The 143,197-nt window shown below is 38.7% G+C and overlaps 10 protein-coding genes across 19 annotated transcripts in view; 4 read left to right on the top strand and 6 right to left on the bottom strand.

The window, feature by feature from the left end:
- LOC143876449 (metal-nicotianamine transporter YSL3-like) overlaps positions 1-6,781 on the bottom strand; it is a 6,963-nt gene extending 182 nt beyond the window's left edge. Inside the window, exons 1-7 of one of the 6 annotated variants that reach the window (XM_077378187.1) lie at positions 6,388-6,781; positions 6,084-6,248; positions 5,340-5,755; positions 5,088-5,260; positions 439-536; positions 219-353; positions 1-130 (exon numbers count right to left, since the gene is read on the bottom strand). The exon at positions 1-130 is cut by the window's left edge and continues 182 nt beyond it. In XM_077378187.1, the coding sequence (XP_077234302.1) occupies positions 293-353; positions 439-536; positions 5,088-5,260; positions 5,340-5,601 (594 nt within the window). In that variant the 5' untranslated portion in view covers positions 5,602-5,755; positions 6,084-6,248; positions 6,388-6,781 and the 3' untranslated portion in view covers positions 1-130; positions 219-292. Of the gene's footprint in view, positions 131-218; positions 354-438; positions 537-5,087; positions 5,756-6,083 lie in introns of all 6 variants that reach the window. The other 5 variants (XM_077378172.1, XM_077378147.1, XM_077378179.1 and 2 more) reach the window with 5 other exon arrangements.
- Positions 6,782-12,813: 6,032 nt separating this feature from the next.
- Positions 12,814-16,234, bottom strand: LOC143892704 (uncharacterized). The gene is made up of 4 exons (XM_077397537.1): positions 16,171-16,234; positions 14,607-15,153; positions 13,819-14,490; positions 12,814-13,399 (listed from the first exon to the last, which is right to left on the bottom strand). Exons 1-4 carry the CDS (start codon positions 16,232-16,234, stop codon positions 12,814-12,816), a joined length of 1,869 nt encoding a protein of 622 aa, XP_077253652.1.
- Positions 16,235-16,241: 7 nt separating this feature from the next.
- LOC143876518 (serine/threonine-protein kinase BLUS1-like) lies at positions 16,242-40,748 on the top strand. 4 transcript variants are annotated; one of them, XR_013250410.1, is made up of 21 exons: positions 16,242-16,590; positions 21,587-21,841; positions 21,942-22,066; positions 22,216-22,260; positions 24,538-24,619; positions 27,462-27,530; positions 27,782-27,952; positions 28,087-28,152; positions 29,011-29,079; positions 29,227-29,292; positions 29,475-29,536; positions 31,358-31,639; positions 33,061-33,197; positions 33,369-33,466; positions 36,029-36,130; positions 36,423-36,474; positions 36,570-36,625; positions 37,464-37,528; positions 37,703-37,754; positions 38,854-38,934; positions 39,039-40,022. XR_013250410.1 is itself a non-coding variant. In XM_077378221.1 (21 exons), exons 1-20 carry the CDS (start codon positions 16,417-16,419, stop codon positions 40,157-40,159), a joined length of 2,097 nt encoding a protein of 698 aa, XP_077234336.1. In that variant the 5' UTR covers positions 16,243-16,416; the 3' UTR covers positions 40,160-40,203; positions 40,281-40,748. The 4 variants fall into 4 exon arrangements, 3 of the variants coding, with proteins under 3 accessions (XP_077234356.1, XP_077234336.1, XP_077234344.1); XM_077378221.1 differs by lacking the exons at positions 38,854-38,934; positions 39,039-40,022 and adding exons at positions 40,091-40,203; positions 40,281-40,748 and having other exon boundaries at positions 16,243-16,590; XM_077378229.1 differs by lacking the exons at positions 38,854-38,934; positions 39,039-40,022 and adding exons at positions 40,091-40,203; positions 40,281-40,748 and having other exon boundaries at positions 16,243-16,590; positions 33,369-33,460.
- Positions 40,749-45,203: 4,455 nt separating this feature from the next.
- On the bottom strand, positions 45,204-47,311 carry LOC143886246 (AAA-ATPase At2g46620-like). The gene has a single exon (XM_077390189.1). It carries the CDS (start codon positions 46,834-46,836, stop codon positions 45,403-45,405), a length of 1,434 nt encoding a protein of 477 aa, XP_077246304.1. The 5' UTR covers positions 46,837-47,311; the 3' UTR covers positions 45,204-45,402.
- Positions 47,312-55,967: 8,656 nt separating this feature from the next.
- Positions 55,968-58,663, top strand: LOC143876539 (Phosphoenolpyruvate carboxylase family protein). Its single transcript, XM_077378251.1, has 2 exons — positions 55,968-57,257; positions 58,406-58,663. The coding sequence occupies exon 1, from the start codon at positions 56,198-56,200 to the stop codon at positions 57,236-57,238; it is 1,041 nt and encodes a 346-aa protein (XP_077234366.1). The 5' UTR covers positions 55,968-56,197; the 3' UTR covers positions 57,239-57,257; positions 58,406-58,663.
- A 9,328-nt stretch (positions 58,664-67,991) lies between these two features.
- Positions 67,992-72,331, top strand: LOC143876549 (uncharacterized). The gene is made up of 8 exons (XM_077378260.1): positions 67,992-68,234; positions 69,411-69,555; positions 69,658-69,826; positions 69,993-70,263; positions 70,410-70,675; positions 70,784-70,999; positions 71,592-71,700; positions 71,841-72,331. The coding sequence occupies exons 1-8, from the start codon at positions 68,084-68,086 to the stop codon at positions 71,900-71,902; spliced, it is 1,389 nt and encodes a 462-aa protein (XP_077234375.1). The 5' UTR covers positions 67,992-68,083; the 3' UTR covers positions 71,903-72,331.
- A 2,672-nt stretch (positions 72,332-75,003) lies between these two features.
- On the top strand, positions 75,004-76,143 carry LOC143886257 (early nodulin-like protein 8). The gene is made up of 2 exons (XM_077390196.1): positions 75,004-75,336; positions 75,470-76,143. Exons 1-2 carry the CDS (start codon positions 75,147-75,149, stop codon positions 75,847-75,849), a joined length of 570 nt encoding a protein of 189 aa, XP_077246311.1. The 5' UTR covers positions 75,004-75,146; the 3' UTR covers positions 75,850-76,143.
- A 2,545-nt stretch (positions 76,144-78,688) lies between these two features.
- Positions 78,689-94,476, bottom strand: LOC143876559 (oligopeptide transporter 7-like). 2 transcript variants are annotated; one of them, XM_077378277.1, is made up of 9 exons: positions 94,342-94,476; positions 93,768-93,869; positions 88,653-88,706; positions 87,906-88,512; positions 87,709-87,806; positions 85,525-86,094; positions 84,185-84,440; positions 80,159-80,341; positions 78,689-79,444 (listed from the first exon to the last, which is right to left on the bottom strand). In XM_077378277.1, exons 4-9 carry the CDS (start codon positions 88,488-88,490, stop codon positions 78,830-78,832), a joined length of 2,307 nt encoding a protein of 768 aa, XP_077234392.1. In that variant the 5' UTR covers positions 88,491-88,512; positions 88,653-88,706; positions 93,768-93,869; positions 94,342-94,476; the 3' UTR covers positions 78,689-78,829. The 2 variants fall into 2 exon arrangements, with proteins under 2 accessions (XP_077234392.1, XP_077234385.1); XM_077378270.1 differs by lacking the exon at positions 88,653-88,706 and having other exon boundaries at positions 93,769-93,869.
- A 9,519-nt stretch (positions 94,477-103,995) lies between these two features.
- On the bottom strand, positions 103,996-117,826 carry LOC143876575 (oligopeptide transporter 7-like). Its single transcript, XM_077378286.1, has 8 exons — positions 117,449-117,826; positions 117,251-117,335; positions 112,258-112,747; positions 112,079-112,176; positions 108,288-108,857; positions 107,817-108,072; positions 105,653-105,835; positions 103,996-104,822 (listed from the first exon to the last, which is right to left on the bottom strand). Exons 3-8 carry the CDS (start codon positions 112,723-112,725, stop codon positions 104,208-104,210), a joined length of 2,190 nt encoding a protein of 729 aa, XP_077234401.1. The 5' UTR covers positions 112,726-112,747; positions 117,251-117,335; positions 117,449-117,826; the 3' UTR covers positions 103,996-104,207.
- Positions 117,827-121,712: 3,886 nt separating this feature from the next.
- LOC143876586 (RNA-binding protein 1-like) lies at positions 121,713-130,960 on the bottom strand. Its single transcript, XM_077378295.1, has 6 exons — positions 130,801-130,960; positions 125,982-126,103; positions 125,650-125,890; positions 125,311-125,372; positions 125,129-125,210; positions 121,713-122,158 (listed from the first exon to the last, which is right to left on the bottom strand). Exons 1-6 carry the CDS (start codon positions 130,883-130,885, stop codon positions 122,034-122,036), a joined length of 717 nt encoding a protein of 238 aa, XP_077234410.1. The 5' UTR covers positions 130,886-130,960; the 3' UTR covers positions 121,713-122,033.
- Positions 130,961-143,197: the final 12,237 nt, after the last annotated feature.

Here is a 143,197-nt window from a genome sequence, read left to right on the forward strand (position 1 = left end):
TATCTTTTCTTTCTTTCTTTATCTGTGTTACAGCCAAGAGATCACTGCTCCAAGAAGCAAAGACAGATTCAACAAATGGGAACAGATCATCCCTGCTCCAATGCACGTCATACTGAAATCAAAGTAAAATCTGCAACCCAGGAACTTGAATCAGAAAAATGGAAAAAATCAAACAAGTGAGAAGCTGAATTCAACTGAATAGAGTTGCTGAGAAGTACGTTTGCTTCCAAGCTTTCAACCCAAAAGTAGGAAACTGAGAGAAACCACATGCATCTCCTCCAGAGTAGAACCATTAGAAGAAAGCCCAGACAAAACTTAATGTAAAGAACTTCACAAACCCATGGACTTGTTTTCTGCAAACGAGTTGGTCATTTCAGACTTAATTGCTATCTAAAATTTTGAATTTTAGGAAGGAGATAACTAAGTTCAGATGAGTACCTGGCCATTTTATCTCCTTGAGGAGTATGGAAGCCATTGATGAGAACAGCAGTGGCCGTGCCACTTGGATAAGTTAGCTTGTAGTCAATTATCATGATCTGCAAAATAACAGACTCAATAAAAAAAAAATTCATCTCCTAGATGGGAAAGAAATAGATTATATGCATTCAATTGTCTTGATAAGCAACACAGATCAAAATTCATGAAAGGAAACACAATCTACTTTTCAGAATTTCGACAAAGATTTCCATGATCAGAATAAACAAACGCCATGAAAGAATCATCTGGTCTTCGATTACAGTATTATATATACTAGTAAAATATGCACGTGCACCGCACGTGCCACTAAGGTATTTTGCAATTTGTTTATTTCAATATTTATTAATGAATTAATATAACTTTTTAAAAATATTGTTCAAATATTATTCAATATTACTACGTAATTATTGTTAATTTCAGAAGAAATTTTATATTAGAATAATCAAAGAAATGGCAACATGATCAATTAGTAGAAGAAACACGGAAAAAATTTCTTTGAAAGAACAAATAAATTTATCTGATTTATTGGAGGAAGAAATAAATGTTGTGGGGTGGCATGGATCGAATGTTTGCCTGAAACTGAGTTTTTCCAGAGGCTCCCTTCAATTCAGCATTCTTCTTGAAAGAAAGAGGATATTTTTTTTGCGAGGAGAGAGTGTTTGAGAGGCAGAAAGATAAGACTGTAAACGTATCATATACATATCACAAACCTAAGCAAATCTGCATCAAGTTTCGAATCTATAAAAAATCAAATCATAATGATAGTTCTAGCAGAACCTAATTCTATCATTTTAGCAACCTATCAACATGCAATTCTCCAATTGCCAGCTTCCACCACCGAACAAGATCTCGCTTTCTAGCGGTTTCTAAGAACCAAAGAACAAAAAACATGATAAAAATCTCCAAACCCTATTTCAAAACATCAGCAGAACATGCACAACTCTTCCCGAAGCTTTTGATCTATCAGAGAGACTGGGCTCTTAGTAACAATTTTACCTACTAAGATTGATAAAAATAAAATGTAAATCAAGTTAGAATAGATATTGTACAGTTTATACGGATTTTCTTTTGAAAACCATAAGCACCTGATCAGGATTACCGACTGAGAAATAAAACAATATACAGAAATAAGAATTCCCACAAATAACATGGCAAATGGCAGGGACATTGCAGCAGTGAAATGGCGAAAGTACCCTAGACAAATCCGACTTAGTGAAATGGCAGGGACATTGCAGCATTGAAGGCAAGGGCCCCGTGCAATGCACGGGCCGACAAAGAATTGTACAGACCACTTCATAGGGTGATCCAAGGAAAAGTATTTTTTTCGTCATCGTTAGGGGTGTAACTCGGGTCGGGTTGAGGCCAACCCGAGGAACCCATTTTTCCAACCCAACCCGATGTCCAACCCGGCTGGGTTCAACCCTACCCAACCCGATTTGCAATTTCCTCAACCCGACCCAACCTGATTTCCAATTCGGGCTGGGTTGGGTAGGGTTGACCCAATTTGATATAGTACCAATTGTTGACCACCTCAACTTAAGCTGGGTTGTTTTGGATTTTGGGAACCAATAGTGAGTCACCAATAATAAGTTTTTAACTCACAATCGGTTCTCAAAATCCAAAACAAACAGGGACTAACAATTAACAAAGGGAAATGTTATCCGCAGTACTATATTTTGATGATCACAGTCCTCACTTGATTAAAGTACGGTATGGCCCGCACCATAGGATTATCCAAACCGTCCATTGTGGACTGTGGAGACTATTTCAATGTTGAAAAAAAAAACACATATACAGAACTTCTTCAGATGGAACCCAAATTCGGGTTTTAGGTCGGGTCGGGTCGGGTTGCCTGACAACCCAACGCGACCCAACCCGATTTCCAATTCGGGTTGATTTTTCCCAACCCAACCCGATTTGCGAAAAATCTTAACCCGACCCAACCCAAATTCGAGTTGAACCCGACCCTCGTGGGAATATCCAAGAACATCGATGGTTTCAAATTATATATAGTGCTAATGTCCTCACTTCCATATTTTATAATGGCACTACTCACCGTATTTTGATGATCGCACTCCTCACTTTGTTAAAATGTACGCTATGGCCTGTACCATAGGATGATCCAAACCGTCCATTAGATGGGCCACTGCCTAAATAGGTTGTGCCCTAAAAATAATTTTCATCGGTTGATCCTAACCCTCCGATCTATAGAGGGTTATAGGTTGATCCAACCGTCCATTTGATGGAACACAACATCAATCGGTTGTGCCCGTAAAATCATTTCCATAGGCTGATCGTAGCCCGCCAATTGATAGAGGTTTCCATAATTGTTGTTCCTCTTCAGGTGCTCGGCATCCGTCAATATTTTGTAACTTGTCCCGAATGCGTCATATAACGTAGTTTTTTCATCATTGTCATATGTCTATACCTCTTTTTCGTAGTTTCTTTTCGTAATTGTCATAGACAGGTACCATATGTCGGTATTTTTCGTATGCAATTGACGATTGTACCCTCAAATCATTTCTCATTCCGAGAAACTTTAGCATCAAAATGACTTAAATGCCCCCAGCTAATAGGATAAAGAAGGAAGCTTTTCTAAAAGAAGGGCATGGAATTATCATATGTAATTATTTTTTGGGAACAATCAATTTATATTGTGGCCCATTAAATGGACGGTTTGGATCATCTTATGATACAAGCTGTAGGATTCTTTTGAAAAATACTTGATTGTACGGACTTACACCATAGGTTGTATGCCAAAAATCATTTCCATAGGATGATCCCAACACAGTTGCGGGGTTTCCAAATTATGTCATTTATCTATAGATTGTAGGGATGCGATCATCATTTCGGAATGATCAAATGGACGGTTTGGATCATCCTATGGTGTCGGCGGTAAAATATTCACTCTAATTTTTGATAGGTAAGTTGGGGTTTTGTGGGGACGCCTACCGGCTTATTAAAAAATAGTTCACTATATTGGCTTACACCATATATATTGTAACAAGAATTTTGTGACAAAGCTTGCAAACCAAAAACATATTTCTTACACTCCCTATTTAAAAAAAAGTAATGTGTAACTTACACCATAGGATGATCCAAACCGTCCAATTGATGGGCCACATCGTAAATAGGATGTTCCAAAAAAAAACACATTTCCATGCGATGATCCTAGCCATGCAGTCTATAGAGGAACGACATATTTAGGAAATATTTATTGATCGGAGGGTTGTAATTATCCTATGGAAATGAATTTTGGCACACAACCTACTTACATTGTGGCCCATCAAATGGACGGTTTGGATCATCCTAAGATGTAAGCCATACAATGCTTTTTGAAAACCAATACTCACTGTAAGGACTTACACTATATATAAAAACTCTGATAATCACATCATTTCCCTCTAAATCATGGGGAAACGGGTCAAAGTGAAGCGAGAAATTTTACGGGTCATTGGGCTTGGACCCGCACCCGGCCCGCGGCTCAACCGGTTTTTTGACTTATGTTTTTAAGATTTTTTATAGGGATTTGCTAGCCACCTTCGCCGAGCGTACTTTTCTACTTGTTCGCCATATCCTTTGCGGCGAAGTACGATTTGTGCAAAGATGGCTAGCAATACATAATAGCAATAAATAATAATCAAGATTTTTTTTTATAGGGATTTGCGTACTTTTCTGCTTGTTCGGTTTGTGCAAAGGTGGCTAGCAATACATAATAGCAATAAATAATTATCATGTGCGGGTATTAAGTTTTAAATGAAAATTTACGGGAAAATGGAAGCAAAGTAGAAAAATTATGAAAAAAAATACCGAACAAGGGTACTAAAATATGACAATTACAGCCAAAACTACAAATAAATTTGAAAAAATAATGACAATTACGGACAAAAAAAGGCAAAAAAGAGACACCTGGCGTATTTTTTTTTAACTCTTGTGGAAGGGCATATGAGAAGTAGAAATGACGAAAAAGAAGTAGTGAAAAATGACATACTTGGGAGTTTTATGGAAATTAAGGCGGGACGCATAAGGAAATAGCAGGAAAGAAGCAGACGATTTTTCAGGGATTTTCCCTACTAGTAAAGGATTTTTTGAAAGGTTCGATTACAAGATAATATTATGATCATCAAAACCATACAACACAAGAAGACCTTTTAGATTAAAACAATTTGGAGACAAACCAAATGCCCATGAAGGAGCATATCTCTCTTTGACGTAAGCTTCAAATTTGTAGCATATTAACGTGAACAACATAACAATTACAAAGATTAAGAAAAACTAGTTTGATGCAATTTACAGAAGATTACCACGAACAACCCTCCCAAAATAAATGAATAAATAAACAAAACCTCGCCTACAAAATTAGACGATAAGTAGAAAGGAATTGCAAAAAAAAACCTAAAACTTTTCAGATTCATAAATAATTCAAAATTTTCAACAGTTATTAGTAAATATGAATTTTGTGAATCAAATGCATATATAACAAGTTTGGGAACAATCCATTCGAGTAAGAAATAAATTCCAAATATATATATTTTTTGTTTTTATTTACTTATTTTTTTCCAAACTGTTCTAGTTTTCTAAATTGAAAACTGTTGAAGTAAACAGATTACCTTTCTGAGAGGAACCAAAGCCAGAAGCCCAACAAAACTAACAATAAAAAGAAAACCAGTCATCCAACCAATCCCAGGCTCCTTATAGCTCCCTGGAATATTACCATCTGTATCAACCCCTGCTTGTTCATATGTCTTCTTACTCAACCCCAATAAATAAGATCCAAATCCACCTACAACCCAAGAAAAAAAAACATAATAAACAAAAATGAAACACAATTCTGCCAAATTAACAAAATCAAAGCCTCCCACCTCCCACAACAATGCTATAACAAGCAGTGCACAAGTCTGAACAACAGTATTCTCCTGAGGAGTAAAAGGTTTTGATACAAAACCGATCTTTTGTAATAGCTGTGTCCACGTTCGAAGAAAGACGAAGGCGAGAAGGGCGGCAGAGACATTGAGAGAAGGAACTAGTCCTGTTGTGAGGTTTAGTTTCATTACTATCACACTGTATATAATACCAATAACAAAACTTGCAACAATTCCTCTGATTGTGATCTGTTTCGACCATGGCGGAATTCTCTTAGCAGCTTGTTGGATCCCCTCCCTATTTTCCAAATCAAATTTCTCAATTTCACTCATTTCTTTTGAGTCTTCCATGACTTCAAAGTCAATGATTTGGATTGTTAGATCCTTCCACTTCTTCATTCATTTGAGAATCCTAACTAAAAGTATAATTGAATTAGAAATGAATGAGCCATAAAGAAGAAAAAACTGAGTCATCTACTCTTGAAATTATAAAATCTAGAACTAGAATTACAAAATAAAATAAAATTGCAGAACTTGAATGGTTCAAGTCTCAATTGAAAATCTCAACTGGGTCTTTTTCATTTTTTCGGATTTCAGCAGAGCAAGTGCAGAAACCATAAAAATTCCTTGAAATCTCAAATGGGTCTTTCTCTTTCTTCATCTTAAAATTACAAATTTTTGAACCGGAATTACAAAATTTTTTGCAGAATTTGAAAGATTGAGTATCTCAATTGAAAAGCTCACTTGGGTCTTCTTCATTTTTTCTGATTTCAGCAGAGCAAGTGCAGAAATCATAAAATTAATTGAAATCTCAAATGGGTCGTTGTTTTCTTCCTCAATCTATTCACCTTCAGCCTCATTTCCCATCCTCCATGGAAATTTTCCCACTTGCAAGGCCACACCTATATACTGTATTAAAAACACATAAAAAAACTCACCCAACAAAAGAAAAAAACTGGAAAATTTTTGAAACTGAACTTCTGCATGTACAGCAACCCATTTGCAGTACACCATTAAAATATCTATAATTCAAGGGATAAAAAAGGACCTTTTTGGGTGAAAGAAGAAAGATGCATTTATAAGCAATCAATCAAGCCATTTTCTTCTTCATCATCATCTTCTTCTGCTGGTCTTCTATGAATGATAAGCTTAAAAAAAGGGGGAAAGCTTTCAAAGCTAACGTGAGCCCCTTTCTTTTTCCTTTTGTCATGAATGCTCATGTCTTTTGCAGAAATGGCGGTTTTATCCGATTTCGTACATGCTGGCTATTTTGTGGCAAGGCTTGCTTGTTATTGGAAGGGGAAAAGTCTTACTGTTCGTGCAATTAAAAAACATCTGTGGGAAGAAAGAGCAGGCACAGACGAAGAACTCAAGAGAGAGAAATACTAGTTATTTTCTACTGGTGTTCAAGTTTTTATTCCCCTTCTTTTGATAATGGCACATCTCTGTTTGGCATCTGATTTTGCATTTTGCGTGGCAATGTAGTTTCATAGTTTGTATCTGAGGACGGGAAATAAATCTGAGCCTAACATTTTGTAAAAGTTTTCCTTCATTACCTTGTGGTAAATTCGGGATTTGCTAGATACCATAAGGCATTTTGCGTATGGGCTTGTTGCATGTGAGAGCAGCCACCTCATGAATGAAGCAAAATCTCCAAAAAGTGAGCCTGTGTGGCTGCTCTCACATGCAACAGGCCATCCACGAAATGCCTTCTGCTGTTGAGGCTAGCAAATACATCCTCATAAGTTAAAAAGGGCAGTGTGTAGCCCCAGATTTTAGAATCCATGTTTTACTTTGAAAACAGTGTAAAAGAGGGTTCATGATCAAGTTGTTGTATGCTGTCGTGATAATGTTTCTTGGATTTTAAGTTAGAAATCCAGGTTTTAGAAATCTGTCCCCCATCCTGAGATTTCTAAAACCTGGAATTATGGGATGATCTCCTGCTTTCTTGATGTTAGAAAGAAGAGCGAGAAATCAGAAAAAGACAGCTGGTCTCTTTCTTCTCTCGTCTACCATCTATAATTTTGAGAAAATCCAAGATTCTAAAATCCGCATATCCAAACAGCCCCTGTCAAAGGATGCATTAGTGGATCTCAATTTCAATATGAAATTAAATTCAAGATACTAAGTGCTACTGATTGGTGAGTGGAATGCACGTGCATGTAGAGAGAGAGAGAGAGAGAGAGAGAGAGAGAGAGAGAGAGACTCCTTCACTTGGCTGCTCGGGGTGTTTGTGATAGCCTCTATGAATAAGAATTTTATTTTCTTGGGAAAAAAACACAGGTATAATAAGATGGTTTTCTACTTTCACTGTTTTTGTAGAAAATTTTTAATCTAAATCCTAAAATCCACAGTAAGGCAGCTAGTCAAACATAAGGTTTTCGATTTTTAGGAAAACATTTTTCCCACAAAAAAAATCCTAGATCCAAACTTAGCCTAGAGTTTTAACACCGAGAGAATGTTGACACCGAGAGAATGTTGTAAAGACTTGGAAGTGTAACAAAATACCTTATTGGGTGATCTGATTAGGACAATCAAATATTATTGTATGATTTTGTTTAGAGAACTTATAATAATTGTGTTGACTATGGGAATTATGATCAGTACCGCTGAGCAAATTGTCATTGAGAATTGAGGGCCAGACTCGAATCATGTCGGAACTAGCTTGTTGTAAGGTCAAGATGAATGGCCGCTCATGCCATCTTTATCAAATTCCTAGTGTGAAAATCTTTTTTTTTGGAGCATTGTTCTTGTCAAGGTTTTGAGTCACGGAAACAGCCTCTCTGCAAAGCAGGGGTAGCGTAAGGCTGCGCACATCTAGCCCTCCCTAGACCCTGCAATGGTGGGAGCCTCATGCACTGAGCCGTCCTTTTTAATGTTCTCGTCAAGTAAAACAATAATCGTAGTGATGGTTCCATTGCCATGTGTACAGTGCTCTGGTCCATATATATTGTTGGGCGTCACAAATTTGACCTAATCTCATTGGTCCTACTCTAAAACTCTAATCGGATCATTCTAGACCTTTTATTAAGCATCTTAAAAAAGAAGTCCTTTAAGATGCCTTGAAGGCGAAGCCATTGATTTTTGCATGCCTCAATCTTACAAATGATGAGATCTCTTTTCAGCTTTTTCTTTTTGGTTGCACAAAAGCCAGAGGTCTGTAGGGATTTCTCCAGGTTTTGGGGTGTTAACTCAACAAAGACCAACATTTGGTTGCCGATAGAGTTTTAAAATTCAGGAAGACTCATGGGATGTCTCCTACTTGTCTTGTGCCTATCTAGTGACATGACATGTTTATATTCTGTTAGCAAAATCCATGGTTTTTTTTTTTTTTGCTTAAATTTCTTGGAAATGATTCTCTCTCTCTATCGGTAATGACACCCCAACCACTACTTAGGAGATTGACAACCAAATACTACTTACCAGTATTCAAGGCGTAAGCTCCAGGCAACTACAAGGCTTATCTCATCCGTCAACTACTTACACCACTACTCTACGAGGTAACTACATGCAACCAAACGTAATAAAAATAAGGATCCTAGTGTCTTGATGGGATGATAACTACATAAACCATGTGAAATTGACGTTTTGATCATATGGTAGTGAATACAATGTGAAAGTGGAGTTTTTATATGGTGTAAGCCTGTGTAGTCCAATATTTTTCAAAAAGTATTGTAAGGCCACACCATAGGATGATCCAAAACATCCATTTGATGGGCCACAATGTAAATAGGTTGTGACCCAAAAATCATTTCCATAGAGTGATTCCAACCCTCCGATCTACAGATCGAGGTTTCCATAGTTGCATTTTCTCTATAGGCCGGAGGACTAGGATCATCTTAGAGAAATGATTTTTGGGCAGAGGGTGTTGGCCTTTGACTATACTGCAAAACTAATCCTGACATAACCAGAGGACCACTTTTGTTTCAACAATCTCAACCTTCAGGGGCTTTCCTGATTAGAAAAAGCCCACTTGAAACATGAGAGCCATTAGCTCCTATCTCTTTGCTCATCCATGTATTGATCGTTCTTTCTTCATTCGCTCCCTAGGCGACTGTACAAAACAAAGACTTTCAAGCCTTTCCATCTGATTAGGCCCTCGTATTTAAGGTTTTATGTAGAACTGCTTGCAGCCCTTGTGGCCCATCAAATGGACGGTTTGGATCATCCTATGGTGTGGCCCGCACAATACTTTTTGGAAAATACCGGACTTTAGGGCTTACACTAATATAGATTCTCGTGAAAGCTATTGGGTATGTGAAACACCAATAGGTAATTGTTGTCTTCACAAGGCTATTTTGGGAACGACACTAAAATTCACACTCCTTGGTGGGATGTCGCTTTCTTCCAAAAGTGACAAGAGAATCAAAGCCGTCCATTTCCACAACATGGAGGGTCTCCATTTGATCGTACTTCCACACGAGATCCTGCAACGCTCACGTGCAATGTGACGTTACCTTTTTAGGGTGTGTTTGGCGTACCATTTGAAATAGCGTTTAAAACTCCGTTTTGCAAAACGGTGTTTTGCCAAACGGCATTTTCATGTTTGGTTGGCCAGATCAAAACAACGTTTTAAACGGCAAACAGAGGTATTGTGTGTTTGGTTGCAAATGCCCCAAAAAGGAGTTTTAGTGGTAAAATGACCAAAAAGGGCATTGTTTGGTTGGCTTCAATGTAACTCAACTACTCTCTCATTAGGCCCAATATTAAAAGGTCATTAGGATCGCATTCAAACACTATTAAAATTTAACATAATTGCCAAAAAAAAAATTGGCTATACCTTTGGGGTTCTTCTCCTTCTTCTTCTCAACGGCCGGATTTGCCGGATTTGAGGAACTAGTGGAGGCGCTGAGGCAGTGAGGCGTGAGAGGGTTTGCAACTTTGCAAAGTAGATGAAGAAAGTAAGAAACTAGGGTTTCTTTTAATTCTTTTGTCTTTAAAAAATCAAAATTAAGAGATCATATAATGATATAGCAGCCCCTTGTTTTGAATTAAATATTAACAATTTAACAAATTTGTGACCTCAAGAATGATATTAACACCCCCACTTTTTTTATATTTGACGTAACGAATAAAATTGCACGCATATACGTAAAAATGGGTTTTTGTGAGGGCAAACATGTAAAAACCCGTAGCCCAAAAACTCCGTTCAAAACGGCATTTTGCAAACGGACCTCCCCCCCTCCGTTTGCAAAACGCCGTTTTGAGGGTTCAGAACGGTGTTTCAAACGGGGTTTCAAACGGTGGCTGCGGACCCAAACACTCCCAAACACTCCCAAACGGCCGTTTGGCCCCAAAACGGTGTTTCAAACGCCAAACAGTGTTTTAAACGGTACGCCAAACACGCACTTAATCTCAAATGGGATCTTTTGACGCGTGGCTTATTTTTATTAGAAACTCAAATAGCGATGATATTTTCACTCCCCTGCAGTAAGCATTCGCTCCACTGTAACGAGATTTGACGTAAGAGTGGGGCGAATGCGTACAGCAGAGGGGGTGAAAATATCATCTCCCAATATATATTGGAATTTTCAGAGTTGAGGACCGGTCTCTCACTTAGGCTCTGTTCACTTGCCTTCTTGAGAAAGCTCAGGAAAGAAAAGTAGTGTCAATTTTTTTTTTGCGTAGGTAAGATGGGGTTAGGCAAGACCCCGACCAGATATCATTAATGGAAAAAAGGAGTGCAACTGGGGGGCTTAAAAAGCAGCCAAAAGGGAACATGCTCCCAATACAAAAGGCCTAAAGCATAGGAATTATAATCGGGAGACAACACAACCTGATGCATCATTAAAAATGATATGGGCAAGCGGAGAAGGGATAAGATCAAGATGAATATCCTCCCCCTTGCACACACAATCAACTTTAGATAGAAAATCTGCCGCATCATTAGCTTCCCTCCAAACGTGAGACACCTTCCATTTTCTGAACTTGGAGACGGAGCTATGAATATTATCAAGAATGGGAATCAGTCTCCAAGGACATAACCAGGTGTTGTTGATGATGTTGACTGCCATGAGGGAGTCGGGTTCAACCCAAATCTGTTCAAATTTTTTCAAGACAGCAAGATTGAGGCCATGGTTAATAGCTTTGATTTCAAGGGAATTGATTGCTTCCTTCTCCATTTTGATCGAATAAAGGGCAACAACCTCACCCTTCGGGCCCCGGAGAAGACCACCAATACATGCACTGTCACACATAAGGGAGGCATCCGAATTGATTTTGATTGTTTGATTCTCAAGGCTGATCCAGGAACATAATTTGGGAGAGACGACAGATTGGGAGAATGGAATGTTCAAATTGGCAGCGAATTTCAGGTTCCTGAAAGAGAGAGTATCCTAGAGACCAAGATAGCATAGCCGGGTATTCATAGCCGAGATGATTGACCAAAGGATACTCTGCTTGTGGGTGGAAACATTATCATGAATTCGACGATTTCTTTCCAACCATATGAAATATATGGCAGCATAGAATCCAATTCAGATTGTTGTAGCTTTCTGACCTTCTCCACTGAACGTCTTACGGATCCATTCCTCCTCCTGCTGGATGGTATTAAAGGTTTTTCTTCTGAAGCAAAACCTCCAAAGAACAGATCTCCATAGCCACACAGAGTAAGAGCAAGAGAAGAAGATGTGGTTTACAGATTCCGGCTCTCTATGACTAAGAACACACCTGGCCTCACGGTTCGGGCCCAGGAAGCACAATCTATCCCTAGTGCTAAGGCCATTACTCATAGCCTGCCAAGAAATGAAGCTTTGCCGATGAACATTCCCGCGAAACCAAACAGTCGAGTGCCAATCAGTTTTACCATGCGAGGATCTAATTTGATTCCACGCACTGGCAGTTGTGAAAATGCCACTCGAAGTGGGCTTCCAAATCACCCTGTCTTTAGAATGAGATGAGAAGATACCAGATCTCATGATTTTCTGAAGGTCTTTCCGATGTTCAGAGTGCAGCATGAAATCCCAAAATCCTGACTGTTTCATATCTGCAATTATGACATCTTTCAACAGGTTATACTGGGTTCCTTCAGAAGTCTGCTTGATAACTGGACCATCTGGATGCCATGGGTGCTTCCAGAAGTCAATGTTTTTCCTTGGCCCACCAAATAGCAAACATGGTCTCTAGCAAAGTCTCAGATCTTAAAGATACTTCTCACTCCCCAAGGAGGATCAGAAGGCATAGGCCTGGTCCAAATATTCTACTTCCTGAGGTATTTCAGCTTGAACCAATTAACCCAGAGCGATTTTCTCCCATCAATTAAGTGCCAGAACAGTTTGGCCTGAGCCGCTTTGTTGATATCCGAAAGATTCCTCAGGCCAACTCCTCCTTCCGTTTGGGGCCTACAGATAGTGTCTCACGCAATTGGATGATACTTCCTCAGGAGACTCGAACCAACCCAAAGAAAGTCATGCATAATTCTTTTGATTGATTGAAGCACCCCTTCAGGCAGGTTGAATGAAGCAGACCAGTAGCATTAAAAGGAACCCAGGACAGATTTAATAAGTTCAAGACGCCCTGCCCTTGCAAGGTTCCTATTACTCCAGAGCACAATCATGTTCCTTATCTTGCTCAAAAGCGGCTGACAATCATTAGCAGAGAGCCTAGTAGTGACAAGCGGGAGGCCCAAATATTTGATGGGGAGGACTCCCTCAGAAATGTTCAGAATCGCATAGACGTGCTCTTTAACATGATCCGAGCAGCCCGTAAAGAAAATTTTGCTCTTTAAGGTGTTGATATCCAGCCCAGACCAATTCCGGAATTGAGCTAAACAATTTTTTACTCCTAAAGCAGATTCCGTTGATGGATCAATGAAGATCATTACGTCGTAGGCAAATAGGAGATGCGTGATGGTGAGGTCTCCTTTGGAGAAGGGGCTCGAAATGTGCTTGTGAAGGAGAGCTTGATTAAGGAAGGTAGTCAACATTTCCATGGTTATACAAAATAGAAGAGGGGAGAGGGGATCTCCTTGTCTGAGCCCATTAGTGGAGTTGAAGAAACCTTTGGGAATCCCGTTGATGAGGATAGAAAATGATGCTGTGGAGATGCATTGCGAAACCCACCTGCACCAAGTCTCATGAAAGCCAATTTTCCTCATGAAGGATATTAGAGAGTTATGATTGACATTGTCGAAAGCCTTCCTTAAATCTAATTTAACACATATTGCTTTTTTCCTTTGGTTTCTGTGAAAACCATGGCAGAGATCATGGGTAAGAAGAATATTGTCTTGGATCACTCTTCCTTGAATAAAGGCTGATTGATTTGGACTAATAATTTTGTCCATAACATTCTTTAACCGGTTAGCCATCAACTTGGTTATAATTTTGTAAAGAAAATTACAGATGGAGATAGGTCTCAAATGATTAGGACTGGTTGCATTAGCACATTTGGGAAAAATGAATGTGGTGTTAAGAGCAGGTAAGATTTTACCAGAATGAAAAAAGTGCTGAATAGCTAGAGTGATATCGTCACCAATTAGTACCAAAAACTTTTAAAAAATGAGCCATTAAAACAATCGGGACCTGGGGCTTTATTTCCATCAGCCTTGAAAACAACCTCCCTGATTTCTTCATTAGAAAAAGGCAAAATGAGGGAATTTGCTTCTTCAATTGAAAGAGTTTTAGAAGGATCCTGAGTATCTCCTTCAAAAGACTGATTATGATTCAGGGTGGAGTGGAAATAGCTAACCAAAATGTCTTCAATTTCATCCGGGTTGGTCGTGATCTCCCCATCGGTCCTCGCAATTGCTTGGATGCTGTTCTGGTTCCTTCTCATATTCATCGCCGAATGGAAAAAAGCAGTATTAGAATCCCCCAAGTTTAGCCAATTAATCTTGGATTTTTGGTGGAAAAGAGCTTCTTCTTGTCTAGAAATTCTGCAGAGGTCTTCCTTAGCCGGGGATTCCTCTTTTCTGAGAACATAACTGAAGGGGTGAGCTTGAAGCCTGCTCTGAATTCCCTCCAGATTTTGCTTTAACATAGGAATTTTAGTGTCAATTCTACCAAAGGTTTTGTCATTCCACTCTTTGATGGACTTTTTTACTTCTTTCAGTTTCTTGGTAGCTCTAAACATGGGATTTCCATCGAACTGAATGTTCCATGCCCTCTCCACGATTTCATAAAGAGATGTGTCCATAAGCCACATATTATGGAATCTAAACGGATATCCACCCCTCGAACTATTTTGCTAACATTGGATGATAATAGGGGAGTGATCGGACAAACCAGAATTTTTGAATTGCGCGCAAAAGAATGGGGGAAGGAGGCCAACCGGTCTTCATTAACCAGAGCTCTGTCCAACCTACGAAGCTTAAGATTTCCCATTCTAGAGTTGTTGTTCCAGGTTAAAAAGTGCCAAATCGATCTAACGTCAGTTAAGGACAGGGTGTCTATGCAGCAGTTGAAGTCTTGGATGTCAGCTTGAATGGGGTCCCTTCCTCCCCACCTTTCATCAGAGAATCTGATGACATTAAAGTCACCAAGCGCAATCCACGGCCTGTGAATTCCCGTAGCCAAGTTATTCATATTGTCCCATAAGATTCTCCTCTCTACTGCGTTGTTTGAAGCATACACAACAGTGAATTCGAACTGATTGTTGGAGTGGAGGGCAGTTGCTTCTCCATGGATGAATTGATCATTTTCAATAATAATGGCGACATGGACCAGATGGGGGTTCCAGAGAACCCAAATTCTTCCCTTTTCAGTATGAGCGTAATTAGCATGGGCGTTCCAATTGTCAGAAATTTCAGAAATGTAATCATCCATAACATTTTCAAAGGCTTTACTTTCCCGCAGGCAAATGCTAAGATCATACCAATCTGTGAACATCATACCAAAAACCCATATAAGAGATGGGTTTTGGTGTCTTATATCTACATAAGTGGAGTGAGCCCATACCAATCTGACTTGTAGTATGACTCTCGATGCAAGTGAGACACTCTCTAGGTTTCCTTGTCTTATTAGGAAACAAACATAGGGCATAGGATGTAGTCGCCAGTCCCTCTAAATTTGAGAGAACTTGCATTTAGAAAATTTGCAGCCGTCTACGACTGTTGTCGACTTGTCGTTGAGTAGTGCCTCTAAAATGCGCAATTTAATTCATGGGTCATTTTGCTAGGTCAATTGAATCATTTGTCAAGTGGGACCCATCACAGATCTGAGCAATTACTGAAAAATCTCACCGATCGGGCAATCCTAGCCATTTAAGTGTGAACAATCAGCAATTTCTGTTTCAACGGCCCCTGAATGAAATGAAATAAATACAGACGTGCAATTTCTGAGATTATTGGAGTTGATTAATCTTCCATGGGCCCCACAAGACCAATGATCCCGATTTATTAGGCAAATAATATATTTGCCCCATTTTCTTCCTTCGGCCAGCCCCTCTGTAGGCCTGTAGTGTAAAAGGGTAGTCACTAATGCACAAGGCAGAAAAGGGCGCAAATATATCGCTTCCCATTAATTGTGCCAAAATTCGTACGGCCAATACTATCCGGACGCACTTGATTTGATAATGTGGGTGGGTCCCGCAAAGCCAATTCTGATTTTTCCTTGAAACGAGAGCTTCTGCGGAATGGATCTGCGCTCCCTGGCGCACGTTAGATACTTCAACCTTTTTCAGACATTTTGCCGAGATATTAGAAGGGCAATCATAAATTCGCGCCCTCTGTAGGATAATTCACATTAAACGTTAGACAGCGTTAAAGTCTGCAACATAACCTCCTTTCAAGGGATGCGGATTATCCTCCAGGGGGTGCGAATTAATCATCTCACTATTAAAAGCAGCTACGCTTTTATAAAAGATACACAGTTCGTTGGCCCCAGCCGTCCCTCACAGTACGGCGTCCACGTGTCCTCAAACAATAATGCACGTTGTTCTGCCACGTCACCAGTCGCCATCTCACACCATTCTTCCTTCGCCGTTTCTCATGGCCGTCAAATGAAGTCTAAAACGTTGAAAACAAAAGAACCAAAACCCACTTTTACCACAATTTCTTTCAAAAACCCCCACACAAAACCCTAAACCTAACCCTTCCCTCTCCTCCCTCCTTCCGGCGAGAGTTTCCGGCGAGTTTCCGGCTATGGGATGGATGGGAAGTGGCCGGAAAAATTACTCGGCGTCATCGGAGGACTACAAGCTGCTTGAAGAGATCGGATCTGGTGCGAGCGCTACTGTTCATCGAGCGATTTATATTCCTTTCAGTGAAATCGTGTCCATCAAGTGCTTAGATCTCGATCGATGCAATAGCAATCTGGTCTGTATCTTTAACTTCTCTTTAATAAATTTTCTGCAGAATTTTCGCTTTCTAGTGTTTGATTTGTGGTTTAATTGGAAGTTTGGTTTGGATTGTGTTGTTCTAATTGCTAGGTTAATGTTTAATTTCGGTGTTAATTAAGTCGTGAATTCAGATTAATGGAGTTTGGAATCAGGGGGTTTAGGTTAGGGTTTTTGGGTTGATGCTTTGACTTGGTAGTAGGATGCTTTGAAGTATAAATGAATTAATAACAGCAATTCTAACAGTTTAAGCTTTTGGAGTAATTGGTTTTTCACATGGTATCAGAGCTATTGGAAAACCCAACAATTCCTTGATATTAAAATGTATGTGTACGGCCAACCCAGAAAAGAGGGGCCACACGTGAGGGAGAGTGTGAGAGATGGAGCATTTGATTGCTGAATTTTGAGTTGGAGACAGGGTATAGTAGGGTGACTATAGTTAGCTTTTCGTTGTTCATAGAATATGTACTGTAATTTTGTTGTTCACTTCTTCTCACTTCTTGCATTGATGGTTAGGACTCTCTGCTTGATTGCTTGCTTGTGTATGGTAGATGGTGCGTAAAAAAGACAATCAACATACTTTCTAAGGCCTTATTAATCAACATACTTTCTAAGGCCTTATTACTGTATGCCTATATCCTACCTGTCCTTGGAGAAGAAACTTCCTATAATTTGTTGTACCCAGTGTTTAAAAATGTGGTTGTGACGCGGAACACGGCCAAGAAAAATCCTTGTCGACTCAGAGCAAATGCGTCTGACGTGATCAGGAGAGTCAAAGGAGTTTTTATTGACTCTGTAGGGCAAAACGCGGAATGTGGATGCAATGCAACGCGGAACGCGGCCAAGGTACAAGGGAGTCGACTCGGCCGAGTTCCTAGTCGAGTAAACGAGTTTTTAAACACTGGTTGTCCCTATTGATAGACAGGTTACACATTGGAGTATTGGACTGTTTCGTTTTGGTGACTAAGAATCCTTCTAATTGATGTTGATGAAGGCCAAGAATGTAACCACAGCATCTAGTAGTGCAATGGTACCACCTTGATTCTCTATTCAAGATCAATATTTGCTTCTCAACAGCAAATGCATTTTCCCCTATGTACCTGATGAGGACCAGGTTTAAGGCCTTCGACAAGAAATGGAAGAAAGTCAAGGAAGTATAAGTGAGGAGGGGGGGGGGGGGGGAGATAAGGCATTACTGGTGGTTCATTTGTCATTTCTTTACTTTTATAGGGTGTATTTGCCTATATGGCATATTTGTAATAAAGGAAAGAATGAGGGTTGTGAAGGTAGAACATTTGAAAAATGGAGGGAAGAGCTGGATGCCCACTATATAAGGGCATCTTCATTTGAAATTCATGGCTTTTACATCGTATTTGAATTGGAGAGGTTGTACCCTAGCTATGGGAGAGAGAAAACCATTATTAAAAGGAGCTTTGGTTGATGTTAGAAGGGAAATCCTGCTCAAAGAAGGCCTTCCACTTCTTCATTACAGATTGAAGTTCCGACTGTGCTCAGTTTTCTTTTACAGTTTCTATTCATTGAAATTCAATGAAGATTCAGTTCATTTATTTTCTTTCGCATCTTATGTTTTCCAACATTTTCAGCACATTTTTTGCTCATTTTCTGTTATTTTCAGCAACATACTAGTTTTAGGACTGTTTTGATCGGGAATTTCCATTCGTTTGCTACCCATTCTCTGATCTGGACTGAATTTGATCTTGTCTTATCATTTAGAAGTAGATCTAAACTAGATCTATATCAAATGATCCAAAATTGTTTTTTTATATTTTTAAAATTATTTTGCAGAATTTATATGGCCGATAATCCATATAAACAATGACTTGAAAATGGGACTTTCACTCACACATTCTATGAATGCATGTAATGTCTAAAGAAAGAGGAATCAAAACACCACAAATATAATAGAGTGGGCAAACAACTCACACCCACACACCTATCTATCAATTTCTAGAATGATAAAATAAAAGAACTACTTTCTGTATTTACCATGTACGGGGAAATACGGGCATTACTGGTGGTTCATTTGTCATTTCTTTACTTTCATAGGGTGTATTTGCCTATATGGCATATTTGTAATAAAGGGAAGAATGAGGGTTGTGAAGGTAGAACATTTGAAAAATGGAGGGAAGAGCTGGATGCCCACTATATAAGGGCATCTTCATTTGAAATTCATGACTTTTGCATCATATTTGAATTGGAGAGCTTGTATCCTAGCTATGGGAGAGAGAAAACCATTATTAAAGGGAGCTTTGGTTGATGTTAGAAGGGAAATCCTGCTCAAAGAAGGCCTTCCACTTCTTCATTACAGATTGAAGTTCCAACTGTGCTCAGTTTTCTTTTACAGTTTCTATTCATTGAAATTCAATGAAGATTCAGTTCATTTCTTTTCTTTTGCATCTTATGTTTTCCTACATTTTCAGCACATTTTCTGCATTTTTTGCTCATTTTCCGTTATTTTCAGCAACATACTAGTTTTAGGACTGTTTTGATAGAATTTCCATTCTTTTGCTACCCATTCTCTGATCTGGACTGAATTTGATCTTGTCTTACCATTTAGAAGTAGATCTAAAATAGATCTACATCAAATGATCCAAAATTGTATTTTTATATTTTTAAAATTATTTTGCTGAATTTATATGTCCCATAATCCATTCTGGCAAATGGGACTTTCACTCACACATTCTATGAATGCATGTAATGTCTAAATAAAGAGGAATCAAAACACCACAAATATAATAGAGTGGGCAAACAACTCACACCCACACCTATCTATCAATTTCTAGAATGATAAAATAAAAGAACTACTTTCTGTATTTACCATGTACGGAGAAGGAACAATGATCTAATAAGAAGAGAAAAGGAAACAGAAGTGAAAAAAATGGGAGAGATTCTGCCGACTCACAGTTCTACATCCCAATGCATGGCTTCTTCTTTTCAGATTTCTTCCGAATCACAGTTCTACATACCAGTGCATGGTTTCTCCTTTTCAGATGAAGGGGATCATTTTCTTCAAAGCTTCAAGATGTGTGTTTTCGAGTGTCTTGTTTACTTCTTTCTTATTTCTCTTTTTCTTGATCAGTATGCGTGCCCCCTATTTATAATAGTAGTAGTTTCGTTCAATCCCTTATTTACTATAAATAGTAAATTTCAAACTTACTAAAATAGTAATTTGCATACTTATTAAAAATAGTAACATTACTTGGAGATATTTTCTCCTAGAGAATATAAATAGTAAGATTACTTGGAGATATTTTCTCTTCCCTTCCCTTCTTAAGAGAAACTCTTTCCAAGAAAAAAGAAGAGAGATCTGCCAGCTCTTTCCTTTGATGCTTATCTTATTGTTTACACATGTGCAATATCTATACTTGTGAAATATTCTCTTGCATGTGGGACTCTTTGATCTGTGCCCGCATACCTATGAGATACACCTAGATCAATGCTCCCCTATTGGAAATTTTTTGCTCCTGTGAAATCGGACTGAAGTTGGGAATAAATCTCCCTGTCTCTATTGTACCCATTGCTCCAGTCAATCTAAACTTCCGTCCACTATAGTGGCTCATCATCCTCAATCCTCTCGCTGCTAGACAAGGTCGTCCTCAATCTTAAGGGGTCGATCTACAACGGACCTGACTGGTAGATGGTCTTTGAGGTTGATACTCGCTGGGATACCCTGCCTTCATCTACACGGTCTAATGCTTCATCGGGTCAGTTTGCCTTCATGTACCTTAGATCTCTGCTTGTCTGAGATCCTCCAATTTTTTATGTTGCATGCGTGTTGAATCCATACCACGATTATCCAAGGTTTTGTCTAGCCATGGTTGTGATACCGCATGATCCAAAATTGTTTTTTTGGATTTTTTAAATTATTATGCGGAATTTATATGGCCGATAATCCAATCTGGGGGATGGGTCTTTCACTCACACATTCTATGAATGCATACTCAACTCAACTCAACTCAACTCAACTAAGCCTTTGTCCCAAACTAGTTGGGGTCCGCTAACATTCTATGAATGCATGCAATTTCTAAATGAGGATGAATTTAAACACCACAGATATAATAGACTGGGTGAACAATCCATATGCATAAACCTATCTTTCAATTCCTAGAAAGATCAAATAAAAGAAATACTAACTCTATTTATCATCTATAGGGATGGAACAATGAACTAAGAAGAAGAGAAAAAGAAGCAAAAGTGAAAAAAAGTTGGAGAGATTCTACTGACTCTTTGTTCTACATCCCTGTGCATGGTTTCTCCTTTTCAGATGAAGGATATCTTCTTTTTTCTTCAAAGCCTCAAGATTTGTGTCTTCCAGTGTTTTCTTCAATTCTTCTTCTTTTTCTTGATTAATATGCATGCCCCCTATTTATAATAGGGGCCGTTTCGTTCAATCCCATATTTACTACCAATAGTAAATTTTATACTTACTAAAAATAGTAGATTGCATACTTACTATAAATGGTAAATTGTGGACTTACTAAAAGTTGTAAGTTTACTTAGAGATATTGTCTCTTAGGGATTTTCTCCTAGAGATATTCTCTCTTCCCTTCGTATGAAAAACTTTTTGCAACAAAATAGAAGAGAGACTTGCTAGCTTTCCTTTGATGCTTATCTTTTTATTAGGTGAAATATTCTCTTGCATGTGGAACTCTTTGATCTGGGCCCACATAACTGACATGGAAGGAATTTCGATGGAAATAATGACATGGAAGGAATTCGTGTAGATTTCATTTCTGTGGGGATGGAAAAGGAAACATTTCAGTCATTTTGGGGAAATTTAAAACCATGGAAATAACTAGATGTCACGGTCGGCATGTTAAGATTGATTTTGACAATTTAAGTGGATTATAGTTTCTCAAAGTGCATATAGTATAGGGATAAATCCCTTTCTTGCAGTCAACCTTATGTTGCGTACTTTTCTTGACTAATTCCTTTGATGGGTGGTGTGTTTACAGGATGAGATACGAAGGGAGGCACAGACAATGAGTTTAATAGATCACCCAAATGTGATCAGGGCATATTGCTCATTTGTTGTTGACCGGTGTCTGTGGGTGGTCATGCCATTCATGGCAGAGGGTTCTTGCTTGCACCTTATGAAAATAGCATATTCAAATGGATTTGAAGAGTCGATTATTTCCACTATTCTTAAAGAAACTCTTAAGGCTCTGGAATACCTCCATCGACATGGACACATTCATCGTGATGTCAAGGTAAGGTTAAATTGAAATATAACCTTTTATTTGTCAATACCCGGACGGCTATTATAAGAGACTCCAACCTTAGATGATTTAACAGAATGCGTCTTTGTAGGCTGGAAATATCCTTCTTGATAGTAATGGAGTGGTGAAGCTTGGGGACTTTGGTGTTTCAGCTTGCATGTTTGATAATGGTGATAGGCAACGTTCAAGAAATACTTTCAAAGGAACTCCATGCTGGTATGATATTTTATGATCTTTCTTAGCAATAATTTTCTTTTTTCTTTTTTATATGCGACTATATTATTATGCGAGGTATTTGTTATTATTTTCGGATCTGATCTATATTATATAAGCCTTGAAACTAGCAATTATTTTTCTTTTTACAGGATGGCTCCGGAGGTGATGCAGTCAGGAGGTGGATATGATTTTAAGTGAGTGTCTAGACACCTATAGAAACTTGAGGCGAGCCATTGGTTTCCACTTTTTTGAAAACAATCAATCACAAAGCAAAGCCTTGTTTCTCTCAATGATTATGAGAACTTATTCATTGTAAACCTTTATATGTCCATATTGTTCAAAGTAAAAAAAAAATTCAGATGCCTAATCAATATTTTCAAGCCCATATAAATATACATACACAATGCCCGTTGATTGTAAGATGTGCCATCATTTTCACTGGCACTATTTTTGTTGATTCCTTTTTTTGGGACATGATATTGGCATGCCAATTTTCAATAACCACAAGCCTATCTTTGTCGCTTTTGTTATTTTTCCCTCTATTAATTAGAATCACCAAAATATCATTAATTATTTGTAAATTTCTCCCTCCCCTTCAATGCCGAATACCATTTGTGCAGCCCTGCAAATCCAACGAGATTTTGAACGTTGCCTTCCACAACAAATGCCTTTTTGGATATCCTTTCAGTTCATCACTGGAGGATTTTTGTGGGTTCGAGGGGCACTTATACTTTTGGTGTGTTTTGGATTTAAGGGTTGTTCAAATATCCATTTCTTTCTTTCATGAATTGACAAATTTTCTTATCGTTTTATGATTTCCTCCAAGTTCACTAGCATTTTACTATACCCAAAATCAAGAAATCTGTATGTTGACAAATTTCATGCCATTTTTGTAAGGTCATTTGTTTTTGTCGAGATTTCTTAGAATTGGGGCTCTCTCAACAAGAAGATTCTTATTTGAGATCTCTATCAGAATTATTCGACCCCCACCAAGGACACTAGAATGTGCTTCCAAGTGTCCAAACTTCTTTCTACACTACAACCGAGCAAGCCTACTAGCTCTACGATAGACTTATCCTGGGTGTTACTAGCGATCTCCCTGGACTTACTGAGGTTTTACTTTTGTCCCGTAAGTAACTCATAACACCTTAGAATCGCCTTCAGGTTTAGAGCTTTCTCAACTTCCGAAGAGCTAAAGATCCGAGTATCGTCTGGAAATTGCAAGTAGGAAATCTCCAAACTTTGCTCACCCAATTTGAAGCCTTCAATTAGATTTAGCTCTTTATCTTTATCGATCAGCCAACTAAGGGTCTCCGCTATAATCATGAATAAGAAAGGGGAGAGGGGATCCCCTTGCCTCAAACCACGCGAAGACTTGAAGAAACCTTTGGGCGAACCATTTATTAGGACTGAGAACCGGGGATGAAGACATACAAGTCCTAATCCACAAACACCACCGACTCCCAAAACCCATGCTCCTTAGAAGGCAATGGAGGCAGTCCCACTCCACTCGGTCATAAGCCTTCTCCATATCTAATTTGCATAATATGCCCTTCTCCCCCTTCTTAACATAGTAGTCCAAGACCTCATCGGAGAGCAGAGCACTATGAACGATCTGCCTTTCCCAGACAAAAGATGATTGGTTGTTAGAGATTTTATGAGGAAGCACCTTTTTCAGCTGCTTAGCCAAGACTTTTTCCAGAATTTGTATAAACAGTTAAGCATGCAACCAGGCTGATCGGTCTAAAGTCGGTTATGCTTACTGTCCCCTTTACTTTTGGGGTAAGAGCAATGAAGGTCACCCTTGTGCCTTTGTGAAGCTCTAAACCTTCATAAAATTCCTTGAAATTTTTTATAACATCTCCGCTCACAAAATCCCAACAAGTTTGAAAAAAAGATCCAAGCAAAAACCATCCGGTCCAGGAGCTCTCTGTGTACCGAATGCAAAAAGACCTCGCATTATATCTTCTTCATCAAAAGTTTTTCTAAGGAAACTCTATCCCCATCCGACAACCTACTAAAAGGCACCCCCCTGGGATAGGCTGAACATCATTCTCAGACGAGTAAAGGACTGAGTAATAATTCACGATCTCCTTTACGGTCACTTCTGCTCCTCCCTCCAGATCGAAATTTGGTTGTCTCTTCTTCTCGCACTAGCAATTCACACTAGCAATTCGGGGGAAATATGCCATATTCTTGTCACCCTCCTTTTGCCAACTGACCCCTGACTTCTTCTCCCTTGTTCTTCTCTTCATCTTCTCTTTGTTCTCTTTCTTCTTCCCCTGGCCTGCATCAGTGTACTGTTGACTGTTCTACATATAAGTGGTGATCTTGTTTGCAAATACATTTTTCTCTTCTCAAATGCAGTTGCATGTCTTTTTCTATTGTTAAACCTATCTGAAATTTGTAGTATTTATTCAATACTTCTTATGAGTTTTGACCTGGATGCCTATTGCATCATCTTTCTACAGAGCTGATATCTGGTCATTTGGAATAACTGCACTAGAGTTGGCACATGGTCATGCTCCATTTTCAAAGTACCCTCCAATGAAGGTGCGTGCGCGTCTTGTTAAATCATGTATGAATTTAAATATTTTTCTATTAGTTCTCACTTTCCTCTATATTTGGATTTTCTTACAGCATGTTCTTATAGATTTTTGAGTCAAGTTACTTAATATTGGGAAAGATGTTATATCCACCCTAGCTCCATGCTGCATTGAAATGCAGAAATTAGTCTGCTATGGTTTTAAATTGATGCAAACAATTCCGTGAATAAGAAATTTAATTGAAAATAGAAAAATCAAATAATTTCCAACAATATTCTATTCAATCTGATTGCACGACTCTACTTTTATTCTAAAAGCATCCACCAAAGAACAAGGGCTCTTACCAACATGGTAGCATCATACCGCCAAAAGATGTTGCAACACAAGTGATTTCGAGCCCAAACCCTTTAACTCCTCAAAAGGTCTATCAAAAGTACCTACATATGACTATATGAGCCTAAACCCTCTTAAAATCCTGTTTTAATATGAACCATTGTTTTAGGATCAAGTTCAGTATTGACATCAACCTAAAAATATATTTGAAGTAGCCTAAAATAAAATAGAAAGTAATTTTGATGCAACTAAACTCACTAACTGAAACTAGAATCCTGAATTCTAGTTCAGCAAATTGACTTTCCAGTGCAAGTAAGGGATTGGACAGGTGGAACATCAAACGTAAGCACAAAAAATACATAAGATGAAAAAACAGTTTGAAAGAGACCGAACTAGAGCTCATAAATTTCAAGCAGAATAAAATAAACTTCTAAAAATTCATTGGCTGTTCAGTACATGGTGTGAGAACCTCTATTTACTGACAGTTCTTTGTAGAAATTTCTTCTCTCACTCTAATTTCCCATTTTCATTCATAACTATGCTTCTTCTCACCCGCTACTTTATTTTCTAATTTAGGACTCCTAAAGCAAAACCAGAATGAACTTCGTAGTTCTTTGCAGCAACTCATAATTCTGCTCCTAATCATAGACCAACAGTTTGAAAGAGACCAAACTAGAGCTCCTAAATTTCAAGCAGAATAAAATAAACTTCTAAAAATTCATTGGCTGTTCAGTACATGGTCTGAGAACCTCTATTTACTGACAGTTCTTTGTAGAAATTTATGCTCTCACTCTAATTTCCTATTTTCATTCATAACTATGCTTCTTCTCACCCGCTACTTTATTTTCTAATTTAGGACTCCTAAAGCAAAACCAGAATGAACTTTGTAGTTCTTTGCAGCAACTCATAATTCTGCTCCTAATCATAGACCAAAAGGCCCATAATGTCCTCAAACCATCCAAATTTGGCTACATACCTCTTGAATTAACCAGAACTCCTAAATAAAGGCAACATTTTGAAAAAAGAACTTCTAATTAGAACCAGACCTAATATCCTAGAACCTTCATCGATCCTTCCCAAATTGGTTATGTTCCAAGTTTCTGCGTTTGCGGGCCATACGGACAATGCATGAGATGTGTTCTTCATAAAATACTTTGAAATTTTTTCAAGTTCTGGCACGTTGGGGCCCACCTCTTGAAAGAGCGTCCTAAAATAACCAGCTAGCCTTAACTATTCACTGGTGGAATCATTCTATAGATAATTATCTTTTGTATTTGACTGTTTTCCTTATTGAATGCCTACTTTTTTATATTACCAAGTTTTTTGCAAAAAGAAGCTTTGACAGACCTATCAATTACAAGAAAAAATGTGCTCATGCACCATCAAACTTGACTTTTAAATGACATTGTTCAATGCCTAGTTTCCTATGCAAGTTCTTAAATGCATTCTTTTTCTTTCAATATTTTTGTTTTTATTGGTATAGTTCATCTGAAATCTCTTTGTTGAGAATGATTTTTTAATTTTTATCAAAAGTAGTATTTTTATTATCTTATCACTATTCTCAAGGTTCTGAAAATCGGAATCGAATCGTAAATCGTAACAGGGTTCGAATCATATCGAATCGTAAATCTGATCGTAAATCGTAAGATTTTTCAGATTATGAAAATATATAAAAATGATTTATATATAAAAATGAGAAAAAATATTAAAAATTATGAAAATAGTAAAAAATAAGAATAAAACTAATAATTATCTATTTTTCCTTCAAAACTATTAAATTAAATATAAAATTCCATGAGTAGTAATCCAAAGCACAAACCATATTCATCGTACAATAAATCACTAAAGAAAGCACAAACTGTATTCATCATACAATAAATCATCACATAATATATCACAATAGTAAACAAAGCACAGACTCAATTCTATAATAATTATCGTACAATTAATCATCATACAAAGAAATGCCAGCAATAAGCAAGACATATTGAAATATCACAATCAGTTCTCAAAATCGTACGATTCAAAGTCGAATCGTACTTGAATCGTAAGATTTTTATGAAAAACAATTCTTCCTTCAGATTTGAATCGTTCAACCCATGATTCGATTTGAATCGTACGATTCGAATCGTAAATCGTACGATTTTAACAACAATGACTATTCTATCATTATAAGTAGGGTATAGCCAATGATTACGATTGGATCTTATCTTTTATTATAAAATTTTGCTTTATGTGTGTTGGTTTGGACTGCAAAATGTGACCCTGGTGTATGAAATCTGGATGATTATATTGTGATTCGGGAAAATTTGAAAAAAAATATCTGGAAGATAATATGTAGACACATTTTTGGCACATTTATGACTTGATGTTCTTATGCTTAGTAGTAACCGTAGTAAACTTATCCCAAACTTGAATTTTTAGTACTAAGCTGAATTATGTTTACCTCGGAAAACTTTCATGATATCAAACCATATCACTCTCTCTGAATTGTTAGTCCTGTCTCCTGCTTATAGGTGCTTCTTATGACCCTCCAAAATGCTCCCCCTGGACTTGATTATGAACGAGACAAGAAGTTCTCCAAGGTATCAATGGTCTTTTAGAATAGTGAACGATTGGGAAATGGGAAGGTTAACCATCTGCAGGCCGTGGATAAGTTCTTTTTATCTCATTTGTTCGCTGATTATACTTTCATAAATCGAGTGCATAAGGATTTTAAACAAAATATATATATGCCAATTTGCCAATAAATCGGTTGAGACATTTCGACTATTTCTTATCATGCCATGTTGTATATTGAATAATCTTCTAACAAGAGATTTCCAGTTGTGATCAGTCCTTTAAAGAGATGGTTGCCATGTGCTTGGTGAAAGATCAAACAAAGAGGCCTACAGCAGAAAAATTATTAAAACACTCTTTTTTCAAGAATGCAAAGCCTCTAGAGATTTCTGTGAAAAGTCTTTTAGCTGAATTGCCCCCGCTTTGGGATCGTGTAAAACAACTTCAGGTTCGCCCCTTATAGATGTCGACATGATGTTGAGTGTTTTTTTTTGGTGTGTGTGTGTGTGTGTGTGTGTGTGTGTGTGTGTGTGTGTGTGTGTGTTATGCTTGGAATTCAGTGGACTCCTCACTTCCATGCAGCATATGGATGCTGCACAACTAGCTCTGAAGAGAATGCCTTCAGCAGAACAAGAAGCAATATCACAGGTTTGGTGTTCTTTTTCCTCTTTTGTTCTTCTTTTCTTTTTCTTGACTGTAATCGATAAGCATAAAATTGAATCCCCTGTTAGCAAGGTTTGAAATTTCAGTAATTTCGGTGTAAATCTGAAATTTTTAAAATTTTGGTATAAATTTCGGTTTCTGTCCTGGACAAAATCCGAAATTTAAAACCATACCTTTTAGTGATTGGTAAACATGAAGATTGAACCCCTGGGCTCATGTTACGCAATGTGTTCCTATTTTATTTTGTGTAGTTACTTTTCTGGAGAAAATTTAATCCCATCATATTTATTTTGAAACAAAAAAATTTCTCATAATGATATGAGATTGAGCCTTCTCTTGAACGAGAGACAGAAAAGCCATTTGAAAGATCTCATACAAAATCCACTAGAAAGTCGGTTTAAGGCAAGAAGAAGCCCCAAAAGTGACTCAAAACTTCTTGGACTTCCAGAATAGCTGCATGAAACTTTTTTTTTGAATGGTGGACATGGCATTAATCAGAGCAAAAGGAACAAGACCGAGGCGGTCTCAAAGCACAAGAAAGCAACAGCGAGCTAATGCAAGACAACAAAAACACATTTACAAACATGGAAATCTATAATATGTGTTGCCATTTACAATGGTTTTCTTGTGATAGTAATTATTCTGTTTACTAGCAGGTAGCTGGATTTCCTTTATATTGATAATGGAGCTTTACTATTTAAAAATCTATTTGGTAATTTCTACATCTTCAACGTCAAATAATGTCTCTATGGGCTAACACGACATTGAAATGCTATACATGACCAGAACTGCCTGTTTTTATTATTGTGTTTTTGTTATTATGTAATATGCTTCCTCTGCCAGAGTGAGTATAAGCGAGGTGTCAGTGCATGGAACTTCGATGTTGAGGATTTGAAAGCACAAGCATCGCTGGTATGTTATGTCCATTTCTTTGAAAATGTGAAATAGTTTCACATTCAGAGACTGATCTCGTTGAGAACTATCCTTTTGGTTTATTACATTTCCAAATTTGAAGCAACTGCACCGGTGAAATATTTTTACTGATTGTCTCAACTTCAGGATGATGATGATTTGAATGAAGTGAAGGAAGAAGATGAAAACTTGAAATTATTAGTTTACGATAAGGTTGGCTTATCTTTATCCCATCTGAATATTTTTAAGTTCTCAATGTTTATCCAATATGTGCAATGCAGATGCTGCTCTTTTAAACTTTATTTGTTTTTCCTTTTTATACTGGCAAATAAACTATTTTAAAAGAATAAAATAATGGCAAATAAACTAATGAAAACTTGGTGGACTGTTGGCAGGATCCCTCTGTTTCAAGAACTGGTTTCAGGAAATCAGTATCTACAAATGACACTGGTTGCAGGTATCTCATTTTGGGACCACATATCCAAGTTTCTTACACATCCCGACTGCTTCTTCTGGAGATCATTCGAAGTTTGCATCATTCTGTATAATTTAGGGGAGTGATATCCCCCACCCCCCTCTCTGATGGATATTCCACCCCCCCCCCCAACAGAAATCATTAGCTTTTAATGTTTTTTGAGTTAACGGTTGCTCCTCCACCCCTTAATAAAAGTTAATGATAGCTGTTAAAAGGGGGGTGGGGGATATCACTGCCCATAATTTATTACCCATTATTGAGGCCTATAAAATTTTTAGTTACTGAAACTTATACTATTTTATGACAAATCAATTTTATCCTTGTCTAGTGTTGACCCTTCACGTTTTGCATCTATTATTTCTTGGTAATGTTGTGCCAGTAACTGTTTATGGTCTATGTGTGGAATAATATACTACATGTCAAGTAAAAACACTAACCATGTCTTCCTTCATAGGGCCCCACTAAAACTTAATTTAACTTACCCAGAAATTAAGTAAAAATCACTGAAATTCTCCATAAAGTCTGCCAATTTTTGTGATGAATTGATCTCATTGGGGCCCACTGTTGACGTTAGCATGGTATTTCGGCCGCCTTCAGCCTTACTTTTGGATCTTGATCGGCCCTCTTGTTCTCTCGAAGCACCTTTGCATTAGTATGGGGTAGTTTACGAACTTTGTTTGCGTCAACACCCACCATCATTTTTTTCTCTTGTATTTGAGGATGCAAAAGCATAAAATTAGACAAATGGACATTGCGCACAATGGTTAAATTTATGGGGTTTTGTCTGTTATTATGTTCTTATTGAATTACCTAGTCTCATATACAAGGATATCTTTTATATGGTTTATTTCTATGGATCCATCTTTTCACAATATAAATGGTACTAAATTCAGTCTTATTTTTGAGGAATAAAGGGTCTTCTTCACAATAATTATCGTGTTACTCACAACAAAGATCCTCCATACAGATTTGGGAAGGTTAAATGTTGATACAATCTATATCCATTTTGGAAGGCATCCACTGACATCCACAAACTTATATACTACTGCCGTTCAATCAGTGCCGCCGGCACAAGAAGGAAAGATTCCTCCCAAAAAGAAGAGACGCGCATCGCATCGCATCTCTTAAACCTGTTGAATAAGCATAGTTGCCTACATCAGTTAAGAAAGGCTCATCGCCCACTACAACTTAGAAAGCCTCTCTCATTCGCTTACCGGCACTACTGAATCAATATGGGAAGGCCAGAAACTATGCCCGCTGCCCTCCGGATCCGACGAAGTCGAAACAATTGGATGGCCAGTCTTCGCTCGGATCCCCCAATAGCTCCGTCCCGTGTTTATATCAATGTCTGATTGTTGAGTGGATTACTGTCCCTGTAGCTAAAGTAATCTGTTTCAATAGAGAACGAATATATCCTCATCTCTTAAATAAAATAATAACATCAATTCAGTCAAGTTAAACTTTTCATTAAGGCATATTAGCTTGTTACAATGCTTTAGAATTCATTTTTTGTCTTTTTATGATGATGCTTCTATCCAGAAAATTCTTGTTTTTTTTTCACTCGTAAATTCTCCGTAAAGGATTATAATTTTCACTCTCCATTAATAGTGTTTTGTTTCATGATCAACTTGTCTGCATCACCTGCATCTCAGATCATTTTTTACTCCTAAAATTTGAGTTTACCATAAAACTTTGTTTATGGGTCCCGCAATCGTGTGATAATCTTTGGAGGATGGACATCTCAGTATCTCACTACTTGCACATATTCTTATTTTTGTTTTTGACATTGAACATTTCTTGCAGAGTAAGTATGGGCCATGTTGAAGGGTTGGATGCGAGCTGCTTGACTGTGAAGGAGGAAATTTCCGAAATTGATTTAACTAATTCCAGCATCCTAGAGAAAAATGGCACATGTGAGAAAGATGACTCAAGTGATGGACCATTATCATCAACATCAGGAAAGGAAATGGAGCATGAGCACTGTAAAATTGAAGTAGGCAAAACCCGCCGAACTCATAGCGGGCCACTTGTGCCCTCTACTGTGTTTAATCATTCTTCATCAGAAAGGGAGCACATTACTGAAAGGTTCACTTTTGTATATTCAAATGAAAGGTTCACTTTTGTATATTCAAATGAAAGGTTCACTTTTGTTTCATTTTTATGCACCACCATATGAGTTTATTGTACTTTAGTAGAAGAAGAACCAACACAATTAGTAATTTCTAAGATATGCAAATGGCATTCTCTGATATAACATGCTCGTTCTATTATTTTCCTTCTGCGAGCTTGTTGTGGTTTGACGGGGAAATAGGACAGATTTAATTTAGTTGAGATACGAGAAAGGACAGAACTTAGTGGCAATGGTTATTTTGTCAAGATGATGTGAAATTGATATATTGGTAAGGAATTCTTACGAGAAAATCTTCAGCTCAAAAAACTGCTATTTGATACAATGGCAAACCCATAATAATGTTGCAATGAACTATATGATTGGAAGTTCTTTGGTTACTAAAAATACGTGTTACTTATAGAGTTATAGTGTCTGGGGGAACCTCCCAATTTCTTTTCTCTATACTCATGCTCCCCAATATAAACTAGAACATTAATACTGTATCAGCTGATTATCAATTTGAGAAGTTTTTACTAGCTTAGATACTCTTAGGAAAGGCTGTCTTAAATCCTAATATCCGTTCTCTTTTCTCATGTTTTCTCATTGAACTACTTTTCTATTTATGTTTACTCCCCTCCTGTTAGGTTTATGCTATTTGATTATAATATTGCAGGGGATTGACTCAATTATGAGACTCATGGTTGTTTGCACTAGTTCATCCTTATTATTTTTGCTGAAAGGAAAACTTTCTCTATTTTCTCCTTTCAGATGGTTTCACTGAATTTAATTTAATTAAAACCATGTTTAAAATTTCGGCCGAAATCACCAAAACCCGAAATTTCGGCCAGAGTACCAAATTTTGGCTGAAATTTCCGTAATTTTGGCCAAAATTTCGGAAAATGAGTTTTTTAAGTTTGTTTAAATTTTTTGGATCCGCCGAAATTTCGGTACAATAATGAAATTTTCTATGATTTTTTACTGAAATTTGGCTGAAATTTTGGTTTTGGCTATGTCTGAAACCGAAACCGAAATTTAAATCCATGGTTATGACAACATTTATTACCATTTTCGTCTTCTATATTTTCTTATGTGTAAAAATGCCAAAATATTGAGATATTTCATTGTGAGATAAAAATGTTAAAAATGTATGTGCGATATTTACTATCTCTTGAAGATTTTCTCTAAATCTTGCCAAAATATTTATCTTTTCATCATATCGGCAATATTTGTTGTCTGTTTGTACTTGCGCTACATTTGATTTACATTCATGATCTTATCTTTGTTCTTATAGACACTACAAGCATCAAAACATGCACTCACTTTAAGGTGAAAACACAATTGTATAAGCGCTAAAGCTGAGATTTATTAATTTTTTTGGGTTTATTATTGCTATTAGATGCGAGGGTGAAAATCAATCAGCAACTGAGAAGTATAAACGAGATGCACGGAAAGGACCAAACTTTAGCGGTCCCCTAATGCTTCCAAACCGAGCATCTGCCAACAGTTTATCAGCTCCCATAAGATCGTCAGGAGGTAACATGAACTATTAGATTCATATTGCAGTTGCATCCTTCTCACTTTCGGCATTGAAAATTTAACAACTGGGGCAAGGAATTATCTTTTTACCCTCTTTGCTTTGACATGGAACACAAGTTCAAGGGCCAAGGAATCATGTAATGTTGGTCCTCTGTTTTTGTTCTACAGGGTTCAGAGACTCTTTGGAGGATAAATCAAAAACTAATAATGTTGTGCAAATAAGAGGCCGGTTTTCAGTAACATCGGAAAATGTGGACCTTGTAAGGGTACACCTCTAATCTTGCATCTTTTTTCCAAATTTAGTTACCTTTACTAAAGATAACTATGTAGGGGACTGATATCCACACAACCATATTTTGATAGTGGAACTACTAACTCTGTTTTACACTTCAATGATTGGATTTTTACGGGTGTTACAATAGTCGAGATCCTTTCAATCATCCAATCATAAACGTGAGTAGTTCCATTACCAAAATATGGTAGTGCCGATATCGATTACCAATTATGTATTGAAGGATATTCCATTATGCTCAGTTTTACAAAATTCTTCCCAGGTTAGTGCCAAATTCTAGGAACCGGTTTAAATACTATTCATGTTTGCTCTTTTCACATTTTAGTGTTATTTCAGCATTCTCTAAAAAAATCTTCCAGTGTTGGTGATTGGTTTGTCAATTCTCGACCAGTGCTATGGATATTTACTTTCATTGGTTTAATCTCTTCCACATGATATATATATATATATATATATATATATATATATATATATATATATATATATATATATATATATCGATGCCATGGACACTTAGACATCTTTGCATATACTGACGCAAATTGGGCCGCCTCAGTTACTGATTGATGCTCTACATCAGGATATTGTGTCTTCCTTAAAGGCACTCTCATCACTTGGAAGAACAAGAAACAATTAGTTGTTTCTCATTCTAGTGCAATAGTGAAATGTATGGCAGCCGTGGATTTAAATGTTGGTTTTGGCCACGCAGGAAATTTTGGCAGAAATCATGTAAAACCTAGATAAAAATTTCAGTTTATTAATTTATTTAAAATTTCCACCGAAGTGTGTAAAATTTCGGTAATTTTGGTGGAAATTTCGGCAATTTCGGTGGAAATTTTGTAAGGGTGAAAAACGGGCGAAAAATTGAAATCCTGTATTTTTCCTATCAATGTACTTTCGGTTTCTGTCCAAACCGACATTGAAATATTTCGGCTGAAATTTAAAACTACGAGGGCAGCATCTCATGGTGCATGTGAGCTTCTCTGGCTTTCCTCCTTGATATCTGAGTTGGATTCTGACACAAAGGGTCTAATGCCCCTTCATTGTGATAGCCAAGTGTCTATTCACATTGCTTATGATGCGGTTCTTCATGAGCAGGCAGAGCATATTGAGGTTGATATTCACTTTATTTGAGAGAAGATCATTAATGGTCTTTATCTCTTCTATATGTCCCTTCGTGGAATCAACTAGAGTAAATCTCCACTAAGGTCATAGCACCTTCCCTTCTTCAAGATACTAGTGTCAAGATAGGCATGTCCAATACATATGACCCATCTTGAGGGATGTGTTGTAATGTATTGTGTCCATGTATATTTAGTTGTATTTAGATTGTTTACTTCGTTTTATTTCTTTGTTTCCTTCCATTAAGAGTATTTCAGTCAGTTGTAATAAGCTAGTCTTTTTAATATAGCAAAGGTACTCATTTCCTCCTTATGCTTTCACCATAAGCTTTTTATTCCTTTCCATCTCTTTTTCTCTCTTATACTTCTTTATTTGCTTGATTGCCTTGATTCCATCTAGCATCATTTGAAGGAAAAGATGTCCCTTTTCCATGTTTTTAGAGAAGGAAATGTGGTAGCAGACTTCCTTGATAAGGAGTTGATATTAGATATGTATTAATTTTGGAGAAATATCTGCCACTTTTGCTATTTCTTTCATTCTAAATAAAGTGGTTCCCTATAATTCAAAAAAGAAAAAAGAAAGGTCCAATAAGGCACGTGAGACTTCTGGTCGTTCAGAAATTTGTATGAGAAAGCATTTTCGTTCAAAAATGGTAGACCAACATTTAGGCAATGTGTTTGGAACATGAGCATATAACACATTTTTCTGGGGCCATCAATGCACATTTATCTATTGGAGTGGTACCCTATCATGGCAAAAGAAAGAAATGAATAGGTGTGATGCCTTTCTAGATGGCAAAGACAGAATAATAGGGGGTAAATTTGCAATTTGATTTTTGGGTAACCAGAAAAATGGAGAAGATGAAAAGAGAATTGACAAAGTGGAAGTTTAAGTGTGAACTTTGTGACAAATCTAGCCAAAAGTCTCTTGGAAAAGGTGAAAAGAGAATCCCTAGGGCACACCCACGAAAATGAGAGAAAAGGAGAAGCCAAATCAGCTCCCATGATTTGTCTCTTCTTGTATTATAAATACTCAATCCAATTACAAGAATGCACTTTTAGTATGGTACATTAGCTCAGGGTATAAAAGTAAACTCCTATCTAATTATATACACTTGATGATGCGTGTGTGCACTTCTTTACAAAGATATGACCAGGTCACTTATATACACCCAATGATGGTGTATATAAGCATCCATGTTTCACATATTGTAGCAGAGAAAAAAATACTTCCAGAACCCATTGAAAATTCTAGCATATCATTTCTTTTCTGAATTTTATTTCTATTTTTCTCTTAGCAGGAAATACACATTGGAACCTTGATAAATGTTGTCTATACCATTATTTATTTCTTACAATTATACTCCTCTGGTATCTATTCCAATTGATATCATATTATTTCCTTGTTTTCTCAGCCTATCAGTCAGTCACCCAAGGAAATCAGCAACAGCGCAATACCTACATCACTTCTTATGCCTTACCTTCAGAATCTTTTTCAGCAGACTGCATTCCAACAAGTAAATTAGAGAGATTTGATTTTTCTTCAGTTAGAAAACTCCATTTAGAGTCATTAATAAGGGACAAAATTCCATATTAGATAAATGACAAAAAGCACGAGACAAAACATACTTGTTACTCAGTGGAAACCTTTGTGTTGAAGAAATTAACTCGTAAAGCATGTCTCAAAGTTTAACAATTTTCTTCTTTTTTAAAAATTATAGGATCTTATCATGATATTTTTTGAGTGTTTGAGAACATCACTTAAACTCGTTTTGAACTTCAATATTTTTCTTTTTTTTTAATTTTCAGGATCTCATCATGAATTTGTTGAATAACTTGCAACAAAATGAGATAGTGGATGGTGAGCAGAAAATATTTCTTATTGTGGTGGTTTCTTATATTTATGCACAGTAAAGTTTTTATTGCTCCTATACAAGCACTTTAATTATGTTTCAGCATTTCAAACTGGGAAGTTGCCTCCACAAGCTCGCAATTCAGAGAATGATACAATAGTAAGTATCTTTTCTACCCTGCCGCTATTTTTGTTCCGTCTACAGAACTGATATGTGGTCAGACTTCTCAAAAAACCCATATCATATGTTCTTTACAGAGAAAACTTCCTTGTGATTGTCATGCACGAGTTGGGAAAAATAATATTCTCAGTACAATACTCTGCCAATAATTTGGTCGATTTAATTGAATAATGGTTACATATAATGATTGCATATTGACTCTAAGGAGATCTAATAATTAGTCCTAGAGCTAGTTTAGGAGTGGAACTATTTAATTTTTTTAGCATGTTATTGAGTAATGTAATCAGTTCTAGCACTGTTGGTCTGTGGTTACCTTAGCCGGTCAGCCCTAGTCTCTTTGCTTCCATTAATAAATTTATCTTTTCAAAACTAAAAAGCTTAGTATTCTAAGCTCTATGAATCAGCCAGAAGTTAGATATGGATAACTCATGGGATGTGTGCTGTCCATTTGTAAAATTTGTAGGATATTATTTGTCTACATATGAACTGCTTTTCTTCAGATATGAGCTGTTATATCTGTAAGTTGAATGTAGCCTTCTACTAGGAAAGATAGAACTGCATCCGCATTGAGCATCTTGTCATTTTGAACTCCATTTTTCAAATATATTTATATCCCAGTTATGAATTTCCTGCTTAATGATTCATTTGCTTCCAAGAATTATTTTTCATTAACAAAAACTTGCTAATATTCAAATTAAAAAAATAATAAAAACTTGCTGCCTAGCTGATCATTTATCCCAATATGCTTGCCGTGTAATAGTATAATGATGTTTTCATTATGTCTTCTAAAAGAGAAATTATATTGCCAATTTTACAGATTGAAACAGGGAGCTCCGAAAGAGAGCGTTTGTTGCTTATCAAGATTTCAGAGTTGCAAGCCAGGTAGGTCCTCGTCATGTGGAGCGACCGAGGAATTTGTATAGCTGGATTTTATCTAAATGTTTTGAATTCTGCTCTTGCAATTGTGACATTGTTGATCAATTTTCTGAGGCAAAAGGAGAATTGTGAATATAAGACAAAACTTTGTTGATTCTATTTTTTTCCTTTTTTGTGCAGGATGATTAATTTAACTGATGAGCTGACGGCAGCAAAGCGGAAACACATACAGGTGAATCACAATGGGAAGATTCTATCTTGTTATCCTTGTTTTTCATGAAATGATAGTTTGAGGATGAGCAAAATATCACTATTTTTTCTAAATGGTTTAGATTCACTCACGAACATTAGGATAGCCCCTTTTCATGAACTATTATCTTTTTTCACATCCATCACGGAACTATTGTAGGGTTACTTTGAGTTATTGATGCTGATTGTGTATACATTGAAACATCTACAACTATATAAAGACGATGATCTGCGACTTTTGTGATCCAGCAATATAATTTTACCCTATCCAATCAAATATTCCCTTTCTACTGCATACCCTGACTCAAAAGGTCAACATATAAATGTTAAAGAGTACTTGTATATATGAAGGTATATTTTGATCTTTTGTAATATGGTATATAAGCTATTGTACTCGGAGATTACTTATTAATGAAATCCCATTTTCTCCTTGATGTTTTCTCTTCTTTCTTCTAACTTCTTCACATCATATCTTTATGTTTACATTATATCGGAGGGATATTTTTCAAGTGAAATGCTAAAGACCAAGATTTATGATTCCAAATAGATATTTCATTCCGTTCCAGTTTTTTCTTCTCTTCTCCGTTTCCTGTCTTCGAAATCCATATATTTTTTCCAAAATCATATTCATCCATCTCTCTTCTTTAAAACCTGGCTTAAAAATATCCCTCGAGACATAGGGTTGGTTGTGTCAACCAATCTGTATATTGTCTGGAAGTGGACGGCCAAGTTCTTTTCGGATAGGACTATTCCTTTTTTTGGAATTCCTCAGCAACCAGTAATAGGTGCTTTCTGTGTTCTTCTCTTGTTTTAGAGTACACCAGGACATCGTCTATGTATACTAGGCAGTAGTCCTTAGGCTTCTGAATATATTATCCATCCGCCATATCAAAATAAAATATATATTATCCATCCGCCTTTGGAACATTTGTGGAGCATTACGCAACCCAAATGGCATTACTAACCATTCATAATGCCCTTGTGGAGCACTAAACGCTGGGTAAGGGATGCTTGGATGCTTTTTTCATCCATTTTGATCTTGCCAATAACTAATTTGCATACTGTCCTTCTTTTTGGCACAGCCAGCACTTGCACTTTGAGTGTGGTTTCCCCATCGGACAAGGTGGTCTATTTTGGTGACCTTGAGGCGCTTTTCACCTGAGGTACCTTCCTTCGGATTTGAATGGTTTCTTACCCTTCAACTTCCTTTTCCAGTGGGTTTTCCACTTGCTTCTCTGATCCTTGAACTTCCTGGTCTTTCATGTAGCTGGCTTGCCTGGTTTCATTATCCTGGTTGTTGAAGTTGTCTTGGCCATCTAGATCGTCGATCATCTCGATACAAAGTTGGTCGTGGATTCATCGGGCCATCTGGGTGGATCCCACAATTCTTCCATTGTAGATCATCTGGGAGAAATGTTTTGATTTCTCATCTGCATGGTAATAGGCCATTAGGACATCTGTCTGATCACCTTAGGGAAAAAATACAATGGGAAGAAGATCACGAAGAGTTGACAAAGTGGAAGCTACCACCAGTAAGGAAGAGTTCTATACCCCCACAGTGTTTAAACCAAATTCGTTCATGAACTTTGAAGTCCATGAGGGATGTAGTACTATAGAAAGAGCCCAGTCAGTGTCTGTGCGGCTCGTGCGGGTACCAATCCTAGACATCATCACATATGGCGATGCCTTTGCCTACGCAGCATTTCTGCTTGGCCAGCACCCCTTCTCTGTCCTGAAAAGGGTCACTAATAGCTTGATTAGTGAAAGCGTTATCTTGGAGATAATTGTTTTTTGAACCTACACTATGCTCGAACTGTCATGGATACATGTTATCATGGTTTTTATCTTCACTAAGTTGATCATCAGCGGCAATTGTATTTGTTTGTTACAAGAAACTTATTACCAGTTGGTAATCAGTTCTTATGGCAAACTTCTGAGGAAGTAGCCAAATTTCGGATTTGCCAATTTTTTGGAATTCTTCAGCAATCAGTATAAGGTGCTTTCTGTCGAATATTCAGGACTTTGTTTATCTTCAAAAAGCACAATAGTCTAGTTCCAAGTATATTTATAGTTTGCACACATATTTTAGGAGTAGTGCATATAATATCAACGCCAGGCAAGGCCCCTAATTTTGAGGAGATATTCTTCGAAATTAACAGAACTTTAAAAGGTTTAGCTTTTTTATTCATCCACTTAATTTATGGAACAAATATGGCTGAAGACATCCATACATTTTACTTAAACTATAGAAAATAAAATTTTGAAAATTATCTACTTAAAATTTTGAATGATTTGATATGGATCAATTTGTCTTTTCAGTTGCAACAGCAGCTAAATGCTGCATATGGTCAAGAAGAAGTTAGGAGCAGAAGAGAAAGGGACTCTTGAGAAACAATATATCAAAGATTGTAAAAATAGCACTGTAGACTCTGGTAAAAAACCGCCGTCACCTCTAATTTTCCATTCTCTATCTTTTTATGACAATTGGTTTCTACTGTTTTGCTATCAGTGCATGTAGAAAGAAGCAGGAGCAGGGTCTCAATTCCTCTGGATCGTGCTTCTAGACTACTTATTGAAGAATTTCCTATGAGATATCACAACATTCTCCTAAGCGAATTTCCTCGAGATATACATAGCCCTCCACGGCTACCTACTGCTTGTTGTTCGCCATTCGAGGTAGCAAGTAAACGTCATTGTAGTACCTAATTGGCGATTCTTTTTGAACCGGTCATCGCCTATTTGTGAAGCCGATGGTGGTGGTGGTACTGTTTTATCTTACGGTTTATATTGTCGTCTTTGTAAATGTTGGTAGCAGAAGTTTATATTTTGTTGTTTGGGGTTGGAATCTGTCATTTTTTTTCTTCAATTTACTGTTTAAGGCCACCTATTTGTGAAGTTGGTGGTGGTGTTGTATCTTGCAGTTCATATTGTCATATTTGGAGATGTTTGTAGTTGAAGTTTCTGTTTTGTTGTTTTAGGTTGGAATCTGGCTTTTGTTTTTCAAGGCATTGTTTATGGCCATCAAAGCATTTGATTACAGGTAGAGTGATCCAAACCCAAGGTTGCATTCCATTAGCTATAGAGTTGCTAGATACAATGCATGGAAGAATATTGTTTGTTTGCTGATGAACAGCAAAGCAAGTGACTCTCTTGCTATATGGGTGTCTTGTAAATCTAGGATCAAGGCATTCAATCATCTTGAATATCATTGTGTTAGAATGCCATGATCACCCAAACAGTTTATCTAATGGAAACTATTTTACAGATCTATTGAAATTAATCTATGAGGAATGCTAAACGAAAGGGTGCCCTCGCAAAAACCAGCTGCAAGGGTGCCTCCATTGGATCCCACATCACCGATGTGCATTATGATAGCATTGAAAAATGCAGAAATGATGGAATAATAAATGCACATGGGCGACCTAAGCATATTGAGAGTATCATCTTCATGTAGTGGTTGACTGAGTAATTATTGATTGTTTTTGATAAATTCTAGAGATTTCACTAAACTTGGATGCATTTACAAGAGAATCAATGTGGGCTTATATAGAGCACTTACATGATAAACATGGAATGAAATCAAGATAATTTTAGAAGGAAATAATCCTAATCAAATCTACTTTCCTAATCTCTGTTGCTTGCCTCTTCTAATCCACTTGCCTAATTTATCTAGTTGCCTCGTTTACCCAACTTACCTAATCTACCTCCAAGATGATCCAACGGTGAGATCTTAACCCAATCTAACCGTTGGATCCTACATATTCTAACAGTTTTAACTCGTTAAATATAATCATTAATAGTCAAGTCTCCCATTTTAATAGATTATAATTGTCTTTTTGAGTTATTGAATATGAGCCTGTATTTTGGATGCATAAGTTCTTTCCATAGCTTGAACAGTATCTTAACAATCTGCCCAATATGGACTCAGGGAGAGGAGACTATCCATGTTAAAAGTAGCTGATCTTGGCAATTCCATGCGAGAAAGACTGGGTTTTTTCTGAGGTATTCCATTTGAACACGAGATTTGTTTAGGTGGGCATGGAAGGGGTCCATCCACATATCCCATTAGTTCAGAGATCTTAATTATGGAAGAAATTGTGATTTCCAAAGAAGGTAATTTGGTGGTGCTTAACTTAACAAGGAGCTAGTGCAGCCCATTGCCCATTGGCATAGTAATGTTCAACAGCACTTCGATGGAGACAAGACGTTGGGTGCTTTAGTTGATGCTGTTGAATCCATGGCAATACATGTGACTTTTGACTGAGTCTGATGATTAGATAAAACGAGTTGATTCAATGGCACAAGGCCAAAACTAGCTGACACATTCAGTAGTTTGACAATGGTTGGCTTGAATTTGCACACAGATTTAATGGTGATGATAAATGACCACAAAAAATTTGGTAATCTTGATTTGCTATTTTTTGATAGGTGGAATGCTAAACTAAGGGGCACCCTTGCAGAAATGGGGTGAAAAGGTGCCCCCATCGGCTGCAAGGGACGGTTATGCATTTAATACACTCTGACTTCCAGCCATTATAAATGCACAACCGTCCCTTGCGGCCAATGGGGGTGCCCTTTCACCTCATTTCTGCAAGGGCGCCCTTCAATTTAGAATACCTCTTTTGATAGATTGGTTTTCAAGAGCTTAAACCACATCCAATTGATAATAAAAGCTATTTTTGAGCCAAAAGCATGATAGAAGTGAGAAGGAATGAAAAGTAGATATTTTTATGGGAAATGATATCAGCACTGCAATGTTTTGATATCTCGCGGAAGCTTCTTGTCCTTTAGTATTTAAATTGCTGTGAAAAGGTTATTACAGTTCCCAAAAAAAAGTCTCAGAAGCCCTTTAAATACTAAAAGACAAGAAGCGCCCTCAGAAATATCAAAACATTTCAGTGGTGATATCATTTCCCATTTTTATTTCTTTATGTGAGAAGGAAGGGTGGTTTCTTGGAAAACATGCGTGGAGAGTGAAAGAACATAGCTAGATAGGTGTGAAAATAGTAAGGTTTAGTTCTCTCTCTAATCTAGGAGATCCCAACACCCTTGTTTGTTTGTAGATTACAATGAGTAATAGTAAGATAGCAACAAACACTTAGAGGATAAATCCAAAGAGATTGATTTAGCCATGGACTCTTGTAGCCATAGGACTCTTCATCCATCAGACCTCTTTAATAGAGAGTGGATAACCTGAAGTCAATTTTAGGAAAAGACAAGAAAAGGGGGATGGAAATGCTGAGAAGGGAACAAGGTTGCCATTATCAAAATACATGCTTTTATGAAGTAAGTTTTATGATGTAAAACTAGAGATAGACTTTAAAAATGTAAGGTATTCAAATAGCTATGAAGAAATTTACATCCATAAGGAATATAATAGTTAAACAAAAATTACTTTATAAGATTTAAAATAATCTCTTGGCCACCCAAATTTTATTGATATATGGTATTACTAAATATTTTGACTACTTTTTGTTTTCAAACAAAGGAGTGTGGAATCATAAGGTGCGCTAATAATTTTTGGAGCAAAAGCAGATGAAGAAAGTGAAAAGGTAGACATCGCAAACCTAATAATTTAAACTCTTATCATCGCCAATGATGAGAAAAGAAGAAAGGGTGGACCTATGTATTGCCTCTCAAAACTACCTTTGCAGAATGAGCAGATGCTCTCTCTCTCTCTCTCTCTCTCTCTCTCCATTATTATTTTTTGTTTGTGTTTGAGAGAGCCGTTGCACCCTCCGGGACACCAAATGCTACGCACATGCAATCACCCTCCTGGCCATAGTTTCAAAACTCGTCATTGTGGACTCCCCAAGTCGACTTCCTTTTACATCGTGCATGTTCTTGTTCGAGCCAGTATTTTGTCCTACAAAGTCAATCAAAACTCCTTCACTCTTTGAGTTATTTGAGTTATGACCGCATCAACTGAGTACTCAAGGGTATTGTGTTGAGTCAATTAGGATTTTCTTGGTTGTGCAAGGAATAAGGAATGACTTACTTTTCCAAGTTTTACCCCTTTTCGAATGACTTTCTTAGATAGAAAGACCTGTCATCCCAAAATGAAATTACCCATTGCATAAAGGAATTACTTTTTCTATCATTAGACACTCTATGTAGACCATACTAACTATCTAACTCATTATTACTATATGTGGTCTGCATTGGTTTTTTGCCATCGAGCCCTCCATGTCCTACTGGCCGATAAATGATTAGTTTACATACTGTCTTCCTTGTTCTTTTAGCCATTATTTCCTCTATGTGAGCCCCATTAGTATATGGATCATTAATATACATGGGTCACATTGGATTTTTGCTAATTGAATCTTCTATCTTAGCACAATGAATAGATTAGTGATTATTACACATGTCGGTCCATTACGTTTTGGTGATCAGACCCCACAAAACAAAGAGGGCCGCAATTCTGTTTGTTTTGGATTTTGAGAACCGATTGCAGTCCGAAACTGATTATTGAACCCAAAACTGATTTTATTACTCGTTTGTTTTGGACTTCAATTGGTTCCCAACAACCGAAACAAACAGGGGCAGCAATTCTGTTCATTTTATAGGCTTTGGTATGGATCGCTCACGGCCCCAAAATCAGGCCAGTTATGTAATCAGAACTTTTTTTTGGGCCTTTAAAAGGATCTTTGAATTTGACAATTCAGATCATACTAAGTTTCATTTGGTATTATCTTTTCTAGAGGAATGATAGAATGAAGGGTGCCCTTGCAAAAATCAGCTTCAAGGGCGCTCCTAGTGGTTGATTTCTGCAAAATGAACACAGAGTTTCCACATTCTATCATTCCTCTCTTTTCTATTATATCTTGTCTTTTATTTAGTAGTGGAGTTAGTTAGAAGTTAGAATAGATGATATGTTTAGAAGAGTTTGAGTCCTATAGGACTCTAATAGGTGTAGTTTGAATCACACTATTTAATTCTTGTGGACCAGTTTTGCAGAATTAAGAAAATATTAATACTTTTTAGTATATTTTCTCTCCAAAATCAAACCGAAACCGAATTTTCGGTTCGGTTCCGCCAATTTTGCCACCCCTTACTCATAATCATTGGAAATATTCGGTTTCGGTTCGGTTTGATGCCCAAACCGAACCAAAATCGGTTTGGTTACCGAATTTTCGGTTCGGTTTTGGCTCGGATCCGGTTCGGCTCGGCCAATTTTGCCACCCCTAATCATCATCCTTTTTTTTCAAAAGAATTGGGTGGTTGAAAGATCCCACCGTTTGAGTGATTCAAACTTTTTCAATCAAGTGGGCTCCACCACCAGATTGATACCCTTTCGGCGTGAAATTTATTACTTTCCAGGTCCACAGTGGGCCCCACTAGATGAACAGTCAATATCTTCTTAACCTCATTTTCTAGCATCATTAAAGACTCAAAGTCAATGCTTGAAACCAAAAAAAAAAGGCAGGGAATGACAAAGGAAATTTTAATGACTTTTTTCTAAGACTAATGACGTCATTTACATGGACTTTTTACCAACCGATACCCGAATAATGTAATTCCCTACCCACCCCCCAAAAAACATATACAAAAAAAATGAGTTAAAATATAGAATTTCCTACCCGATATTTACGAGAAAACGATACGTACCGGATCGGATCGTATCGTATCGCTCAATTACCCTCTTTTTCCAAGTCAAACGAAGCCCCCTTTCTGCTTCCGAACCTCAACAAACCGTACAGAGACCGAAACTCACGAACCGTGTGAACGCTCTCCCGGCACATCATCGAGGCCGATTCCGGCGAGTCGTCCGAGTTACCATTCCGAGATCCACTCTCGGTCAATCTCCGCCCTACATTTCCCGATCCTCTCCCTCCACCGTTGGATTGCAACGCACTAATCACCGATTTCAAAGCCCGACTCGGTGAGTTCCGGTTCACAATCAAAATCTCCCCGATCTCGGCCGGGCTCAAACTCGCTCCCGTCTGAAAAACCTCTTCAACTTGAGGAAAAAGCTTGTGTTCTTTTAACCCTAAATAACTACCCGCGAGCGTTTTAAACGCCGAGAAATCGCATAACGGGAAATAGATGTGAACGTCTAATCGCCCTGGCCTCAAAATCGCGGGATCGATATTCTCCTTACTGTTCATTGTAAATACCATCACTCGTTCTTCTCCGCAGCACGAGAAAATGCCGTCCATGAAATTCAAAATCCCCGCTAAACTCACTTTCGTCGATTTCTCGCCGATAAACCGGTCGAGATTTTCGATCACGATCACCGATTTGTTACTCGTTTGTAAAAGGAGCGATTTTAGATCTGAGTCGTCCAAAACTCGGGATAGATCTACATCGTACACGTCATAACAGAGGAATTTCGCCATTGCTGCAATGAAGATTGTTTTTCCCGTTCCGGCAGGACCGTACAGTAAATAACTCCGTTTCCAGACTCGGCCGAGTCGGTGATAGTACTGTTTTGCTTTTACGAACGATTCGAGATCGGATTTCACCTTGTTCTTTAGATCTAAATCCATGGCGACTGTGTCGAGATTCGATGGATGCGTGAACGGAACGGATCTCCACCGTCCGATTGTTCCGTTCTCAGATCCGACGTTCGTGAAGATTTTGATCTCTTTTTTTCGCTGCAAAATCTCATCTGAAATCGATTCTATGTGCTGGAGATAAGGACGGAGAATCCTCCGCTTGTCTTTTTTACGAATCTTCAATACGAACATTTTACAGTCGCTTTTCGCTTCGTTTTTCCACGAGATCTTGGATCCGAAGAAAGAATCTTGTACGGTCTGGTTCGCATCGAGTTGGAGGAAGAACTCGTTGGATTTTTTGCCGGAGAAGAGGTTTACAAAATCGGAGTCTTCGATCGAAGCTAGGGAGCTTAAATATAAAGAAACCTTTTTGTAAAGCTGATTTTCTTGAAAGCTTTCGTTGTACTCGGGAATTTTGTAGAACTGATAGACATGACACCGATCTTCGAACGATCTCCACCATCGCTTTAGAACTGAGAGAATGAAATTCGCAGAGAGGATTATTCGGAGAATTACGAAGCCAATGGCGACCGAACCGAGTAAAATTAACAGATTTGAGAAGATCATAGCTCTGGCAGCAGGAAATCAGCTAAGATCGCCGATTTCAAAGGCAAAATTCTTCCGAAGCTTTATTGTAGATCTTACGAGAAATCAAAATCAGCTGAGATCGCCGATTTCAGCCGCGAAATTCTTCAGAAGCTTTTTTTTGCAGATCTTAGAATTAATTTTTCCTCTTTCCTCTTTAAAGCAGAGAAATCATATTTCTCATTGCCTGAAAGGAAATGATTGAAGCCGAAAATGGGAGAAATTCATGGTGAGAGTGTTGGATTTTTCCTGTATAAGATCCCGATACTTTCGGTCCAAATCTTTCGGGAAAAGAAAAGCGTAAGGAGAGAAATTTAAGAAACAGGAGAGTGAAATCTTTATCACCGATTTGTTCCTTTTTAAGGTGGAGGAGTTTCTATTTGTCACGGCATTTGCCAGCCATTAAACGGTCAAAGACGGCCAATTTTTTTATTTGGAAAGCCGGAGATTTTCTAGTTGCAGTCGGGGACTTATTATTGCCTACCATGGAATTTTGGGAGATGATAAATTCGCACCCACTGTAGGATAATTCGCACCACGTGAGTTTACCATGAATTGACGTCAAAAAGCCTCATGAAAAGGAGGGCATGTGGCACACTTTAACCTTTGGAAAAATTGCCAATGGGAGATGTCAGAATACGAGAATTGCCCACGGAGGACACACTTTTGAAAAAATTGTTAAGAGGGTTGATAGCGCCCTTTTGAGTGTTTGATAACCCCATTTAGGCTCTCTTCACTTGTTTTCTCGGGAAAGGAAAATAAAAGGTTTCCCGGGAATCTGACATGGTATTAGGAAAAGAAATCTAGGGAAACTATGTAGGAAAAGGTTTCCCGCGCCTGTTCACGTGCGCAGGAACTGTGCAGGAAAAGGTTTCCTGAGAAACTGCTTGCTCACCTTTTTTTCACTAGTTTTCCCGGGAAAGCAAATCTGACCAAAATAGTGGGATTTGTCTTCCCACACTTGTGAGAAAAGAGACATTTCCACATCATTTTTGGCAATTTTCATGTCATTATTTGACATTTTCAACCTAGGCTTGTTACTTTCTCAGGAAAGCAAGTGAACACAAGAATTCTACCTTGTCAAGGAAAAAAGAGGTTGTTTTACAGGGATTTGCTTTCCCGGGAACGCAAGTGAACAGAGCCTTAGAGGGTTGACAGTGATGAGAAATTATATGGTGTAAGGCGTCACAACAATAAGGCCTTTGTACGGTGGAGGTACCATCCTTGATATTTGATCCGACAGTAGCTTCTCAAAAAGTGAGCTGCTGTTGGATCAAATATCAAGGGTGGATCCCCTACCGTATAACAATGAGGCCTTACATCATATAAAAATTCGATATAGGGTCTTTGTTTTGAGTCGGGTTTTCCAATTTAAACCCGGCCCTACCCAAGATTGAGTCGGGTTTTCCAATTTAAAACCTGACCCATCGACCCAACTTGTTGCCCTACAATTTACCAGTTCAATGAAATAAATACAAGCGATGGATGATACAAAAATAAGAGGCTAAAGGGTCTTTGTTTTGACTAAAGACGATTAAAAGAATGAAAGTTAGGACGAAAAATAAGTGTTATTTGTATTGTTAAAGGTTCCGTCTCTTCATGGACTGTTATAAACCGTGAAGCAGGTGTGTTCGGTTCTACAAGTTATCCAACGTAACATACACTTAAACTCGGTGTATATAATGGATATCTATGGGCCACCGCCCCTACTTATCGTTCTAACTGTCTATTAAAAGGTAGACCTGTAAACGGAATGAAAATTTATTAAATTTTTTTATTTGATTTTTGAGGAATGATAGAGTGAAGGGCGCCCTTGTAAAAACCAGCTACAAGGGCGCCCTCAGTTCAAACCAGAAGACTAATTTTGCAAATATGGCAAAGATGAAGACTTTTGCAAAACCCCGTTTTAAAAACACAGAACGGAGTTTTTGACCGTCAACCCTTTTTTAAAGTTGGTCAGAAAACAGAACAACAACGTAGAGAATAGAGACGAGGGTTGGTATTGCTGGCATCATAGGTCTCTCCTTCGTTTTATTTTGATTTTTCCAACCAAGATTCGAACCCAAGACCAACATGTGAATTCAAAAGATAACAGTCTTAAGTGGCATGCTATGCCCAAATTTCTTGACTTTATATTGTACATGTGATGCTCATTTTTGTAACATCTCCTTGGCTTGATTGTAACTGAATCCGCACTAGGTACTCTATTTGATAATCGCACCATTCACTTTGTTTTACACTTTTTAATTGGATGTTTGTAGACATGGGATTTGCTAGGGACCATCGCAGGCGGCTCTGCTGTTGCATGTGAGAGCAGCCACCTCAGATGAATTAAATGAATAAGACAAAATCTGATTGTGTGGCTGCTTTCACATGCAATAAATAGCCCATCCGCGAAATGCATGCCTTCTGATATGGTCCTTAGTAAATCCCTTATAGAAAAATGGAGTAGGGATTTGCTCGGGTCCATCGCAACACCCACCTCGTGGATGGAGACAACTTGCCTCTTGCGATGGACGCTAGCAATTACCAAAATATGGTAGTGTGGATATCAGTCCCTTGCTTTTAATCTGTGTTTCCAGCTAAGACCATCTAGAGTTCAGTACTTTGCTGGCCATTACACCAGTTATCCCAATCACCATATCAACCCAACGGGGATAGCAACCTATGGTTTATTTTATCTAGGCTTGTTTTCGTATGTTCATGTTGAAAAATGGCACAATGAGTAGTGTGTATTTTACAAGAAGTGGAGCCAATCGTTAGGGTTTTAGTCAAGATAAAATTATCCAAGGTAACCAATCCCGAGTATAACTTGACCTGGGATTAGATAATGGCGCGCACTGCTCGCTTTGTTTTTCTTTTAATTCGCTTTTCATGCTGTTACAATACTTTCGGCAAGTTTGGCTGCCATCAATTTTCTTTTCCTGTAATATTAGATTACCCAATGGTGAGGGTGAGAGGAGCAGAGACTGGAGAGGGTAAGAATGGGGAGAGGGTGAAAAGTGGTTAAAAGTAGGGAAAAAATAAATCGTATTTAGAGTGGAATTTTTCAGCCTTTTCTTATCCTCCCCTCACTCAGTCCTTCTTAAATTCATGGTTGCCAAACATGACCCAAGGCTCCTATTCTTTTGGGCGTAAAACAATTTTTAAGCACATTCTCTGCTTATAAACGGGCGTAAAATTTGTTTTACACCCATTTTACAGAAAAGAAACAAAACAAGATAAAAATAACAATGTTGAACTAGGAACTAGGACAATATCTTCCTGACATTAATACTGAAAGACATACAACAAGATCAGGTTGATATCTATTTGGAAGCTGTCCTCCTGTAGTGAAAAAATGAAACAAAAGAGCAGGAAGCAATTTTACATTTTTTATGTCCCTCTTGTTGATCTAAAGACAAGTAGCAGAAGTACATTTTGCTGTTCTACATAATATGAGGGCCCGTTTGGATGCCGAGAAGATTTTGATTTGGATTTCTCACATTTGCAGCCCTTTTTGTGTTGTGATTTGGATCCAGATCAAATCCTTGGATTTCCAAATAAGCAACTGACAACGAGAAAAATCAAATTTCCAAATATGCTTTGGAAATAAGTAATTAGAAATCTACAAATCTGGCAGTTTCCTTCACCGTCTTTGCTCATTAACCTCTCCCCTCTAGTAGGAAGTACCCCCTTCCCTCTCTGTCTCCCTCAAAATGAGCTGGCGGATCTATTCATTTTGAATTCAAAACTCAATTCCAAATCCAAATACAATATATGAGGTATACTAACGGGCCCTAAATGTGCCCAAGGATTGGGATTGTGTTAGATACCTAATCAATACGCCAAACGCCTCAAGCATGATGGAACGTGTTTGGCTAGGTCCTGAAATCATTTAGAATAGTAACATATTGAAGCGCTTTACAGACTAGTTAGCGTAGGCTACAACTTGAATGTCTTGTACACCGAACGAATTCCTGTGCATAATGGGGAAGGTCTGCACTTTATTGCCACCAAAGACAATTACAGAATGAAAAAACTTTCATGGATTTTTTTGTTGATGAACAATTAGAGATCGAAAAAAATTTCTTGGAAAATTTGCATGATTTAGAGGGAAATGATATGATTATGGTTAATTAGAAGGGTATCATCATAAATTGAAGGTCCCTCTAAGTAAAAATTAAATAGTGTTTACTCAACTTATCTCTTTTGTAAAAAAACTAGGAAAATTTAGAAATATTTTCCTTTCCAAACTTTATTGAAAATTCCTGCAATTCAAACAGGGCATTAGTTCAATCACTAAAAAAACACTAATCGTATGGACATTGGAGCAAAAGACTATTGAGAATGAAAATTCTTAGCATGTCTTGAATGTTGCCAGCTTAGCTTACTATCCCATGTGCATGGCACATTCAAGGAGCAACAAAGTCATGGAGTCCTTCCATGTTGGGGAATATTTGAGATTGGAGCCGGTGACCTTTTAATATCCCTACCACATGTGCAAGAGGCTTTAAGTGCACCTTAGTTGTCAATGACTTTTATAGCTTCCCTAAAATCCTAAATCTAGGGTTAGGTCTCCCTAGTCAATTCTAATTTAAAAGGGGTAAATTGGTCTTCCCATCACTAGATGCATAATTATCAACATGATCATCATCAATCAATAATTATAATAAAGTCATAGTATGAACAACCTTGAGATAGTTTCCCAATCAATTACATTTATTATACCCCTATTTTGAATTGAGTTTAATAAGGATTTTTTCCGTTTTTCCAATCATTCGTTTATTTATGGATTTTCTCAATTTAAAATGTTTCTCAACTTGACGAGTCAAATTGTAAGGCATTTTTTAAATTTCTACGATGTAATTATTTGAGAACTAAATATTTAATAATATATTATTTTTGCAAAAAATAAGTCGCCGATTTTCTTCAAAAATGTTCCGATCATAAAAGTTTCATTTGGCCTCATCGATCAACGAGTACCATCAGGGTAATTATATTTAATTATCGTGCATATGTTGAGGGCTCTAAACACACTCAAGTTAAACTTATATTTTCTTTAGAAATGTTCCAAGGCTAATTCCTCAACTTCGATCGGCATTTTGCAATGAGTCCCAGAATGGCCATTCATCACTCTGTACAGCGTAGTGGCCTATGTCCCATACCAAAGAGTTTACCACAATGACTTCTCTAGTTAAGTATACTACACACTATCGTATTACAGTGTTCACGATTCAATGTATTTCAATAAAAATGTACATTAGCCCAATTTTGTCAAATTGCTTTTCAATCTCTCACACATGTGTGTATTTCCACATATTGTGAATGAGCACATTTCAGTGTGAGACACATTAACACACGATCTACATGTTTCCTTCAACACATAGGGCCACGATTCTTCAAGAGCTGATCCCTTCAAACAAACCCTAGCAAAATGTTCACATCTTTTACTGAGTCGACCCCATCTTTTACAGAGACAACCCCAAATGTTACCGAAGTCTATCCCAACTTTTACCAAGTCGACCCAACGTTTTTGAGTCGACCCTAACTTTTATGAGTCAACCCTATCTTTTACGATTTTTTACTGGATAGACTGCTTCAATCGGTTGTTTTGCAGTAAAACTATTTTTTTACCACAAGTTAACTTAATTTTCTCCAAACATATAACTTAAATCAAGAAGTTTCATACGGTTTCTTAATCTTCATAATGGCCTATGGTTCCTTGCCAAATGTTGATGACAATGGTCGATGGTTCTTACGTTTTCTCGATGGAGGCAGCAAGGCGACGACATGACAACAAGATGATGGCACAGCAACAAAGTGACGTCAAGGTAGCAAGGCAACGTCAAGGCAAAAGTGCAATTGTCGATCGAAGATACATGTTAAACGGGTTGAAAATATGAGAAAGGGAAAGAAGAGAGATAAGATGTATTAAGTGGTAACAAGGGCATTTTGGTCATTCACCTAAATATATTAATTTAGAGGAATGGTAGATGCAAGGGAGACTCTTCATTGGATCCACACCATTTTAGACTATGTTTGCCAGAAATATTGGAGGCCTCCCCTTACTCAAATAGGGACCAAAACCTCTATCTTCAAACCGCAACCACTAAAAAAGGACTGTCATAAGGCAACTCTACTCTGCTCACCAATTTTGATTTCGACTAGAGGAGGGAGGAGTTTGAGCCCATAAGTGTAGGAATCAATCTACTGTCGTGTTTCTCAGGGAATTAGTTACAGAAGATCCAAAGGCATCTATCACGGTGCATTGTGACATTGTGACGATGCGTGCCTCCTTCTAGATAAGCTCACATGCAGGTGCAGGAAGGAAGCTTATGCAAAACAATCAATGAATATATAAATCCCATTCTAATCCGAACCCCTCCCAGTGGAATAAGTTAAAAGTTGTGGCCTCTTTGTACCCAGGATCTTGCCACTAGGAAGGAAGAAAATGAGAGACGACCCTAATATGATATTATGAAGGAGAGCTGACAACGATTCTATTCTGTTAAGGAGGAACGCCAGAATTGACAATCTATTTGATTCTATAGATCAATGGGGTTTGGCCTATTTACAATCGAATATGAAACCTTCATTAAAATATTCATTTTCAAAGGTTACCCCGATCAAATAAGAGGTTCCAAGGAACCATGCATTGCACTAAATAGGGAACCTTCGAATGCACCAACACCAGTACCAGCTGCATCGAACATGTGAAATAGATGCACAAAGATGCTGTGCTCAACTTGGAATACAATTATGAAGCTCAAAGTGCCAGATATTCTTTGGGGCATATGATTCAAGGGTAGACTTTGGTGCATGTCCCATCCATAGCAAAAGAGGAAAAAAATGAGTAGTTTCAATTATTGTGGCATGCACTTACACTAGCCAGGGGGATCGAGGAGGGGCAATTGCCCCCCTCAAATATCGAAAATTTCTGATAAAGCTTGGATTATTTGGTAAAGTTCATGTGATTAATGATGGCGTCTGAATCCGGGTCTGCGATCGCGCGGTCAGTAGAGGGCCTCCGCGGGGTCTGCAATCACAAACAAAGGGGGTCAGGGGGGTCCTGGGGTGGGTCCCGGACGACCGCTTCGACACCCAAGTCAGATCCTTCGACCAATCAATATAAAGAACAGCGAGAGGGGGGAAGGGGTTCCGATCAGGGTTACCAGGGGCAACGCGTGGAATCTTTCCTGGGTGCGTGAGTGAGTGGGTCGGAGGGGACTAGCAGGGAGAGTAGGATTGAGTTCCTAGCCTCCTCTGTTGTTGCCTCGCCTCTTTTTCCGGTGTGGCGGAGTGGAGAACGGGTGAAAATCCTTTTCTTCAGAGGAAGGTCCTTTTTCCAGAGAAAAAGTCCACCCTTTTCTTCTTCCTTTCCCTCCATTTTTAAAAGGAGGTGTGCGGCCATTTTCATCATTATGGAGAGAAAATCTTCATTTGCAGGATTGGGCCGTCCCCCTGGCTTGCCGGCGCGCATGGCTTTGGCGGGGCCTTTTCCTTCCATAATTGATGATGAGGCCTGGGCGGCGAGAGGGCGACACGTGTCATGATCGTGTGGTCTTTGCCGTTTTCCAACGCCTTTCTTCATGATGGTTGGGCTCTATTCGTGCATGGATGACATGTGGCGATATCTGGGAGCGTAGCCGTACTTGCGCCCTATCAATTAATACTTTTGGCCCCTTTAAATTCGGGATTTACCCCATTTAAATTTGTAGTATTTAATGCTTTTTTTTGGTAAAGAATGCTAGTTTTTCTCATAAAGCTAGCCTTTTTCCTCTAATAAGTAGCTCTCAACAATCCACCTAAAGTAACTTTCTCCCTCTCTCTCTCTCTCTCTCTCCCTCTCTCTCTCTCTCAATCCACCTAAAGTAACTCTCTCTCTCTCTCTCAAATTTCTGGATAGAGGCTAACCGGCCAAGGGAGGGAATGTTTGATTTAAGGGGCAAAAGCAGAAACAATAGGAGGAGGTCACTAGGATGATCCAAACTGTTCATTTCCGGGGCCACAATGGTAAATAGGCTGCTTCTCATAAAATATCTCCATAGGATTATGCTAACTATCCGATCTACAATGGGTTACCCATTATAGAAACCTCTATAGATTGAACAGTTAGGATCATCCCATGGAGATGATTTATGCGGTTCAAGCTATTTACTCTGTGACCCAACAAATGAACACTTTGGATCATCCTATCACATTGGCTGGTAGTTCTTTTTGAAAAATATTGGACTTCACATTCACACAACATATAAAATCTCAAGAATTATTATGATTTTCAAAATAGAAAGCAATCCTTTGGGCTAGGGGGCTCTTGGAATTTGTTAAATCACTGGCATTCTTGGGCCATGCTATGCATAGGTGTAAAATAGTGGGCACCACCCATTAGAACATGAGGTGTAAATACTGGGCTCCACTGCCTCAAAATATGCTGTATAAATTATGGGCTCCCCCTAATGCATGGTTGATGGTGGGGCTCACCTATCGAAATATGAATTGTAAAAGTGTGGGTCTGAATATGCTATAACAACCACTCTTTGCCCCCCTAGACCAAATTCCTGGCTCGTCCCTGCACTTACACTTTTGCTTGAACAAACATGCATATCCATCTCTTAGTCCCTATTTGTTTTATATTATGACAACAAATTGTGGAGTCCCCAACTGAATATTGGACAGAAATTTGCACTAAATTTGAGTCCAATAATTGGCTGAGGACTCTGCAATGTCATAATCTAAAACAAACAGGCCCTTAACAACTCTACTAGGGTAAATGAGAATTCTTGTTTTGAATGATCATTGTTTTCACTGGCATTTAGTGATTAGGTCTATGAACATTGTTGCCTGTTGGGCCATCACATGTCCCAATTTCCCTTGGTCCCGTTCTCATTGGATGATTCTAGACCTGTAATCAAGTATAATGAAAAAAAGATGTCTTTCATATGTCTTTATTCCATGGATTTTTGCACACTTGAATCTTATGGATGAGATCTCAACAGAACATCATATCAACTGTTCTGATCACATAGCGCATATGACACATGTGCAGCAGTGCAGAGCGTCCAACCCTAGTCCTACTCAAGATAGCATTCCCTCAACCATAACCTCACCTGTCTGACCTATTTTCCTCATGGGGTCGGGTTCGTATGGGGTTGGGTTGGGTTAAGCCTCAACCCTAACCCCACCTGAAATTAAATCGGATTGGTTTTTCCCAACCCAAGGAAATGCCAACACAACCAGAGCTAAAATCAGGTTGAACCCGCCCGGTTGGGATCAAGCCGTTTCCACTGCCTTTATAGCTCTCCTACAGCAATCCATCTCCTCTAAAAAAAAGTCTCTCTCTCTCTCTCTCTCTCTCTCAACCATGGCCTCCATCGCCTCCTTCAACCCTACCCTTCTCTCCCCCTCCAAAAAACCCCACTCCCCTTTTCCTCCCAAAACCCACTTCCAAACCCTAATAAAACCCCAAAACCCCACCCCCACAAATTTCCCCAAATCACTATTCAAAACAAAACCCACCCTCAAAACCCTAAACCCCATTTCCTCAAAATCCACCCCCTCCGATCTCACCCTCACACCCCTCCCCAAAACCCTAAAAACCCGTCTCGCCTCCGGCGAAACCCTCTACGGCCTCTTCCTCCTCAGCTTCTCCCCAACCCTCGCGGAGATCGCCGGACTCTCCGGCTATGACTTCGCCGTCGTCGATCTCGAACACGGCCCCGGCGGAGTCTCCGACGCCCTCCCTGTCCTCCACGCCCTCGCCGCAACCCAGACTCCGGCCATAATCCGAATCCCCGAATCATCCCCAACTTGGGCCAAAAAAGCCCTAGATATTGGCCCACAAGGCATCATGTTCCCCATGATTGAGAGTCCGAAATTGGCCCGGAAAGCCGTTTCGTATTGCCGATTCCCGCCCGACGGGGTCCGCGGATCGGCCCATCCGATCGTTAGGGCGTCTAATTACGGAATCAACGATGGATATTTGTCGAATTATATGGAAGATCTTCTAATAATGTGCCAGGTGGAATCGGAGGAAGGGGTTGAGAAGATTGAAGAGATCGCGGCCGTTGATGGGGTGGATTGTATTCAGATGGGACCGTTGGATTTGAGTGGGAGTATGGGGTATTTGTGGGACCCAGGGAATAAGAAGGTGAAGGAGGTTTTGCATGAGGCAGAGAAAGCTGTTTTGAAAAAGAAGGGTGCAGTTTTGGGTGGTTTTGCCATGGCGCATGATAGCCCGATGGAGCTTAAGATGCGCGGATATCAGATGGTTTCTGGGGCAGTGGATATTGGGTTGTTTAGGAGTGCGGTTGTGGAGGATGTGAAGAAGTTTAAGAGCTTCAAGGGTTTAGGGGAGGAGGAAGAAAAGGAGAAGGATGGGGATGCGAAGTACTGGAGCGAGTGAGGGTAGCAAAACTGCAAAAGTTAGTATTTTTGTTTTCGTTTATTTTGGTTGATTTTATTTATTTATTTTTCTAGTAGAACTTGATAGAATTCGGCTTTTTATTAGTGACGTAGAGTAGGGAATGCACTATGACTAATTAACTTGAATGTAAGGTTTTGAATAGCGATAGTCAAATTTTAATTTAGGAGAAAATTAAAATTTCGTGGCCACCTCAGATGAATTAAATGATTAATTCAGCATATTTTGTCTTAATCATTTAATTATCTGAGGTGGCTGTTCTCACATGCAACAGAGGCCGTGAAATGCCTTTCTGCAATGGTCCCTAGCAAATACCATTTAATTTGTGCAAAGAAAGTTGAAACTGAGGGAAATTTACATTGGTAAAGTTTGAAGGGAACCGATTGTGTTCTGCATTGTATAAGAGATGTATATTTATCTGGGATTTGCTAGGGAGTTTTGCAGGAAAGGCATTTGGCAGGTGACTTTATAATAGATAGTATATGAGAAATTATATGATGCCCAACCAACTTTACCGACGATCATTCAATGGAACCTTCATGGCCTGTATTGGAGAAGGAGAAGTTGAAGAAGTCTTGCAACAAGCCCACTTAGGTATATGTGTATGTGGTGCTCACCAGTCTAGTTGCTGCCCTAAATTGCCCTTCGGTCCTACTAAGAAAGCGAAGCCTCTTGTTTTAGCCCATGAAGTCCAGTGCAAGTGGCACCACCCTTGTTATTTGATCCAACAGCAGCAGGGGCGGAGGCTCATATAGCATGAAGGGGGCCATGGCACCTCCCAATGACTTGAAAAATCCCTTTGAAGGTGCATGTACAGCCATGCATGCTTAGGTAGTTTAGTGGCCATGCCCTCCCCTGCCCAATGCCCAATGCAGGCAAGTGTAAATTAAGTATGCCCCCAACCCCCCTCCCCCCGTGTAAATTCCTAGCTCCGCCCCAGCAGCACAGTTTTTAAGAGGCTTCTGTTGGATCATATATCATGGGTGCTGCTTCTGTTGTACCACTTTACTGGACTTCACGGTTAGGAACCATATAAAAACTCTATAATATATATTTATGTGAGATTGCATTTTGCCACTGATATGCGTAACAGGACACAGCCACACAGGTTCCCTTTTATACAATTTTTTTCTTATTTACATATTTCAGGGTGGTTGTTCTCATGCAAAAGTCAGCTTTGAAATGCGTTTCCGCAAAAATGAAGTGGATTCTATGTAGTTTTATGATTTTGGGAAGGAGGTTGTTCTAGAATTATGATTTCTTCAAATGTCAGCTCTGTTTGTGCAACTTGGGCCCTGTCCCTTTTAGATTATGACAACTGATTGTAAGACCAAAACCTATTGTTGGACTCTCAACTCAATAATAGGTTATCATCTCGCAATCAGACGAACAGCGCCTTATTCTTCATTGTTTTTACTAAGGGGTGCCACCGATCAACTTCAGTTTGTATCCAGCTATGTCTTGCTCACAATCCGTTATGATCTCTTGTCAGTCATATCCTTTTTTGAGTCCTTTTCGAATCTTGCCTTCTATGTTTGGGTTACAATCGTTCGGAATTGGACCATCTATCAGAGTGTGCTAGGTCACAACTAACAATCTTGCTCACGATCAGTTTTGGAGTACTTTTTCGAATCCTACTTTCTAATTCTGGGCCACGACCCATCTTGAATCAGACCATCTAGCCACCTGGGTCATACTTACACTCATGGTTTTAAATTTGGTTGAAACATTTTGTTTCGGCAGAAATATTTCTAATTCACCTGCAAACCCACATGATTCTGAAAGTTACAAGATCTCACCCGAAATTTTGGGATTTCATCCTACAAGTCGACAGTTTGTTATAAATCCTGACGGAAATCAGCTCCACATGTAGAAAAGAGAAGAAGAACAAGATTCTTTTATGTTATTTCTAAAAAATGACAAAAAAAGAAGAAAAAGAAAAAGAAAAAGCCATTGGTTAAGAACAATACCCCATATGAATGGACGTAAGCCCGTTTGGATACCTCATATTTCGTATTTGGATTTGGAATTGAGTTTTTAAAACAAAATGAATGTATCTGCCAGCCCAAGTCCGGGGGGGGGGGGGGGGGGGGGGGGAGGAGGAAACTGTCATATTTGTGGATTTCCAATTACTTATTTCCACAGCATATTTGGAAATCTGTTTTTTTTCTCGGTCAGTCGCTGATTTGGAAATCAAAGGATTTGATCCGGATCCAAATCACAATACAAAAAGGGCTGCAAATGTGAGAAGTCCAAATCAAAATCTTCTTGGCATCCAAACGGGTCCTATGAACAGTGTTTTCATACATTGATGCCTCTGTTGGGATCTAGGGTGCTCCGTAAGATTTCTGTGGTACTCTCGGTCCAAAATAATATCGGATCCTTTTTCGCGTAGGTGAGCTGGGATCGAACCCCAAACCTTTTGGTTGCCGAACAAGTCCTGTTACCATTTACCAATGATGAGCTAGAGGCTCAACCCCAATTTCGGATCTTATATATGACATAGATCCAATTGTTGTGCCCACATCCTTTCCATTAGTGTTCACATACTTCGGATCCATCAGACAGCATGGGTCCATTGACTGATTGACACCTATATTTCTTTCCATAGGTCGCTATTTCATGATGGGGTTGTTTACATAGTCATATGCACCGTAATGTCTATATTTAGGAAACACTAACACTGTGATTAGGGTCGATGCAAGCAATACACCATTGTGATTATGTTCATTGGATTGCCCTCATTGTTGATGAATCATCACCCCAAATTCTATTTAAGGAACTTCTGCTTATTATATATGTGGTTCATTGGCCCTATTTGGATGGCTGAGAAAATATTTCTTGTGGAATTTTTTTTTCTAGGAAAAGTTTTTTATTCCCACAATTTGAAGGGAAATGATAAATTTCATCATAAATTAAAGGTCCCTATATATATAAATAAAACCTAAAACTGCCGTGCTTCTACCCATTTTTTTCATGTGTAAACATACAATGGAAAAGCATGAAATTTTGGTAAAGTTTTTCTTTTCTAAAGTTCTCCAAACAATTCCTCCCATCCAAACACGGCCTAAGTATTCATTTTCAGCATCTTAAGTCCGTGACGGAATAGTTAGGATTATCCAACGTGATCTTCATGTTATTGCCAGACCTAACAGCACTCTGTCCACGTGAAGAGTTTGAATATGTATGTTTCATGCTTTGCAAACCTAGAATTCTATAGTGGCTCAATTTGTTACTTAGCTTGAGTTAACTAGGTATCTTGAGAGTTGACTGGGTTAGTGAGTTACATGATTTTAGGATTGATTTTAAAATTCAACACTAACCTTAGTAATTAAGAACTGAAACCAGTCGAGTAGTAGTTCGAGTAAGTCATGATTGAGCCCCTAAAAAGGTTGATGCAAAATAAGCGAAATTTTGTTCCACGTCTGAGCTGTATATCCTTGAGCTATCAATGAAATTTAAGGTGCCGACCTGATTTCTTAGATAAATCTGGGTAATTTTTTTTATTTTTTTTAAATTTCTTTGATAAATCAACATATTATACATCATAATGATTCAATGGTTTTTTTCAGAATTGTGATAGGAACTTGGAGCGTGTTCAATGTCTGTTTAGTTATATATAGTATGTATGAGTGCAACTTGGGTCAGGCTCAACCCGAGCCCGACAGGTTCAACCCGATTTTGGCTCTGGTTGGGTTGGCATTTTCTTGGGTTGGGTTAGGGTTGAGGCCTTGGAAACCCGACCCAACCCGAACCCGACCACTGTCCTCTAGTTTTCTCATGTTTTTCTAGGATTATGCTTTTTTTCCTTGTATTTTTTCTATTTGGCCCGAGATGAACCCGACTCAACCTGACCCGATTTGGAGGCGGGTTGGGTTAGGGTTGACCATCCTCAACCTGAGGCTGGGGTTGGGTTAGATTCGGGTTGAGAGAATGCTATCTTGGATTGGGTTAGGGTTGGCCTCAACCTGACCCAACCCCTCGAACCCTAACCCAACCCGACCGAGTTGCACCCCTAATTGGCTGCTTAGGACCGTTGGTCTTTATGTTAAAGTTTATTTGTGTCATATCAGTTGTGCTATTTTTACCATCTTCTCTAATTTTTGTTGTGGCTGGGTGTGAGGGAAGGGCGTCCTTGTAAAAATTACCTTGCAACTGTTTTTTAAAGGGTACCCTTCAGTTTAGCATTCCTCTTAAAATGTACTGTTTATTAAGGAGGAATGATAGACTGAAGGGCGCCCTAGCAAAAAATAGCTACAAGGGCGCCCTCATTGGTCCTTCTCCACAAAGTGCATTTATTAGGGCACATAAAAATATGAAAATTAATGGCGTTAACAAATATAAAATTAAAGGAACAACAAATGCACTTTGTGGAGATTGGTCGATACTCCATAGGGGTGCCCTTGTAGTTGTTTTTTTCTTGGCAAAGGTGCCCTTGTAGTTGTGTGTTTGTGTGTGTGTGTTTGCAAGGGCGCCCTTCAGTATATCAACGATAGACTTAACGGCACCCTTGCAAAACCCATCTATAGGGCTGCAACAGGATTGGGTCGGGTTTTTCGAAACCCTAGCCCAACCCTGGATCCCATTATCTCGGCCTTGACCCTGACCCTGAGTCAGGGCCGAAAAACCTCAACCCATTGCCCGCCCTACAAGGCTCGGCGCGGCCTTGGCCCGCCCTGATTGGCCCTGATTTGGTCGAGCCGGGCCGGGCTGGCCCTGATTGACCCTAGTGCAAATAACTGTTAAGAATGCCAAAAATAAAGCAACCACATATCATATAGAACAAAATGATAAATAAACGAGAAAGGGAACAAAATAAGACAATATGAATTCAACAACATGACGGGCAGAGACAATTAATAATAATAATAATCTAAAGAAACATCAATAAAAAATAATAGAAAACATAAGCAAAAGAAACATGCACAGATGGTTCAATTTATAATAGGATCGGGCCGGATCGGGCTAACCAGAGGTACTAACCCTGAGTCAGGGCCTAAAAAATGAACCCTGACCCGCCCTCAGGGTTGGAAAATCTAGCCTAGACCCTGTTCGGTGTCAGGGCCGGTCAGGGCTGACAGGGCCAAACTTGCACACCTACTGCCATCTACATGGGCTCCCCCATTGGTCAATCTCAATGAAGTGCTTCAATAAGGGCACAGAAAAGTACAAAAATGGTAAGGCAAATACAAAATTAAATGCCCTAATTAATTCACTTTGTTGAGATTGACCAGTAGGGGCTCCCTCGTAGATGATTTTTTTGCAAGGGAGCCCTTCAATCCATCATTCTTCTTATTAAGTATTTAGGTCTTAGCCCAAAAACTCGCATAGTTCACTCAAAACTCTCGGGCTTGGAAGCTCGTTCGAGCTCGGCTCGAATCCTTAACGAGCCGAGCCGAGCCGGTTGGCCAGGCTCATTAAGCTTAACTAGCCGAGCCCGAGCTAGGCTAGGCTCGGCTCGTTAAGAATTTAATATATATATATATATATATATATATATATATATATATATATATATATAACACTAAAAGGGTTGTCTAGGGAGTGAAAGGGGGAGGCAAAATATGTCACTTCTTTTTTGGAACCCCATTTGTTACTTGGACCACTCCCTGTAGTGTAAAAAGCATAGTCAAATTACACTAGATAGGGCTGTCCAGGGAAGATGAGGGGTGTGAACTTAATATAACCCGAGCTCGATAAGGCTCGCGAGCCTGGCTGAGCCTGACCGAGCTGAGCTGAGCTCGAGCCTGGTTCTAGCCCGAGCCGAGCTTTTGAGCTTAACGATCCGAGCCAGGCTCGTTTACCCATACTCAAAACTGAATAAATGCAGTTGACTAGGCAAAAAAGAAAATGCAAATGGATCGGATCTGAATCAAAAGAGAAAAATAAAAGAAAAAATTATACGGCCTGTCCTTGGATTGACACATGACTCATACCTTAAAAACATGGGACTGGTCGTCCTAGTTTCTATTTATATTTTTTTAAACAAGCTTAGATGTCGGTAATAAAACATTAGAGGAAATTTGAATGATAAAAATATCATTATTTATTGATTAAATACTAAAACAAATGCCCTCACCATTAAAGCTACAAGTGGAATGAGGCCAACACTGACTGGAGTCTTTCCACACGCCCATTGGGCCCATATGGTGAGCCCAGATGGCGAAAGGTGGTATGTCGGCCACTAGAAAATCAAACTAAAATCTAACACTTAGTTGATATTGATCTTTTCCTTAAGTTCTCCTGGAAAATTTATCTTTGATATAGAAGTAAATTAGTCATTTTTAAGAGTTGAATTATGCTTAGACAACGTTTGGCGCCCTTTCTTGGCTTCCTACAAGACCTTTTTTTCTTTTTGTAAGAGGTGCCCTCCCCTAGGAGTGTATTGACTTACATAAATAAACACGAATAGATAAATCATTAAATAAATAAAGAATGAGGGATTATGAGCCAGGCCCTTAAATGCTCTCGCTAATCGAGATTATCCGCCATGATATTTAGGAGATTAATTACTAGAGAAGTTGCATGACCAGAGGTTTTTAGAAAGTAAAGTCCTAGAGGTTTTTATTGTATCAATCTATCCTGGTGTGATTCTTGTTGAAACATAGACTGAGAGGAAAGGGGCGCAGGTGCAGTTTCAAAATGAAGTCCTCTCTCATTTGATAGAGAAAATAGCCAAGATTTCGTGATCCATCCCCAACGCCCACTTCATAAGATGATCCAAACCACTCTTTTGATGGGTCATAACATAAATAGGTTGTACCCCATAAATCATCTCTATAGGATGATCCTAAACCTTCAATCTGAGAACTGAGCCCACTGTACTGTCTGAATAATACTAGAATTCAAGCCCACACATCAGAAAAAATCTCACTTGGCAAAACTTCCACCACATTCAACACAAAAGGTAGGAATTAGAGAGTAAGTCAACATCACAGTTGGCTTCATGACAAGTATGAGAGACGACCCGCCTACATCCAGCTGTGAGGATTAGTGTGATTCAGATCTGAAAAGTATCACTTTCTAGCAATTGCTGTCTTATTTGAATGACACTGTATTTCAAGTTGCTTTTATTTTGTAGGAAGCTTAGGTGTGATTGGCACAATGGTGATTTGGTGTAATAATCACTTATATAGCTCCATGTACGAACAACTGAACATCAAGTGGAATGGAGACCTAAACTCTGAACCTCAACTAGAAAGAATGACAGGAGTGAGATGGTAAGAGCCATTGCAAAACATGATGTCACCATAGCAATTTGCTTCATAGTGTACGACTAGCATGATTTGAAATTAAATCTCTTGTGGTGGGTCTCACTCTCTTGTGGAGTTATAACAAGCATGCCTCTAGTAGCTATAGGAATACTTATCTTCTCTAATAGCTATCCCAATAGTCATCTTTATCAACAACTATCCTTCTTAAACATTTTCTACACATAGAAGATTCATCTGAAGGCTCTCCCAAGATTGGAGAGAACCAATCCATACGGTTTAAGATTTGCACCCCATGTTTTGGTGGTTTGGGTCCCACCATCTATACCCAAACCCATATATAGGGTGGGGCCTTCTAATTTATGCCTCATGTTTTGATGAAAGGAATATGAGGAAATCGTCCACATGCAATGACCAATGCCCTGCAGTTGGAGCTTACTAGTTTATCTTGATGGACAATTTCCAATTTTGGTACATAATTTCCATAAAAGAGTCAACAAAACAAAGCATCAGCCACTGCTACACACTCATACTGAAATTTCTCTGTTTGACTACATCCTTCATAAAAGTCAAGCAAGGGGGCCAGGTGACCTTCACCGTTGATCAAGATCGAACGGCCAAAAGCTTTTACCGTCCAACACCCAGATCATTTCCCAATAGTGCTGCCGACGAGAATGAGAAAGTTGAGGAAGCTAAGGAAATGTTTTGGAAAGAAAAACTTTTCCAGAAATTATTGTTTTTCCACTATTTGATTACAACTGAAAAACAGGAACTTAGACTAAGTAATTCTTGAACTATAGTGGGTCAAGTTCCTGTTTTCCAGCAAGTTCCTGTTTTCCAGTTGTAATCAAATGATGGAAAAACAATAATTCCTGGAAAGTTTTTCTTTTCAAAACAATTCCTTCAATCCAAACAGAACCATAGGAAAATTTATAATAGTACCCCCTCTAAATCAAGGTTTAAAATTTTGGTTTCGGACCCTGAAATTTTGAAATTTCGACCGAAATCTAGTACAAAAGTCAAAATCAATATTTTATTCAATATTAAATTTTGGAAAAACCGAAATTTTGACCGAAATTCTAAAATTTCGGCTTAAATAAATGACCGTTTCGGTTTTTAGTGGTTTCGGTAGAAATTTAAAACCATGCTCTAAATTAGCCATAATTATATCTCGAGGAATGCTAGATTATTTGACCAATCAGGGCACCCTCTGCCCCCTTTTTTAGTAAGGTGCCTCATGAATTATACAAATAAAACAAAAAAGTGAGCCGATGTGGCTGGTCTCTCATGCAAAAACAATTTTGCGAAACATGCCATGGTCCCTAGCAAATCCCTTAGGGCCCGTTTGGATACCTCGTGCATTTGTATTTTGAATTGGATTTGAGTTTTGGATAAAAAACACATCAATCATCTTCATTATCATGTTTTAAGAGAGAGACAGAGAGGGAGGGAGGGATATCTCACTGATGTCGGAGCAACGTCGAGGAGCATCGATGGTGAAGGAAGTTGCCGCAAATAATGATTTCCAAATAATGTCTCGCAGAACAGATTTGAAAATCAAAATTTTTTGCACTGATGTAGCTGACTTGGAAATCTAAAGATATTGTCCAGTTCAAAATATCAACTAAATCCAAATCTAAATCTTGTTGGTATCCAAACGTGTTACGAGATTGCTAGTGGCTCTTTTGTCTCCATTCACGAGGTGGGTGGTCTGTCATGCCACAGACTCTTTTGTCTCTATTCACGAGGTGGGTGGTCTGACATGCCGCAAAATGCCTTTAGCTACGGGCCCTAGCAAATCCCACGAATATAATAAAAGCTTGGAACAATTACCAATGGGAGACAAAAATTATGAGGAATTATCAATAGGACCCATGCTTTTCTAAAATTATCAACGAGGGACAAAAAAGGTCTTGTCAGTAAAAGTTGGACGAAAATGCCCTTTTCTTAAGCAACACGTTTTGCTCTTCCACTTTCCCCTCTTCTCTCTTCTTTCCCTCTTTCTTTTTTACTTTTCCATTTTCAACTTAATTTTTTTACCCTACCTTCTTCATCGTTTAGCCACCATTGGAGGTGGGAAAGCTCGAAAACTTGAAATGTGAGTTCATTCCAATCTATCTCTCTATATCTAGGTTTTGTTTTTCATTTGTTTTAGGGTTTTGCATTTCCCCTTCTCCCTTTCAATGGAGGATGAGGAAGATGAATCGTAGGGTAGAAAGAAAAAAAATCGGTGAAAATGAATGAGTGAAAAAAACAGGAAGTAAAAACGTGTTCATAAGGGACTTGATAAGCCCGTTCGGAATTTGGTAACCCCATTTTGATACTGGATAACCCCAATCCCACAGACTTGAAAACCCCTTCCAAAACTCCAGTACCCTTGGCTAATTTTAAGGGACTTGATAAGCCCATTTGTAAATTGGTAACCCCATTTTGATACTAGATAACCCCAATCCCAAATACTTGAAAACCCATTCCAAAACTCTAGTACTCTCGGCCAATTTTCAGGGACTTGATAAGCCCATTCGGAAATTGGTAACCCCATTTTGGATACTAGATAATCCCATTCACACAGACTTGAAAACCCCCTTCCAAAACTCTAGTACCCTCGGCCAATTTTCAAGGACTTGATAACTCCATTTGGAAATTGGTAACCCCATTTTTTATACTAGATAACCCCAATCACACAGACTTGAAAACCCCCTTCCAAAATTCCAATACCCTTGGCCAATTTCCAAGCACTTGATAAGCCTATTCGAAAATTGGTAACCCTACTTTTGAGAGTTGCTAACCCCCTTCCAAAGAGTTGATAAACCCCTTGTGCTACAAAACCCCCTGCCTATAGCAATTCTTCTAATGGCATTACAATTCTGCTCATGATAGAAATAACAAAAGAAATTGATGTTGTTTTCATTAATTGTGCTTCATGTATTACATCACAATTTGTGTATTACAAAAAAAAAAAATTTAAGTACATCAAAAAATGTGTATCCATCCATTCATGTATTACATCAATTTTTTCTTATACAACCAATTGCCTTCCAAAAAGTGAGTGAAGCCATCCATGCATTATCTCCTGAACATACCCTAAAATACAAACCGCTTAAATCTTAAACAAGATAAACAAGAAATAGAGGAATGAAAAATAGTGCAAAAATCCTAAAAAAAAGAAAAACAAAACCTAGATATAGAGAGATACATGGTAATAACTCAACATTTAAGTTTTCAAGATTTGCCAGCACCAATGGTGGCTAAACAAGGAGGAAGATGACTAGTAGGGTAAAAAAAATCAAAAAGTGAAAATGGAAAAGTAAAAGAAGAGGGAAGAAGGAAAAAGCAAGATGGAAACATGTTGTATTTGTCTAGCTTTGACTGACAAGACCTCTTTTGTCCCTCGTTGATAATTCCGCCTAATTTTTGTCCCCCATTGGTAATTCTTCCTAAAAGCTTTCTTGGAAAAAAATTTCCAATGAGATAATTTTTCTTGCATCCAAACAGGGCCTATATAACACAACACATTAGAACTCCTAATCTCTCTCCACTCTTTCCGCATCCACATTTTCTCACCGGATTAGAGCTTTTCATTTTCTTCCTTCTCCAAGCATATCAACCTGTATCAATGGAGATCTTTTATTACCTCGTATTCGGAGCGCTCTCTATGGTCGTTGCAGTTCTAGAGCTGAGCAAGAACAGCAAAGATCGAATCAACACCTCGCCAGCTTTCAATTCCTTCAAGAACAATTACCTCGTCGTCTATTCTCTCATGATGGGTAACCACAATCTTAGATTTTTATCCTTAATTCCTTTCTGGGTCGTGATGATTTCGTGTTAGAATTGAGAATTTCTTACATTTGTGTTGTTTTCTGATCTAATTCCGATCTGGGTCTGTAATTGCTTTTTATTTTTTGGAGGGATCGGTGTTTTGAATCTGACCTTGTTTTCTTTGAGAGATTTCTTTAATCGGGTTTGTTTGGTTGTTGGATTTTAGGGTTTACGTATTCTTCCTTGTTTGGGGTATGGGATCTGAATGTTGATGGGCTTTTTTCTGCAATGTGTATGAAATGTTTGCCTTGGAATGATTTCTAGGTTTTTTTGGGTTGTCAGCTTTTCTGTTTTGGGTGTTCATTGATCTGATGATTATGTTGTTAGATTGTAATGTGGGTGTCATTTAGTTGCCTTTCTAGGGTCTTTCTTTGATGGATCTTTATTGGTTCTACTTTTTATTTTATTTTTTGGCTATTATTTCATGGATCCCTCATGTAGGTCTGTCGCTTGATTCAGCGTAGATCATTCTGGTTCTTTCAATTGTCTATGTAAAATTCCGTTGAATTGGAGATCTAATTACCAAACAAGTTGTAGAATCAACTACTCTTATGCCCTGTTCGTTTAAGATTATGACAACCTATTGTGAGTGCTAAACCAATTATTGGACTCAAAATTACGTTTATATTTGAATCCAATAATCGGTTTGGCACTCACAATCGGTATTCATAATCTTAAATGAACAGGGCCTTAATCTCGTTGAATTGGGGATCGAATCACCTAAAAATTTAAATTCAACAATTCATAGTTCTTGACTTCTTGTGCAAGGTCCAAGCGATATTTCACTCGAAAATTTTCTATATGGCTTGCCTTGTTTTTTGTTAGAGGGAATAAAATATTTGATCATGTAAAGTATATTTCATTTCATCATGTAAGAAGATTGGCTAATATGGAGGCCGATAATCTAGCAAGGGAAGGTTCCTCAAGGGTGGCGTAAGTAGTATTTTATTTTCTTCCCCCTTAAGGGGTGGTTGGCTATGATTGTCTTGTTTTCTCTCTCTTTTTTTTTTGTATTCCTTTGATCGTCTCGATCGCTGGGGTTCTCCCTTTGTTTCTTCTTCTGATTAATATAATTCTTTGGCATTCATTTTTGTTTTGATCTAATACTGTTTTTATGGCTGTAGCCGGGGATTGGTTGCAGGGTCCTTATGTCTACTTCCTATACAGTCAGTATGGTTTTGGGAAGGGAGAGATTGGACGACTCTTCATTGCTGGTTTTGGATCTTCTATGTTGTTTGGGACTATAGTTGGATCTCTGGCTGACAAACAGTGAGTTCTCCCTGAAAACAGGATTTATTCGTCATTCTTTAGTGATTAAATTGCTGGATTCTTTTTTCATTTGTTTCTGACATATTCGTCTTAAAAATGTAGGGGTCGTAAAAGGGCCTGTGTAACTTACTGCATAACTTATATCCTGAGCTGTATAACTAAGCACTCTCCTCAATATAAAGTCTTGATGTTAGGACGTATATTGGGAGGAATCGCAACATCTCTCTTGTTCTCAGCCTTTGAGTCATGGCTGGTTGCGGAGCACAATAAGGTGAAGGATCTCACACATAGCCTTAAAAATGTCAATCATTCTTAGGAAATCTTTGTTCATGAGTTTCCCACTGTGATTAATATGAAGCTATCAAAGCTATTCATCTGCCGTATTCTATCTGAGAACTTTTTCTTAATTCTAAATATTTTTATCCTGATCTATGCAGAGGGGTTTTGAACAACAATGGCTGTCTCTAACATTCTCCAAGGCTATATTTCTTGGCAATGGTCTCATTGCCATTGTTGCTGGTTTGTTTGCAAACATGCTGGCTGATAATTTAGGCTTCGGCCCGGTTGCCCCCTTTGATGCTGCCGCATGCTTTCTTGCTATTGGCATGGCTGTTATCTTATCATCATGGAGTGAAAACTATGGAGATCCTTCCGAGAGCAAAGACTTGCTTACCCAGTTCAGGGGTGCTGCCGTAGCCATTGCCTCTGGTGATTCTCTGCCTTCATTTTAGTATGCTTTGATTCTAATTAATAATTTCATAGAAGCCCTATAAGGTTTTTTTTTTTTTTTTTTTCTGAAGCCCTTTTAGCTTTATTGTCAATAATATTTGATGTGGATCATCTTTTGTTACCAGATGAAAAAATTGCTTTGCTGGGTGCAATACAGTCGTTGTTCGAAGGTTCTATGTACACCTTTGTATTCTTGTGGACTCCTGCACTAAGCCCGAATGATGAGGACATTCCTCATGGTTTCATTTTCGCTACATTCATGTTGGCTTCAATGTTGGGAAGCTCCATTGCATCTCGGCTGATGGCCCGCCCAGCCTTGAAAGTTGAAGGCTACATGCAGATTGTTTTTGCAATTGCTGCTTGCACATTCTTGCTTCCCGTTATCACCACCGTATGTCTTAGTCTATTCATTTATCTTTGCCGGCATTAATTTTGTTAGTAACTTGGCAGGCATTCATTTTGTTAGTAATTCCACCTAGCAATCACTAACATTGAACAGTTCTTGGTAGCACCATCGTCGGTGAAAGGTGGGAGCATTTCGTTTGGGGGATGTATCCAGCTCTTTGGGTTTTGTACCTTTGAGGCATGTGTGGGGATATTTTGGCCATCTATCATGAAGATGAGATCCCAGTACATTCCCGAGGAGGCCAGAAGCACAATCATGAACTTCTTCCGCGTACCTCTCAACATTTTCGTGTGCATTGTTCTTTACAATGTAAGACATCATTTTAGTTTTTATATCTCTTCTGCATTAGAGTTTTTGGATACATAGAGTATACTGTTGGAAATAAAATTAAAAACATTGATTTACTGGGAAACATCAGGTTTTGAATTTTGAGTTATTTCAATTACCCTCATCAATACATCCAAGCCCAAATGCATGAACTGTTTCTACTGGAAACTTCTTTATATGGAATGATGATCTGTTGAAAGTTTTATGGGCACAATTGTTTTAGGCTACTGATACTGGCACTATCATGTTTGGATAATTGCACTAACTCACCTTGTCTTTTTAATTGGCCTCCCGACATCTTTTTGGGAATTGTAATAACCTTTTACAGCTTGTTAAGTAATAAAAGACAAGGTGAGTTCAATTTTCAAAAAAGAAGAAGAAAGAAGACAAGGTGAGTTAGTGCAATTATCAGTAGCCTTTTTTTTTTCCAATGGTGATGCACTTTCCATGAGTGGCTTGAATGAGAGGATGAGCCAAATGACATTAAAGCTGGTGAATTAGTTGTATTATTTCAACTTCACAATTTGGTGTCTTTGTGGACTGGTTCACTGATTTTTCTTTTGATCATTTTTAGGTGAATGCATTCCCTATCACTGTCATGTTTGGCATGTGCTCGATTTTTCTCTTCATGGCATCCATCTTGCAAAGACGGTTGATGGTGGTTGCGGAGAGCCACAAGTCAAGTAAGTTCTACATAGCAGTCATCTCATTCAACCACAACTAGTTATTTACTTATTTAACTTTTACTTTTATCTGTCTATGCCTTTTGGTCATATGCTTTCCTCTGAATAGTGCCCCTTTGTGGGAATGTGTTTCTTTGCAGAGACACAAGATTGGACTATAATGAAGGAGAGAGACACTGAGAGTGAGCCCTTAAACATCTGATGATGGTTAAGAGGGTCAAATAACTGAAATTCAGAGAGTTTTCTCATACTGCTTGCTCTTGCGACCAAGCCTATAAATAAGGTGAAGTATTATCTGTCTCAACAGAGGGGAATTATCTCGGCGAAAATCTCGATGCAAACTGGTGCCAAAGTTCAGGTAATCGACTTAGCCGTGGCTTTTGACTCACTGGTTCTCTTCTGTAATCTTGGGTATTCCTTTTTTATCCGGTTTAAGGCCGAAGATTTTATATGGAGCTTTTAGGATTCTTTTTTACCTTTGTTTTTTTGATACCATGTATCCTTGCAGTGCCTCTGCACAGTTTTTTCGTTTGGGGATACAGAACCTGTGTTCCTAACAGTTTTAAATATTTAGTAATCTCTCTTATGCTTCAATCAATTAATGAAAGCTATGCTTATTGATTTCTCATAATGAGTATGCAATTCACAGACTTGTATTCTAAAAGTAACTCCCCTTGTTTTAATTTGATATACATATTTTGTAGTTGGGAGATGATTTTTTCGCCCCCCGTAGGATTATGCCCGCCCCCCCCCCCCCCCCCCCCCCCCCCCCGGCCAACCCCGCAGGGGGTGGCGGGGTGGCGTGTGTTTACTTAGTAAGTGTGAGGGATTCCACCCTTTGCCTGCAACCACAGATGGAGCATTAGGCCCCCCCTTTCGTAAGCTATGAACTACATATCATAACGAAAAGTATTGCAAATAGTGACATGTAACTCTAAAACCATTTGCTTATTAGACCATATGCAACTAATTTTTTGAGGTATCTAAGACGCCCTTACACGTTTGATATTTAAAAAATGCGATGCCAATACATTCTGTATCATTTTGTTCCAAATTAATCCCTACCTACTAGATGAAAGATGCAACTCCAATTCTCAAGGATAATTACCCCCTTTGGCTCAATTTGAAGGTGCCAAAACCTTGAGGTTAGTGTCAGTGATCCAGGATCAATCATAACTTCAACTAAAATTACTTAATAACCCAAATTTAGGTTTTAGATTGAATCTCAGTTGTAGATTTTGGATTTGATAAGACCATAGGTTCAACCCATTGACACCCTTGATGTGATAGGCCCACTTCATGATTACTTCGACGATCAGAAAGAATCCATCAGCACTTGCAATGCTTCTATAAACATAATTGTTATGATTTTAAAAATGGATTTTTAAAATCAATGTGTACCATGGATTTTTTTTTCATGATAAATCGGTGGTCTCTAAAAATCACGAAACAAAAAGCAGGAAACTAGTGTCTCCAGGTGATAAAAGCGTGTAAAAATTAGGAAACAAAAAACTATACTCAAAATACAATCAACAGGAAACTAGTGTCTTCAAGTGATAAAAGTGGCTAAAAATTAGGAAACAAAAACTCAACTCAAAATACAATCAATTTTTTCCTGATTCGTAGCCACTGACACAGCCATCTTATCATGCCATCTCAAATCTCTCTCATTCTCACACCGCCCGACCGTCTCTCACCACTTGGAGAACGATTTTCATGAAAAAAAAAAAATTCCTGGCTGCCAAACATGGCCTAAGAGTTAAAAGAATTCACGATTGGATTCTTCAATGGAGATGATTTTTAGGGTATGAAGTATGTGCGATAGAGACCAACAAACGAATGCTATGAAACAATGGTACCCACCTATATTTTTGTCCTCACTTACTTCTCTCTCATTCTCACACCCGCCCAACCCCTCTCTCATCAGTTGGAGAAAGTATGGTTTATCATGAAAAAAATGTATGGTAGCCAAACGTAAAATGGATGCAACCTATAACATAAATATTGGATCAATGACTTTTGCATGAGAGAGCATCCACCTTTCATGAATTAAATGAATAAGACAAAATCTGCTGAAAAGCGAGCCTGTGTGGCTGTTCTCTCGTGCAAAAGTGAGCCATGAAATGCCATTCTGCAAAATTCCCTACAAATCCAATTAAAAAAAATTAACCCTCATGAGTGAACATTTTGGTCTTTCTGCATCATCTTTTTATTTCCGAACCCGTTTCAGAAGGGAAGTATTCACCCCAACTTTCTTCCCTAGACCACCTACATCTACTGTATTTATAGCAACTCTTTTTATACTAAGAGGGGTGGCCAGAGTAAGAAAAAGGGGCGAATATATCATTTCACTAGAAGACTGACTTTCAAAAATAGAGCCAGAGACTAAATATGATTTCTTCTGGAGTATGATACATAGCCATGTTACAATGGACAGGTTCCCATGTGAGAGAGGAGACACTTTTGGGTGTGTTTTTGTCCTATATCACATAATTTGTCGGTTACAACTGTCTTCATGTGCCTCTTTTTGGGCAAAACACTCACTCCCTTTATAGTCCTTTGATAAACAGAAATGCCCAACCTATCTAAGATATTTTATACAGTGTGTGAACCTGAAATCCAGTATTTTTCTACAGATCAGAGGGTTAGGATCATCTTGTGGAGATGATTTACAGGGTATGGGCTAATTATGTTATGGCCCAATAAATGAGCAGTTTGGATTATCCTATGAAGTGGGCTTCGCTATACTTATTAAAAAATATCAGACATTAGGCCCACAGACCATATAAAATCTCACATATCTAAATTCTAATTATCCCATTTCAGAAGAGGCTTCACGGTTTGGATTGGATCAATCTTGATGATCAATTTTTGGGTCCCACAAGAGGGGAGATGCACATGTCATCACGACTGTTGATCTTGTACAAACATCATGAGAGGACCCACATTGTCCTGCTCCCGATCCGGAAGATTAAGCATTACAAAAACAATCAATGGTTATGTTTTTCATCTCGGAACCTTAAAACTGGTGCGGATGGATCAAGTGGCTAGGGTCATTCGATCAAGGTGGTGTCTATGGTCATGAGCTCGACTTTGGTTTTTAATCGGTAGGACTGTTTTGATATCCACGCTCTCCTTAATTGTCTTTTAGTATTTAATGGGCTTGTGAGAGCTTTTTGGGAACTGTAATAACCAGTTGACAGCCTTTTAAATACTAAAAGACAAACTAGTAGAGTGTGATATCAAGACATTGGACTCTTGATATCATTTCCCAAAAAAAAAAAATAGATCTATAGTTTCACTGATAAAAAAAATAGATCTATGGTTTCTTTAGAATAAGAGAGGCATTCTGGTAATTACACCTTACTGAACTTTCCCTTTATCAATCACAGATCTAATGACCAAATAGATTTCCTCAATTTCCCAACTTTGACAGAGGAGAAAGAATGGCTTCTCCATTTCCCAAATATCAGATCTTGTGTGCACTTCATTTCCTTGTATTCCTCCAAACAAAAGTCCTTTGCTATCAATACAAGGTAGGAGATTTGGATGATTGGGGAGTTCCCACCTCTGCAAATCCCCTCATCTACACCAATTGGTCTCAAAAACACCAGTTCACGATTGGGGATTCTCTCTGTATGTTTTTCTCCTCTCCCATCATCATTCCACAAACATTTAAAGAAAAACCCAATTTTCTTCTCAATTGTTATCTTCATTTTTTTTTCACTTATGTAGTGATTTAAGTTGATGGGTCTGTTCTAATTTGCAGTGTTTCTCTACCCACCAAGTCAAGACTCATTGGTTCAAGTGACAGAGCAAGCATTCAATTCCTGCAACATTTCAAACCCCATCTTATACATGGATGATGGTAATTCAGTTTTTAACTTAACTTCACCAGGGAAATTTTATTTTACCAGTGGGGCATCTGGTCATTGCCAGAATTCACAGAAGCTTGAAATTTCAGTGGGGTCCACAAATGGGTCTGCTTTTTCTCCTTCAGATTCTTCAACCATGTTGCCAGCAATGTCACCTTCTTTTTCTAATGTCTTTGGTTCAATCCCAACCTCTTCATCAACATCCAAATTTATTCCAGTTTCTAATTTGGGTGCAATTGGGTCAGCAATTCTTATACTTTTCTCTTGCATCTAAAGGAGAGGGTTTAGTAGCCTGAGGGAAAAAATAGATTTGATTATGCAGTTTTAAGAGATTTTGGTAGTTATGAAGGCTAGATTTGTTCTTGGAATTGATTAATTTGCAATTCTTTTTCCAATTTAAGATAATAAAGTTACTGTCATTGGCAAATGTAATTCTATCTGTGGCTGTTCATGGGCTATTGATTGGTAAAGAGGCCTGTGTTGGGAAAGTAGTAATGAAGATTTGGAGCTGTTATTTGGACATATATATAGTTGAAAGCTTTATTAATATCTATCTTCTTATTTGTTAGTTCTTGTATGAAAAAGAAGAGTACTACCCATTTCCATTTTCACCTGTGGTTAAATTTTCGGGAACCATTGTTTTACAGGGATAAAAAAGGTGGCCTAAACGGGGAATTTTTTTTCTTCTTTATTTACCAAACCTGTCATATGCTCTCCTCTCTCACGGCCCTCTCAAATCTCTCTCACCGGTCCTCTCTACCCTTCTCTCATCTTGGGTAAACAAATATTCCATGAATTTGATTTTCATGCTTACCAAACATGCCCTTAGCCCATGTTTGGCAGCCATAAATTTTTTTTTCCCTGATAAATTAGCGTATGCAAGTGGTGAGAGGGGGGACTTGAGAGGGCACGAATGAATTGAGAGTAAGAAGTGGCTAAAAAATCAGGAAAAAATACGTGATAGCCAAACATGGCCTTATTGGAGTATGGCAAAGTAATGTGGGTGCTTAAGAGGGAAGAAGAAGAATTAGAAGGCAACTAAGAGAAGAAGAAAATAGGACCAATGCTCAATCCAATTGATATATCATCAATTGTATAAGTTTATCAAAATCCAAAATCCCCTTCTCTGGATTGTTTCTATTCCTTTAAATGAAAGACTCCAAGAGAAAATTTGTTCAAGCTCCTCCACTAGCTAGCTTACGAACTTACATATCATAAATTGCTTTCGAAGTCACAAAACTTGACTAGTTTGTGAACCCAAATATAAAATCTACTAAAACTTCCATAACTCTTTAACCACTTGTCTGATTTTTGTGCTCCTATCCGTGTTTTTTTTTAGTTGAAAATTAAGCTCCTATACATGTTGGAAACATGACAAAAATACCTACAACTTTCTAGTTTACCACATTTCCAGATTCTTCCATCTGGAAATCCAAAAAACCAGGTAAAAAATCTGGCAGTTGCATTATAGTGGGAATGGACCTTGGATCTCCACCTTAGCCACCTAGGTGTGACATAAATCAGGTCCAAAATCTAGCAGCTGCCTTATAGCGGGAATGCACCTTGGAACTATACCCAAGCCACCTAGGGATGTCAATGGATTGACTTAAGTTATACTTTTGCCTAGGGATGTCAACGGATTGACTTCAGATTGGATTCACCTATGTCTTGATCAAGAAAGAAATCCGTAGATGTGCGGCTCTTTGGCTTAAAGTAATGGGTATGCTCCCATTGATGTGAGTTCGAATCTCCCTAGGCTTACCCGATGTGTGTGGTTTACAGGTGATTGTGTGCATCCATAGGGAATAGTCCTGCCCTAAAAATTGGGGTGGGTACACCCTATGTCACCAAAAAGCAAAAAAGAAAAAAATAAAGAGAAAAAACAATCTGGTAATTACTTTTCCTTTTCCTTTTCGGGGCGCTGTCTTGGAAACTCTAGCAGTGGCATGCTGCCCCTCTTTACCTCACCTCAACCAATGTCTGCATCAGATACATTGGTTCACTGGAGTGACCGGGCGCTGTCTTGGAAACTCCAGCAGTGGCATGCTGCCCCTCGTTACCTCACCTCAACCAATGTCTGCATCAGATACATTGGTTCACTCGAGTGATGAGTCACTACCCAAATATAAGAAGTCTGCATAGCTAGGGTCCAACTTTACCTCACTAGATCATTCCTCTAAAAGTGAATATTTCCACCCCCTTTACCAACATTTTCTCCTATTTTGTTTCTCTTTTTCTTGAAAACCCATTCACTTTTGGAGACTTCTTTAGGCTGGGATATTTGCAAGTCGCAGCTTATTTTAACCTTGTATAGATTTGTACCTTCTACCTCGGCTATAAAAGTGAATTGATATCCTCAATCCATAGTTTCAATAATGACACTCCTCTTCTCGCAATGTTATAATCATAATTTGCAAATATTCAAAATCAACTTCTAAACCATTTGGGTATAAGACTGTTTGTTTCGTAGCTTGTTTCCCAAAGCAGTTCGGAAATGGTTTTGAAACCGTATTACATGTGTGTTGAAACAAGTGAAAAAGAGAGACAGAGAGACGGTTATTCTCCTGTGGTAAAAAATGAGAGAAGAAAAGAGATTAAGGAAAGAGATATATACTCATCTCTTCGAGAAGGAAAAGAAACACGGTTTGATTTTTCCTCCTGGTGAAAAGTAAGAGTTGTTTGGTGAGGAAGATAGAAAGGTGAGTTGTTCTTGGTTTTCTCTCTTGTGGTTTTCTTTTGAAAAGGAGGTTTTCTGTTCTGTATAAAGAAAGGGATTTGAGAGAGAAGTCTGTGAAGAGCAATGAGAATTACGGATTTATGGGATTGTGTAAATCCTGTTATAATCTTGTTATCTTTTCTCTAATAGTCGTAGGATAACGTTGATATCGCATGTGGATATACGTCATTGTGCCAAGACACTTAAATTGTGTGTTTATTGTGTGATGCTCTCTTGTGACCATTGTGGTTGCGTTTATTTTTGCTTCTGATCGTGTTCTTTGATGGGATTTTTGGGCCGACGGGATTTTTTCTCACAACGACAATATACCAATCACTTCTAGATACATTTAAAGAGGCATTTTTTCTTTATATTTATTTCATTCCTACATAGCCTCTTAAAACACAATGAATATTTCACTGACTTACAATTAGAACCCAATCCATCTATGGATTGAAATAGATATTTATACAGTCCTTATTTTCTTTTGTATTTAAATAGAAGCATCAAGTCCAGCGGTCTTACCACCTACCCTGGCTTAGAAAGCTGGGCACCCAGGGACAATGACACCTTTTTCAGTAGGACAAGAAGCCAAAGGGCAGCCATCCAAGTTTTCTCCCCACCAATTGAGGTTTACATTCTTGGACCCCAAGCATAGATACAAGAGTACTCCCATGAACGCTAGACCGGCGTCAAGCGCACCTGAGAGCACATAGTTGTGGCGCTGCCACCAGTTACGCCGATACCTATAGATGACAAAGCTAGAAAAGAATCCAACAATTATCCAACTTGTGTAATTTACAGCCGTGGCGTAGGGCATTATTCCTGTAGAACCTATAAGAATAGGCATGTTGATGAGGCAGATCCATTCATGGCGAGGGAAGGCCTTGTGGGCAATCCAGACAAGGAGAGGAGCAATTGCACCGGCAAGAAAGAACCAGTTCACGCCGAAGTAGGTGCCGAGATCGCCGAAGATTCTGCGTGGGCCGATCACTCCCCAAATGACAGAGGCGCTGTAGAAAACAAGGTCAGCAGGGCAGGCCCATGGGCTATCTGGGGGGAGTAGAGCAGTCTCACATATGTTGGGGACAGTCTCCATGAGCCACCATGCAGTTCCCAAGTACACGAATGATGCTAAGATAGTCCCCACGATCTGTACATATGTATATATGGTGAGGGAAGTTTTGAAGTATGAATGATTAATAACACCAACTCTAACGTACCTTACGCATTTCAAGTTAGTTTGTTTCACATGTTACCAGAGCATTGCCTAAGGGCAAGTCCTGCATTCAAACCCCAACAACTCCTTGATATTAAAAATCCACGTACCAACCCAAAAGAGGAGCCACATGTGCCACGTGTACAGCCAACCTCAAAAAGGAGGGTCCACACGTGAGGGGACATAAATGATTAAATAACACCAACTCTAACATCTTAGGCTATTGGATTGTTTCACATATATAACTACAATCATCCCTTGTATGAACTGAGAATTTATATGGTATAAGGCCTTACCACAATAAGACCTTTGTACTGTGGAGGTACCACCCTTGATATCTGATCCAACAGCTAGCAGCTTCTCAAAAAATGAGCTACTGTTGGATCAAATATCAAGGGTGGTACCTCTACTGTATAGTTATGAGGCCTTGCACCATATAAAAACTCGTATAAACTATACTCTCAGACTTGCTTAGAATATATTTTTTGCTTGGTAAATGAATGTTCTAGCATTTGGCTAACTTATTTTTCATGAAAATATTTTCCTTATATCCAAGCACCCTTAAGTCTGACTCTTAAGCATCATGTTTCACAATTTAAAAAATTAAGCCAGGAAGGAAAGAAAAGGAGGAAGAGGGAAGTAACAAACCTGTGCCATGAACATTGTTCTTGGAGGAATCTTCATGTAATGACCGAGCTTGAGGTCTGTCAGGAATGTGAGGGCCTGTTCCATGCTAATATACCCATACACCTTGAAGCACATGTTGGCAATGGGGCGCCTCGGGTACAAATACCCTATGATATACTCGGTAATTATGTTCAAACCTGGTACCTGTATTACGATGAAATTAATCAGTTTTTGGTGTGTATAATAATCTTATAATATAAAATATATAAAAACTGGATTATATTTCCAACCCCTTTTGTTTCTTTTCCATAAACCGAGCTAGTAAAATGGCACACGTGACAATTTCTTTTGCCCAGAGTGCTCAAACCATATGTAAGATCCCACATTGGAAATGTTGAGAAAGTTCCTGGGATATGTGTGTGTGTGAACTCTTCTTCTTCCTGTGTAGACGTGTTTTCACCATCTCAAATGGGCGGGTCCCTACAGAGTGGGTTGGGTGGAAAGCAAAACCGGAGAGGGTGAGAGAAACCCTGAACGGGACAATATTTACATAGTGGAGTCTGGATGTGAGAAAATGGTATCAGTGCCTTACCTCCTGCAGTATGGTGTGCTAGCTGGGATGCTGGCCCCCAAAGGGGGTGGATTTTAAGATCCCACATCGGAAAGGGAGAGAAAGTTCTTAGGCTATATATGTGAACTCTCAATCTCCCTGTGCAGATGCATTTTCAGCATCTCCAAGGGACGGGCTCCGCGGAGTGGGTTAGGCACAGTTAATGCTGCTAGAAAACAAAACTGGGGAGGGTAAGAGACCCAGAACAGGACAATATCTACATAGTGGGGTCGGGGCGTGATACCATGTTTGGCAAACATGAATTTTTTAGGATATTACTTGCAAAAGGCACACAAAAGACAATGCAGGTGTGCGCGAGAGAGAGAGAGAGAGAGAGAGAGAGAGAGAGAGAGAGAGAGAGAGAGAGAGAGAGAGAGAGAGAACTTAGGATTTTAGGATTCAATGTAGAGTGTTTCAAATTTTAGGGATATTTTCGGATTTTATGATTCAAGGGATCACAGTCACTCTAATATGAAAACTTAGGTCCTTGTCTACTATAAGAACGCATTGCAAGTAAGGTTGCAACATGGGCCATGTTATACCCGGCCTGAGAATAACCTAGGTCAGATTTAGAATCATGGGTCTTTGGTTGGGTCGGGTTTCACGTTGAAAATATAGATCTTGAAAATATAGATCCAATCTCGCGTCAGGTCGGGTTTAGAGGGAAAAAAAAACCCCAAACTTGAAACCCGGCTTGACTCCTATAGGTGTACTATGAATTTCTTAAATATCTGTTGAATAACAACGACTCAACTCAACTCAACTCAACTAAGCCTTTCTTCCAAACTAGTGGGGATCGGCTAATGAATCCTTTAGAAAATTTTCATGAAGATGGTGAAAGGGTATACCTGGCTCAAATTGACTAAGTCTAATTTTGACACTAGTTGGGTTCATCTACGTGGATCATTTTCTTCCATTCTCTCCTATCCAAGGTCATGTTCTTTGTTATGTTCCTAACCATCAAGTCTTTCCTCAAGTTTCTACTCAAGTTATTTTCGGTTTGCCCGTACCTCTTTTTACTCCATCAACTTAGCACGAGTCAATTCTTCTCACTGGAGCATCCAAAGGCCTACGTTGGATATGCCCACACCATCTTAAGCGGTGCTCTCTCATCTTCTTCTCAATTGGTGCCATCCCCACCTTTTTACGGATGTCTTCATTTTTAATTCTATCTAACCTTGTGTAGCCGCACATCCATCTAAGCATTCACATCTCCACTACACTCATCTCATACACATGCTACTTCATCATGGCCCAACATTCTGAGCCGTATAGCATGGCTGGCCTCACAACTATCTTCTAAAACTTTCCCTTCAAGTTGGTAGGTATTTTAAGGTCATAGCATGCTTCCACTTCAACTAACCTGCTCTTATTATGTGGTTAAAATCCTCTTCAATCTTTCCTTCCTTATGTAGGATTGAACCAAGATAGCGAAATATATTCCTCTTATGTACCTCTTGTCCAGTCATATTTACTACATCCTCACCTCACGCCCTTACATTATTAAAGTTGCACTCCATATACTCTGTCTTAATCCTACTCAGTCTAAAACCTTTGGATTCCAAAGTAGTTATCCATAACTCTAACTTAGCATTAACTCTTGCTTTGGTTTCGTCAATTACTACTATGTCATCTGCAAATAACATACACCATGCCACCTCGTTCTTGATACCCTCCGTAAGTTCATCAATAACTAGCGTAAAAAGATAAGGGCTTACGGCTGATCCTTGGTGCAGTCCTATGGAAACTCACTAGACGTGCCATCTGTAGTTCTAGTTACTGCTCCATTGTACATATCCTTAATCATATCAATATATTTAGTAGGCACTTTTTTCCTCTAAATATCTGTTGAATAACATGAATTTTTTTTGATATATTGATATAATTGTTTGCATTGAGGTGATGTGGTCTGTGAAGTAAAAAAGTAGTTTCCTTCTCAAATTTAAGTACTTGGTGAATTAATTTTTGAAAAATTTGGTGTAAGATTGGATGTTTTCTATAATATTTGAAATTACCAATTATCCTAATGTCAACATTAAAAACCCAACCCGAGAAACTAACTCATGTAGGGTCAGGTTTATAAATTTTTGGTTTTCTAAAAACTCGACCCGCCCAACCTGAGTTGCAACCCTAAGGGGCAGTTTGGATACATGGATTTTAGAATCGTGGATTTCCTCAAAATCGTAGTTGGGAGACGAGAGAAGGAGACCTACTGCTTCACTTCTCTCTAGAATCTTGGATTTTAAGTAGAAATCCAGGTTTTAGAAATCTCTCCCACATCCTGAGATTTCTAAAACCTGGAAACATGGGATGATCTCCTGCTCTCTTGCTAACAGAAAGAAGGGTGAGTAAACTGAAAACGACGGCTGGTCTCCTTCTTCTCTCGTCTCCCAACTACGATTTGGAGGAAATCCAAGATTCTAAATCCGCGTATCCAAACGGCCCCTAAAGGAAGGTATTGGAGTTGTTTTTAGGAATATTGACATCATATACTCTTTTGCAGGCCCAATCCATAACATCCAATTCATAGAAGCGGAGGTTCAAGCTCTCCAACAAGGATTGACCATTTTCATCAGCGAGATGGAGGGTAGTTTGGAAGTTGATAGTGATTCCTCTTCTAACACAAATTTGTGGGCTAAAGGGATTTGGGACAGGCCATGGATACTAGCTAATCTCGGGATTAAAGATTTGAGTATGCGATTTGGGTATGCACCGTACTTTCTCTTTGTCTTTCATTCCTAGAAGCACCAAAGATTTGACTGGCCGTCTAGCCAAACTAGGAGCATCTAGTACCTCATATTATATGGGAGAATCTTTACCGAGTGCACAGCAATCATTTCTATATTTCTAAATAAAATTATTATTTTTCAAAAACAAATTAACAATGCCCCCGTAAAAAGTAGGAATGGACTTCACTTTATATATTATAGATAGCGAAAAGTGTTCAAGTGCAGGGAGCTCCCTGCGCTTAAGTGGCTTAAAAACCAACTGATTGGTCACCTATTGGTCCGTATAGTGGGTCCACCTTTGCGGGGTCCACAAAAAGTGACCAATCGGTGGCTTTTTAAGCCACTTTCCTCTTATAGATAAATAGATAGTATACACTACGCCCATTTTGTTTGTCATTTTCAGGAAGAAAATAAACAAAAAAAAAGTAGATGAAAAATGCTAGGAAAGTGTAGAAATAATTTTCCATGAGACTTTACAAGGAAGTCTTCATGAACTTTCTATATTGTAAGAACATCTGTCTTCTTCTTGAGCATAGAAATTATAACTAAGCCCCTCCTTTTACGTAATCTCAAAAAATAACTTCACCTTTGGTAATGGTAACTACCATCATTTTTTGCCCTTGAAAAATGACCAAGCCAACTATGAGCTAGAAAATTAAGAAAGAAAAAAAAAAAACAATATTCCAAGTGCATATATGGATAAGATACCTGGTTTGTTGTAGCGGCAATGATTCCGATCGGGAGGGTGAAGAAAAGGCCAATGGCGCACGCTAGCATAATGCCCCACCATGGCAATTGAAGCTGGTCATTGTAGTACTCACAAAAGAATATAGCGGAGACAATGTTCGTGCCAAGGATCCACATGAACCAAGACTCTGGAACTTGCTTGTACTTGCTCATAAGGCTCATGTGAACATCCATTTTCCTGTCTTGGGAGGCTGATTTGCTCAACATCCAAATTTCACTGTGAAAATGCGAGTGAATTTAATGAGATTTATCCATGTGAATCCTTTAGTGTCAGTTGCGACCAATTAGGCATTCCATATATTCGCACTAAATAAATTTTGCTTGTTTCTTTGTAACGGGATAAATGGGGTTTTCTTTCTTTCCTCTTCTTGGACAAGAGGCAAGGTTTTATGTCCTCCCGTAACTAATATTTTCCTATCAATAAAATTTAAGATGCCACCCCGGGTTGCTGGATAAATTCCAGGTTTTTTAAAAAAAATCCTTTAGGGCCCGTTTGGATGCTGAGAAGATTTTGATTTGGATTTCTCACATTTGCAGCCCTTTTTGCATTGTAATTTGGATCGGATCAAATTCTTGGATTTCTAATTCATCAGCTGACAGTGAAAAAAAAACAGATTTCTAAGTTTGCTGTGGAAATAAAAAATTGGAAATCCACAGATCTGGCAGTTTCCTTCACCCTCTTTGCACCTCAACCCCTCCCCTCCACTAGGAAGTACCCCCTTCCCCCTCTGTCTCCCTCTACATGAGCTGCCGGATCTATTCATTTTGTATTCAAAACTCAATTCCAAATCCAAATACAAAATGGGAGGTATCCAAACGGGCCCTTAGTGTTCATTTGATTACAAGGATTAGGGGCTGAAGTCGGAATCTGATACCAATAATCCAGCCAATTCCGGCATTTGTTTCCAAAAAAAGGACAAAATTAAGAGGGGAAGGGGGTGTTGGAAAAAACTTGGGTTGGGTCAGGTTGAACTCGGGTCGGGTTGGAAAAACGGGTTCCTCGGGTCGGGTCGGGTCATCCGCAACCCGACCCTAGTTGCACCCCTAGTGTTGTACCGGTTGTGAAGCCACAACCAGTAAAAAAGGATGAATTCATCTTTATAGGGGGTGAATTTATCACTGCCCTTTTTGTTTTCCTTATTTTTCAGCCCACTTAAGCACCATATCCTCATCCATACCCTCTCAAATCTCTCCCCTGCCACTCTCCCAAACCCTCTCTCAACAGTTGGTAAGCCAATTTTCCATGGAAAAAAAATTCATGTTGCCAAACATGGCAGTAAAATAGGAATTTTGAATCATACCTTCCATGGAAGAGGAAGACATGGACCACTGTGGCGGCGAGTGTGGCGAAGCCAACGCCATAAGTCATTGCAAAAGAGGTGCTAAGATAAAGAGGTCCGACCCTCTCGTAGGCATCAACGTCAAGGTGGAATTTAGAGTCGATGATGCTAGAAATGTTGTATTTATGTCCCGAAGATGTGTAGAGCCTACTGGAGAATATAGGGAAGGCCTTGGCCTTGTATATGTTGAGCCAATAAGTGATAGGTGTTAAGATGTAAATGATGAAGACATATCCTACGGCAATATTGGCCGTGGCAAACCACGGGCTAGCGAGCGGGCTTCCGAGGTAGGATGTGATAGTGGACCAATCGAGCCCAACGGCCCCAAGCCCAAGCCCACTGAGTCCTGACCCAAGTTGTTGGGCTAGGATAGAGTGTGGGAAGGTCCAACATACCCATGAGAGGGATGTTAGCATAGGAAAGAGGTAGCCAGGGAAGACATAGTAGGCAAAGCTGCAGATGAATGCAATAAGAAAGAATTGGTTCCTTGTCATTCCACCCTTTGGCCTTCCTTCCTTTTCATGTAACGCCCTGCAATTCTTATATTAGTCAGTGTATATAACAGCAGAAACAAAAGAAAATAAAACATCTAAACATTAAAGTGTAAAGAACATTCTTATTTGGTAAGGGACTCTTTTTGTATGCCACCAAAACACGGTTTTATTTAAGGATAACATTATTTTAGTTTAATCTTTATTTGCAAATGGGTCGTTAAGGCCTCTTTGGAAGCTACTAACTATATAATTTCTGGAGCTAAAATATCTATTATTTGCAAATAATTATATTTAAATTCAAATCCATTTGCAAATTGTTGGACTGTCTCAAAGTGGTGTCTTCTAGCATGAGAGTGGTCTCTTGGAGAGAGAGAGAGAGAGAAGAAAGTGTCTCTAGTCTGCCGACTAGAGATCGTTCTCTAGTCCGCCGATCAAAAACACATGGGTCCCACTTTATTTGGGTGATTATTTTTCTCTCACTTTGTATCGTCTCCTCGCTCAATTCTCACTCCCCTCACCTCTCTCTTAGTCTCTCAACACTAGGGGCATGTTTGGCTACCATGATTTTTTTTCATGATAAATTGGTGTCTACAAGTGTAGATGAGGATGAAGTTGCTGGTAATCAGGAAACAAAAAACAGGACAGCATTAGTGTCTCCGGTGATGAGAAGTGGCAAAAAATTAGGATACAAAAAAACTTTAGTCAAAATCCAATCAGCTGTTTCCTGATTTTTAGCCGCTTCTACAACTTTGTCGGATATTTTAATATTTTAAAACTTTAAATGCTTTGACCCCTGAATCAAATTTCAAAGGACTTGCAACGTTTCTCTTTTATATGCTTTCATAGCTCTTTAGTATTTTATGCGTTTTGGCGACTTTTATTCAATTTTTAATGCTTTATGCGTTACACTTGCTCTTTGCAACATTTTGATTTTGTTTTCAAGGGAGAGTCGGTGAGGAGGTAATATACCCTTCTACAGTGTATAAAGAGTCTTCCCTTAACATTCTCAGTTTGAAAAATTACACATGAGAAAATCAAAGGCTCTTCCCACTTCTTGCTACTGTTCTCTTCTTTTGGACCTTTGTCCTTTAACAAGTTATTGAGATTTACTTGATTTTGGAAGCTTTTGTAAGATCTTTCTTTTGGGCAATTTGTTTGGCACCGATCGTGTTTGCTAAGTCCGAGCCGGTGCGTGTACACCGACAAATACAAGAAGTGGTGTTGTATCCTGGAGATTGAGAATCCGATTGCATACCAAGCATGGTGGGGGCGATAACCTATCTTGAGGGTAGTGTTATTCCGTAATGTGCTCTACCACTAAATTCATTCCATTTTCTTACATATTTCCTTTGATCTTTGCTTAGGGATTTGTGGTTTACATTCGGGATCATCAAAGGTGATTTCTTATTTTCATTTCAATTACATATATCACTAGTTTTGTTGAACTAATCTACTTGACCCCAAACATTTATCCAACATAGTTTCCTGTATTTTGTTTCTTGGTTTTCAACCATACCCATCTCTAAGCACTTGGAGATCGCCAATTTATCATATAAAAAAAATCCTGACTGCCAAACGTGCCCTTGGTAAACTTTATTTATACCATGAAAAAATAATTTTGATGGTTTCAAACATGGCTCGTCCAACATACCTGAAGATTGAAACTTGAACGAGATTGCTGGGCCACCACATAGATGCTGGCTCCACCAGATAACGCCGGAGGATCCCAGCCCATCCAAATCCCAACAGCTACAATTTCAAAAAAAAAAAACAAACAAACAAAGTAAATAAATATTCAGAAACTAAATAATTTTCTCATACGAAATTTTTTGAAAAAAAAACCCCCACCTGAGTTGTTCGCACCAGAAACAGCGCAACCAAGAACGTGAGCTTCTTCTGGTAAAAGATCTTAACCGCGGAGACAATGTAAATGGAATAAACTGTACCAGCACCAGAATTTGCAAAGATGGTGATTAGGACATGTTCTTTGATATTGAATGGTCCAGGATTGAGCGTAAATTCCCATAGCTTTCCCTTGAAAAAGATCCTATTGGTGATCGCGGATGCCATGAGGTTTCCAATAGGCACCACGGCAATCTGCGCGGTGATAGAACTGATGGAAAGAGACTCCCTTGTAAACGAAAAGAATTGGTTGAGGAAAGATAGAATAATACATGAGAGAGTTCCCAACACCCACACTCGAAATGTGACCACCGGGAGGGTCGGGTCATCAGTGATCGGCACTGTCAATTCAACTTGCACTATTGCAGAGTTATCAGTCGGGTCATCGGTGATCGGCACAATCAATTCAACCTGCTCGATTGAAGAGTTATCGGTCTGGTCATCAATGATCCGCACTGTTAATTCAACCTGCTCGATTGAAGAGTTATCGGACAACTCTGAAGAGTGTTCCTGTGAAGCATTCTCAGCCATTGATGATGGTTGCTGTTTCGAACTGCATTTTGGTGAAAATGTTAGGGAAAAAGAAGCAAAGAAACAGAAACAACAGAAGCTAACGTGGGTTCGGTCTTAGACATACATCCACAAAGGGCAAATACAACTTCCTGTTGGGACCCGGTTAGAAGTAGAACTCACCCTTTATAGCTAGTCGTTGAGGGGAGGATGCCCAAGCCCCAATAAGCTCATCCGCATGTTGAAAACAAAGATCAAAGCAATAAGGAAAGGACCCAAAAAAAAAAACACAAAAGCCTCAAACCCACAAAACAGTAGAGAAAGCGAATTTTCTCTTTGAATATAATATTCAAAACCCTAAACCGTACACCCCGCTTCTCGACTTCATTTAACGTCTTTTTCTCTCTAGTCTCTACTGTTGACATTTTGGCTACCTTTTTTGTAAACAGAAACAATAAAAAATCCCATTCTAAGACCATAATCGCTTTCTAAAACTAAATAAGTAAATTAATACTCTTATTGGACTCTTATTAGACTCCTTGCTAAATACATTCCCTTTGCTTGTGCTTTGATTAAAGTCAAACATGACCACAATTAACTCTTACCATATACAGTTTTTATCTCCCACAAAAAATTAGAAACTTAAACTATGACTCCTAATTACCAAAATTAAACTATGAAAGAAAATTAGAAGCTTCCAAATTAAAATCCTCAGCACTGACTCTCTACAAGTCATGCCAAGCTCCTCTCTAAACTTCACAAACTTCTTATAACTTAGCCCTTCGAAAGTAGCAAAGGGCTACGAACACACGAGCCTTCATAACTTTGGCCGATTGACTAAACATTTTATCGTAATCCTGCTTGTACCTCTAAGAGAATCCTCGAGCAACAAGTCTCTCCTTGAACCTCTCTACCGTTCCATTCGCTTTGGTCTTTGCCTTGTGCACCCACTTATGTGAAATAGGCAACATTCTAGTAGGTACTGGAATTCGATCCCACGTTTCGTTCTGCTTCATGGCTATGATCTCCTCTTCCATTGCTTCTTTCCATTTAGGAATACTTTCGGCTTCTTCAAAAGATGTCGGTTCGGTAATACCGACTTCTTTAATTGGTGTCGTTACGTACGCCACATCTGGAAATTTTAGACTTTCTGAGCTTTCTTCTCTGGGGCATCACCTCCTCCTGAGGTTTTTTTATTCGACATCACCTCCACTAGAGTCATTGTCAAACGGAATGTCTGTCGCGTGATTCGAGCATTCCGAATCAATTGTTCGATCACCATCGTTTGTGTCCTCCAAACTTGCGACATCCATGACTTTTGTAGTCATAAGAAAAGTTTCACAAGCATCAACTTTTTATTCTTCGACAAAGATAAAAGCACAGCATCCCTCATCACTATCATACTTTTGATTATCTTCATACGTTGCAAAGTTACCTTCCTCCTTCTTCTTTGGTGCACTTCGATCCTTGGCAAAGTGGCCTGACTTACCACAATTGCAGCATGCCCATCATTGTCCCTTGTTCCGAATTTGTTTCTCATAACCACGACCGCTTGAGACTTCCCCGTCATCAGAACTTTGTTGCTTTTGATCTAATCTAGCCTCTGCTTTACTTTTCTTATTCTTGGAATTCTGAAACTTCATTCCTTAGCTAGCAAAGAGAACTTCCTTGCTAGTTATCCTTTATCATAGATCCATCCATCTGCTTGGATAGACTCTCTTGATTTTCCAAGAAACTCTCCAATTCAATTAATGTTGGTCGAATCGGCCATCCTTGGATTGTTGTTATGAAACCGTTGTACTCGTGTTTCAATCCTCGAATTATAATCCTCCGCATTCGCGTCTTTAAAATTCTAGACTCTTTATCAAGTGTGATATTTCATGACAGATCTTCCTCACGTTCATGAATATTTGGGAATCACGACATTCCCTCATGATATGGAGCATATCTTGCTTTCGAGCACATGTAGCCTTCCACTTTAATTCTTGTACCAGCTTGTTATGAATGGTTCATCAGGTGGTTGACAACATCCACCTAGTGAGGGGTAGTTGTCTTAGATGGGTTTGTGTGATTGGTGGGTATGGGTTCATTGTGGGAATGAGAAGTCTCTCCAGATTAAAGTCTTCCAATGAAATTAATATTATATGTTAATATGATATTGAATGTACCTAAATTATAAAATATGATGGAAATGGAATATTATCACTTAATATGATATTGAATGGACCAAAATGATAAGATATGATGGAAATGGAAAGTCTCTCCTTAGCCTAAAAGGAGATGGAAGTTATTGGAAAATAAGCAACCACCACCATAAGGGAGTATAAATATCACCTGATAAATCAAGAAAAGTCATTCTGACGAGAAAAATTGACAAGTCCACACCCTCCCGAGAGAACATCAGCATGTCCCTTGGTTTATCGAACCCTAAACTCTCTCCTATCTTACCCTGTGTACATCCATCTGCTCATCCTGAGTTTTACACATACCTAAGTATTCCTCGTGAGATATTCAGAATCAAGAGATAGATGAATTGATCTCACTAGTTTCTCTGAGAAACATGTTGACAAGGGAAAGGGAGATTATTTTGCTGGATTTCCCAATTAAGCATCTCCCACCTCCACTGTTTGTTTGCCAGTCACATGGGACTGCGAAAAAAATTTAGCTCGATCCCTTGGGATTTTAGTATCCATTCTCTTCCCTTTCAACCTTTCTTGTGTGACTTAGAAACCGGTGGTTGCCGACTACAGACTACAGACTGCCATGAAGACAGCCATAAAAATGGAAAGAAGGAGAGAGAGAGGGAAAAAAAGAGAAAATGGGAGAGAAGAGACAAGAAGAAGAAGAAGAAGAGGGTTTTTCTTTCTTGTGTTTAGGGTTTTGATTTGAGATCAAAACCTAGGGCCTATTTTAGGGCGTTCTTCTTGAAGATTTTCAGTTCTCCATGTATTTCTCTTTTTAATGATAGATAGGAGAAAGGAATATGCATCCTCACGTATCCCACAACCTTCAATATCTTTTACCAAATTTTCTACTTATTTTTCATGGTCTCACCAAATTTTAACAACACTATAAAATACCACAACAGGATACATTTATTTGTAAAATTTTATGAAGGTTGAGATGTGGGCTGTTAGTCTTTCTTCGGCTTTGGCCTTTGGTTATGGCTTGGGATGTGTGTTACCAGGTTTTTTTTTTCTCAAACTCCCCATCATACTGTTTAATGATCTGAGATGATAATTTGATGTCTCACCATTAATATATACTACAGTTCTACAGTCTTATGTTGGATTTTGATTTGAAGCATTTGATTATTCTTTTATGCCCTGTTTGGATTGCAGGAAAAAAAAATCTCTACATAAATAGCTTCAAGGCGGGTATAATTGGCGATTTTGAAGGGTGAGTTGTGGTGAGTGGTGAGTATAACGGCTTTGGGTCTAGCTTATTACCCGGGTCCGTTTTTTCTCAAATTCCCCAAATTCACGTATTGTACATGCTTACTGATCCGAGATGATAATTTGGTGTTTCCCCATTATAATAGATTATAGTTCTACATGCTTATGTTTCTCTTCAAATCTGTGGATAAAGACCCGGGCAAAGAATTCTCAGTTTCTCACTCAGTCAACTACACTAACAGATAATCTCTCTCTCTCTCTCACTGGATATTTGTTACAAATCTCTTTCTCTCTAAACGGAAAATAGGGGACATTAGACATTGAATCACTCTAACTCTCAGATACTCTCCGTCAATTACGTTCTTTTGCAAATCTTTCTTTCACGGTCTCTTTCTCAGTTTTCGGACTTTTGGAAACCGTATTAGTTTTCTTAACTTTTTCCTGAGTTTTGGAAACCGTATTAGTTTTCTTTTTCTTTGTTTTTAATGGGCAATTAGTTTTCTTTACTGTCCTATAAAAAAGAACAAAATCTTTGTGCCTATTTACAATGCGAGCCAAAGAATGAACGGTTTGGATCATCCTAAGAAGTAGGCCCCACTGCACTCTTTTGAAAATACATGACTTCAGACGCACACAGCATATAGATTCTCAGTTTGGTAATTGGTATACAACTACAACCCAGTGGGGCCTATAATTATGATGACATATATGATTTGAATTGCCTAATGAATTCAATTTTAAGCCACATCTAGGTCGTGGGGCCTAAAATATGAATGGTCTAGATCATTGTGTCATGTAGGGGGCTCCAAGTCACAAGAAATAGTGCTAAGTTGTCCAAAGTCACCATCAATCTTTAACGCAGGAATATCATGCAAGTTGTCCACAGTCACCATCAATCTTTAACGCAGGAATATCATGCAAAACTCCCATGATTTTTTTGTATAATAGGAATTCAAATATGATTAGACAACTTAAGTTTTGTATAATACGAATTCAAATATGATTAGACAACTTAAGATGCTTGAATAAAACTCTGAAGGCTTAAGGCCTTTGGGTACCTCTAAATGTTATTTCCAAACCGTGCAACGCACAGTTGGTCCCACTAGTTACTATTTAAAGAAAAATTCAAAAGTCAATCATCGATTCGCCTGAGTTGACTTTATCTTGCAATGGCCAAATCCTCATCTCAGTATGAGTTTAGTAGGGGTGCAACACGGGTCGGCTTGGATCGGGTTGAGGTCAACCCTAATCCAACCCGAGATAGCATTCCCTCAACCCTAACATAGCCAAACCCAACCCGAGCATCGGTTGGGGATGGTCAATCCCAACCCAACCCGCCTCTAAATCTCTCAACCCTAACCCAACCCATCTAACCCGAAATCGGGTCGGGTTGGTTCGGGTTCACCTTGAGATAAACAGAAAAATACAATAACCCAAAGAAAATCAAGATCGAATCAGAGATGGAGGTTGGGTTCAGGTTGGTTTGGGTTGCCAAGGCCTCAACCCTAACCCAACCCAAATTTAAATAGGGTTGGGTTTTCCCAACCCGAGCCAAAAACGGGTTGAACCCGTTGGGTTCGGGTTGAGCCCGACCCAAGTTGCACCCCTAGAGTTAAGCCATGCCGGATCAATCAAAAGTACTCCTTTTATTGTCCCGATTTAACAGAAAAGTGATTCCAATAACCGAGTTGATGCCGTTTTGGGTTTAACAAGTTATCGCCCTCTAACTTAGCCAAATGCGATGAGCTTTTTTGCGGTGGGGATCGATTGGGAAACCAGATCAACGGATGTGATCCAGGTGGTCCCCTTAACCGTTTGGATAATGCAATGCAATCATAAGAGTCTTAAGTAATATAGAAAAAATTCGCAACTGTTTAGAAGATCAGAAAATGATATTGTCATACCTAAGGATTCTTGGAAAGTAGTTTTTTAGATTAACCAGGTCCTTGCATGCATTCTATCTACCTTCTCTTGTAGGCTTCTTCTCTTGTAGGCTTCATCAACACTGCTAGCAAATTACAGTGTTAGAGAAAAACAGCAACATAAAATATAGGGAAATGTTATCAGCACTACTGTCTTTTGATGATCGCATTCCTCACATTATTAAAAGTATGGTATGGACCGAACCATAAGATAATCCAAACCGGTCCATTAGATGGACGACAGCCTAAATAGGTTGTGCTCCAAATATCATTTCCATAGACTGATCCTAATTCTACGATCTGAATGTTAGAGGGTTGATCCTAACTCTCTATAGATCGGAGGCTTAGGATCAACCTATGGAAATGATTTTTGGGGCACAACCTATTTAGGATGTGGCCCATCTAATGGACGGTTTGGATCGTCCTATGGTGCGGTCCATACCATACTTTTAATAAAGTAAGGAGTGCGATCATTAAAATACAGTAGTGCTGATAACATTACCCAAAATATATAACAAAAAAAAACAGAGTATAAAAAAGAAAAAATAGCCACACCTTAACCATTTTATTCTTCCCTGTAGAAGCCAAAAAGAAAAACAAGAAGTGAGGTTATGGAGTGTTCTTAATGAGCATAGAGAGAGGCATTTCCTTCCTTTATATGATAAGTCTGAGCACAGGTGGGGACATTCATTAAACTCTAAACGCGTTAAGTCAAGGTCTTCACTCCACTCCAACTATGTGCCCCACCTCAAGAGATCGAGGTAGGGGTGTAAATGGATCGAATTCGAATCGGATAGTGCTATATCCGAATTCGAATTCGATTACAATATTCAATATCCGTATCCGTATCCGTATCTGAATCCGACGGATAATTATTATTCGTTACCGAATTCGCATCCGACGGATATTATTCGAATTCGGATATTATCCGTATCCGTTTATCCAGATTCAAATCATATCCGAATATCCAAATTCGAATAAATCATATCCGAATGTCCGAATTCGTATCCATATCCGAATTCGATTCATGTCTGTAACTTTAAATTAACTAGTTAAATATCCAAAATTATCTAATTGAAGTTGAATTCGAATGCGAATATCCGCATCCCTAACCAGATATCCGAGTTTGCATGCGAATCCGGATATACGAATTCGGATATATGGATACGGATGCGGATATTCGGGATAAACGGATGTACGTATCGGATTCGGATGTTAAACGGATCGGATGCACCATTTACTAGATCCGGATCGTTAAGAACAGGATATCTCCTAAACGGATTCGGATAATATCCGCTTGAAGCGGATTCGGATACTATTCGCTTTAAACGGATTCGGATGCGGACGGTAATCAAATTTTTGAGTATCCATTTACACCCCTAGATCGAGGGAAAGTACCGGAACAAGATGTTTCTGTTGACTTTTTATTTAATTTAAAAATAAGTCATTTAGAAATTCAAAAATTGTGTATTTATTTTATACAAATGGTCACATTTATTTTAAAAGAGAAGAGAAGTGTCTCTTCAAGTGTCTCTTCGTCTCTTCAAAATCCCTCTTCAATTCCTATAAATAGATATACATGTATTCGTAGGAAGTGGCTTTTCTTTCTTCCAATTTGTTCCTCTCCTTCCCACTGGTCAATACTGCATAAAGCGTGTTCTAGGCATCCGGGTAGCATGAGTGCACACCTCCTGGAGCGGAGTTGTTGTATCCTGGAGACATACGCCGGAGTTCCCATATTGCATCACGATTCATCGTATGTGGGGGCGATACTTATCTCAAGGACATCGGAATTAGATCCGTGCTTTGACTCAAAAGATAAGTTCCTTCCTCGTTTCTTTTTACAGGTTGATTCCCTCGGCAGATTGGATTTCTTTTTTATATTAATATTCTGGTAGGGGTCCTGCCTAACCCAGCTTAGTTATAAATAAAAAAAAGTCAGCCGCAAAATGCCTTTCGGTGAAATCCCCTAGCAAATCCCAGATAACATAAAACCTAGGCATGCTCCCATGAAACCAATTTTAAATAGGTATTTTCTATTCACTAGTGCTTAGGGATTATTGTTGTTATCTCAAATCTCTTCCACTCAACTCTGTATTTATCTAGGAAGCCAATACAGCACCTTCAATTTATTATCGGCTAAGAATCTTTCTCTCTTAGAACCACGAAACCCAGCCGACGGCTATCCTTGGCCAAGTGTCAGTGCCTGCCATCACATCACTACAGTAGTCACATTTAACGAACGATCGATTTTTGGGTCCCATACTTGTGAATTTATATGTGGAAACCAATCTTTCAGTCCCCCACTTGTGGTTTTATATGTGGAAACATTTGATCTTCTACAACATCGTAAGACGACTCACAGGTCTTGGTCTCACGCGGAATTGAAAACACGATAAGAGAAAAAAAAAAAAAAAAACTGAACTATAATAACATTCCGCAGCTGTTTAAATAATAACAAACAAGATGAGTTAGTGAATTTATCAAAACATGGTGGTGCCAATACTAGTTGCCAGGGATAGAGCTAGAAATTTTCTTAAGAGGGGGCTGGTAAAATGGTTAAAAGTACTCCTTAATGTTGGCTCAGATGATGGTTAGATTAATTCTTTAAACCATATTCCTATCCAGTGGACGGTTCAGAGTAATCAAAAGTAGTTATAAGTGGTACTCAATCATTCTTCACACCCATGTACCTCATAAGCGCAGACACATGGCCTTTCTATAAACAACATAAAGAGACTATCTTTTTCTTCACAACTCTTAACAACAAATCACAAAAAATTCCTATTTTCAAGGGAGCAATTGCCTATTCTATCCTTAATGAAAGATGGAGTTTTGTTATGATTAAAACTTCAACGATACTATTAAGGACAAATTCCTAGTCTCTCTCTTTCTCTCTCTCATAGATAAAATAAATAAGAAAATGCACCCTCCGATCACTGTCATAGGGTAAAGAATACTTCGATCACCGTAGAAGGGGATGATATTTACTTTGATCTGTCATAGTCGAGTTTATAAGAGCGAAACTAGAAAATAGTCCTGAATGGGCTAATCTTAGAAATCAAAAAGCCTAGTGGCCTATTTTCATTCAATAATTCTAAGAAGTCACTTTTAATGCTTTGATAATATCTATTTGTAAGAAAAAGAAACAATAAAAGCTAACTTCAGACCTAAGCAATTAATCTCAATTGTTATCTAAAGTAACTTAAATAAAAGCTAAAACTTAACAAAAATAAACCAAAAATAGCCCACCATATAGATATGTACTATGTTGAAAAATCACTCATAACTTCCTCAAATCACTTGACCTTTGACTTGTTAGATAGGTAATCGAAAAGACATTCTAATGATACCAAAATCAATCCAAATTAACAAGATTTAATGCCTAAAAAATATGATACAAATAAAATGATGGAAATAAAACTTGACGAACAAGAGACTCATTCCCCGCTTTTTAGTCAATGAAAAACCACACATTCGTTGTGGTTTTTGCGTGGATCATTCTCCTCTAGTTCAAAAAAAAATATCCTTGAGTTTTGAAGTATCGAAAAAATATTCTTCAACTGAAACTCACGAGGATTCACCACGCATCATAAATATACAGTGTAGGCTTCAACGAAGATTCTAATAAAAATTAATTAATATAAATTAATGAAAAATTCGATGTAATTTTTTTCTCTCTCCCATCTTTCCAATCTCCATTGGTCTACTTAGACCCGATTTCTTTTTCGTTCTTCATTCATGGTTTCATAGAGCACATTAACCATCACATTAAGGGTGCATTTGGATTGTCGGAATTGGAAATCGGGATCGGTATCCAAGTCCAATTTAGGTGATTCTAGCGTTTGGTTTTGTTTGCAAAATGAAATGGGAAACGATACTTAATTCCAATTGGAAAAAAACAAGGGAATATTTGGCGCTTTTTTTCTGGCCAAGGGGGTGGTATTCTAATTCCTGAAATGGGGAGAAAAACGGTGTTAAATCTCCTCCGAATGGCACTTGACCAAATCCAGGTGAAAAATGACTAAAATACGCCAATGATATAAAAAGTGATCAAAATACACCAATCAGGTAAATATGACCGAAATACCCCGCATCATGGAAAATGATAGAAATACTCCTATATCGAATGGGAAATGACCAAAATTCCTGGAAAATGACTAAAATACTCTGATGACATAAAAATAATCAAACCCTCCTAAAGGGTAAAATGACTGGAATAGCCCCGAGTAATGAAAAATAATTGAAATACCCCAATATTGGGTAAAAATGACGAAAATGCCACTGAGTCATGCTAAATAAATAATATCACCCATGATATAAAAATGATTAGAATACCCCATATCGTGTAAAAATGGCCAGAATACCCCTAAGTCATGAAAAAGACCAAGATACCCCTAGTCATGGAAAATGACTAAAATACCCCTATGACATAAAAATGATCCAGATACTACATATTGGGTAAAAATGACCAGAACAACCCTAAATAGTAGAAAATGACAAAAATACCGCTTATATTGGATAAAATGATCAAAATATCCTTGAGTCAAGGAAAATTACTACAATACCCCTATTACATAAAATGATCGAGATACCACATCAGGTAAAAATGACAAGAATACCCTGGGTCATGGAAAATGACTAAAATAACACTATGGGATAAAATGATTAAAATATCCCATATCGGGTAACAATGGCCAGCATACCCCTAGTCATGAAAAATGACTAAAATACCTCCATGACATAAAAATGATCAAAATATCCCTATCATATAGACCACACTACCCTTGAGTTATGGAAAATAACTTAAATACCCCTAATCGAGTAAAAATTAGAAAAATACCCCTAAGTCGTGGAAAATGACTAAACTACTCCCATGATATAAAAATGATCAAAATACGCCATATCGGGTAAAAATGACCATTATACCACTTAGTCATAAAAATGACCAAAATACCCCTAGTTATGGAAAATGACTAAAATGCCCCCATGATAAAAATGATTAAAATACGCCAATCGAGTAAAACTAAGCGGATTGCCCATTAGTCATGAAAAATGACCAAAATGCCACTAGTTATGAAAACATGTGATGAAGCATGTTGTTGCATATGGGATGTGTGTTTTAATGCCTAGTTATTTGTATGGCCTTTAAATTACTATGAGAGTGAACTTATTATTATGGATCTGATTTTGTTATCTTAGCCATGACATTTCTACTGTGTCAATGTCTTAGTAATATATATTCTTTTACACTTTAGTAAAAGAGTCTTATTGATTAAGATATTATGAAATATTTATTGAAAATTTAATTCTATTCCGATGTTGGTTTGGATGGTACCAAATGCTAGAATTGGAATCATGATTGATTCCCTAGATGAATTCCAGTGCTTACACAAACACTAGAATTTGAATCGATATTCCGTTTACAGGGGGATTGTGATACCGATATTGACTACCGCAATTCAAATGCACCCTAAGTGTTTCATTGATGACTTTATCACCATCAAAAGCAAATGACTCATTATCTAAATTTTAGCCAATGATTAAATATCAATTATTTGAATATTCATCATATATTGAGCTGACTCCGAATCTACGAGTTTTTGCCCTAAGTAATAATAAAATTATTTCAAGTCTGGTGCTACCTTTAATTATTAGTATTCAACAACTCTCATTGAAGTAATCGAAGTTACTTTGTAGCCATCGTGAATCCATGCAAACATCACTACCAAACTTTTTCTTCAACCTAAGGAAAAAATCTGCTCTAATACCAACTTAATGCCAGGGGATAAAGAAGATACAATCCAAGAAACTAAGAAAAAACCTTCAACCAACCTACCCTATAATTTTTTCCAGAATCGTTACACAGAATATTAGGAAATATTAATGTAGCTTCATAAAATCTGGAAAAAAAAAACCCTACTCAACGTTATCTTCTTCTCTTTATACAAATTATGAGAATCCAACTAAGAATAGAATTCTAACTACTTAAATATGGGAGACTACAACTTGTTTTAAACTCCTAGTAAAATCGACTTTATAAAGACCCTCATATAACTTTCAAACATTATTGTTTTAGTTGCTAAAGGAAATGAGGAACTAAGAAACGTAATCTTTGAAATATGAAGGTTTCTTAATAACTCTTTTGTGTTGGATATTCAGGATAAGATCGCTCACCAAAAGATGTGGCTGCATCGATCAAAGCCGCCTAGTTGAGAAGGACTCTCCCTCAAGGCCGAATGATATTGGCGTAGCCGGAAGTGCGAAGAACGAGTCGGGGTTGATTGCCGTCGACCTCTGATCGAATAAACCTTCGAATTCACGAAAGGTGCTCTTTGAATCCACAAAGAAACCACCTTTCTCACTAAGAAGAAAGGAGAAAATTTTCTTTATTTAAATAAACAAACATAATAATCCCTTGTACATTCACGTAATTGATTTTATAGGAGAGAACTCCCACTACACTTAAACATTTAGGGAAAAAGATACTAGTTAAAGAAAAGGCAACATGCCTTGTTGGTCTAATACAAGTAAATAGCAAGAATATAAAAAAGTAACCGAACCCCTAGTACAAGAAAGAAAGTAAAATGTAGATATTGACTCTTTCTAAAAAAGTGAATATTTAGAGATGTGTTGCTTTTTTTTTCCTCCCAATTATGTCAAGAGATGTGGGTTACTTTTGGAAAATTGAAATTTTTTGGCAATTTCCAAATTGTCATGCCTCGCAGCCCACGTCATTCCCCTCCACTTGAGGAGAACTCGACCTCGAGTTCATGTTCACTGGCAATGCCGTCGTAGCTTCTCCAACTTCAAAGACCTTACAACGCCGATGCTTTTCTTTTTTAACGTTGTACTTAGCTTTAGGCGGGAGTAGGCCTCTTTGGTTTCCTTTTGACTCCATCACGAATCACTTTCTTCTTGGATTTGGCAAAGGATTCTTTTACCGTCAAACATGATTGCCCCTCCACTTGAGAACCCTTGGGGTCCTTCTCATCCGCCAATTGTTGAAGTGCATAACTCTTGTTGTTTTGTCGAACAACAAAGACATTATCTCTCCCCTTATGAATTGAATCCCTGTCAAATTGTTAAGGCCTCCCCAACAAAAGATGACATGTATCCATATTGATAACATCACATAAAATTTCATCCTTGTAAGCACCAATTTCAAAAGGAATACGACAACGTTCAGTTATCTTCTTTCTGTTACCCTTTGAAATCCAATCGAGCTTGTAGGAAGTAGGGTGTTTTTCTGTCTTTAACTTTAGTTTCTTCACCATGTCCTTTGACGCATAATTCTCCATGCTACGTCCATCAATGATGACGTTGCAAATCCTTTCTTTGACCATACACTTGCATTTGAAGAGATTGTTGCATTGCTTAAATTCCTCTACTTTCGAGGTGCACATAACTCGATGCATCACCAAGGATCGTCATAGAGCACAAGTAGTAGGAATGAGATCTTCTTCCGAATTTTGTTGCTCTTCATGCTCTTCTTCATCTTCTTCATGTCTGTCACCGACTACTAGATTTGTAGTATGCCGACCGCGTTTGGGACACTCGTTGGATTTGTGACCCAATTGGTTGCACTTGTAGCATATGATCCGCTGATCGAACTGCGACTCATATGGATCTCGTCGTGGAACTTGGGTCGTTGCCGAAGTAGATGGAATATCTCCACGTCCTCTTCCTCGGGTCGGAAATGCTTGGGCAAACTTGCTTACCCCAACATGAGGATCCAAAACGGCCTTCTCTTCCGCTGTCGGAATCGTCATCTGCGGTGTCTCTACCATGGTTTGACTCATGTAAAAATCCCTCTGAGGCGAACGGTTGAACATGGTCTCAACTTGTTCAGCCATCTTTACTACCTCAGATAGTGTCCAAATTGGGCGGAGAGCGATTTGATCATCAATTGCTTGGCGAAGACCTCCTTTATGAGTGCCACTCGTTGTGCCTCGGTTTCCAAAATATCGTTTATGGACGATAGTCGGTAGAACTCTTCTGTATAATCTCCCTGCGCTCAATAGGATTTAACAGTGCCAATTGCTTTGCTATTCGATTAATGGTAGCCTGGAGAGTGTTAAACATCTCCACCGTCATGGTTTCTTGATTTTCCCGTTCTCCGTGGGAAGCCATGTATGAAAAGTAGCAGGGCTTTGATACCACCTGGCATAGCCGGAAGCGGGAAGAACGAGTCGGGGGTTGATTGCCGTCGACCTCTGATCGAATAAACCTTCGAATCCAAGAAGGGTGCTCTTTGAATCTTCAAAGAGTAAGATAAACGAACTTTCTCACTAACAAGAAATGAGAAAATTTTCTTTATTTCAATAAACAAACATAATAATCCCTTGTACATTCACATAATTGATTTTATAGGAAAGAACTCCTACTACACTTAAACATTTAGAGAAAAAGAAACTAGCTAAAGAAAAGGTAACCTAACAAGTAAATAGCAAGAATATAAAAAAAGTAACCTAACCCCTAGTACAAGAAAGAAAGTAAAAAGTAGATATTGACTCTTTCTAAAAAAGTAAATATTTAGAGTTGTGTTGCTTTTTTTTCCTCGTCCCAATTATGTCAAGAGATGTGGGTTACTTTTGGAAAATTGAAATTTTTTGGCAATTTCCAAATTGCCATGCCTTGCAGCCCACGTCAGAAATCATCATCTCCTTGATATGCCTCCAAATCAACTTTGTTGAAAGCAGTAGAAACTCACATATCGCTAGGTAGATTAATCATATACGCATTCTTATCAATACACTTGCATACACGAAATAGTTCATCAACTCAGTCTTACAATTGCCATGTTTATTTCTTGGAAATCTTTCCTTCCACATGTTGATCCAAATAAGGCCTCCTTTAAATTTCAAGTACATCTTATCAATCAATTCTTTGTATTTTTTGTTGCTTTCTTCTAACCTCTTTCGAACCTGCTCATGCAATTTTTTGATATTCGGCAATATCTCCACTAAAACAATCCAAGTAAGGTAAATGAACTAATAGACTATTTGAATTCTGAACACACTACTTCAAATGGATTCATGCAAATCGATTGATCCTTTTACTTATTGTAGGTGAAATTAGCTTGAGCTAAAACATCACTCCAATTTCTCTTATTTTCACTTACTATCACAACAAGTTTTCCAACGATTGGTTGATAGCTTCGGTTTGTCCATCCATCTGTGAATGATGAGAACTTCTAAATTGTAACTTACCACCCATGTAATTTATAATCTTTGGGAAACTTGTGGTAAAAACAGAGAGAAGGAAAGAGAATAAGGAATGACATACTGGTCATTTTGGAGAAAATAAAGAGAGACGATATGATTTTTCCTCTTGGTGGAAAGAAGAGAAGTAGATTTCTTGTGTGGTGAAGAAGATAGAAATTAAAGGTGAGTTGTTCTTCTCACTGGTGGTTTCCTTTTGCAATATAAAAGGGAGTTTTCTTTCTTGTGAGATCCCACATCGGAAAGGGAGGAAAAGTTGATAGGCTATATATGAGGATTCTTCCTCTCCCTGTGTAGATGCGTTTTCAGTATCTCCAAGTGGTGGGCCCAGCGAAGTGGGTCGGGCACGGTTAGCGCTATTGGAAAACAAAACTGGGGAGGGTGAGAAAAACCCTGAACCGTACAATATTAACACAATGGGGTCGGGGCGTGACATAATGGTATCAGAGTGGGACCTCCCTCAAGTACGGTGTGCCAGCGAGGATGCTAGCCCAAGGGGGGGGGGGGGGGGGGGGGGGGGGGGGGGTGGATTGTGAGATCCCACATCGAAAAGAGAGGAAAAGTTACTGGGCTATATATGTGGATTCTTCCTCTCCCTGTGTAGAGGTGTTTGCAACATCTCCAAGGGACAGGCCCCGCGGAGTGGGTGAGGCACGGTTAGTGCTGCTGGAAAACAAAACCGGGGAGGGTGAGAAAGACCCAGAACCAGACAATATATACACAGTGGGGTCGGGGCATGACATTTCTTGTATAAAGAAAGGAGTTTGGCAAAGAAGTGTTGTTATCTTTTCTCTTATAGTGGAAGAATCTTGATCTCACCGGTGGATGTAGGCCATTGTGCCGAAACACATAAATTGTAAATTTATCATGTGTTGCTCTCTTTTGATCATAGTTTTCATGTTTGCCTTTGATTCTATTGTTTGATGAGATTTTGGTCATACTGGATTTTTTCACACAGATAATATACAAATCACATTTAGATGCATTTAAAGAGGCACTTTGTCTTTATATTTATTTCATTCCTTCTTCCCCATACTCAAATTCCTGCATAGCCTCTTAAAACACAAGGAATATTTCACTGATTTACAATTAAAACCCAATTCATCTATAGATTGAAATAGATATTTATACAATCCTTATTTTCTTTTGTATTTAAATACAAGCATGAAGTCTAGTAGTCTTACCAGCTACCATGGCTTAGAAAGCTGGGCACCCAGGGACAATGACACCTTTCTCAGTAGGACAAGAAGCCAAAGGGCAGCCATCCAAGTTTTCACCCCACCAATTGAGGGTTACATTCTTGGACCCCAAGCACAGATATAAGAGCACTCCCATGAACGCCAGACCGGCGTCTAGCGCACCTGAGAGCACATAATTGTGGCGCTGCCACCAGTTACGCCGATACCTATAGATGACAAAGCCAGAAAAGAATCCAACAATGATCCAACTTGTATAATTTACAGCGGTGGCGTAGGGCATCGATGCTGTGGAACCTATAAGGATGGGCATGTTGATGAGACGGATCCATTCATGGCGAGGGAAGGCCTTGTGGGCAATCCAGACAAGGAGAGGAGCAATTGCACCGGCGAGAAAGAACCAGTTCACGGCGGAGTAGGTGCCGAGATCGCCGAAGATTCTGCGTGGGCCGATCAATCCCCAGATGACGGAGGCGCTGTAGAAAACACGGTCACCAGGGCAGGTCCATGGGCTGTCTGAGGGGAGTATAGCAGTCTCACAGATGTTGGGGATAGTCTCCATGAGCCACCATGCAGTTCCCAAATACACCAATGATGCTAATACAGTCCCCACTACCTGTATATATTTTTATATTGTGGGGAAAATTTTGGTATCAAGATTAATGATCAAATGGTTGAGATGCAAATAATCAAAGTACAAACACAGAGAGAAAATAGAAAGATGGTTAGAAAGATGGGAGGTAGGCAAGGCAAGCAGAAGATTTCTCTTATAGACTTTTAATTTTCCCACTTATGCAGGTGGCTACCAGGAAATAAGTCTAGAGAAACAATGCCTACACCAAGAACAAGGATTGCACTTTGAGTTCAAGACATCTAGTATGCCTGGAAAAAAAAAGAGAAAACTTAAAAAGGAGAGAATCTTTTCAAAATGAGACCCTAATCCCTCTTCTATGGATGATAAAAAAGACATGAAGGCACCCTTTCAGATGAAAAATCCCTTTCATTTAAAATAACTCTTTGAATAATCAAAATACCTTTCCACAATAAAAGTGCCATTTGAAGAAGTGTCTCTTTGGACAAAAAAAAACTCATTCTTTTCTATTTTAAAAATAAAATATTTAGAAAATATCCAACATATATACCTACAATCGTCACTTTTATGAACAATACACTCAGACTTGCCTAAAGATCATCTCTACCTGGGATATTTGAATATTTTTTGGTTGGTAAATTATTGTTCTAGCATTTAGCTAACTTATTTTTCATGAAAATATTTTTTCCAATATCAATTTTGTAACCCAATTGGATGTTGAATTTTTTTTTTCCTAGAATGTTTTCCTTATATCCAAGCACCCTTAAGTCTGACTCTTAAGCATCATGTTTCACAATTTAAAAAATTAAGGTGGCAAGGAAAGAAAAAGATCGAGGAAGAGGGAAGTAACAAACCTGTGCCATGAACATTGTTCTTGGAGGAATCTTCATGTAATGACCGAGCTTGAAGTCTGCTAGGAATGTGAGGGCCTGTTCCATGCTAATATACCCATACACCTTGAAGCATATGTTGGCAACGGGGCGCCCCGGATATAAATACCCTATGATGTACTCAGTAATTATGTTCAATCCCGGTGCCTGTATAATGACAAAATTAATCGGTTTTTGGTTTGTATTATAAATATATAAAAAGGGAAATAATATTTCCACCCCCTTTTGTTTGTTTTCCTCAAAACTAATAAAATGACATGTGAGCTGCCGCAAGATAACAAAACAATTTCTTTTCCCCAAAGTTCTCAAACCATGTTACATACACATGAAGTTGCAAAGGCATGAGAGAGAGAGAGAGAGAGTTTCTAGAATTCAATGTAGAGATTTTAGGATTTTAGAGATATTTTCGGATTCAAGGGACCACAGCTACTGGGGGTTGGGCATGTAGCTCAATGGTTGAGGTTTTGTATGAGGTTTCAGGTTCAATCCCAGCTTGCCTACCAAAAAAAGTGTGACCACAGTTACTATTATGAAAACTTAGGTCTTTATAAATTATAAGAAGGTAAACTTTAGCTTCTTTCTTAATACTACTCGGTAAAAAGTAGGAAAGGGCTTCACTTTATGCAGTGTAGATATATCGATAGCATATACAATGCAATTTTTGTTGGAATTCTAAGCTTGACCACTTTACTGCATTCAATCTTGCAACTTTCTACATGCATAGAGCTTGCCATGCACCTTTTTCATTGAATGTTACTACATTGGGACTTACTACATTGAGTCTTGCTACATTGACATTGACTTTGCCATACTGGAAATCTACTCTCTTGAGAATTTATATTCTTGGGAATCGGTTATTTGTTTTGGAATTGTATGAGTCATTTGCTTTATTTATGTTTTACATTTGATAGTGTGTTAGTCGTTGATTAGGATAGCTAAGTAGAGTTACGAAATTTTAATCTCAGATTTGAAATATAACCTATAATTGGCCATGTATCTACTTTTCTTTTACAAGCTATTTTAGTGAAATATGAATCTCTGGGGTAGTACAACATGTAGTACAACATGTTGGGCTTTGTTCTTTGTGTGTTTGGCATCAAGTAAATAACTTTCTTCTCTTGAGTCTCATCTTCTCCCTCGATCTAGTTGGTTTCATTCCAACATTTTCACCTCATTTTGTTTGTCATTTTAGGAAAAGCACAAAAAAAGGGGGGATAAAAATGCTAGGAAAGTGTTGAAATATCATTTCCCATTAAATTTTAAAGAAGCCACCATTAACCATCTATCTTCTTGAAAGTAGAAATTATATCTAAGCTCCTCCTTTTTTAATAATCTCAAAACTGACTTTACCTTAGGTAACTACCATCATTTTTCGCCCTTGAAAAATGACCAACCCAACTATGCCCTATAAAATATTGAAACAACCAATTACTCCAAAAGCTAAAGCTATTAGAGTTGGTGTTATTTAATCATTTATACTTCAACACTCCCCCTCACGTATGGCCCCTCTTTTTTTTTGGGTTGACAATACACGTGGATTTTTAATTACAAGGAGTTGATGGGTTTTGAACCCATACCTGTCATGAGGCATTGGCTCTGATACCATGTGAAACAACCAATTACTCCAAAAGCTTAAGCTGTTTGAGATGGCGCTATTCAATCCATCGTGCTTTAACACTCCCCCTCACGCTGTGGCCCCTCTTTTTAAGGTTTGCCTCCATGTGGAACATGTGGCGCCTCTTTTGGGTTGGCCATTACATGTGGATTTTTAATATCAAGGAGTTTTGGACCAGGACCTTTGCTCTGATACCATGTGAAACAGCAAATTACTCCAAAAGCTTAAGCCATTGGAGAAGGTGTTATTTAATCTTTTATACCTTAATACCCCCACATTTTTTAGGGTTAGCCTACATGTGGCACATCTGGCACCTCTTTTGGGTTGGCCATTATATGTGGATTTTTAATATCAAGGAGTTTTGAACCGAGAACCTTTGCTCTGATACCATGTGAAACAACCAATTACTCCAAAAGCTTAAGCTATTAGAGCTGGTGTTATTTAATCACACTTCAACAAAAATTAAGAAAAGGAAAAAAAACAATATCACTAGTATATATATGGAGAAGATACCTGGTTTGTCGTAGCCACAATGATTCCGATTGGGAGGGTGAAGAAAAGGGCAATGACGCACGCTAGCAAAACGCCCCACCATTGCAACTGAAGTTGTTCATTGTAGTACTCGCAAACAAATATTGCAGCGACAATGTTCGCGCAGAGAATGCACACGAACCACGACTCTGGGACTTGCTTGTAATTGCTCATAAGCCTCATGTGCACATCCATTTTCCTATCTTTGAAGGCTGATTTGCTCAACTTCCATATTTCACTGTGAAAATGAGTCGATTTCATGAGATTTATCCGTATGCACAAAATAAAGTTTTTGTTTTCGTTATTTTTCAGCGACTTTGCACCATGTCCTCATCCATACCTTCTCCCCTCCCACTCTCCCTACCCCTCTCTCAACAGTTGGTAAGCTAATATTCCTTGAAAAATATTCAGGGTTGCCAAACATGGCAGTAAAATAGGAATTTTGAATCATACCTTCCATGGAAGAGGAAGACATGGACCACTGTGGCAGCGAGGGTGGCGAAGCCAACACCATAAGCCATTGAAAAGAAGGTGCTAAGATAAAGAGGTCCGACCCTCTCGTAGGCCTCATGGTCGAGGTGGAATTTAGAGTCGATGATGCTCGAAATGTTGTACTTATGTCCTGAAGATGTGTAGAGCCCACTGGAGAATATAGGGAAGGTCTTGGCCTTGTAAATGTTGAGCCAATAAGTGATTGGTGTTAAGATGTACATCATGAAGACATATCCTACAGCAATATTGGCTGTGGCGAACCACGGGCTAGCGAGCGGGCTTCCAAGGTAGGATGCGATAGTGGACCAATCGAGACCAACGGCCCCGAGCCCGAGCCCACTGAGTCCTGACCCAAGTTGTTGGGCCAGGACAGAGTGGGAGAAGGCCCAACATACCCATGAGAGGGATGTTAGCATGGCAAAGAGGTAGCCAGGGAAGACATAGTAGGCAAAGCTGCAGATGAATGCAATAAGAAAGAATTGGTTCCTTGTCATTCCACCCTTTGGCCTTCTTTCCTTTTCATGTAACGCCCTGCAATTCATATATTAGTCAGTACAAAGAATTACAGAAACAGCAGGAAAAAAAAACCTAAACATTAATTAAAGAACAATCTTCTTCGGTAAAGGACTCTCTTCTGAAGCCACCAAAAATACTTCTTATTTACGGATGACATTATGTTAGTTAAATCTTTATTTGCAAATGGTATATTAGGCCTCTTTGCAAATGATAATTTTTAAATTCAAAACCATTTGCATATTGTTGGGCTCTCTCAAAGTGGTTTTGAAGAGAAAAGAGAGATTAAGATTTGGGGGTTACAAGAAAGGAGTTATGGATTCAATTGAGTATTGAATCAATCCAAAAATCATTACAATCTTCTTGTTAATATTCTTAGTGAATTTCCTTTCTAATATTCATTCGGGTACTGAATCAATCGAAAAATTATGATAATCATCTTGTTCATATTCATAGTACATAAATTTCTCACCGACTCGCTCATGGTCGTAGGCATTTGTAAAACCATGCTTGTGTGTGTGTTGCATCTTTTTACTTGAACATTAAGAATACCATTAATGACTTAAAGACCCATAAGAACATATTTTTCAAGAAGAAGACAAAAATGTTCTCAAGAAAAACCTTTCTAAAACCGAATAGTTTTTTTGAAAAATACCATAAGGGGAGCGGAGGTGTCCGACCTGATATGCTTTATCTGATCGGACTCCACAAAATCGGTCACTCATTCTTCTTTTCTATGTTATCTTTGCAATGAACCAAGTGAAACCATAAAATTAATGAATGTTGATCGAAACCATTCTTCAGTAGAGAGTGATCGTCCGATTGGGCATGGTCAATGCCTAACATCTTCTATAACTCAGTATGGTTGGGCAGACATCATTAGAGTCATTATCAACACCTAAGACCCACAATTTCTAAGTAGCGACTCTCAATCTCAAGGAGTAGTGTCTTCTCGTAGATCGTACACTTTCGAAGAGGAAATACGTGCTTTGTAAGGCATATAGTGTCCTGATCTATCCCAACACGAGACATATAATCGATCCCCAACCCCCCCCCCCCCCCCCCCCCCCCCCCCCCCCCCCCCAACCAAAAAAAGAAAAAAGAAAGACCAATGACCAATGCGGGCAAAGTGTAAATTAGTCCGGCCCCCCAATGTAAATTCCTGGCTCCGGCCCTGAATCGATCTAATAACGGAGAAACTATTAATAACATTTTCGAATGCTGAAACTGGAAGATAAGACTCAAAACGTGAGAAAGGTGAAAGGTCGCGACTACAGAGGGCAGTTGGCCTTCCGCAAGTCCGCACACAGAGTGAAGCTCGTGGCACCTTTGTTTCTCAACAAAATGATACCAAATTTGTTGAAGATGCTTACGATGAATATCGCCCATCGATTACTAGAGAGATCTTCCAATCTAACCAAGTATGGATGCTCAGAACAATGGAATCTTGGAATTGGACTCGGTAGATTAGGGACTTCCTCAAGAAAACCCTAAATCACTCTTAGTGTCTTAATGTGTATTGCTCTCATTAAACAACTACTTATAGTTACAATCTTGAATTAGGGTTAGGCTATGTCACATATATGAGATATCGTTCTCGGGAATTTCTCGGCAAGGGAAAATCTCGGGATATATTAAAAAAAATTCAGGTATATTTTGGGGGAAAACAATAAAAATAAAATTATTTAAAAAATATATAAATATATAAATTTAAGAAAAAATATAAAATACAAATATAGTAAAAAAAATATCGAAATAAATCATGATATTGTCACGATATTTTATGATAAAAAATGAAAATATTGCTACATTTTTCAAATCTCGGGATTATTTCTGGATTTTGTCGTTTTATTAAAATGTCTGGATAAAAATGGATATTTTGAAAATATATGGGATATTTGTGACATAGGGGTTAGGTCTCCCATGCATCACATTTGTTTCTAAGTATGGACTCTTAAAATAGATTAACTTTAATTATCTTTAGCCCTTGATTAGAAAAACAATAATGCTAATGAAAGTTAAGTTTTCAATTTGGACCCCCATATGGAAAACTCTTCCAACACTCCCCTGTTTTGATGTGTCAATTCTTTTTATTTTCCTCTCTGATACTTTATGTTACCATTACAAACAAGCTATCAACGTACAGCCAATATCAAAACAAGGGAGTGACTGGTGAGAATATCATTCTCTCTAGTCAAATGAAGATAATGGTTGCCCATTCCCTGCAGGTAGTGTCACTGCTATTGGCTGCTTTTGAACTGTACTCTAATGATATATAGGACAATTTTTTTGCTGTTAGGCGTGCAACTTCTGCGCTGCGGTCCAACCATATCAGGACCACTTGATAAATTACTATGATTGTTTAAGAGGAAAAGAGTATTCTATGTGAGGTGGGTGTGGCCTTGGGTGAGCTATACCAAGTTGGGTCCCCAAGATATAATATTAGAACATACCCAGATCTTTTTATTCTTTTGTTATTTTCTTGGGTGGGCAGCTTGGCTAGCTAAAAAGGCATCATTAAAAAATGAAATTTCCTTAAAAATCAGTTTATTTTTCAAGAATTTTTAATGAAAAATCTCTGTCCTAAAATTTTTGCCTAAAAAGTGGGTTACCAAACCTAGAACAAAATTTTGAAGGAATTTGTTTTCATTTTTTGTCAAGATCAAACATGTCCTTGATGAAAAATGTTTAGGTAAAAATTATATGGGGAAATTCAATTTTCTTATAGAAAAATTGGAAAAAAAAAAAAAGAATTTCAGTGCAACCATGCATGCTTTGAAATAACATGTGGTTGAATATATGCACTCAATGTCACTATGATTCATAAAAAAATGTGGGTGTGTGTGCCCATATCAGCTTCTTTACTAATTCCCTCTTACTATTCAATTGGTGTGGCTTTCAACACACAACCAGAACAACTAAACAACCAAAACTTAAGGCCATGTTGGCAGCCATGAATTGTTTTGGTGAGAGAGGAGGGGGGACGAAGAAAATTGCAAGACATGAGTGAGGAGAGGGTAAGAATTTTGGGAAATGATTTTAGTACTCCAATCTTTTGATATGTGGCCAAAGTATATAGGCTGTCATTTTGTTTATAATTGCCGTTGTCATAGCTTTTTGGGAATTGCAAATAAACTTTTGAGCCAACTATAAACAAAACGACATCCTACTTTCCATACTTTTATCAACTCTTTGGTAAGCTAATATTCCACCAAGTTGCCAAACATGGCTTACCATACCTGAATAGCGAAACCTGAACGAGATTTACCGGCCACCACATAGATGCAGGCTCCACTAGATAACGCCGGAAGATCCCAGCCCATCCAAATCCCAACACCTACACTTAAAAAATTTACAAAATATAAATTTACAAAAATTGAATAATTTTCTCATAAGAAAGTTTAAAAAAAAATCCCACCTGAGTTGTTAACACCACAAACAGCGCAACGAAGAACGTAAGCTTCTTCTGGTAAAAGATCTTAACCGCGGAGACAATGTGAATGGCATAAACCGTCCCAGCTCCAGAATTCGCAAAGATGGTGATCAAAACATGTTCTTTTATATTGAAAGGTCCAGGATTGAGAGTAAATTCCCATCTCTTCCCTTGGAAAAATATTCGATTGGTAATAGATGATGCCATGAGGTGTCCCATTGGAACCACGGCAATCTGCGCGGAGATCGAACTGATCGAAAGAGACTCCCTTCTATACCAAAAGAATTGGTTGAGGAAAGATAGAATGATACATGAGAGAGTTCCCAACACCCACATTCGAAATGTGAGCACCGGGAGGGTCGGATCATCGGTGATCGGCACCGTCAATTGAACTTGCTCGATCGAAGAGTTATCGGACGGCTCTGAAGTGCGTTCCAAAGCATTCTCAGCCATTGATGATGGTTGTTGTTTGGAGCTGAATTTTGATGAAAATGTTAGGGAAAAGGATGCAAAGAAACTAAAAGAATAGAAATTAAAGTGGGTTAAGTGCTAGACATACATCCACGAAGGGCAAATACAATTTCCTTTGAGCAAACATAGACAGCTTTATATAAGCTGAGGTTTTGTTCACACACTCTCTCTCTCATTTTGATAATGGCACTACTCACTTTATTTAACACTTATCTATTGGATGTTGATAGCTTCTCCAGTGATTAAAAAATATAAAACAAAATGACAAGTATCATTATCAAAATGTGGTAGTGCAGGCAACTTGGTTACCATGTCATTATTCTAGATTATTTCATTTAAATGACCAACGTTTTCTTTAAGCTATGTTTCTTTCTATGCAAATTAGGTGAAAAACAAATGTTATGCTCAGTTTTAAGTGGAAAAATGAGGGTAAAAAGACAAGGTGCCCATTATATAGTATATCTTTTTTTTTTATGGGTTTGCTAGGCAATTTCGAATAACACAATTTCGTGACTTACTTCTTCAGGAGAGAACAGGCACCTAGATAAATTAAATAAGAAAGGGGAGGGCTAGATGTAGCAGCCTTACGCCTGCTTTGCAGAGAGATTGTTTCCGTGACTCGAACCCGTGACCACCAGGTCACAATGGAGCAACCTTACTGCTGCACCAAGGCTTGCCCTCCCACCCAGATAAATTAAATGAAAAAGATAAAATCTGCTACGAGGTGGCTGTTTTCTCTCTCAAAAGTGAGGCGAAATTGCTAGCAAATCCCAGGCAAAAATTTTTGTCTTATTCCTTTGATTCATCAAGGTGTCTATTCTCTCCCAAAAAAACGTGAGCCACGAAATGACTTACCACAACTTTTTCTAGCATCACCTCCTGGTTGTCATGTTCCTAATAAATAAAGATGCAGTTTTGTCTTTCAATTGACTTCTTTTTCAAATAAGACAAACAAACTGTTATGCTCAGTTCTTGGCTACTGATATTTGCACTACCAATTTTTTTCATGATAAGACAAACTTACCTTGTCTTTTATACATATACCTTCTGTCGATGGCTAAACAACTCTCAAAAAGCTCTCACCAGCCAATAAAAGGAAATTGAAAGACAAGACAAGTTCATCTTAAAGAAAAGACAACGTGAGTTTGTCTTATCATCAAAACATCCCACATAGGGATTTGCTAGGCAATTTCGAATAACACGATTTCGTGACTTACTTCTTCAGGAGAGAACAGGCACCTAGATAAATTAAATAAGAAAGGGGAGGGCTAGATGTAGCAGCCTTACCCCTGCTTTGCAGAGAGATTGTTTCCGTGACTCGGACCCTTGACCACCAGGTCACAATGGAGCAACCTTACTGCTGCACCAAGGATTGCCCTCCCACCCAGATAAATTAAATGAAAAAGATAAAATCTGCTACGAGGTGGCTGTTTTCTCTCTCAAAAGTGTGAGGCGAAATTGCTAGCAAATCCCAGGCAAAATTTTTTGTCTTATTCTTTTGATTCATCAAGGTGTCTATTCTCTCCCAAAAAACGTGAGCCACGAAATGACTTACCACAACTTTTTCTAGCATCACCTCCTGGTTGTCATGTTCCTAATAAATAAAGATGCAGTTTTGTCTTTCAATTGACTTCTTTTTTCAAATAAGACAAACAAACTGGTGTTGAAAAAGTGAAAATGGCAGTGGAAAAATGTGTCACAAGATGAGGTCAAAGAATCTAAAATACTTTAGGCATTGTTGCGGCGAGGGTATCACTTTATTCACGTGATCAGGTCCAACGATTCATAACCCGTTTCCTTACTTGGGCGGGCCACCCCTTGTAGTGTAAATAGGTAGAGGAGGCTGGTCCAGGGAAAAAAAAGGGCGAATAAATCACTTCCCTTTTTTAGATTTCAAAGGCTGGAAGAAAGAGCTTTGACGTACGTGGATTGTAAAGCGTTAGGAGATTCTTGAAAGGAAATGTAGATTTTATAGAAAATGAAACAACAATATTCAAAGTTTGATTAAAATAAAATAAAAATGCAGAGTCCACTTTCAACTGTCTCTTTCTTTACTAGGAAAGTGATGAATTCAAGCGAAGAAGGAGGATTTATCATACGAAAAGACCAACTTTTAATGTGACATTATAATTTTCTAGCATATCTAGAAAAGCTTAATTTGCATCCCATTTTTGTTTATGCTCAGCAAATTTTTCCTATAGGGTGGAAGTAGTTTGTACTTCGGGTGGTGTGGCTCAAGGTGGGAATTGGGCCGTGCCGGCACGGCATGATTGCTACAGTGAGCAGTGCCGGGCTAGGCACTGCCCACTTGCAATTTTGCCTCTCTTTTTTTGTGTTTTTTTAAGTTTTTTGTGTTTTCTCATCAATACTCTTAAAGTTAGAAAAAACGGCTAGTGAAGGGGGTAATTTCAAAAATTACATCGTGTAATTTCTTGTGTTCCAAAAATACCCTTCCCAACAACTATATTTGGGGACTACTTTAGGGATTACACATGTTTTTACTAAAATAACCCCGCAACAACTATATTGGAGGGTACTTTAGGGATTACACATGTTTTTACCAAAATAACCCCCCCCCCCCCCAACAATTATATTTGGAGGTATTTTAGAGGTTACACATGTTTTTACCAAAATACACCCCCCCCCCCAACAACTATATTTTGGGGGTATTTTGGTAACTTATTATATTTCAAGTCTTATAAATATCCCTCCCCTCCCTTTATTTCTCACCCTCAATTAATCTCTTATTACTCTCACTCTTATTGCTCTCTCTTTCATATTACTCTCTCTAATCTTCTCTCTAATTACATCAAATTCTCTAATCATTCTCTCTTATTACTCTCTCTAATATTTCTCTCTGTTACACATTTCGATTAGCGATTAAGAAGAAAGGATTAAGGAGGTGCTTAACAACTTGCGGTAATTAGTATTCAAGAAGGTGTTTAACAACTCCGTGGGCGATTCAAGCAAAGTTGAGGTATTTAGAATTTATTTTTTAAAATTTACTTATAGCCCATCTCTGTAATTTTTTTAAAATGGCCGGTTCAAGTGACCACTATTTTCAACCAAATGAAATCATGGGAAATGATGAATTACCATTTTTTTTTCTTTTTTTCTTGTATGTTGGTGGGTTATACTCAAGGTTCTTTGTCCTCCTCTAATAATTTTCTATATTAACAAAATTTTAAGGTGCCGCCCGAGTTCCTAGATAAATATTCCGGGCACAATCGATCTTTGTTTTTAAATTACTTGCAATTTGACTTGCAAATTTTTCATAAATGACTTGTAAATTTTTTTCAATTTTTATCTGCCATTTTTTACATTTTCTATAAAGATTAATTAATGAGCAATGTGAATAAACTATACACCCACTTACCATCGGCCTTTGAGAATCTAGAGATAGATGTTTTGATCTCATTGGTTTTGTTGCGCAGATGTCTTGTATTCTGACATTATACAAAAGGGTATTTCAGTAAATTTCTCCATGTAGCTGCGTTGATATATAAGCCACAATTTAGGGTTACGTGATTAGATTTTTTTTCTTGTGTTTTCTTGGCCAAGAAGAGGACAGTTTGTAACCCTAGACCGAAATAGTGGAAAATCTTCCCCCGTGGACGTAGGCAGTGCCGAATCATGTAAATCTTGTGTTTCTTGTGTGATTGTGTTTCTTTGTATCGTTCCTTTGGTGTTTTTGTTGCACATCGTGGTTGATTCTTGTCGAGAAGGTATTTCTCGATTTTTTACAGCTGTCTTCTCTTTTAGCCCTTCTTGTGTGACCTAAAAACCGATGGCCATAAAAGTGAATGTGGGAGAATAAGGACAGAGATGGTAAAACGGACATCTATCCTATATTTATACTCTCCATCCTTAACCAAAAAACCGATTAGAATTTAGCTCTCTCTGGATTCTCAAATGCCCATATTGAACACATAATCGGATGGTGGGATTCATCGTAAAAAAACTTGGGCCATAGTTAATCTAACCTGAAGTTTATTGATTGGATGATTTGGATTACTGCTTTGCAAACAAAAAACTCCAAAATCAATTATCGACACACCTTAGTTGACTTTGTCTTGTATGGGCAAATCCTCATCTCAATCTTAGTTTAGCCTTTTATTGGACTGATTTAATGGAAAATTGATTGCATCAACCTAGTTGACGCTATTTTGCCTTGAACGAGTTGAGTTATTGCACGCAAATTTAGCCAATAGCCTGAGTTTTTTGTGGTGGGGATCGAAGGGCCAAGTGAGATCCCTTACCTTAATCATAGCCTAAAAACTTAAAACTGTGAAACATTTTAGAGCACCCATTTTTTATCAAGAGGCTAGGATTATCTGTTCATAATGCTATATAGGATGTGGTGGTGGTCCACCAGATCAACGGCTGTGATCCAGGCGGTCCCCTTAACCTTTTGGGTTATGTAATGCAATCACGAGAGCAGTATGCAAAAAAGAGAGATTCACAACTCTTCAGAAGATGAGATAATGATAATAAACTTTTGTCATACCTGAAGAGTTCTTCAAAAGTAGTTTGTTAGATTAACAAGGTCCTTGCAAGCATTCTATCTTCCTTCTCTTGCAGCTTCATCAACACTGCTAGAAAATAAGAGTGTTAAAGAAATATGGGGAATCTTTTACCCAAGAACAGCGACATAAAATTTATAATAACAAAGAAAAAGAGTATAAAAATGAAAACGTAACCACACCTTAACAATCAAACGCTTGGCAGAAGAACCCTTTTTATTTCCCATTTAGAAACCCAAAAAGTGAAAAAGAAAAAAAAACGACCATTGGCAGCAAAGAAGGTGATGAGCAGATGGAAGAAACAAATTGGTGGAGTGTTCTAAATGAGCATATAAAGTTGCATTCCCTTCCTTTAATTGATAACTCTGTGTGCAGGTGGAGACATTTATTAAACTCTGAACTTTAGGTCAAGGTCCTCACTTCAATCCAGCTAAGTACCCCACCTTCAATTTAATATAGGCGTGCAACTTGGGTCGGGCTCAACCCTAACCCGACGGGTTCAACCCAATTCTGGCTCGGGTTGGGTTGCGTTAGGGTTGGGAAAAGCCAACCCGATTTAATTTCGGGTTGGTTTAGGGTTGAGGCCTTAGGCAACCCGACCTCCCTCCTCTAATTTTATCTTGATTTTATTTGGGTTATTGTATATAGCTGACCCAAACCAACCCGACTAACCCAACCCGATTTTGGGTGAGATGGGTTGGGTTAGGGTTGAGAGATTTAGAGGCAGGTTGGGTTAGGTTTGACCATCCTCAACCCGAGGCTTGGGTTGGATTAGGGTTGAGGGAATGCTATCTCGGTTTGAGTAAGGGTTGGCCTCAACCTGATCCAACCCGACCCGAGTTGCACCACTAAGAACTATTCTTTGTTAGATGGGTGGAAAGTAGGAAAACAAGATATTTCTTCAATTAGGGTTAGTTTTGTATGATCTAAGCTCAAAAATACTTGGCCCTTATTTTTCTTGGTTTGGGATACTTTAACGGTGAAAGAATATTTATACAGAGTGTCCAGAAAGCTACAAAGTGTCCACCTCGTTTTGGGGTCAGGGAAACAGCAGAAAGCTACATGTGTCGTCGAGATTCCTTAAATTATTGGGTAGATAAGATCCTGCCACGTAACAATAAAATCTGAGCCGTTCATTTTCTCAGTTCTACTTGTGTTTGGCCTCGGACTCTGGCCGACAACATTAACCAAGGGTTAGGCCTCGTAAGCAATGCTAAAACATTTGATTGGATCCCAGACTTGGATATTTATGTGGAAACATTTGATCCCATAGACCATTAGGAGACAACTCATTATGGCCTTGGCCCCACGCAGGAATTGGGAACACCGTCTGGGACAATTACAAAAATGAAAAGGAAATGGAAATGATATCAGCACTGTCATTTTTTTATATTTTCACCATCCTAGCTTGTCTTTTCTTTTTCAGTTGGCTTCTTAGAGCCTTTTGGGAACTGGAATAACCTTTTTGACGGCCCTTTAAATACTAAAAGACTAGGAGCTTTAGCGGAAATATATCAAAACATGGCAGTGCTGATATCATTTCCCAAAAGAAAATAAAACTCTATTAAAATTTATCAAACAAAACTTCTTAAAAATTATTAATTATTAAAATTACAACATATAGACCTTAAACCACTTAATAATTTTTCTTATTCACAATATTGGAAAATACCGTGTCTTGATAATTGCACAAACACAGCTTCTCTCTTCTTTTTTAATTGCCTCAGAGCTCTTCTGGAAGTATAATAACATTTGAAATATGCTTAAATAATAAAAGACGTGGAGTTAGTGCAATTATCAAAACATGGTAATGTCAATATCCAGAAGCCATTTTCCTTTTTTAGCCTTAATCAAATATGGAGCTTCGTTTCATTGAAATTTTAGTGATACTACAGAGGACAATGTCCCTCCCTCCCTCCCTCTCGAAGGTACCTCGTTGCGTAGTAACAGAGGCAAAATAGATCAAATAAACAAAAAAATGGGTCATCCGATTATCGTCATAGGGAATAGAATACTTCAATCACCATCGAAGAGGATGATATTTACTTAAATCCCGTGAAGTAGAGTTTCTCTAATCTCACCAGCCCTCTTTATACTTCTCTCACCTTGGGAAAACAAATATTCCATGAATTTATGATTTTTTTTCATGGTTGCCAAACATGCCTTGAACTAATTGTTATAGTATTCTTAGAAATGATGTAATACTGGCTTACAAAGGGATCCATGTGTCATTTACAAATGTGATTAAACTAAAATAACTTTATTTGCAAATAAAAAACTTATAATTGTGACATCCAAAACAGCCCTTAATGTATCATTTGCTAACAAGTATCCAGAGGCCCCAAGTATCCATATAGAGTTCTCTCTTTAAAAGACTTCATTTTCATTATCACATTGAGTGAATCCATTAGAATCATAAGAGAATTGGAAAACTTTACAAGTTTAGAACGAGTCTCAACCATCGGATGGATAAAGAGATGTTCAGAACTTCAGATTGAAGTAGCACAAAGCCTTTAAATTTAGAGATCTAATGTGGCAAGCAGCATCGGGCTTTGAAGACCCTATCACGCCCTCATTAATATAATACTACTTTTGCACATTCCACTCGTTGTCTTTCCACTGTGGAATCCCTATCAAAATGGAGTCAAAATAATGAGGTGCAACTTGGGTGGGTTCGGTTTGAACTTTTGCTAAAAATGAATTGGAATCAACCCGGACCCGTCCCAATTTTAAGATAAAAGCTCAACCCGAGCTGCACCGCTAATTAAACAATGAGAAATGGGGTGTAAAATATTCTTTCTAATCTCTTTTATCCTGTGCAAAATATGGTTTCTAATTTCAGTCTCTTTCCCTTATAAATTCTCTATAAACAAATAATAAGAAGAGGAAGCACATGTCTGACCTCGCCTGTGTAGTCCTAACACAAAACAAATAATAATAATAATATGTCTGACCGCGCCTGCCTAATCCCAACTTCAACATGCTTCATCAATCACTCTTTATCTAAATCAATCGCACACCTCTTAAACAGTTCCCTAAAAACCACACTTGATTTGATGATACTATAACTAAGGTGTGACCATATTTACCACACATACGGAGGGCAGTTTGAAAGTGGCAAGTGATTCTTCTAATACAATTTCATGGGCCAAAGGGATATGCGAGGGATCATGGAGACTTGCCAGTTTTATAGATGAGCTTAAAGACTTGTGTTTGCACGGTGGTCGCACCAACGATTTGGCTGACTCTCTGACCAAATTAGAAGCTATGGGGAGATCATGACCGTCCGCACTTGTAATTTAAATCTCAAACTTTACTATACTTATAAATGGAAAAATATTATTTCCTGAAAGGTAACCCAAAATTTGTTAAAACAAAAGAAGTTGTCCCGAGTGGAGAATCACCAAAATGAACTACAATTTTCAATAGATGTTATTTGTCTTTCTAACGGAAAGGCGTTGTTGAGAAAGAGAAACAAATGGCTTTTCCGTGGATGAAACATTTGAACGATAACAGAGATTTCTTATTCCACAGATTTCGAATAGCTGTCCCAAATTCAAACTGATTATGTCTTCTTCCTCATCAAATAATTTCCAATCATGTTCCTTGCAGATCGGATCATCTGATCATCCGTGGACGCAAACAAAACTCCAAATATTTTAAACCCAGGATTTGTTACTAGAGCAGATATCCAGAAGACATGAGTCATTTATATTTACCAGTAGATTTATATCTTTCATTAATGAAAATTATTTAATATATAGTAACCAAATAAGAATGGACCAAAATGCCCATTTTCCCTTTCTTCCTGCTACGAGGAGAATGTGAACTAATCGGAAGCCAAAATGAGGGTTTCCCATTGTTTTGCCTGGATATTTTAAAAGAAATTCATGGTTAGTAATATGGTCCATTATGAGTTTAGAGATGTTTGATTATCTTTCCTCCTTGAGAATCTTCTCTGTCTCTTTGTTTGTCCCTCCTGGGAGGGTTATCATGTCATATATCTGTCTTCATCTTTAGATTGATTTCCAAAGATGTATTGACCATCTAGGTAGCCGGATTCTCTCCCCATTTTATCAATAAAGTTCGCTCCCATTCAAAAAAAAAATGTAAGGTAGACCGTCCGATTCTCCACCTTAGGAAGTTAGGAGCAAGAAGTACAATGAGATGCACCACTGCACAAGTGCATCTCTGATCAAGCGATCCTACCAGTCTGATAAAGACAATAGCCTGCCTGAATACAAACAGTCTACAAGTACTGCTTCATCAATCCCCATTTACAGGCCATTAACAACTGCTAGAATCATCCGTCAGTGTGATATTTGGACCATAGACCATTCACAAGGGGCACATCACAGATGTGCCACAACTAAATTTAATGATCCTGGGACGAAACCCATCCTCGATCATAAAAAGAATGAAGAATTTTTTCTAAAATACGACAGATGCAAGCAAACCTATAAACGTCGAATACGAATAGTATATCGTCTTTATATCGCCAATCTAGAAACAAGATCAACATAGTAGCAATCTAACAAAACTCATAACAGATAGCGCAGGCTGAAGAAATGAAAAGCTAGACACACCAGTACTTCTAAGTTCGTAGCGTTTTAGCGCGAAAGATAAACCAGAGACCGAAAATTCTACAGAGACCCTCACTATCGGTAGGCACTGATCCGCACTGATCCGCAGTAGATTTTACACCAAGAAAAAACGCATAGATCGCCTGGACTCATGTTCGTCACCTGGTTTTAAAAGGCATGGAATTCAACGCCTGCCACGAGGCCCCCCACCTGACCTAGGAGGCCCCCCACCTGACCTAGGGCCAGGAAAGCGAGCAAATTGCAGCCTTAAAATGGCCGAGTCTCGGTCGTGCTCATCAAATTTATAACCTGCAAAATCGAATCGGACTGGTTTACGCTGCGCAAGTGACCGCGGATGAACGTATGAAAAAGATGAGACGTGTAACTATTATATAACTCGAATACAAGTGCATACCAAACTTACATAAAGCATTCAAAGGCACTTGTTCTAAGCCTCTAATACACCTCCATTGCTTACCAGTGGGTCCACTAAATTCGGTCGATCAATTCCCCCTCCCTTTTGGTCCTTCGCCAATAACCAGCAACTCAAAGTTTATCCATTTCGGCACAAAGAATGGTGTTTGATGATCTGGCATCCATCCTTTGGATGGAAACCACATTGATCCATTTCAAGGTTCAAAAAAACAAACTATTGTTACAGTGAACTGGAAGAGGTTGCCTAAAACTGTTGGTTGGTCCTCTAGAATCAGTTAGTCGAACATTTGCAGTGGTAAGATTTCAATAAATGCCGGGGCAAAGTCAGTATTCTGTGCCAAAAAGAACATGGCTATAAATATGAGAACGGAAACCATGCCTGAAAAGGGTGGCAGGTTTTTCAACAAGTCATAGGAAGGGAGGCCACATAAGGAAGATGTGGATGAAGTTCCCTAGTCAAGGCATATCAGTATCCTGTGCCGAAAAGAACATGGCTATAAGCCTATAAATATGAGAACAGAAACCATGCCTGAAAATGGTGGCAGGTTTTTCAAGAAGTCATAGAGGGGAAGCCACATAAGGAAGACAAGAGTGAAGTTCCCTTACCAAGGCATATCAATTCCACCAGGAATAATTTTGCTAATCCTACACAAACCTATGCCCGATTCCAATCAGATTCAAACTCTTGGGAAGGAAGAGTGTTTGCAGCTTTTGGCTGCACAGCTCAATGTCAGTTCAATACATGTGAGCTGCTCAAGAGGAGAAAGTTCTCATCTTAGAAGCACGAAGCGGGTGCGAGGGCGAAGGCGGAGGCGGGAGCGGGGGCAGGGAAGCGTGGGGTCTAGAAGAGTCTAAGTTTGGGAGCGCCATGGGAGCGTGTATGTAATATTTTTTTTATATATCTTTCAAAATTCAAGTACATCAAAAAATAATAGTTTCTAACCATTTTCATATGTATCTTTCAAAATTTAAGTACATCTAAAAGCTAATTTCTAGCCATCTTCACCATCTTCATTTGTGTGCACTCGTTCCTCGTGCCTTCTGAAGATGGACAAGCCTTTGTGCTTGCTCCAATGAAATACTATGAAGAGATGGAGGAGTTTCATGTAAGGAAGTTGGTGATGGTGGGACCTATAGAGTAATAGAAGCAGGATGGGAGCATCATTAGAGCAGTTCGCCAGTTCCTGTCTCTTTGAGGTCACGCTCCCTGGAAGCTCCCTTCCTAAGGAGCGCCGAATCGAGGTTCTGAGGTGGGACCGGCACCCCGAGAGAAGGTTCCTGCTTCTAAGGTTCTCACTAGCCAATAGGTGCATACTATGCAACGAAGAGGAACACAAACTTTGGATCATGTGCTGCTTCATTGTTCATTCTCCTTTAGACTATGGAAGCCAATCACCAAAAGCTTTGGTAAGTCTTGGGTTTTCATATCTCCATAAAGAAAACACAATACTACATTGGAGTAGCGGCCTATCTGGAAATGTGGGTCGGATACTTTGGAGGGCCATGCCGTGTCGTACGCTCTGAGATGGCACATTTGGAGAGAGAAACAACCACATTTTTGAAGGAAAAGAGAAACAACTCACAAGGATAATAACAGAAACCAAAGTCGACCTTATGTCCTTGGAAAAGGACTAGTGACGTACTTGATGGAAGACATCACAAGAGAATGGAGAACATTCACTTGGGAAAGAGAACCATAAACCCAAGGTGGCTCCTGAGTGGCAACCTCCAATTGAATAGATCAAGCTCAATTTCCACGGCAGCTCTAAAGGGAATACGGGACGAGCTAGAATCAGTGGATTATTTCGTGACCAGTGTTTAAAAACATGGATGCGGGGCGGAACACGACCAAAGAAAATCCTAGTCGACTCGGCACGACGTGGTCGAGTACTCGGTTGGCACGGCTAAGTACTCAGTTGACGAGGTCGTAATTCGGGCAAGTCAAAGGAGTTTTTATTGACTCTATAGGGCATAATGTGGAAAGCGGATGCGGCGTAATGCGGAATGCGGCCAAGGTAAAAGGGAGTCGACTGCGAACAAGGGGGTGTTTTAAAACTATGTTTGTGATACTGCTGGCCGCACACTCTTCTCCTTTTCTGGTTCAGTCGGAGACTGTGGCTCAAACGAGGCGAAAGAAAGGGACTACTTTGGGTAGAGAAATGGTTTGTCAAATGTAGGCACACCCCATTAGTTATTGCAGAGGATTCATCAAGTGTCTTAGAGTAGGCCAGCAATAGAACGCCAGACGTTGGGAGTTGGCTAATGTAATTTCAGAAATCCGAGACCTTAGCCTAACACTTCATGAGAAATTTTCGCACATGATGCGGTCTGCAAACGATGCTGCTGATAGACTGGCCGAGGGAGCGGACCGAGAATTTATGGAGACTCTCAAGTGTAAACAAACCATAACCAATCCATCGGTTTATTATTTGGGAAAACTTTCAGTGTTGTCAACGCTTCAATCATGCTCGTAACAAATCTCACATTACTGATCCACATACAAGATGATTCAAAAGTAGATGATAGCCCCACTTATTTCAATCATCTTTGCCATCTCAGTTACTGCCCAGTCACTCAGCCATTGGCATACCAAATGAGGTTGAGCTTCAAATGTAATTGAGGCGGCAGCCTCACCAAAGATGGAACTAAATAATAATAGTAGTAGTAGTAGTATGAGGATATCGCCTCGTTTCAAAAGAAATAATCTAGTCATGGCGATTAGTTTGTTAGATAGGAAGCACTTACCAGAGAGAAGTGGGACAAGCAGCAACTGAGATATGCAAACACAAATGGATCTAACATTTACAAAATCAGAACAGAGAGGAATCAACATATTGTATTCACCTTGTAATGCATCCATTGCGACTGCAGCATGGTTAGGATTCGAGAAATCAACAAAACATAGGACCAGTGGCTCTCCACCAGGCTGCAAGAATGAACAAAACATGGATTCATAAAAGGGACATAACCAACTGATCAGTTCTCTAAATAACAATACTATTTACACAGCAACTGGATAAACTTACATTTCTAGGTTCCTTGTTCACAAGTCTCACTTCTTTAAAACCTACAAAAGGACGAAAGATATCTGCAAAGCCGAGTAAAGGAACACTAGTAGAAAATTGTATATATGTGAAAACTCAAGACTCTTAAGACATTTTCGTAAGAATCAATTAAAATGAAAATTATTTAACATTAAGGAGAAGTTAAAAAGAAATTGTAAAGTTTTCAAAATCCAGTACTCCAAGGAGATATAATGTCATTTTAACCAGAAAGGGGTCTCATAAATCCCCATTTCCTGTGACTCTCCATACCATAGACTGGATAATTAAGCGTGCAACAGTAGAGCACTAACACATGGATACGAGATACTTCCCTCCGTCTACAGTCTGCAGGAAGGCCCTCCACAAATAGCGTGTTTGAAGCATCTGGTGGAAGAGGCGGCAGTTCAGGTCTTCCACCTCCAAATCCCATGCTTCGGCCCTTTCCAGCCATGCCCAGATCCATGCCCCCAACACCCATCATACGTGGATCATCGGTAGGATGGCCAGTCATTCCTCCAATCAGAGACCTACCAGAATCCCCAGCAACATAAGAAGAAATTTGCTGGATCAATTAGGAATGACATGTTAGCTCTCATATCAAGATGCAAAATCACAGGAAATGGGAAGTAAAGAATAATATGTGCGAGCAATACCCCATTGTTAAGGTAACGATCATAGGATGCTCCAATGGATTCAGTATCTCTAATTACACGATGCCCACTCCTTTCATCCTCGCGAGGGAAATAACTTGCCATCTCATGACCACCAGGAATATCTAAAAATTTTTGCATATAGACTTCAGCAACAGAAGTAGAAACCAATAGAACAAACAATTAAGCATACACACTTCACTCTTAAAGACATGATAATAGGAAGACTTCAAGATATTTCCTTGAGGCAAAATATGGTTAAAAAAAACTGGCTTTTGTTGCCCAAAGGCTCAAAATAAAATAAAAATGTAAAAGGAAAAAAAACATGGTGACATAGTATGATAGAGTGAAGGGAATAAACTCGGTGCAAACCTAGGGTTCACGGATTAATTTATGGGAACTTACGAGCAAAGTAATAGCTTCTAATTCAAGTTAATATTAAGGAGCAATTCCAAATAAAATAAAGAGGGCTGCTAGCAAAACGGAAATAAACGAAATCGCCTATGTGATACATGTGCAAGAAGACCAAGAAGTGAGCATGAATCCTCACAAAATGCCAAAAGCAATGTGGAAATGACCAAATCGTTGGTCATTTCTACTTTCATCTTTATTTTCTAAACAGAATCCCATTTTAGAAGTGTTTTTTTTTAATAAAACAGCATATATTCAGCCAAGGGTTTTAATGTTTCAAATGCACTCTTTTTTTTAAATATGCTCCCTCAACATTATCAAAAGAATAAAATATTCTTTTAGGAAGAAATGATCAGCTAAATAGGAAGCGTGCACTTAATTGAGAGGAAACATCAAGGAAGTGCGCTCCCCCTAATTTTGGGAAGAGAGAAGAAATTAGCTTAAGAAGGAAGTTCCTGGGGAAGCAAGCTCTTCCCATCCAACTAGGAAGTTTCCAGTAACTATGTTAATCTTTCCTCGTCTCCTGAGATTTTGTAGGGTTTCAATTAATTAATAAACCACCTTCCCCATAATCATGAAAGGGCAAAGAAATAATGATCAATGCATGGACATTGATGATAAAATAGACATAACAGTTAATATTCTCAAAATATTGAAGAATTATTATCACTATACCAAGTTTTCAGCACATAAGTTTATGAACAAAATTTTACATATGTTTATTTCAAACTAAGAAAGAGTTCTTTAAGTTTTAAATACTGATGTGGCACGGCCCACTTGAGGATTTTATTTTCTTCATTCAGTTACATGAGGCATTCAAGATAAATTTTATTTTACTTTTTAGCTAGGATTTTCCAGCACATAAGTTTATGAATAAAATTTTACGTACGTTTATTTCAAACTAAGAATGAGTTCTTTAAGTTTTAAATACTGATTTGACACGGCCCACTTGAGGATTTTATTTTTTTCATTCAGTTACATGAGGCATTTTAGATAAATTTTATTTTACTTTTTAGCTAGGATTTAGTTCCATTTTTCTGTTATTTATTATCCTAGATGTAGGCGCTGTCCACATCACCTAGAGCCCACACACCACTATTGCAAAGTACAAACTTATTATTTTAATAAGCACAGATTTACTATTTTAAGGAAGTGCGGACTTACTAATTGTAGTAAGTACGAACCACATAAAAGCCCTCAACCCTCCATATAAAAACCAAAAGAGAACAGCCCTAGAGACAGTTTTTGAGACTTAGTGATTTTCACCTAGCCGTCGCCGAGAGCGGCCCGCCCTCATTCTCTTCCTCTCCTCGCATCTCTTTCCTTCTTTTCTTCACCTCCCTTCTCTTTTTCTCCTTCTACCCTCATCGTCTTCCTGCCCAAATCCCTTCATGTTGGTCGGCCATCAAATCTAAGCACCAGTGCAGCCTATACCTGTCCCCCATTCTTTCCCTCTTTTCCAACATCTCCCTCCTTTCCCCTGTCAGCCAGCCTTCAAATCTACATCTCTTATGCTTCCATCAGCCCACCCTCTCAGTTTCCATCATGAGATCAGTTCATGGGCTAATCTGCTGCCCTCTCTTAACTTCTGCAGTTTCTAAACAGCAATTTGCAGTTCAACAAATTTGGCTGTATTTTCTCATCCTTTTCTCCCAACAGTCTCCTTATTCTCGACGAACAACCCCCTGTTATAGCTATGGTTAGTTGCTTGCTGATTTCTCATTCTCCAAGCTGTCTTAGCAGCAAATCCTGACATCACTCCCCTCTTTCGACCGCTACTTGTTGTTCGCTCGTCCGGTGACTAGTTTGAGCTCCATGGATGGATTGTGGCCGACGATATCCCTCATTCATCACTTGGGCACTCCTCCACGGGATCTAAGGTTGAGGCACGCATCAGCGGCGAGATCTGTCCCTTTATTTACGGTGCTTTTTGCAACCCTATTTTCTATTATCCTCTACAGGATCTAAGGTTGAGGCACGCATCACTTGAGCACGTCTCTTCTCTCTTTCTTTAGTCTCTTTCTCTTTTTCCTCTTTCCTTCTTCTCCATTTTTGGTCGGGCAGGCCTTAGAGTGGTGGTTTAACATTGAGGAAGAAACGACGCATAATGGGAAAATCTACAAGCATTCGTTAGAATGATTTCGGGAAACTTGGCAGAATGTAAAATACTAAGAGCTAGAATGATTCGAGAGGACAAAGTAAAAGCGCATGCATTAAAATTATCTGCATGCCGAAAGATCCAGAAAACTTGGCAAATGTATCGGGCCCAACAAGTATACAAGAGACAAATCACTTCAACTATCCAAATCTAGGCTTGTGTGCGAGGATTGATAGTGCGGAAAGTACTTAACGTCAAGCAACAAACGAGAGGTGCACTCGCCATCCAGAGAGTCAATTCCGAAAAGATATGGCCCGCTAATATTACCTAAGGATACAGAAAGCAAACATCATCCTTCATAATCGGTTTCGTCAAAAGTTAGCCCGTGAAATTTATGCAAGGATCAAGAGGGCAACAACAGTCATCCAGAATTACCGGAGGTGGAAAGTTGTTTGATTTAGTCGGTAGGCACTTCGGATCAAGCTAACAAAATCACCAATTGTGGTGTTCGGATCCCTTCCAAATTTCTACTTAATTGGAAGCACACGAGCGGGATTCTACAGATCTAAGTAAACAAAAGAATCAAGATTTTTTCTGCCTAAGTTGTCAAGGTACAAGTAGTACGTCGAAGGTGAAACTTGTGATCACATTACTTCTAACCAATAAAATTGCTCAAAGATTTTTTCCGAAAAAAAAAAAATACAATTGCTCAGTTTTTTCAGCGGTGGAAATACTTAGTTTACAGGAAGAGCCCACCGTTTGCGGATTATTTGAGTATTAGAGCCGCAAAACTCTCAAATTTCATGCCAATCATTATTTTCTATTTTTTAAGTATTTTACGTGTTTTTAAGTCTCTTAAGTCATAGGAGAGGTACCACGGTCTTTTCCCATCAAAATCACTTAAGTTATTTGAGTTATGAGTATCTTAAATGGGACCCACACATGTATTACGAAAATTTTAAGTAGAGAAAGTCTTCAAGTCATTAGAGGGTATTTTAGTCCAAAAGTGCTGTGTTTTTTTTTAGGATTTTAGATCTTTTTATTTCTTTTTCTTTTCATATATAAGTGACCTCATGGCAGTTTTTGAGACTTGGAAATATTTACCTAGGAGCCTCGCCTTCCCTTCCGGCCTCCGCTCATCCCTTCTCCTCTTTCCCTTCTTTTAACTCCTTTCCCTTCGCTTTTTCTCCCTCTACCCTTATCGTCTTGCTACCAAAATTCTCTCCTAGATGGCAATCAAATATGCACACTAAGGCAGCCAACAGCCTTTCCCCACCATTCTTTCTTTCTTTTCCCCATCTCCCTCCTTCCTCCTTGTTGGTCGACCTTCAGCCTTCGGATTTCAGATCTGCATCTCTTGTGCTGACGCCAACCCACCCTCTCACATTCCTTCATGCAATCAGTTTATCGTATGATCTGCTGCCCTCATTTCACCTCTTTAGTTTTTGAATAAATATCTACAATTCAGCAGATTTGGCTCTATTTCCCCACCTTTTTTCCCCTCGTAACAGCCCCCTTCTCAAGAAACAGCCTGACGTCAGAGCAACTATTCTCCCTATGTTTGCTTGCTGATTTCTCATCCTCCCTACTGTCTTGTGCCCCCTTGCAGAAAATCCTACCATCACTCCCTTCTTTCGGATCGACCTTACCCTTGTCACCCACAACTCTTACATTACCTTTACCATCACGGATCATATCCTCACCACTTGGGACATCTTGTAGGTCATTCTAGTTGGATTACATAGATCTAATTGTTGGGGCAGATTTATAATTGATGACTGATTTTTTTGTCATATTCATGAGTTACTTCTTGTTGGGACTTTATAGCATGGAAAATTGGTATATGGATAATTTAATTTTCACGGATGATTGAAATTTCAGCCTAGAATATTTTTAAAAATCTTATGCTGATTTTAATTATTGATGTCATGTTTATGCTGATTTGGGAACCCTAGAAACAAATCGACGTATTTGCAAACCCTAGAAACCTAAACTCGAACCCTATCAATACAAAACTGGAAAGAAAAATAGTTAAAAATAGTAAAATCTCCCAAAATTAAGAATAAGCTGAATGACAAGATAAAACTGGAAAAAAGAAACGAATCAGTGTATTAACAAACCCTAGAAACCTAAACTCGAACATTAACAATACAATCTCTAAGAAGAAGTAGATCTCATGAATTATCTTCACAAAAGTTTTGAAATGTAAACCCTAATTTGACCTGGAATGAAATACAGAAGAAATAACAAGGGGAAAAAATGGAAGAGACTAGAACGGGGTGAAGGATGATAACGTGCGGCACGGGTGCGTACCGTAGTCGGAGCGGGGCCGCTTTCCTGGCGGAGGCGACAGGGCACGTGCTCGTCCGCCGGTGTAAGCGTAGAGAGCAAAGGACATTGTCGAGTGTAGTGGAGAGGAAATGAGAGAGCGAACAACAGAACCCTAACTTTGTCTTAGAAAAGTATATGAAAACGCATGCGCGTCTTTGTGAATGGAAACGAGAGTTATTGAGAACAAATAGTTTTAAGTTTGGGCAGTGATATCTAGACCTGGCAAACGCGACCAGTGCCGCGGGTCGGGGTTTCAGTGACCCGCCAAAACCGATCCGCGGGTGACCCAACCCGTAAAAGCACAGGTCGGGTCGGGTCAACCTGCGTGCACCCGCGATTTTTTGGATTTTTTAAAATTTTTTATTTTAAAATAGAAAATGAAATCAAGGGCTAACAGCATCTCACTTTTTGAGCTGAAATAGTGCACTTGTGTTTGGACATCAGCCCTTCTAACAGCATCTCACTTTTTGAGGACTCCCAACTTCCAGCAGCTCATGAGCATTACTAATTTATTATGCATGAATACACTCCCTATTTTCAAAATGGATGATTGGAAGGTACAGCCCACACCATAGGATGATCCAAACCGTGCATTTGATGGGCTATAATGTAAATAGGTTGTGCCCAAAAATCATTAGCATAGGATGATTCTAACCCTCCGATCTAAAGAAGGGCTGACAATATGGAAACTTCTATAGATCGAAGGGTTGAGATCGTCCTATGGCAATGATTTTTGGGGCACGATCTATTTACTTTGTGGCCCATCAAATGGACGGTTTGGATCATCCTATGGTGTAGGCTGTACCGTCCATTTTGAAAATTATGAGGTGAATTCATACATAGAAGGGGGTGAATTTATCACCGCCCAATAAAAACTATGTTTTGGAAAAACATGCGGGTAACCCGCGGGTCAACCCGACCCACCCGCACTGGGTACGGGTCAGTTGGTTGCTGACCCGTAGGAATGCGGGTCATTTTGACTCGTGACCCGCACACCCGACCCGACCCACCCGTTTGCCAGGTATAGTGATATCCCTCCCCCCCCCCCCCCCCCCCGATGGATAAAATCCCCCCCTTGACGTTTTCCGTTAAGTTTCAAAGGTCAACAAGGAAAACATTTACAAGCGGTGAATTTATCGTCGAGCAGTGAACCACTCTCACAAAAAACGTTAAAGGGGGGGATTTTATCCATTTAAGAGGGGGGGATATCACTGCCCTTAAGTTTTAACATAGTTTTCCTCTTTGGATTCTTCTGTACGCCCAGTCTATTTTGGATTTTGAGAACTGATTGCGGAGTCCAAAACTGATTAATTTTTGCCCTAATAATCAGTTTTCAACAAAATAAATTCTCAAGATCCAAAACAAAGATCTCGAGTTGGATATATTATAGAGGGATTTGCTAGAAAAATTTATGGGAAAGGCGCATGAATCTATCCTCTCTCCACATGAATTCCACCATAACTCTTCTTTCCTTTTTATGCTTCTTTCCATGTTGTGTTTTGGAAAGTCGGAGAGCCCTGAATAAAGACCAAGCTACTATTGGAGGCATCATTGACGTCAAATCACCTTATAAGGGGAGCGCATGCGTAATGCAGGAGGGTGAAAATATCATCGCCCTTGTTTTTATCCTGGTTGCTATGTACTGAGGTTATCATCAATATGATGGTTTGTTTTGGGTTAGCTCTCCATCTTATGTTAGAAGAATTTGATGAGTGTTGTGTGGAATAGACATGATTATATGGTCATTTTGTTGATAGATCATGAGATGTGCATCTCAATAATGTAGTGGAAGCATTCAGTCCTTAGCATTGATTTGGGGTTATAAATTCTTGAATTCTCGAAGGCGATGATGAGGACACTTGGAGCCCACCATTGTTTTCCCCTTTCTTTTGGAGACTTGTCTAGTCTCTTTGCTATCCCATTCTTCTCCTCTTCCCTTTGTGAGACTGACTTAGTCTCTTTGAGATCATTCCATATTCACTCATTATCGAGGGCGATGATGATACTTAGAGCCCACCATTGTCTCTCCCCTTTCTTTAGAGACTTGCTTAGTCTTATTAGGATTCTGTCTTATTCATTCTTTGGGATCATTCTTAGCATTGTTTTGTCTCTCCCCCTTGTTTTACCCGAGGCATCCTTCTGTGGGATAAAAGGGTGGTCATAATTTTCGCCAAGATGGGTTTGTCTAGGAGGAAAAAGGGGGGTCGGATAAATCATTTTCATTTGGGATTGACTAATACCCAAGGCACTCCTTTGTAAAAAAAAAAAATGTGGTAATAAATGCACAGAGAGGTCACCCCAGATAAGAGAAACAGGGGATCATTGTTATTCTACTAATATAAAAAGAGGGGTGAATCATATAATAGGGGGTGTGCATAGGAGGATGGAGGATCAAAAAAAATTTTATATATAAAACCTAGCAAATTAGGGTTGAAGATGGGAGCTTGATTTTTTTTTAGAAAAAGGAGGAGAGTGGAAACCCATCTCATCTTCTTCGTTTCCCACCACCACCACCACAATCCACCACCATCTCCGGCTAGCTATCCCCACCACCTTCTTCTTCAACTCTAACCTCATCCCCTGCCATCTCCTCCGACAAGACCACCCCGCACCCCTAGCTCCAGCCGCCACCATTGAATCCGGCCAGCCCACCCTCCACCTCCAATCGGATTTCCGAGCACCAAAGCCTCCATCATCCACCATCATCCACCACCATCCCACCTCCCTTTCCCTCATTTTTTTTATCCCATCATCCATACCTCAAAACCCATTTCTCTACAACCCACCCCAACTTCATCTTCCCCAGCCGGAGCTCCGGCCGAATCTTCTTCTTCTCCACCTCACCCATCTCCGGCCACCACCACAAACCCCATCATCCCAGCCTCCCTTGCACCTCCATTAAACCCATTTCCGCCGGCCAACCCCGTTAAATCCGGCAACCCCATCCACCTTGAAACCGATTTTCATCGACTCCTTCTCCGACCATCTCCTTCCCATCAAAACCCACCTCCATTTTTCCCATTTCAACCTCCTCTGTTACCACCCCATCGCACCTCTTTTTTTCCCCTCCCCATTTTTACCACCAAACCCCATCTAACCCAAAACCCAAATCCGGCCGATCCTCCTCTCAGCCGCACTTCACGCCACCACCATCTTCCATCATTCAAACCCCCATTAAATCCCTGTCTCTATCATCTCCTCTGATCGACCCCCACCACCATTTTCAACCTCCCTACCCAAATCAACCATCGCCAAACCCATCATCTTCTCAACCATCTCAAACCCATCAAAACCCTCTTCATTTCTCATCTCAACCTCCCTATTTTTGTTCTCTCTCCATTTCAAACCCCATCTCACCGACCATCTCCATCTTCGCTTCGTTCTAATAATCCTAAACCCATTTTTCTTAACCCCATCAACCTCCAAGCCCACTTCTAAACCTTAGACCTGGAATACCTTCAGATTCATCCCTTCCAAATCTCAATCTGAGCAATTGGGACCTAAATCCCGGAGATTTCCTTTACTGGTGGTCTCCTTGGCGCTAAATTCGCTCTTCAAGCATCTTTCCTCTTGGTCATCTCTGTTATTCAGGTAACACTTCTAACCCTGCTTGTATTGCTAAAATGTTTGTGATGGCTGACTTTGCTCTATCGAAAGTATGGTAACAGTTCATAAATTTGGGTGTAAAATGGTGTTAATTGTGCTGGAGATGGATTAGAAAGGTATGCGCGCTCAATTGATGTAGGAAATCAGATGATCACTCTACTCCATGTCGAGGGTATGAGTACCATCTGATTTCACAGGAGACCCCATGTCGTGGGGTTGATTGTTTGAATCATCTAATTTCTCTTTTCTTGCCCCGTGTCACGGGTATGAATTCATGCATCTTTTTAATTCTCTTTGTCACATCTTGTAGTCTGCGCCAAATTCGTTTTTTTAATAATCCATGGATTACAAAAGAGCATGTTCAGGTCGCCAAAAGGAAGGATTTCTAATCAATAAAAATAATGATTTCAAAGAAAATTCAGAGCGAGTTTTGAGCGTATTATATTGTATTTGTTATTGAGACTTTGGATCATTTTCCGTGGTATGTATTGATGAGATCTAGGGTGTATGCTTTTGTCTGTATTGATGAGATTCTGAAGCATGCTCTGTTGCATTTCCTTCATGAAGTTTCAGAATATCTTTTGTTGCATTTACTCACAATATCTGAAGCATGTTTTGCCTTGTTCATAGTGCGAGATTATCTTGTGTAAAGCCTAACATCCATCTCTGGTTATCCGGGTGTTAGTTGACTGCCTTGACATCTTTTATATCGAGATTCATATGTTTATGTCATGGATAATCATGAAACAATGCTTGGGAGTCTTGCTTTATTTCCTTTTGGGATGTATCCTTTGAATGGAGTAGAGGTCTACTAGGCTTCACTGTGGTTCATGAGCAAAAGAATTTAAATGAAGAGTAATAAGGTGTAGTGTGTATGGTTCAGGGAACATTCTTCTTTGGTGGGATGGATATTAGCACTGTAGACTAGAGTAATTTTCTAATGTGGACTATGAAGTATTATGTATATGGTCAAGCATTCTCTTTTTTAGGAGAATGCGATCAAGATTGAAGAGAACCATAACTTGGTGATTATCTCGGAAGAGGGTATTAAATGCATTAGCAGCAGAGAGCCATTTTCAGACTATTCTTGGTTAAATTTTCATCAGTTACACAGCACTTATCCGCGATTTGTTCATTCAGTGTCATAGCATGGGATGTGTTCTTATTATTTGATCTGTTGTGCTCAATGCCCCGACATCCTTTGGTTCATTACTCACCTCTGCCACACAGTTCAGGTAATGTTCTACTTATCATTTGGTTTATAGTTTGAGTGGGAAATATTTCATCTGTGGATAATCAATAGCAGCCCCCTCACCTTGATACGTGTACCCCTACTAGTTGAAGACCAACTCAGTCTATTAGTTGCCCTGCCTATTCATTGCTGGGGCGATGATAGGGATACTTTGAGCCCTCCTTTGTGTACAGGGGGGCATGTCCTGCCTCATTTATAGAACCCCTATTTGGAGACAAGCCTTGTCTCGCGTAGAGATTTTCCCATTTAGGAGGCTTACCTAGCCTCATGTTAGAGTGGCCTCCTCTTTTAGAGCGAGTCTTTTTCTTGGTAGCGTTATTAGAGAGTCATTGACTTATTTGTACCCCTCTTTAGTGTTATTAGTTAGGAGTTTCTCCTTTAGAGTTGTTGATTACTTCGCTTTGATTAGAGACTAACTCAGTCTTATTAGAGTTTTGCTTGCTTGGGATCTTGGATCGTTTTCTCTCTTCTTGAGACGCTTGTTTGGTTGTTGTGGATCGTCTCTTTAAGACCTTTGTTGCTTGTTTGGGGTTTTCCCTTTTTGCTTTAGGGCTTTGCCCTAGTTTATGGTTATGCTTGTTTGTTCTCTGTAAGAGTGAATTCATCTAAAGATCCAAAAGCATTGGAATATTTTAAAATCCAAAAATATTAGAAATTTGAAACTCAAAAATATTTGAAAACTTTAAAAATATAAAAAAACATTTGAAAAACATTAAAAAACCTTAAATCAACTAAAATGTTGAGTTTTGTAGCGTATTAGGAGAGTTCGTTTCGAACTACGTTGGCTTGATCCTCTTCCACAAGGTATGTAGTGCAGCTTGGGATCTTTATCCCAAGTCCAGCCAAACTTTGTAAATAAATCTTTAAACCTTTTAAAAAAATGAAAAAAACTTTTAAAAACCTTGTTTTCAATAAGATCTTCCTCTAGAGTTAGGAGTTTGTCCTAGTTAGAGAGTTTTTAGAGTTATGGGTTTGTCCTTGATTTGTTGTGTGCTTGTTTGTGCTTGTTTTAGAGTTAGGGGTTTGTCCTTGATTTGTTGTGTGCTTGTTTGGGCTTGTTTTAGAGTTAGGGGTTTGTCCTAGAGTTATAGGAGCGCCTCCGTCCGGTCAGTTGGCGATGTGACTGATGACTAGGTCTAGAATGCGCTAGTGATCTCATTATTTTTCTTAGGACACACAACCTAGTTACACATAGGTTGTAGGAACCACCTGCATTAGCTTAAGGCTAACTTGCATTTAGTTATGGCATATAGGGTGTCCTAAAATCCACAATTTACTAAAATTTAAACGATCGTTCAAGAAGCTTTAAGAACTAGTCTGATTTTTTAGATCGAGTCTATGATAGAGGTCTAGGCGTCTTATGCATCATAGCTTAGAATAGGCGCGAAGAACTATGTTGCCTTGATTCTCGTGGAGGCGGGGATACGTAGGCTTCTTTGGATGAACATCAGACCATCCAAGGACTCGGGCTAAATCGTTTAGAGTCTTAGGATTTGTTGTGTTGTTATATTGTATATTTTGTTGTATTTTCTTACTTTCTTGTGCAGACCCTATACCTGTAGCTGTAGCATGCATGTGTTTGTTCACCAGAACTTAGACACCAGTTAAGCATATCACTCATAACCTAGCGATGCTTAGGTGGCACACTTCTTTCATTTATGTTATGTATGCTTATTATTTCATCCCCGAGTCATGCATGATTAGTTAGACGTCTACTCGGGGATATTTTTTTCCATTTCACATGATTTTCGCTTAAACTCTTCGAGGTTAATAATAAATTGCATAAGAGACCAAGTGTTCGCACTCGGGCGAATTGGGGGTGCTCTTCAGACCTTCTCCATTCGTCACCAGGCACGAACCTTTTGTATCTCTGGTTATCCATTGCAAACAGAGCATTTGTTTTTGGTTCCATGGCGTATCCATGGATGGCGACTCTGAGTTATTTTTAGATATATCTTGGTTTTGAGCCCTGGCTCCGGATCAGGATGTATCTCTTTCTTTTTTATATTGCCACTCCTGCTATGCTGTGAGGGTGGCACCGTTTCAAAAGTTCCTTGGCAGAGCTCTCTTTCATGTGGAGATCCAGAAGATGTAGGGACTCGTTTCCTCGTCTTTCTCAGGATCGGGGTCCACATCTTTCCATAGGGTACGTAGGCAACTTGGGTTCACCCAAGTCCAGTCAAACTTTTTAAAAATAATAAAACGGTTTTCTAAAAACTAAAGAAAAAATAATTTTCAACCAAAAAAAAAAAGAAAATGCTTACTTTCCCTGGTCGACGACACAATGAGATCGACATCTGCTGATTTCATTGGACCTTAGCGATAGGCCTCTCTAGCCTATTGTGCCTTTACCCCTTTTATTTTGTTTGATATTCTTTTTATTGATTTCTTGATTCATTGATTGCTTGCATGATTGTTGTTAGCTTATTTAGTTGATTATCTTTTTAGCATGTGAAAGATTACTGTTCTTTTGCATATTCGATTAAACATATGCTTGATATGCTCATTGTGGAACCCGATCCGAGAGAGAGGCGGGGAACGGGCCCCATGCTAAGTCTCAGGATCATCCACGTGAATGGATAGCTCTACCAAGGAACTCTCGAAAGAATGAGCCCCTCACAGCATGAGTGGCGATATAAGGTGAGATACCTCTCGATTTGGGGACTAGCCCAGATTCGAGGCGTACCTTAAACAAAGAAGAGTCGCCATCCAAGAAAGTGGGCCAAGGATCTCATACTATGCTCTGTTGCAACGGATAACCAGAGATATAAAATAAGGTTCGTGCCTGGTTACGAATTTGGAAGGTCTGAAGAGCACCTCGTCCGCCCAAGTGCAAACACCTGGTCTCTTATACCATTTATTATTGATTTTGAAGAGTTTTGAGCGAAAGTCATATGAAATGGGAACGAATATCTCCGAGAAGACGTCTATCTAATCATGAATGTCTCAGAGATGAATAATAAGCACACATAAAAGAAATGAAAGAAGTGTCGCCTAATAATAGCTAGGTTATGAGTGTCAGTGTCTGAGTTCTGGTGTGCAAACACATGCATGCTACAGCTAAAGGTATAGGATCTGTACATGAAAGTAAGAAAACACATCAAAACATAAAACACAAATCAATCCTATATATGACAGGACAAGATAAATCCTAACTCTAATGCGACTTGACTCGGACCAAGATGGCCATCCATCCTAACTGCTCTACGTATCCCGGCCTCGGGAAGAATCGGAGTCAACGTAGTTCGATGCCCTATTCTAAACTACTATGCCTAACCATCTAGAACCACTATCCTAGACTCGATCCACTAGACTCGACTGATTTTTAAAGCTTTTTTGTACGATCACTTAAGTTCATGTGAATTGTAATTTTTAGGACTCTCTATATGCCCTGACTAATGCAAGTTGATTAGCCTTAAGCTAATGCAGGTGGGCCCTACATCCTATGTGTAACTAGGCTGTGCAACCTAAGAAAAACCATGGGCTGACTATATGCTTCCTAGTCTAGCCATCGGTTCGACTAAATATCTAACCGATCGACTCGATGCCTCCTAACTCTAAGGACACTCACCCTACAGGACACACCATATCAAGCAAATCAAGACAGCCTCCTAACTCTAAAACACCCCAAATATCTAGGACAGACTCCTAACTCTAGGGGAAGATCTTTTTGAAAAGGTTTTGAAGAATTTTTGTATTTTTGGAAGATTTAAAATGTTTATTTTTAAAGGTTTGGCTGGACTTGGGATATGGATCCCAAGCTGCACTACGTACCCTGTTGAAAGGGATCAAGCCAACGTAGTTCGGAATTGATTTTCCTAACTACTCTGAAAGACTCAAGATTTTTAAGATTTTTGGTTTTTGGAATGTTTTTAATATTTTTGAAATTTCTGAATGTTTTTGAGTTTTTGACACAAGAGGACAAATCCCTATCATCATAAGGGTAGGACAAACTCCTGAATATCCTGCAAAGGTTGGACATCATCCTATACTTTGCGGGGGAAAAGAACAGAATCACAACTCTGCAAGGGTTGGACAGCATCCTATACCTTGCAGGAGCGGATAAAATCACATGATTTGGTAAGAGGGGTTAGATAGAATCCTAGCCCCTATGATGATAGGACTGACTCCTGAAAGACTGACTCTCTACCTAAGGACAGACTCCTATGCTAAAGGACTGACTCTGAAACTAGTGACTCTAAGAGGGGATGCTATCTAGACAAAGCATGTCTTCTAGAGAAAGGAGAGACAAGGAGGGGCAACTAGTAGACTGAGTTGGTCTTCTAGTGAGGGTACAACTGCTTGTGAGACTCGGGCAGTCTCCTAATGTACGACTCACTAATGAGACAGAGCTTATCTCTGAAGGGTTTGATTTTCTGCCGAGACATAGCTTGTCTCCTAAAAGAAGGCTCTAGATGACCTTTCATCGCCCTTGCAATGAAATGACAAATTACAAGGGTTTCTAAACACTGAGTAAGTCTAAGAAAATAAGAAGGGGTGTCAATGAGACTAAGCAAGTCTCCAAAAGAGAGGGGCTCCATATATCTCTTTCATTGCCCTTGCAATGAATGAGGACTTAAGATTTAAGGAATGTACATTTAAAAGACTAGGCAAGTCTTTTTAAACAAAAGAGGGGAGTGCTACTTAGACTGAGCAAGTCCCCTAATTATGGGCTTGGGCTATCGCCTTCATCGCCCTCACCCAAAAGGTCAATTTTTTAAGCAAGAGTAACCAAGTATAAAGGAAATCTGACCGTGTAACCCTACAAACTGACCCAAGCACATTGGCATAAACAGATATAGCTTTTTATTCTGAACATCTAAATTAGGATTATAGTGCTTAAAATGTCTCATAAATGAATCAATTCAAAAAGGTCGAGGCTAAAATACTATGAAATGTACTGGGGTAAGAGTTATCCTACTCTCAGCCACTAAACTCAAGATGCCTGCTATAACAGTATGAATCTTTTTCTCCTAATTCTTTTTGATATTTTCCATGCATAAAGATATGATAACCCTCTAATAAATTTAACACAACATTACCATGATCACTTTAAATCTCAACTTGATGAAGAGACTTCTCTTTCAATTATCCGCTCAATTACAACTGAACATCTTTTCTCTGTAATAATTTTGTCAGTATATCCAACTCATACCCAACGAGTATAATTCTTTATTGTGTAACTTCATTCATATTACCAGGATATGACAGAGACATTCAGACCAATAAATATGTTCACAATGCAAAAATATTAACTATGTTAATCAAATAACTCATACGCACAGATATGTAATTAAGCAAACAAATCCTTTCTACTGAATCTTGAATTTGTTGAATGAACTAAATTTCCCAAAGAATAAAGCCATTCATAGGGCAGACAAGTTATCGATATAATACCAAGCACAATTCTATTAATGCCTCCTTAGAATTACAATAACTCATGCTCAAATCAATAACAACATCAGCAATAAGGAAGAACAAATGGGAAATCAATTTTTTTTTTTATCAAATATCAAGATTTGAAAAGTGATATTGAAAACTCAGGGTACAACACAAATTCTTATTTCTACAGTGTCTAAAAGAAAACCATCATTTGCAAATATCAATACCACACACCATATGAGTGCCCTGATGTTAGTATTGACAACCCATTCAAATTATCAAAAGAAAAAGAAAAAGAAAATTATGAGAATAGTCAAAGTAATAAAGGTCTTGCAAATGGACAGTAGCTTTAGGCTAAAAATGAGGAGTCAAATTGGGTAGAAATACTTACATGAGTGATAGTAGTAGAATGCCAAGGTTGAAGAAGGTCTGTTAGTGGCGTGGTAGGGCTGAGCTTTTGCTAAAAACCACTGAATGCTAGTGAATGCAAATCCAACTTCAAGATCCTCTTGATATCTCTAGTAGTTTTGATCTTGATCCGCAATGCAATTACCAATGATGGAGATCACAACAGACATAATATTTGAAGAAGACAAATTTTTGCCCAATTTCTCTCTTCTGTTTACGTGTTTATCCTTTGATTTTTCTTTCGCTCATCTATAGTAGATCCTCTTGAACTTAAATTCTTGATTGCAAGGAGTAAGGGCGAAATGTGCTCTTAATCAAAAGAAGGCGATGCTCAAGACTCCTTCTTATCCTCAGATCTTTAAATTTTTTTTTTAAGCTAACAAAGAAAAGCCCCGATTTGCAAACAATGATCGAAACTCCAAGAAATTGCAGAAAAGAAGTAATTCTAACTAATGAAAAAAAATCAAATCCACATAGATCTGTGCTGTGTAAACCAAGGGTTTGGACATAGATTTAGGATTTAAAGAACAAAAGCCTCAGATCTAAGGTCTAATGGTCTAGAGCTGGGTTAATCAAAAGTGATTATATGAGAAGAATCTAACCGGAGCTCTGGCAACTTTGTCGGAAAAACTGGCCGAAGAAAAAAAGTTTCAAGAGCTTGCTAACGGTGTTAAATCATGAGTTTTTGGAAGAGATTTGAAGATAAAATTAGAAATAGGGGAAAGAGAAAGGATTAACCGGTTGGAGCTTGACCGGAGTCTGACCGATGATCGACCGGAGAAGACGAAGTTCGTCGGAGCTCAGATCCGCCGGAAAATGGAGATCTGTCGGAGAATGAGGCCGGAATCGATGGAGTTAAGGTCAGATTTGATAGAAAATGGGCTAGATCTAGGGTTCCCTCTAAAACAATTAAAATTTTGAAGATGATAGAAGGGATCTGCAGCTTTAGTGGTTGTTGATAGAGGGGGTAACAGAGGTGTGAGGTGGCAACCGATGGTGGAAAAAAAGTGACCGGAGCTCCACCTTGCCGGCCGAAGGAGATGATCGGAGAAAATGGGGGAGAAGAGGTTAGGGTTTGGCAAAGATTTTTTTTTATATCTGTAACTCTCTCTCCGCTTATATTTTTTCAACGAAAATTAAATCCTCCCTCCCTTCTCTCTAAAATGATTTTTTCGATTTTTATAGGTAACCTTGGGGCTGATATTTGCACAACCATTTTTGATAAGCGCACCATTGACGAGATTTTTGATAGGCGCACATCAGAATCGCGTCCTATTCGGCCATGCACGGCCTCTCCAGGATAAGTGTACCCCCTTCTGCGCATTTGCACTATGGCTCTTACCTCGGCTCGTTCGCTAGGCAAACGCGCTCGGATTTCGACGAAATTTTACAGGGAGCTTGGTGGGACTCTAATCTAGCTTGGGGTGAAATTTGGAACCCTAGTTGATTGATTTGCTGGGGTTTTGCTCAAACTTGGAGGGCTTAGGGCACGGTCAAAATGGGGAGTCTACAGATGCCCCTCTTTGGCAGAGCGTGCTTGTCACGTGAATGTCAAAGCTGAACAGACAACACATTTTGATTGGCCCAAAATTGATTGGAGAGAAAGAAGAATGAAGGAGATGATTTTGTGAATATTGGACTTTTGGAAGGATCAGATACCTCAGGGGTTATGATATGGAATGGATGTTTTAGGGGTTTTAAATGGAAGAGATGCCTCAGGGGTCTTCATTT

Source organism: Tasmannia lanceolata, unplaced genomic scaffold, assembly GCF_043159265.1.
Source record: "Tasmannia lanceolata isolate RefF3 unplaced genomic scaffold, GAP_Taslan_0.1 ptg000002l, whole genome shotgun sequence".
Lineage (NCBI taxonomy): Eukaryota > Viridiplantae > Streptophyta > Magnoliopsida > Canellales > Winteraceae > Tasmannia > Tasmannia lanceolata.

Excerpts from the sequence above, each read along its gene's own strand:
- LOC143876539 (XM_077378251.1), top strand. The coding sequence starts at position 56,198 with ATGGCCTCCATCGCCTCCTTCAACCCTACCCTTCTCTCCCCCTCCAAA.
- LOC143876549 (XM_077378260.1), top strand. The coding sequence starts at position 68,084 with ATGGAGATCTTTTATTACCTCGTATTCGGAGCGCTCTCTATGGTCGTT. Across the intron at positions 68,235-69,410 it reads CGTCTATTCTCTCATGATGG|CCGGGGATTGGTTGCAGGGT; the intron begins GTAACCACAATC and ends TTATGGCTGTAG. Across the intron at positions 70,676-70,783 it reads TGCTTCCCGTTATCACCACC|TTCTTGGTAGCACCATCGTC; the intron begins GTATGTCTTAGT and ends AACATTGAACAG.
- LOC143876559 (XM_077378270.1), bottom strand. The coding sequence starts at position 88,490 with ATGGCTGAGAATGCTTCACAGGAACACTCTTCAGAGTTGTCCGATAAC. Across the intron at positions 86,095-87,708 it reads GTTCAAGTTTCAATCTTCAG|GGCGTTACATGAAAAGGAAG; the intron begins GTATGTTGGACG and ends TAAGAATTGCAG. Across the intron at positions 79,445-80,158 it reads GAACAATGTTCATGGCACAG|ATCGTGGGGACTATCTTAGC; the intron begins GTTTGTTACTTC and ends ACATATGTACAG.
- LOC143876518 (XM_077378221.1), top strand. The coding sequence starts at position 16,417 with ATGGGATGGATGGGAAGTGGCCGGAAAAATTACTCGGCGTCATCGGAG. Across the intron at positions 31,640-33,060 it reads AGGGAGCACATTACTGAAAG|ATGCGAGGGTGAAAATCAAT; the intron begins GTTCACTTTTGT and ends TATTGCTATTAG. Across the intron at positions 36,626-37,463 it reads ATTCAGAGAATGATACAATA|ATTGAAACAGGGAGCTCCGA; the intron begins GTAAGTATCTTT and ends CCAATTTTACAG.
- LOC143892704 (XM_077397537.1), bottom strand. The coding sequence starts at position 16,234 with ATGGCGACTGGTGACGTGGCAGAACAACGTGCATTATTGTTTGAGGAC. Across the intron at positions 15,154-16,170 it reads GGACACGTGGACGCCGTACT|ATTGGTATGATCTTAGCATT; the intron begins GTGAGGGACGGC and ends TGATGTTCACAG. Across the intron at positions 13,400-13,818 it reads TCATTTTTTAAAAGTTTTTG|GTGGGTTTCGCAATGCATCT; the intron begins GTACTAATTGGT and ends GACTTGGTGCAG.
- LOC143876586 (XM_077378295.1), bottom strand. The coding sequence starts at position 130,885 with ATGTCCTTTGCTCTCTACGCTTACACCGGCGGACGAGCACGTGCCCTG. Across the intron at positions 125,211-125,310 it reads TGAACAAGGAACCTAGAAAT|CCTGGTGGAGAGCCACTGGT; the intron begins GTAAGTTTATCC and ends TCATTCTTGCAG. Across the intron at positions 122,159-125,128 it reads CGCAATGGATGCATTACAAG|GTTATAAATTTGATGAGCAC; the intron begins GTGAATACAATA and ends TCGATTTTGCAG.
- LOC143876575 (XM_077378286.1), bottom strand. The coding sequence starts at position 112,725 with ATGGCTGAGAATGCTTTGGAACGCACTTCAGAGCCGTCCGATAACTCT. Across the intron at positions 112,177-112,257 it reads TTGTGGTGTTAACAACTCAG|GTGTTGGGATTTGGATGGGC; the intron begins GTGGGATTTTTT and ends TTTTAAGTGTAG. Across the intron at positions 105,836-107,816 it reads TTGTGGCTACGACAAACCAG|GCACCGGGATTGAACATAAT; the intron begins GTATCTTCTCCA and ends GTCATTATACAG.
- LOC143886246 (XM_077390189.1), bottom strand. The coding sequence starts at position 46,836 with ATGATCTTCTCAAATCTGTTAATTTTACTCGGTTCGGTCGCCATTGGC.
- LOC143886257 (XM_077390196.1), top strand. The coding sequence starts at position 75,147 with ATGGCTTCTCCATTTCCCAAATATCAGATCTTGTGTGCACTTCATTTC. Across the intron at positions 75,337-75,469 it reads CACGATTGGGGATTCTCTCT|TGTTTCTCTACCCACCAAGT; the intron begins GTATGTTTTTCT and ends TCTAATTTGCAG.